The sequence below is a fragment of the Leuciscus leuciscus genome, assembly GCF_965113295.1.
Source record: "Leuciscus leuciscus genome assembly, chromosome: 22".
In the NCBI taxonomy this organism is placed as follows: Eukaryota; Metazoa; Chordata; class Actinopteri; order Cypriniformes; family Leuciscidae; genus Leuciscus; species Leuciscus leuciscus.
The window spans coordinates 24,746,160-24,890,338 of NC_138746.1; the positions used below are offsets into that span (position 1 = coordinate 24,746,160).

Sequence of the window (144,179 nt, forward strand, 5' to 3'; positions counted from 1 at the left end):
GGCGCCCTGCTGGTTCTCTGCCAAGAAATATAGCCTGTAAAAACAGCACAGAGTCTTGTTTTCTTTCTGTTTTGTTTTATTCTCTGCAGAAAGCGGATGAGTGTCTCAAGACGCGCGGAATGTTAGGCCAAAGTTTCAGTCATACAAGAAAAAAAAAATCAATTATTGGACAACAGCATCCTGGGTCAGGTGAGAGAGCATTATAATTGTCAATATTGACCTGTGCACGTCAGGTTTAATAAGAGCATGACACATGTCAGTCACCAGTTGACATGATGGCATGCCGGCAAAAATTCACCCTACTATTACAGTCGAAATATTTATAGGCTAAACCAAATTAAATTCACACTTCATAAAAGCAATGTGAAAGGACAAAGAACAGCGTCAGATTTGTGTTGCTCCGGAATTATAGGCTATTTAAAATCTTATATATCAATAGTTTACTGTAAACAATTAGGTTACTTTATCGAAAAGATGGAAAACAATTTTCGGGTTGGTGTCTATTGTAAACGAATATTTCAAAAAGACAAAGCAGGCAAATGTTTCTGACACAGGGACCCGTTAGGAGAACGCGAGGTGAATTATTGATCCATGTATGGATCACGAAATTATTGGTAGATTATTTTTGTTTCGTGATCTATAAATGCTACAGTTTACCTCCTTCCTGGCCCGAGAACCGATGTGAATAATTACCCCCGCAAAAAACACACATAAAAAATAATAATAATAAAAAAATAAAAAATAAAAAAAGATCAACTGGTCATTAATATTTCCTCAAGTGTTTTTTTTTCCCCTCGGAGAACATACATATCCCCAAACATGTAACGGTTATTATAGGTATATTGTATTTTATTCTTTCACTTATTTTATTATTTCCCTTACAGTAAGTAATTTCAAACAGAAAAATATATATTTGTGAGTGAGTGATACTTTTCAATACTGGAAACAGATACTTAAAAAAAAAAAAGTTGAATCCTGTATAACTTATTGAAAATTGCTTAAGTTATTTTGATTAATTAAAGCAATGTAAAAACATATGTGTATACACGTTGAATAACTGTAAGCTACCAATAACTGTTCGCATCAACATTTCAACTTGTAAATATCTCAGCGTAGACGAAAAACCTCAAAACAAGTTGTTTTGTCAAGTATGCGCAATGTTCATCAGCCAAACCAGATAATACACAACTTTAATACATTTTCCGTAAAACGTATTACATAGAAAACAAGTGGCAGTCATTCTCTATTTGCAATCACTCACGCACAAAAAGATCCCATTGTTCGAAGATAACGCCAACAACAGGAGTCAGGACTGCATTTTAAAATAACGCGAACAGTTGACTATGGCTAATGTGCTCATTTGAACCCTCACACTTTTTTAAACGATTAAAGGTTAAATGACATATTGTTTAGTATGCTATTGAAATTCAGTTCGATTAAGTCTACAGTCTTAAAAGAAAATCCCATTGGAACCAGAAAAGGCTTCATAGCTAGATTCCATAGGATAACTTTTTGTTTTGTTTTTAATAGTTCTTCAGAAAACAGCCATAAGCTGGAGTTAAAAACAAACAGCATGTGAAGAACCTATAATATAACATCAGTAACTTTTTAACTCCAAAGACCCTTGCAGCTATAAATGGTTGTGAAAATAAGTTTGTTTTTTTTTTTTGTTTTTTTTTTGGTGAAACAAAGAACCCCTGTTTGCTTCCATTTATTTATTTCTTATTTATTGTGCAGACAGAGACATTATGCTCCACACACCCCCACCAGAAGACGCTTCTGATAAATAAGAGTCATCTTACCTTTAAGAGCCGTTGCGTTACTATAGAGGGCGGTGCAGGGGCAGCAGTGTGATGGAGGCTGGCCCTCGGGCGTCAGTTTACTCCAAAACAGCTGAAGACAGGGGGGGCTGAAAGAGACACCAGCGATCCTCGCTCAAGGAGGGGCATAAAACACTTCAGGTGCTTTTCGATCGGGTTTTATAAGGAGATCTCTGCTGGATCTCCCTCACTGCGCTCCGCCCGGTGCTTGAGGACAGAAGATGCCCAGGCAGCTCCTCTGCCCAGTGTTCGGCTCGTCACTGTGGTTGGCACTGATACTCCAGTCTCTCATTCCCTCCGCCGCTACATACAGGAGACCAGTGTCCGGAGGGAAGAGACAGAGCTTTCTGGAGAGAACCTTGATTTTACTGGACGTCAATACTCGAAGCCCGGTCAAAGTTTTGAATGACAACTTCCTCTCGTTGCAGTTGGACCCGTCTATCGTAAAGGATGGCTGGCTGGACTTCTTAAGGTATTATAGTTTTTGCATTTGCATCCTGCGCATGGTGATGCTGATGTGTTTGTGTTGATTTGGGAAGATCGGAATTGCCTGCTGGAGAGGTCAGTATGTGTTTTGGACCAAGGTGGTTTAAGGCTGGTTGTCGGACTACACTCTTAAAAATAAAGGTTCCAAAAATTTTTTTTTTGTTTTTGTTTTTTTTCGCAACAATACCATTAAATAAACATTTTTGGTTACCCATTCAGTCACCAGTTCTTAAAATAACCTTCTTTTTTTTTTCTTATCTAAAGAACCTTATTCTATTATAAAGAAACTTTTGTGGAATGGAAATGTTCCATGGATGGTTAAGGTGCTTTAAGGAACCCTTTTTAGAGTGTAGCAACATACAATCTTGAAGTGGTTAAGCTTGACCATGATAATGACCAGCTAGAAACCATCTTCGATGTTCCAAACACAGCTACCCGGCTTAAACTGGATTTTCCAACAGGAACACGACTAGACATCAATCATTTTTTTTCAATAACACATATAGGCTACCCAAACACCTAATAGGCTACTGATATCTAATAGCATAGGCTACTACTTTTTAATCTATCAACCGCTCCCTTGAGTAGGCTACAAAATCCAGTATTTTCTAAAAGTAGGTTACCAGTTCCTTTTCCTCTTATTAGATGTTTAAACTTTTATGTTTGGTTGCACTTAGCTTTTCTGTACAGCTTAGCCTATAACGTTATCGTGTAAAACCCCATGCGTTTTCGCACTCATGGATATTTATTTTACGCGTAAAGTAGAATTCATCATGTTTACTCGCAATGCTTAAAACAACATCTGCTTAATCCCAATGAAACCGTGTTGTGGGGTGATGTTAGTCCATGATATATCTCTTAAGAGATTGACTCGATGAACGAATGCCTTTATATTAGAGCGTGAAACCTGAAAATACGCGCAGATTTGAATGGTTGTGTTAATTTGCACACAAGGGCTTGACCTGGAAGTGAATATGAGTGTCCCAGCCCCCAGAGGAGAAAAGACACAAAACCATTCGGAGAACCGAAATGTAAGTGTCTTTTATAGAACCTAACAGGTTTGAGTATCGATATAGTGTTTACTCCCGATGTATTATCGAATATTTATTATTGTGATTTATCAGGATGAGGTGTTGGAACGAATAGATTCAATAGAATTTAAGAAGTGGCCCACATAAATATGAACCCCATCTGCTGTCGTGGCATTATTGTTCGTTTTCTGTCGCGTAAAGTGCAAGTTACAGCAGATTTACGCGGTAGGCTATCGCCTTTAAAGGGGTTTTACATTGTGCGTAGGCTACTTAGTAGATAAGTCACATCCCGCTTTTATTTGGTCCTTGTTTCATTCCATATATATAATTAAACTAAGACACTTACCCACAACTTTGAGAATTATATTCCCCCCCACATCTTATTTGGTTTGAAAATAACCTCGTAAACAGATATGAAGTATGGGCCTAATACTAGTGATATTTGTAGCACGTTTAGCTCATGATATGCACATGCATACGTTCAAAATAAGGTTTCATAATGTTAATGCAATAGGTAACAATACCATAATCTCATATAAATGATATCTAAATATATTGCCGTTATATCGCCATTATTCCGCAGGAAGTTGCACTAATATTCTTTTTCTTTTAAACTTAAATTGTAGTTGTCATTGTCCAAAAATAACATGCTTATTTATTCATGCTTCATGCTCGGTCTGATTAAATGTATTAATTCACATTATTGGACGTGACAGCAGATACTTGCTCCAGTTTTCTGTTTGTCTCCAAAATGTATTTTCCAAAATTCAGTTTCGGCCCACCGACCAAAACGCAGGCTTCACCGATTATAGTTTGTGGCAATTTAGCTTGTTTTGCTGTTTCACAAAATAATATAAAACAATTCACATAGTAGCTTTATTTAATTTCATTTCAATACAATTTTATTTGATTTATTTGATGTTATCTGTTGTTGTTGTTTTTCGATTCTGGGTTCTCATAGGCGGAATATTTGCGCAATTTATAGGCCTTCTTTTATGTGCACCTTTTACGGCTTCTCTTTTTACGACTGGTACCTTATTATGTCTCATTATTTAGTAAAGCTCTAATAAAGCTGGTATTTATTTATTTCGAAAGAAACGAGCGTGTAGCACCACAGACTGCAGCTCTGTGAATAATCTGCTGTTGATTTCAGCACTGCGGCCTGAAACACAATATATTGTAAACTCACAATCCTGCTGTGAGTTTCCGAAAGACAGTTAAAGCACCAATCCAATGGCGACAACCAGGTCACTGCAGAAAAAAATAAATAGAATATTAAATAAATAGAATAAAGAGAAGTTTATAATTAATTATGAGTTTTAAAATAGGCTAATATTGCATAATTTTTTCTCGGGCCGGCATTACAGACTTTTACATCGTCAAAAGAATTAAGACAGTAGCACATAGCATAACGTATAGGTTATATGTGTTATAATATGTTATATAATGTGTTTTTTTTGTCTTTATATAATTTAAAAGGATAAAGATCATATATGAACAAGCCTTAAAAAGAAATTAGTGATTTTATTCAGTTTATTCTCCATCTTCACTCCAATGGTCTAAAATCATGAAGACAAGCTATCTTTGTGATTTTATGCACTATTCAATGTTTAATCAGGTAACTGAAATAACTTTCTTCCTATGGTAATGACTACTATATTTAATATGAGTAGCCTACTTTAGATTGCACACATGATGATGATTTTTAAGGGTTCTGTCAGGCAGAAACAGCTCTTTAAGGCAAGCACTGCTCATTTGGACTTTTTACAGTGTAGTTGTCTGCACAGTGATTCTGTATTAGCTCTATGGGTTTCTCTGAGAATAGCTGGATCTGTGATCTACATCTTTCTGTGTCCACAGCTCCAAGCGGTTAGTCACTCTGGCGCGGGGACTCTCTCCAGCTTATTTGAGGTTTGGGGGCAAACGGACTGACTTCCTCCAGTTTCATAACCTGAAGAATCTTGCGAAGTTTAGAGGGCCTGGACCGGACTATTACCTGAAAAACTATGAAGATGGTGAGGTCTAATTTGGTCATTTTCAATTAGGCAGGTATTTTGCATATATTATTGAGATGAAAAAACAAAAACAAAAAAAAAACATTTTTGTACCTCAGAAAACTTGATGAGGAAACAACACTTAACTTGTTAAAAGTTCCAGAAATACTATTTGCAATCATGATATTAAAGCTCTATGTGTCTTTCCATATGTGGACAAATTTGCATGCATAAACCTAAGATATATTTGAATAAATATTGATTCTTTCATTTAGTCAGTGCATGCCTTTTGAAATAGAAATGCCTTTTTAATTCTGAAGATTTTTTATCAATAAACACAGAACAAAAAGAAATATATTTTGAGTATCTTGAAAACACGTCCACAATGCAAACCACATGCATAGTGGGCGATGTGACCAAAAGCTTTTATCACAATTTGAGTAACTTTATTGCACAATTATATGATATCAACATTTTTGATAGCATTGAAATTTCATAATTATTGTCACCCAATTTCAATATCACAAAAAACTTTCAAGCTTACTGAATACAAGTAAACAGTGATAAAGAAAGAATAAAGAAACTAATAACAAGCATGTAGGAAAACAAACTAGAATAGAAAAAAGACACAAATTAAATAGACTAAATAAGCACTAAATACAAAGCTAGGCTACTACAAAAATTGTATAAAGTAATCAAATGTATAAAAACACTGCATAGTCTTCACTGTGTAAAGACTATGTAACTTATTAAAGTTACAAAAGTGATTCAGTGAAGAGCAGTGAGAGATTTTCTCTTTTTATGTCGTTTGATTAAATTTGGATGCTGTCACTTTAAGAGGGATTTCACGTATTCAGTATACGTGTGCACATTCTTTCACAACTGTTTACGTTAACTTAAGACATAAGTGACTGTGTTTACTTGCAAATAAAAGGTAACTTTGACACATAAATATACATTTAAGCGTTCAAGTCTAATTATTCGACAAAAAGCACTCGGTTCAGTTCTCACGCGCTTTAAGAGCAGCGCGCGGCTTCACGTGCGCGCACAGTTTATCTGACATCACCTGCATATAACGAAAAGAGTTGTCGTTCGCTGCTTAGCCTACTGTGCTTCAAAGGTTTAAAATAACTTTTTCTTTTTTTAAACGCAATACTTAAGCCCAAGGACAATGCTAACGATAAGCTTTCGTGACTGCGTAGCACATCAACGTCATGTGAGCGTTACCGTCCAAAATCTCTACCGGTTGACAAATGACGGTCGGTTAATCGTGTCTACCGGTATATCGCCCACCCCTTGCAAATACTCACAGAAAATAACTCCAAAATCATTATCGCGGTTTCCATGCAGACATAGTGCGCAGCGACTTCGCCCTGGACAAACAGAAGGGCTGCAAGCTGGCCAGCCACCCGGAGATGATGCTGGAACTACAGCGGGAGAAAGCGGCTCAGATGCAACAGGTCTTGTTGAAAGAACAGCTCTCCAACATCTACAGCGACGTTACATTAACAGGTAGGAGATTACAGCAACATGCATACTGAGCTAATATAGTGTATATTGGGTTAGGCTTTGTTTTTTGCCTCAAAGTTCAAATGTAATGAATTTGTGTTGATCAGTAGGAATCTGTAGTCCTGTACGGTTTAATGTAGCCTAATATATCAGGTGCGTTATGTCTGTGTTTATGTTGTTTGAACTATGTTGAGTTGTTTTCTCTCATTGACGTCCAGAACCATTGGTAGGCCACAGTGATGTAATTTGTTGCTGCTTGTTCCAGAAACGCATAGGTTTAAAATGATGAGAAGATCAGCCAAGCATATGGTTTTATTGATCACTTTCAACAGCTGTGCTTTGCCTGTTTGTAAATCCAGTGTCCAATTTCAGATTTCATAGTCACACACACAGACATCGTCCCAAATGTTCAGATCATTTTAGGGTGAATAATTGTTTGAAAGGCAGAAATCTCAGAGGACCTGTCAGAGACCTTTTGTAGTACCGAAAATGTCAGATCAAGGATAGAATGAAGCTGAATGATGACGTATACAAAAGGCCAGTGGAAACAACAGCTGACAATGATTTCAGAAAATGACACTTTGTGAAAGCACCCGTAGTTCTGAGAGGAAGAGCAGTTTTTGCATGCGATTTAAATCGGTGTCTTTTCTATGGATATTAATGAAGGTGATTCACAAACAAAAAATTTTTTTGTAAAAAGCAGTTTTGGTTGGATCAGGTGTGATATTTTGTTTGGGTGCATTCGAACTTTGCGGTGATTTCATACACTGTTGATGATGAATTCTGACACAACACTCCATGAAGGGAATTAAATGACATATTTTGGGGTTTTCCTTGACAGACTTGCTTTTTTCCCCCATTGTTTTATTATTATAATCGTTGCAGTAATCTCAATGTAAACTCAAATCACTATCAGGTACAGTCAACCGGAGCGAGATTATTTGTTTAAAGCAGATTTACTGTGGAAAGATTGTACTAAATTTTATGTCAGGCACTGTGCGAGTTCCAGTGCAGGTCATGCTGCACATTTTCTTATTAAAATTGATATACAAGCTCAGATGAGAGTTTCTGAACTGCTCTTGGCGTCAAATAGACCCGAATGTTGTTCATTCATGCCTAAACCGTTTCAGCAAAAAAGCACTCTTCTAACTTTCACCCGTATTTTCCAAACATCTTTTTACGCACATCTGCGTTTGACAGAGCGGCTGTAAGAGGAATTAGGACTAAACATACTTAGCAAAGGAATCTCTCTCGCCGTGGATCTCAGCATGTGTGCTGCAGCAAAAAGCCTGTCGTGTGCATGACTGATGGGTGAGAACGAAGACACCTGGGTGCATGGCACAGTCGGGTCTGTTAGCAATCAGGACGTCCCCTGCGCAGTCACTGGCAGGTGGCAGGGGAATTACAGAGAGATGTCCTGCCTCATCCATTTCCACACCGCACGGGTCGGCTTTTCTGACCCTTTCTCATTAGAGCTATCAGTAATAGGCGCGAAAGCCCCCTGCCAGTTAGAAAAAAAAAACGTGGTGAGACAAGCCCAAGGTCATTCTAGCTTTCACCTCTACACTCGCTACAGTGTAGTCCAGTTAAGTTAAAGCAAACCATCTGAGATAATTCGAGGTCAGGGCGCTTGAGAAACTCTCAAGTTGCTACATTTCCATGATACTGCTTGTTGTTTGAACTCCGCTTTCACTGCATTCTCTGAATTCAATCACTGTTAGTTTCTTACAATTGAATGTAGCTTTTAAAATTTGCAAATGAATGATAAAATCAAACCAGTGTCTGTTAAAGCAATTGATTTTTAACCCTGTAAAGCCTACTGTATCATATTTGGTATGCACATTTCTAAAGCTTTTGATCATGATCAAAACTTTACTGAAAAACCTGTTGCACACAATCTACTACTAGCCTTCTGTTTTCTGTTTGATAGGTCATGGGCCTATTGTTTTAGAAAGTAAAAGGCATTATGAAAACCCACCTTCAAGTTGCAGTACACTTTTTTTTTTTTGACATAAATCTTGACTTATTTTTATTAATCCAAAATCACATCCAAAATAGAAGTTTGTGTTTACATAATATATGTGTGTGTGTACTGTATATAATTATTTTGTATGTATAAATACACACATAGCGTGTATTTATCTAAGAAATATTTGCATGTACATAGTGTATACATAATTTATATATTCATATTTTATATATAAATAACAAATTTTACTTAAACATATATATATATATATATATATATATATATATATATATATATGTATATATTAGACCCTTTCCAAAAAATTAGAATATCATGGAAAAGTTCATTTATTTCCATAATTACATTCAAAACGTTAAACTTCCATAGATTATATATTCAGGGCCCACAACTTAAACGATTTCAAGTATTTAGTTGTTTATTTGAACATAATTTGGGCTTCCAGCTCATAAAACCCACGAAAACAGGATTTCAAAAAATTCGAATATTACATAAAATCACACAGTAATTACACAGTAATACCATGGTCATTGAACCAGGTTTTGGTTATTTTGGCAGTGTGGGCAGGTGCAAATCCTGCTGGAAAATGAAGGAAGCATGAAGTGCTCTGAAAATGTCCTGGTAGACGGTTGCATTGAGTGGACAGCACAGTGGACCAACACCAGCCGATGACATGGCTCCCCAAACCAACACAGACTGTGGAAACTTCACACTGGACTTCAAGCATCTTTGATTGTGTGCCTCTCCATTCTTCCTCCAGACTCTGGGACCTTGGTTTCCAAATGAGATGCAAAATTTGCTCTCATCAGGAAAGAGGACTTTGGTCCACTGTGCTTTATTAAATCCAGAGTCAACGCAGCCGTCTACCAGGACATTTTCAGAGCACTTCATGCTTCCTTCATTTTCCAGCAGGATTTGCACCTGCCCACACTTCCAAAATAACCAAAACCTGGTTCAATGACCATGGTATTACTGTGTAATTACTGTGTGATTTCATGTAATATTCAAATTTTTTGAAATCCTGTTTTCGTGGGTTTTATGAGCAGGAAGCCCAAATTATGTACAAATAAACAACTAAATACTTGAAATCGTTTAAGTTGTGGCCCCTGAATCTATAATCTATGGAAGTTTAACGTTTTGAATGGAATTATGGAAATAAATAAACTTTTCCATGATATTCAAATTTTTTGGAAAGGGTCTGTTTATGCATGTGTGTGTATTTATATATACAAAAATAATTATACACACTACACACACATATATTATGTAAACACAAACTTTTATTTTGGATGCGATATATATCGTGATTAATCGTTGCCCAGCACTACATAAAGTAAATGTAAAAATAACTTGGGTAGTTATATTATAAGATGAACAAAGATGTATTTTAAGATGAATTTAACATTTTAACACTCTGATATACTGGGTAAACCCAGCCCGATCTGCCGGCGATTTGATTTCGCCTTGCATCTCAGGCTGGAAACCTGTACATTCTTCTATCCTGCTTCCGTTACAAATCTGCGGGGACCAATCACAAACTGGCTTATCCACCTGGCGCGCTATTGGCGGGTTTAATCCAATCCAATTCCTTTTAACCTCTCGAAGATGCTCAATGGCTTCTTTAGTTTAGCAAACAAATCGCTCGAGTGGGTGTAAATACCACTCACTTTCATTTTTATTTTATTTCGCACAACCTGTAAAAATCGCTCGATGTCATTGCTGCTTCTGCAAACTGCTGATCAATGCTCCAAACATGTTTGTTGACTCGTTTCCTGCCTGGAGTTTTCGCTGCAAAGTACGTCACCTGGATCGTTGGTCTGATTGGTTGAAGGACTATCCAATTGCATACAGAGTCATTTGAACTATGCCCGTTGATCACGCCTCACCAGACTCCCCAGACTAATGTTCTATCTGATTATATTATTACATTATATAGATGACATAATATAAAATGAGAGGTTTTAATGTTAATAAAAACATGTAGCAAACAACAGAACTGAATTGGACACCCAAGGAAATGACAACACAAGGTTGGAATACAGATATGAATTGTTCGCAGAAATTGAATACTTAGAGTTGGAGATTTAAAACAATCGCAAACCAGAACGAGTGTGAAACATCAATCAAGTGCATTACTGAATTGACTAGTAATGGCCGGTGTAACTTTCACCTTTAAAGACATGTTGGAGCTTTTAACCATACATTTCATCCGTGTGTTAGTTTGAAGTGCTGATAGAGTCATGGATTCGTGAATATGCGTGCATTCATAACCCCACTACAGATCATTCAGTACAAGCAGACATATTAAATATGATAAATATCCACAGTACACCGTTCTAAATGACTTATCCGTGCTTTGCTCGTCACCCATTCCTGGAAACCTATCCACATGCATTGAGTGAAGTGTCAAATGATATGTTAAATTTATTAAAATTCCATCATGTCCTCAGAGCTCGGAGTCGGCTGTAGAGGGCTCTATAGTTGTCATCGTGTGATTCTCAGCATGTCTGAGGTCACGGTGCACTTTAGATCCATGTGCAGAACTACATGTACAGCCGGTTTCCCAGACTCTCAGGAGAGTGGCATTCATCATAAATAACTGTCTCTAAATCACGCGAATTTGCTTGCTTTCACTCTCTTGCGTTCTTCGGCTCGAAACTGTTCTCCTACGTCCACTTAGAGACACGAGGGAGTCTCTCTGTGTGATGCTAGCATGTTAAAATGCTGCATAGCTATATTCAAAGCTATTTCCTGCCCGTTTGCTCTGAGACAAATGACAGGAAGTTGTCCAGTGAGGGCAGTTTGGGTATTAGCTATAGCTGACGGTTAGCCTTTAGCCTCTCGTTTTCGTTGAAAGCAGTAACTGCTTGAGTTTTTGGTCCTCAAATAGTCATTAAAAAGTAAGGAAATGTTATGAAAATGAGCTAGAGGTGAGGAAACCTGTGATTCTTTTTCTTCTTTTTTTTTTGCACAAAGTAAACGCTTATATCTGAGAAAATGAGGAGTGGTTTTGACCAGATGCTGTCTGCGTCATTTGTTTTCCTTCTACAAGTGTGGGTAACATGCCCATGTTGTTCAGAACAGTTTTTTTTGGCTCGTGGAGCCCAACTTTTTGTCCAGTTGAAAACGTTTGCACCAGAATTGGGCGGTTATTTCATTGAAATGATTGCTGGAGTATTTTGATGAATACCGCATGGCAGAATTTGATTTGCCAGTCTTCCTGTCCTCTTCTCTATTCTTGTCTGACTGTGCTCAAAGTGACACAAAGAGTTTGGAGTCTTTTTCTCCTCCCCCAGCAGCAGTGAAAACACACATGTGTGCACTCAACACAAACACAGTGAGTGCTCGTAGAATAGTGTGCTAATGATAGATCTGAGGCTCTGACAGATGTTTCTGCCTGTGAAAGAAAACATGAGTTTTTTTTTTTTCTATATCTGAGACATTAAGCAGATACTCACACACATGCATAATATTCTCCAGAAGAGTTAAAGGGATAGTTCACCCAAAAAATTAGGAACAATTCTTTCATCATTTACTCTCTCATGTCGTTCCAAGCCCATAAGACTTGTGTTCATCTCCAAAAGAAAAATTAAGATTTTTGAATGAAATGTGAGAGATTTCTGTCCCTCCATTAAAAGCCTATTCACCCAAAACTCAGATGCCTGTTCATTAACTCCCTGGTTTCACAAACAAGGCGTAAACCCAGTCCTAGACCTACAATGCATGTTTGAGCTGTTTTTACTGAACACAACTTGCACTGGCATATCTTAAAATATTTCAGTGCCATTTTTTTGTCTCAAGATGCACACCACGACACCAGTAATGTTTTTTTCCTCTAAGGCACGTTAAAGCTACTTAAATGTCATAATTAAACTAAGGCCTAATCCTGGCTTAATCTAAGCCCTGTCTGTGAAACCAGACCTAAGAGATTTGTTAAATAAATCCATATGAATCCAAGTCTTTTGAAGAGACAGGATCACTTTATTTGATGAACAGATTTAATTTAGACTATACTATTATTCACATATAAACACCGATCAGCAAACATACATAAAGCATTCAAATATTGTAAAGAGAAGCTCAACTGTACTTGAGAATACAACTATGACGTGATAATAAACTTGGTTCTCGCGCGTCAATCATTGTGGTTGAGCTTGTTTACCATATTTGAGTGCTGTATAAACGTTCACTGATCAAATATGTTAATAAAAGTCTAAATTAAATCTGTTTGTCATAAAGAGATCGTGTCTCTTCAGAAGAGATGGATTAAACGATTTCTGTGGATTTATTTTACGATCTCTTTATGATCTCTTTATGAACGTTTTGAAGTGTCAGAGATTTAGGTGAAAACTAAGACCGAAATCTCACTTTCTCCATTCGTCTTGCGAAGATTAACATCTTATGGGTTTGGAACGACAAGAGGGTGAGTAAATGATGACAGAACTATCCCTTTGGGTGAACTATCCCTTTAAGAGCTGATTATTTATAGGTCATGCAAATAGTAAAGCTAATGAACAATATTCTGATAAGCATAAAAATGTATAGCATACAGCATAATTGCTGACTATTTTTAGTTGCTATAAAATGAAAGGATGTAACTATAATACAAATAAACAAAATAAGGCATAGCTTATTTTATTTTTCACTTATTGTTAGGCATTATTGATATTTTACAACCATAGAGTGAGAGTTAGAGAGATGTTGGCAAACATGGCGTGAACATTTACAATCTCAGTGTGTGGCATGAGTGAACTGAACTGTAAATAAATGAGACACTAATACGTATAACAGACTCTTCAGAATGTTTCCACGTTGCCCATTACTCAAGGCCTTGCTCTTCTAAACGACCATAAAACAACAACTGAACTGGAAAAATAAAATGTGCCACAACAGAAGGTTATGAAGACAGAGTGGACTCTAGATACATCTCATAAATGTAACAAGGAGCTGTCAGACTCGGACTGCGCTATATATTGCAATTTGCCAAATGAATTGATAAACTAGCCTTCAAATGAATTTGCAAGTAGAAACAGATAATAGCAGCATATTTACAATTTTCAAAATAATGAAAATAAACTGTGACCAAATGTTAAGAGAAAACAGATGTTTACAATGCTAGGAAGGAGACGAAAATCCCTGCTGGGTACACAAACGCAATCTAATAATGATGTTAGCGTCAAAATTATCGGATGTGTTTAAAATGGAGTTTCAGATCTTAAATGACTTGAAAATGAATTGCACTTTATGGTCCAGTGTGGATAATTTAATTGCAACCAAACAGTGTTATTATTGAAATGAATGAAGATGTTTTTGTAGGATTTCAAAACTGGACCCGCGGATCGATGCTAATGATTCTGTTATTTTTTGTCAATCTGTTGTAATTCAGAAGATCTTTGTAATATGTGGTGATCAAAGTATGATTCATTTGCTAGTTACGTCACATTTGGAAACTTAAGATTACCCTACTGTGAAATATGAGGTGGGCCAGGAGATTTTGTTTCAGTTTTGTATTGGAGAGAATGTTTCTACAAATTCTGAGCCAGGAGTTTGTGGGATTTGGAAGGGCCACATTTTACACTTTTGCATCAGTTCCCTTTAGTATCAAAATCTAGGAAATGAATGATGACATGATACATTAATCTACATCTCTTTGGTGGTTAAACCAAGTCACACATATTGGAGTTATTTGCCTGGCCTTACCATGCAACACAAAATACCAAATAATAATCCAAGATAATCCCAGCAAAGGAGTTCCCTTTCTTGCGATTGCTATAAAGCCATAAGCTTCCAGTCTTTGAAGTTTCCTTTTCATTTGATTCATTCATTTGATAGTGGTTTTTAAATGAGTCATTGTGCATGAGAATGGTCTGCACTGAAGCAGCTGCAGGTAGTTTAATACCACCCCTTCATAAACAAATATTAAACGGCTACAATTCCCAAAGACATCTGTGTTCTTACCACATACGTGTCAAGTGCTGACATGACTTAAACCTTTATTAAAAATCAATAAAGAATGTAATTGCATGAAATTCTTTAACAAAATCACCGTAGCAATCGCAAAATCTCAATGGGCTTGGTCCGTGAAACGCGAGCAGAGCAAATTTCTGTTCAAATCGTTTGCAAAACCATTGCGACGCAAATTACCGCATTTAATTTAATTGGATTCATGAATGTTTTACAAAAAGATTCGTTCTGCTTGCGTTTCATGACCGAGGCCCTAAGGATTTCCCACCACACACTAAAATGCCCTTATTTTCGTTCTTACACACAGATTTATAATTTTTTTCATTATTATGTCAAGTATCAAATTGCCAGATAAGTACAACACGTCTTTATTTCAACAGCAAATTATACACATCCGGAACTTATAGCTTGGAACGTGAGCTAATATAATCAAATAATAAATAAATCTCTGTGGAAGAACAAAATAAGTGTGCTTTCATGTTAACTTTAATGAAGGACGTATGTTTTGAACGAGGAATTGAAGACATACGAAGGCAAACAAATCTTCGTTTGTCTTCAATTCCTTCTTCAAAACATGCGTCCTTCATTACTTACAGACTTTTAGCACCTCCCTAATTAAGCTGTCAGTCGATATTCACAGGCTCGCCCCAGAGCACCATTATATTCAGTGTTTTTTAAGGAATTAGCACTGTTGGGCATTTTGTTAATAGCCGACATCACAAAGACCAAAGGGAGTGATTGTTGTGGCAGCTTGGCGTTATGCGAGGTGAAGTCTGGTTATATATTGCCGTAGTGATTTCACCTGGCAGCTTCAGTACTCTCAGCCTGGTTGGACATTGATTTAACTAGTTTTAATGTTCCAAGGACCATCTGGCTTCACCACAAGTTCACCCTGCGCGTTGAACTTTCTCCAGGAGAATTACATATGAAGTCAGGGTTGTGTGCCATTTAGAATTGAGAATAAGAGTGCTACTTCAGGTACTGAATTCAAGAAAAAAATAAATATGATTTTTAAACATTAGGATATACACACAAAACCTCCATATTTGCAAAGTGATTACACAACAACATTTTACACTTTTTCATCTGGCAAAACATCTATTGTAATGTTAATAAATATGTAATATAACAATAATTATTCATATTAATAATATTACAGTATGTATTTTATCAATGCTTTGGCTTTTTTGCAGCAATTTTTTATTGGCGTGCAAAAAAAGTATACAAACTAACTGACCAGATATGTCTCTACAGTGCAGGTTATTCAACATTATTTTTTTACAGTATATAAAACTATTCTGTTAAATGAGTGTGCAATACAACAGCACTCTTGCTTGTATAATATTCCTAAGTTATAAAGAATGTTTCATTGAGCAGTATATTGAATGTAGTTTTAAGAAATATTTCTAATCTGACACAATCTATTCTACATGTTGTCAAATTATTTGATGTAAGATATTTATGGGCATAAATAGTCCAAATTAATTATATTTATGAAGTGTAATTGAATCTTTTAATTTTATTTTCTTGGAACTGAAATTCAGTCAATTCTTCTTCCTGTCATTCCAATTCAAATTCCGGTTCAACATCCTGTGTGGCATCAAATTCCAACTCATTAATAGAAAGAGTCAATTTGTATTCTGCCCAACCCTGATTGAAATGTATAGGTTGTTTAGCTCACTAAAAGGCCTATTTCAATGAGAAAATGTAATGGAATACAATGAAATTTCCCAACCAAGTATACTTTAGTTAGATGGTCCACTTTAGACATTCTACTAACTGTACAGTAAGTAACTTTGCAACTACATGTAAAGTAACTCTTATTAGAGTATTAGTAGACTGTTAGTTGACTAATAGGTTAGGGTTACAGTAGGTGTAAGTAGAATATGTTGACATGTAGTTACTTATAGTCAGTAGAATGTCAAAAGTCGCCAATCTAAATAAAGTTTTACCCACAAGTTGTCAACAAAATGTATTAATTTTGTTGAATTTCTTTATTTTGATATTGCATTTCAGAATATAATGGTGTGGATTTTATTCTGCTTGGAGATCTGATCCAATGCAGGTCAAGGTGCAGGAAAGTAAGTGTATGTCAGTCTGCTATTTTCATATTCTGGCTGATCACAGGCTGCTGGCTCTGTCCTCCACGCTCTCATGCGCAGTTCTGTGATGTTTCAGACGCAGGAGAGATTTGTGGCTCATGAACGTCTCATCTGATTTGTGCTCTCACTCCAAAGTGTATCAGGTTACTCTTTTCTTGTGTATTTTTTTTTAATAGCACAGCTGCTGAACTCTTCTCTGGACTGTTCAGACTGAACAGAGACCCCAAGCTCAGTGGGTCTGCTGCAGAAATGTATTAAAACTGCCCAAAGATTTGGGAATTATGTGAGGAGAAGTCGAGATCTAGATGTTACCACCCGTGGAGAGGGTTTTATTCATTTTTATTTTCTTTGTCAGTAGTAGTTCTGCTCCTGCAACACTTGTCAGGGATCATTAATCACCCGGATGCTTCCCACTGAGGTCATTTTTTATTATAATTCTCATGTGTGATCTTTTGTCCCAAGATTAAATACTGAGGCCAGAATCACAACCAGGATTTGGCAGCCGGACATCACACATGAGCAAAATCTCTAACTGGACGCCTGACCAAATACTTAATACTTGTAATGTAATCGCATTTGTACTGAACCAGACAGCTTCTCTTAAGTTTTCCACATACAGTATTTGAATAATAGTTACGTTTAAGTAATGCCATAATGATCCGAATGGTTGGCTCAGAGACAAGAGTCTAGCATTTAAAGCAATACTGTATGTAATTGAGTTTATATGTTCGTGTTTAAATGTTAGTTTTCATTCAAATTGACATTAGGTGTTAGTTTTTATAATTTTTTTACATGCCGTTTGGGGCATTTCAGGTTTCTCTGAAAGAGGTTATATTCATATCTTTCATTAAATATCTTCTATATAATAACAAAGATTGCAATTAGTTGCGTTGCCAGTTTCAGAAATCCCAGAATTGTGTAATGAGAATTTCTGTCAGTCCAAAAGTAGATTATCTCAATTTAAAAATAAAGGGAAATATGCAGTTCTGCTTGCAGATAGTTAACTTGTCATTAATTGCCTTAGACAAATCTCTGAGTAGATCTGATGTCTCCAACTTGGAAACTTTTGCAAAACCAATGATTTAATTCTGCCTCTAATGCTTTGTTTAAATAGTACCTTTTAAAAATAGTGTTTACAAAGTGTTTCACAGAAAAACTGCAAAATTATGTTGTGCAGCTTCTGAAAGTTGTGTAAAGTCACCCAAGCTCTTTCCATATTTTTTTGTCTGCAGTATGAATTATTGAGTGGACTGTGGGTGTGGCGTCTGAGATCATGCTTGAACACTAGTGTGCCAAGGCCAAATGAGGTCATTGCACAATTCCTAGATATGACCATTGATAAGAACAACAGGAAGGTATTCCTCTAAAAAACATTTCCAAAGTTTTGCTCTTTGACACTGTTTATAGTTTCTCAGAGAGTGTGATGCCAAGCGTATGTTTGGAAATCTAGGATGTACTGTGAGGAACAGCCAAAAATGCTTTCATTTCAATTGTTTTCCCATGAAAAGTCTCGTTTGTTAGATGACAAATAATATTGTATACATTAGAAAAGTGGATTCTATTTTTAGTTAAAAGAACAAGAAATTTAATTCATTTGCTCTCTCCAATTTCTCTCATTCCTGCCCAGCTATTTGTTTATTTGTAAATCTAGAGAATTTGCCAGAAGCCTGAATATTGACATGTGGAATGCAGAACTATTGCTGCTCAGACTAACCATACTAACAGAACTGTGTGTCTTGATGTGTGTGCTAAGGAGAGAGTGTTTGTGTCAGTATATAGGGTGTTCCCAAAATCACAAAAAATTTGAAATAAAAGTTGTTCCTGAACTTTATGTACATTATTTATGTCATAATATGACTGAAGCATAAAAAAAACATTCCCCAGTATAGTGCAGTGAAGTTGTTTTTGTAAGGGAATAGTTTTTGCAGCTGGGAAATTCTACTGAATATCTCCTTTTGTGTTTCACAAAATAAAGAAAGTCAATATAGGGTTGGAATGACACAAAGGTGAGTAAGTTACAAAACAGAATTTTCACTTTTGGGTGACTTGTATCACTTAAATATTGGAGCCCATGAAGCCCCTTCGGCTAACCTTTGGGTTAGCAGCCCATATCTTTCACCACATTTGTGATGGTTAGTCAGTTATCTGTTTCCTCTCAGGGAGTACTATTAGAAAGTTGAAATCTATCAGGACTTGAATTGAACTAAACTGAACTGGGTGAAACAAAAATATGTGGATAAATGTCAATACCGCCACAACGGTGCTAAGACCTCCCTGCACCTCAGATTCAGTAAGTTTTGAAAACAGCATGTGAAGAAATCTGTATTCTGCAATGAATTTTATAAGTCCATAAACATAATGAAATTTGCTCTGGTCTAGGGAACATGGTCAGGAAAAGTAAAATTGAGTTTTCTGTGGTAGACTGGAGAGCTTTAAAACAGCCCCGTTAGGAGGGGCTAACCAAAACCCCTCTGCTTTATTTTGTTCACTTTAAACTTGAGTGACAAGTCCTGACGGCTCTAAGCAAAGGCAGATGGAGACTGCCGTTGACTGGGCACGGCAATAGAGCATTGTGCTAGTGCCCCATTGTGCTAGTGTTATTAGCACAATTAGCAGCAGCTTATAGTGCTAAACATTTTAATAATGGTAACATCATTGTCACCAATGTGATCTTATTGCTGTTTGGAGGTATTCATTCGTACATAAAGTGTGATTCTGGCACGTAAAAAAAAAAAAAAAAAAAGAAGCTTGGATAGACACTGTTACATGCAATAATAACGTATGGTCCACTTCTAAAATGGAAACGCTTGTGCATATGTTGAACTTCGGAGATGTAAAAATGTTTATAAATCATTTCAGGTTTGTAGATTATTGAATGCAAAGGAAGATTTTATTGTATTTATAATAAATGTACATCTTGTCATTTATTTGGTGTATATTATCGCATAGCACAATCTGAGTTATACTTGGGCCAACAAATTCTCATGACAATTCGTTACTGTTTTACACTTTTGCAAATTAGTAGCAAATTTTTCTCTCATTTGTACGGTTTTGTACCAACTGCGTATGCCCTACTAATGGTTAGGTTTAGAGATGAGGTTAGGAGAGGACCCTCATGCATACTTTTTTCAAAAAATCTCACTTTTTTGTGAATCACTTTGAGCAAATTCATACAAAATTGTCACCTTGCAAATCAATTGTGTTTTCTCATGAGATTGGGTTTGGAGTTTACCTTCATGCATTCTTTTTATGTTCTTCTGAAAATCGAATATATAGGTAAGAATCACATCTTACAAAATCACCTCTTAAAATACCGGTAGTTACATTTGTCATAAGAGTGGGTTACTTAAAAGGGTCTACTTAAAAGGATTTGTGTAGACAATCAAAATGTAGATATTGTACATTTCAGTATCTGTCTAAACATGCAAAAATGTATGCATACACTGTGAATATGTATACAAATATAAATTAGTTTGCCTTTATATTGCATATTAAATAGAGGTAGTAAAATAGAGTTGTTGAGGTCTGTGAGAACAAGTTGTTGTAAAACTGCTTCTAGGTAGTTTTTGAAGCTTGGAAAGAAGTTTTAACAGACTCAGGCTAGCTGATGTCTGTTTCAGGTTGCTGACATGTTTGACTAGAGCAAACGTGATCTGTCTACTTGAGAATTTACAATGGGAACCCAAGACTAATGTTTTGATGGCTTGTATCTTTGAAAAGAACAGAGCATTTTTCCAATAATTTTACCTCAATAAATACCTTCCAGAGAGCATCTGGTGGAAACATGCAATGCAGTAGTGAAGTCTATTCCAGTGCTGTCCGACACGGTTACTACAGTTACTTGCTGCTCTTTATGTCTGCACCTCTGATGTGGAGCTGAGGCCAGCGACTGAACTATGTACTTATGGGACTTATCTCATGAGATGAGCCATTATGGTTACTCAATCTTTTAATGTGTCCCACGTATATGGAGGAATAATTCTGGAAAACAAGTTCCATTGATAACTGGTGCAGGTGGTTTGTCTGTTTTGCTGTTTTGAATTTGGTGTTTTGACTCATACACTGTGTAAACTTGTCACAGTCATGTTTAGTTTTAGTCATAGTCTTTATTGTCTGTTTTGCCTGAGGTCTAATTCATTCATTAGTTGCTATACTCATCGATTAGTGTCACACCTGTTCCCTGTTCTGTTGATTATCTTCCCTCTGTGTATTTAAGCCATCAGTTCTCCTCTGTTCATTGTCTTGTGTCAATGTTTCTGGATTGTGTTTGTAGATCTCTCTCTGTGTTTATTAAAGTCTTGTTTTATTGTTCATTCTGCATAACGCATCATCTTTTGGATTACGCTACAGCCAAATTGTCAAAGTACACAAGACCACAGAAAGGATTATTTTCAGCCAAGATTTAAAATAGATATACCATCTGTCCGAGTGCTCTGTTTGGAGCAGGAGCATCGATCCCTCGAGGACCACACAAGTAACTTTTTAGATCTGGGGTGCATGCCGCATTTTCCCTGTGTGTTTATTCTGGCCAGAATAAAATGAGCACACAAAGGCACGTCTGCCCAGTGATGGTCCTCGAGGGGCATTCGCTGAGTTTGTGGGGTGGATGCTGGTACAAAATGTCTCTCCCTTTACTGTTTCCATTGCGGATGAAGACATTGCTTGCCCCACTCCAGACCCAGAGCCCAGCAGCCATCAGCATGCCTGCCGTGGGATGCCAAATCCCACCAATGATTGGGTGCCCGAGCCCACCATAACAGCAGAGCCGGAGCAATCGCCTGAGGCAAATTTCATCACAGAGCCTGAGACCAGTGTGTGAGTCTATTGAGGTTTGTGAGCTGGTAACATCATTCATCATTGAGGACATATTGGTGAAGTTCGTTGGACTGGATTGGATCCCTGCCAACACTCTCTCCACTGAGGTTCGTGCAGTAAGCTGGGTTCCTGAGGAATTATGAGCTGGATGAGGAAGTTATCGCTGGTCGTCAGTTACCGCTTGTCTCCCATTTCCCAAGTTCTTAAAATCCTCCCTGGATAAGACTATTTCCATGTCATCCAAGTTGTCGCTGGTTAAGCCCAGCTCCAAGTTGTCGCTGGTTAAGCCCAGTACCAAGTCTCCTACGTTGCAGATGGTCCTGCCCAGCCTCCCTCTCCCTCCTCCACTACCAAAACCATTCAGTTCCTCTGCCTTGTCTCTGCTGTCTCCATTCAGCCCCTCAGCTCCTCCAGTTGTTCCACTCTGCTGCACGATCCACATTGGCTTTTCAGTCATCGGCTCCACCTTGGCTCGTGAATCCCAAAGCTCCACCTCAACCCTCACACCTTGGCTATCTGACCCATCTGTTCCACCTTGGCTCAAAGCTCCCTCGGCTCCACCCTGGACTCTTATCCCTCAGGATCTGCCGGGCTCCTTCGTCCCTCTGTCTCCACCTTTGTCCATTGTTGCTCTGTCTCCACCTCGGACTTCCGAGTCAGCTGCTGCGCCTCCCTCCACCCCTATGGCTCCTCTGGGCTCCTCCTTCCCTCTGGTTCAGCCATAGTCCTCTCTCCGACTGTCTCCACCCCGGTCTGCCAAGCCAATAAGTTCAATAACAGTGTCGATGTTGCAAAATTCGTTAATTATGAAGCAAATTCAATTCAGCTTTAAAGAAGCTCTGCAGAAGACAGCTGAATTCAGTTCAAGTTTTTGTTCTCATCCAATAGTGTCAGTGCAGTCAAATTAATAATGCAGTATTACTGAATAGTAAGTGGTTTTATTGTCACTGAATTTTTTTTTTAATGCTACAAATTCTGAATGATGGGAAGTTTTGAACCAATTCACTTGATATGGATTCTTTGATAATTCACCAAAAATAACTGAACAGTCTAGAGCTTCTTTTTAAATCGAGATCATGATTCTGAATAGACAACAAAAAAAAAAAAGTAATTTGCTAGAGGTTCTTTTCACTTTTTTTGGCACTGAAGTTTTGATTGAAATTTCTTGAAATGCGGCATATTAATCACAAAGAGCATTTTTTTGCTGAGACCAATGTGCTGTTTCAAATGATTTCTTGCCATCTAGGGAATTTTGCATATGTAACGTTCTATCCTTCACGCTTTATGTCTCTGGTCAGCCCCGTCTGCTCGTCGTCTTTAGCCTCAGATGGTTTTATTTGGAGAGGACCAGTCAGGCTAACTGGCTACCCCCCCCCCCCCCTTCAAACCTATATACTTCACATTATTACAAGCACTTACGTTCCCAGACGATGATTTACTGCCAAAAGACGATTCATGAAACATCCTGTCACTTAGAGCTGAAAAACACAAGCAAACATGTCACAGAGGTTCCTTTTGTGTGAGAGTGGCTTGCGTGTAGCCTAAATGAAACCGTTCCTGTAGCTCCGACAGAGCTGAAAGACGAAAGCTGGTGTGTATTTTGCGATCTGTACGTTTTCTGTGAAGGATGGGCCGCACTGATTCTGTTGTCTGAGAAAGGAAATCCTTTGAAGAGCAGCTGTAAAACAGCTCAAGGGCTTTTCAGTGCCTCACCCTTCTTATCTGTGCTGTCTCTTTAAAGAGATCATGGTGCAATTATGGCATTAGTAGGTAATTAGGATCATTTTGGCAGGTATGTGAAAGGAGCTGCTCAGTCCTCTAATGAAATGAGAGTTGCCTGTGGAAATGTGTTAGCACACGATTGGCCAGATAAATATATTGTGCTGCTCCTGTGAACTGGATTAATTAACTAATTTTTTCTTTTTGTGTGATACTGTGATTCTTTTGGTGAGTTGCTACTGTAAAAACGACTATATTTGGTTATAACTATATTTGAAGCTACACATTTATAATTAATTTTATACATTTGGCAGATGTTATATGCATAGAAGATCATTTTTATTCATTTAGTTGCCTGGGAATCAAACCCATGACTTTGGTGTTGTTTCTGGTGCCATTCTGTACTTTTTAAGATGCATGAACGCTATAATTATGCTTGCCAGCCATAAACATTCTGCAGGTAGGCTAATTACTTTGAGAAGGGTTGTTCATTATAATTATTCTAATGTTATTGACAAATGTATTGAACATTTAAGTTTTTAATCATATTGTTATTCATATAATTTCATAAATGCAGTAAGGCACTCAAGACCATGCATTAGTTACATAAAATAACATAAACGTAAATGTGGAAAAAAACGATTATTTTTAACCCTCATTCTGACCTGACCCTCTGTCTGAAGTGATCCATTTTTAAGAGGCAGCTCCTTTAAGGCGAGACACTACTACAGGTGAATAGGGTAAAAAAATGTAATAATAGATATCACCATGAAACTTCCTCAGTTGATTACTTACACAAGTATATAAAAAAGTTTTTGAAATTTGTATGTTTAATTATGCAAATTAGGCATTATCTCATTAAATATGTGCAATTTTGCATATATTTTTGGTAGATAGATCTGAACATATGATAAAGCCAGGTGCAAAATTATTTTTTCATTTTGTTTACACACAAGATGAAAACCATTTTTTTTAGAGGGATTTCAGGATATATGCTTTCATTACCGAGGAAATCAAAATATACTGTCCATAGCCTTAAAAAATCGATTTTCGCCATATTTTTTTTATTAAAATGTCACATAAATCAGGCCAGGAATGATTTATTAACACATCCCTCTGAAAATATCTTCAGAATACTGCTAAGTGTATAACTGGAAAGTTTGGTGTACATAGGTGCTACATAGGCTGAGATGTTTGTACTGGAGTATGACAAAAAACTCATTTTGAGAAAACGGCATTTAAAGATTTAAATAACTCTAAATGAGATTTCGTCATTAGCTTTAAATCCCCCTTTGGACATTCACGATTGGTTACTGCTAGAAAGGAAATGCCCATATTTGGGTTACACAGTGTGACTCGGAGCTTTACAACTATACCGGTCATGACAGACTTCAGTGACGGTACTCGGCATGTCAAGTGGGAATGCTAACTTCTTGGTAAATTCGGGAAAAACTTACCGCCGTAAGTAAACAAAATGTAATAATATAAACATCTCAATGTATATTTTCAACATTTCCTTATAGCAGCTTGAAAGAACACATATTGAAGGAGTAAACTAGCCCAAAATCTCAAAACTGACCACTGCATGAAAAATCTATGTTTTTTTTGCCTGCCGTGTCTCGCGGCCACTGTTATGATTGGCTAACTTCATTGCATAGGTAACAGTATCAGCGCCTACTCGCTATTACGCGTGAGTAAGTGATTTAAAAAAAAAACATTATCCATATAAAACCGTAATTAGTTAACAGATAAAATCATTTACTTATGGTTTGTGAAGCAGCCGCCGTCAGATCCAATACAGCTGACTGCTTTATCTGTCAACAAATGTTTATTTGCCAACTCTCCATCGCACAAGTTTACAAGTTAAATTCTCAGAACAAACATATAATCCTCCGACGTGATCCATGACGCCATTAAAAAATACACCATCCACTTTCTACAGAAATGAACAAATGAGCTGTTTGAACTGGACACGTCAAAGCGAATGTTCTTTCACTCTTCCATTTGTCCTGTTGTTGACAGGCTCAAGTGTGTGTATAAGTCAGAAACTGAATGCGCATCTGTATACTGTATCCAGTGTAGACAGCATCAGCAGTTATAATGGGTTCTATTTACTTTTCACGTGACATGACGCTCACATTCAGTGTAGGCAATTTCAGCCATTAAGCGGCTGAACGCCAGTGGGCGGGGCATATGATGTGATGATATATAACTATCCATCGATGTCTTGCTCTGAAGGGAGTCATATGCAAATGTATTTGCTTGTTTGACATCACAGATCCCACAATGACCAAACGAGATGTTTTTGGACCTTGATTAAACAAATGTTTGTTTTTAATTAATCTGTCGTTTTAAAATTGAGGACGTACAAAGACCTCTTATATGTCAAAAGATTTAGATTTGTCATTCAGATAAGATTGCAGAAAACGTGATACAGTTTTTCAGCAAAAGCAGTTGTTGTAGTTGTTCCCACTGGATCCTTATTGCTCACCTCATCATTTCTGCACAGAGATTAAATGTTAGACAGATCTTCATTTGTCTCTGTACTTATCGTGTCTCCCTGAAACCTCAAACAACTGCAAATCTCTTCAAACCTTTCAGCTGATGACATATTAGGAATGCTGGGAGATGATGAACATTCTGTCTTTGTTGAAGATCTGTAATGAATTATGCTGCCTATTAGTCATGTCAGGATGACACACTCTACCAAAAGTTTGGGATCAGTACTTTTATTACACCTTTTTTTCAATAGGATGCATTCACTTGATCAAAAGTGATAGTAAAGACATCATTTATAACATTACAAAAGATTTCTATTCCAAATAAATACTGTTCTTTTGAACTTTCTATTCATCAAAGAATCTTTAAAAAATGCAGCACAACTCTTTTTAACATTGATAATAATAAGAAATGTTTCTTGAGCACCAAATCAGCATATTAGAATGATTTCTGAAGGATCATGTGACCCTGAAGTCTGGAGTAATGATGCTGAAAATTCAGCTTTGCATCACAGGAATGAATTACATTTTAGAATATATTAAAATAGAAAACAGTTATGTTAAATTATAATAATATTTCATAATGTTACAGTTTTTGATCAAATAAATGCAGCACAAACATAACATTTTTTCACTGTATTTTTGATCAAATAATGCAGCTTTGATGAGCATAATAGACTTCTGTCAATAATATTCTCATAACTCGCAAAGCCAAGATATATATGACTTTCAAGTTCATAAGTACAAACTTCCCAGCAGGACTTGAAGGCAGTAGAAGTATTTCACATCAGAGAAAAAAAAAAAACTCATTGTGAAAGATTCAAATTGGAAGACAAGATATTTACATTTTTTAGGTTTCAGCTTATGATTCTTATCGCAGGTCTGATTTCATGTCACAATAATGCATTTCAGCAGTAATACTTGAAGGACATGTTTAAAAACTCTTGGTTCACTCTCTTGGTCAACTTTGCCCCCACAAGTGGTTTTGGTTTGAATTTGGATCTTATATAAGACATTTTAAAGCGGTTGATGTAATTTGGCACACACGCTCGTCTTTGAATTCATCAAATGCAGCTCCAATCAGTCCTGCGCCCAGGACTGTTGACACTAGCAGGAAATCAAAGTCCAGCGCGGCAGTCCTGCGCTGCCCGAACCATGTGCTGGTGCATGAGGCAGCCTCACGGGGAAGATTAATTAGTGTACACAAACGTGTGTGGATGTTTATACACCAGAGTGTGTTCTGAGATGTTAACATATCAGTCAGCTCTTGCTCTCCTTCACTGCCAACCACATGGCCAGACACATGTACACATACACGCACAGACATGTATATACTCACGCATGTATGTATGTGTACGCTCACAAACAGAGCCGCACGAAATAACGTGGCCTTCTGTGCGCAAGTGATAACAACTAACCATCCGAAAATAAAGACATAAAGCACATAGATGAATACACATGCAGTCCAAGCTAGCCATACTGAATTATAAACAGGTGTCTTCATAGTTTGCATTCTTCCCAAACACGAAAGTGGTTTGACCTGAGCGGTTTTGAGTGTGTATCGAGCCCTATCAAACCAGGGTCCCTGTGTAATTTCTGTATTTATAAACACGAGTGCACTTGGGTTTGTGTGACACATACCGTGTGCTAAAGACTACCACAGGCATAGCTGAAATATTGAAACCATATTTTCACCCCTTTTCCTGGCACTTATTTTTGAAGGGAAGCCTGTCGTACATCACGGGAACACTTTGACGGGGGTCTCTGAAATGCCTCAAACTGATCCCTCCTAAAACTGATGTACGGCGGGATTGAGTTTTGCTCCTAAGTGCTGGAATAACAGCAAGCTTGTGTGGGTGAAAAATGGAATGGAAAGGGAGTTCAGAAGCCATTCATTACGATTTAACAGGATATTACTTGTTGTTTAACGTTTTAGTTGCTTAGAAGGTCACTCTTGTAATGGTTTAAAACTACTCAAACTATTGCACGTCGTGATGTGGTGTTTTCTTTCTCTAGAAATGAGTGTTGATGAAGGGTCAGGGATAGTATCCGTCCTCTTCAGAAACAGAGGATTTGTCCGGCATCCGTAGTCATTAGTCATAATTAGACCTGGTTATTTTTCCACTGCAATTGAACGATTAAACTTGAAATTGCTTTAAAGAGAGCCTGGAATTAAAATAGGCTAAATAATAGCATTAACTTCCAATGACTGGAAAGCTTTCTCACACAGTCTGTGCACAGTTTAGCAAGAAATGCCACGTGAAACTAATAATTTGTATTTTTTTATGAAAAAATGTAAATGGTGTTTGGCTGTGCAAGTTTGTTGCCATAATACCAGTATATTTTGTGTGGCTGCCAGGCTGTTGCTGGGCAGTTTCTAAGGTGTTCGTAGTGTCGTTTTTTTACCTTTACTGTAAAAAATTATATCATCAATAAATAAGTTATGACAACATATTTGTTTATATTTCTTTAACTCTTCAAAATAAGTTAGGCTTTTTTATAGTTTGCTTTGTTGCGATCTGTAGAAAAAAGTGTATGATGTAAATACATTAGAGTCTCTATAGATTTAGATGTCATTTTAATAATGATTAATAGGATGGACTTGCTGTTAAGAAGAATGTTTTTATAAGACAATATTATACACTCACTTGTCGCCCCGTATACTGATGTAACAATGTAATGTACTATGAAGTATAACTGAACGAATCAGTGAACTAATCTGAACACTGGAAAGTCCAATTCATTCTTATGAATTCAGTCAGTTGAATGTAAATGAACAGATTCAAAAGTGATTGATCAATTTGAGTTCCTGCACTTTGTTTTCAATATTATAATTTTTTATAATTTTTTCAGTTAAAGCCTTCATTTTTTGGTAACACTTTAGTTTAGTTTAGTTTTCCAATTCTCACTACTAATTGGTTGCTTATTATCATGCATATTATTACACTGTAAAAAAAAAAAGATTAATACGTTATCATGACAACATATGTTTTTGCATTGCTTTAACTCATCAAAATAAGTTAAGCAATGAGTTGAAATACAAGATACAACTCATTTCTTATGTCAGTTTAATGTAATTTAAGTTTGAATGACTTAGACATCCAAGTTGATTGTACTTAAGAAGTAAGCTGTTTACTAGTACTTATAAAACACATATTAATGCCTTATTATGCATGACAATATTCTGATTCCATAATCCTACCCAATCCCTACCCTAATCTAAAGCGTGACCCATTTTTAATGCCAGCAAAGTATGGTTTTCATTTATAATGTTATAATTATAATATTGTATATATTATAAGTAGTGCTGTTGTTAAAACTGTATACTACTGTATATGTACATTGTCATTTGTTTCCGATTTTAGATAGATGTAACTAACTTTTATAGAAAATATACCCACTAAATGAATCTTTTAGTTCAGTTGTGCTGTCATTTGTATGGTTATCTGTATAATCAAAATCCACATCGCTATATTTTGGCGCATCACACTTAAAAACAGCTTCATCATTTGCTCTGTGTTCATCAAGTGTTTAGTAGTGTACTTTTCCTTTGTTTAGGTGTAACATGAGCCCACATGACTTCTCCACTGTCCTTTTGATATGAACGCTGAAGAATGCATCCCATGTAATTAATGTAATTGCATCCCATGTAATGGGATTCTGTGAGGGGCTTGCGTGCAATTAGAATTGATTACATGGTGAGGAATGCGAACAGTATGTGCATGTGGCGTATGATTATAAAAGCAATCTGGTCTTTTTTAATTCATTTTAAGAAATAAATAATTTGTAATAATTGCCATATATAGTTTGGCTTTAACCATACAGAGGGGTCCAAGCGTCTTTATATTCAAAATATAATTTCAATTAGAAAAATTCTAAACGGATCTATAGCTTTTTCACACTTCTGGAATAAGATGCAAAAAATGCAGTTTACTTCTTTTTGAAAACAATGTATTGTATAAAAGCCCATAGACATGGATTTAGAGATGTTTTCTTGGTATGGAAGTGCTTTGATCTTTTTCTTTTTCTTTTTTTGGAATTTGGGTGTACATATCCTGATAGTTGCTGTAGGTAATCACGTGTCATAAATGGAAATAAGCTGGCTCAGAAATGAGCCGTAGCGCTCTGGTGCAGTCCAGCTTGTTATGGGAGTCTTATGTCTGTGATCAGATAGCTACCCTGACAAAATCCAGACCCCTTTCTGTTTCCATTACATTGGGAGAGGGGGGATCCGGCACTTTAGTTCTACTCATTGGGTTCAGCATTTGCTGAACTTGCTACAAAAGTTCAGACTGTCGACTCCAAAAGAGTTCAAAGGCACCAATTTTTTTTAAAATACATCTGTGCGTTCATACAGGACTCATAGTTGTTGCACTAGCCTACTTCAGCTAAAGTTATTGAAGAGCTTCTTGGCGCCCTGTTGCACACTGCACATGAAAGCAGTGTATGTGGTGCATATTTATTTTGGCACCCATATTAACAAACTACAGTTTTCACACAGTGCTGTGTAGCAGAGGTGCACAGGGTAGGTGTGAAGAGATTTTTTTTATGCTGATGAAGTGCACTAGTCACTAACTTTCATAGATTTCATTAACATACATAGCACATAAAATGGACCTTCCCAAAAACTCTTCTCTGGATTCACAATTGATTCATAAACCTCAGATTTGATACTTAAATGTGTGTGTTAAAGCGCCCCATTATGCTTTTTCGAATATTACCTTTCATACAGTGTGTAATTTAGCTGTTTGTGGATATAAAAGGTCTGCAAAGCTTTAAAGACCAAAGTGCATGATAGATGGAGTCTCCTCCATTGTCTCCTTTGAAGGAAGAGTCTTTCTTTGTCTCCTAAAGAAAGAATTGATTCTGAACTGCCTGAAACGAGTCGTCAATAATTCCAGTCTGACTTCCCGTTATACACCTAAGGCCGCGTGTCCACCAAAGCGTTTTTAGCCAGCTGAAAACGCTAGGCACTCTGCTGAAAACGCCTAGCTGTGAGCACTTGAGAGCGTTTTGGCAGCGCAGCATTTTTTTTTTTTATTGAGACGCATTGCTTGTTATAATATGGAATGTCCGTGAAGGTGTTACTAGTATCTCATTTCACACATATTTTGTTTCTGTGTTGATTCTATAATAAAATGTCAATACAATGTAACGTGTATTTTCTCTGTCTCTTGTTTTAAATTATTTTGTTCCGTTATTATGCGTGTTGTTGTCATCGGTTGACGTTGTACAAGCAGAATGTGGCGGTTGGTCGGTGTGGTATTAGTCCCGCCTCTCCTCCACTGTGATTGGACGGCTGGGTAAAAAGTGAAAGTGATGAGCGCTGCGTTTTACCCAAAGTTGAACATTCTTCAACTCTCGGCGACTAGTAAAAAACGCAGAGCGCTCAGTGCTCAGCATGAAAAAAACACACTCAGCGCCTCGTTACGCTCATGGCGTTTTAAAAACGCGGCGCTCCCATTGAAAACAATTGAAAAAATACGCCAGCCACATGAAAAAACGCTTTGGTGGACACACGGCCTAAGTAACAATGTGACAAATTTGCATAATGCCAGCCTATGGTCTTCATTGGATGCCCACGAACAACTTCTACAACTTCTGCCCACGTCTACTTTGACCCGTAGTTGTAGCTGAGACTGCAGAGTTTGGTTTGTGCTGTCGACATGTTGAGAAGACGCAGTTTTCTGTGTTGCAGAAGCAAATTTTGCACTTCTAAAGGATGAGAACACAGGCTCTAATTGATACAGTAAAACAGACGCCATCGTGACTGTTTCGTTTCCGACACGTGCTGTAAGCAGTAGACCACTGGGCTCAACATCTGACCAATCAGAGCAGAGTAAGCTCACAGAAAGTAGGGGTTTAGAGAGACTGAATCTTCGAACAAACCATTTTCAGACTCTTTGAGAAATTAGGTAATGTGCATGTGCAATGTATATTATGAGAAAATTAAAGTGTTTTTTGACCTTGGATGCATGTAAACCTGTAGGAGCCCTCCAAAACAAAATTATGCACCTTTAAAATAGCAAAATAGGGACACTTTAATGAATCATAATCCAATTATTTGTAAATAGGGTGCACATGCATGCTCATTCAAAATTTGCATAATTTTCATCCATTAATTACAACTGTGTGAAATAACGTGTATAGACTGCCTGAGTCTGTTGTGTGACAGGTTAACATATTGTGCATTTAAGATCCAATTCTTATTCAAAACCTGTCTATCAGATGTGATCTTGCGTCTTGAGTAAAATCATAAACAACATGCAAGCATGTTAGTCTATATTATTGATTTATTCTTAATGTAATTTACTGATGAGATGATAACCTGTGAGAGAAACTTCAACATTGTCCAAAGTCAACAACATTATTTTCCAGTCCTTCCAAGGAGGTTTTTCCTTTGCTTTTGATATTTATCATTGTTTCATTTTACCACTGATAAGGAGAAAAACAGAGAGGATGAGAGAGCCAGAGAAAGTGGGGGATAAAGAAAGAGCAAAGGAGCTGATGTCTCTGGAAATACTTGAGTTCTCTGTTGTTCTTCGTCCATCCAGAGCTCTAGGGAGTGTTTGGCTCAGGACGCTGCTTACACACTAATTACCTTATTACTGTAGCTGAGCAATATGGAACTGATCAAACTAGCTGCTTTTAGGAAAACTAGCTGTTCTATCAATGAGATTTACTCCTTACAGAAAAAAAAAAAAAAGCAAACTACTGCACAGCAGTAAATGTGTGAGAACTGTAACATGATCTGTCTGTCTGTCTATCTATCTATCTATCTATCTGTCTGTCTATCTATCTATCTATCTATCTATCTATCTATCTGTCTGTCTGTCTGTCTGTCTGTCTGTCTGTCTGTCTATCTATCTATCTATCTATCTATCTATCTGTCTATCTGTCTGTCTGTCTGTCTGTCTGTCTGTCTGTCTATCTATCTATCTGTCTATCTATCTATCTATCTATCTGTCTGTCTATCTATCTGTCTATCTGTCTATCTGTCTATCTATCTATCTATCTATCTATCTATCTGTCTATCTGTCTATCTATCTATCTATCTATCTATCTATCTATCTATCTATCTATCTATCTATCTATCTGTCTATCTGTCTATCTATCTATCTATCTATCTGTCTGTCTGTCTATCTATCTATCTATCTGTCTATATATCTATCTATCTATCTATCCATCTGTCTGTCTATCATTCTGTCGATTGATCTATCGTTCTATCTATATATCAATCGATTGTTCTATCAATCATTCTATCTGTCTATCTATCCATCTATCGATCGTTCTATCAAATGTTCTGTCATTCTATTGCTGTCTGTCTATTTATCTATGTATCGTTCATCATTCTATCTATTTAATTGACCTTATTTATTTATTGTACACAGAACTGCATGACACATTATGTTGTGCCTATATTCAGAACAATGAAATTTTTGCTCATGTGATATTGCTCTGTAATATTTCAAAAATTCCCAAACTAGGCATGCGTTTACAAATGATCAAAGTAGATTTAGCATGGTTCCTATGCTGTTTCTTTACCTGATCCAAAGTGCACTAGGAGGGAAATTGTGGGTTACCTGAGGAACAAAATCACATCTGGATCTGTTTCATCCTCTGCCCTAACAGCAGTCCTGCAAGTTTTCCATCCACCTGTCTTTGATGATATACTGCGCCGTTTTAATAACCTTGCGGTGCTAAAGGCTGCACAACAAGCAGAACTCCCACAATACTCCATAGACATGGCAAGGTTGTCCAACGTAATAATTAAAATAAATATAAATATATAAATATAAATATATATATATATATATATATATATATATATATATATATATATATATATAAAAATATAAAAAAAAATATATATATATGCTTACTTTATAAAGGCATTTTAATTCTAGTAAACAAGTCCATATAACTGCATTTGTTTGATGTCTGAAAGCCTGCTATGTAAGAGTGATAAAAGGTCTGTCATTGGTGTTTCACTGCATGTTTGAATTAAACATAATCTTGATCTCATTATTGTAATATTTTAATGAGTCTGTAATTGGAACACTTCCCTGCTGCTTTAAAGTGCTGATTTAAAAGACCGGTTTTTATAGTTTGGTACCCAGGGAAGCTGTGTGTTGGATCTTTTTACGAGACTTTGTACGTCCGTCCATGTGATTAGAATATTTACGTAGGCTATTTAGGAAACGACACTTTGCCGTTAGTGGTGATGTTTCAAATTGTGATGAAAGCTATAAAGATAACTACACAATTAAACTGAAGTTCAGCAGTCACGCCAGTGTGCATTTCTTCCATTCCCATCCATGCCGGCTGATTTTCTGCCTGTTGGTTCAGAATCTTGTGATTCTGTTTTGATTTTCTCTGAGGATTCACATCTACCCAAAAATGCTGATGAGAGGAACATTACTTCTGCCAATGCTGCAGTCAAAGAATTTAATAAATATAATCTCTGAAGAGATGTAATAGCAACTAGCAGCTAGTTGTACCTATGCCCAGAAAGAATCTGTAGACCTTCTTTGCATTTTCTGTGCGGATTTTGGTGGGAAATCTCTAGAAAGTTTTGAAACACAGTAAAACGTGTTCCTCGAAGCTGTACTACACTTTTATTGGTAACCGAACGTATAATCAATATATTTAATAAACAGATAGAAAGGGTGTGGGAACTTTGCGAATGATGGAACTTTGGAATTGTTCTAAAGTCTTCTTTTAAAAAAAAGAAGTTGATTCAACATTGAAATGAACTAAAGACATGAAATAATGGACCCACTTCTTTTAAATGACACTTAGCACAAAATCTCTCATCACTGACAAGATGGGGCTCCCTGTGCGTCTCTTGTTTCATCTGCTTCTTTTTAAACACAGGAAATGAAGTCAAAGGGCACTGAAATATTTGTGCTTATTTTTGCCGCTCTTAACAGATAGAATTTCCAAACATTAGCCAACGGCTGACCTTTAACAAAATCAGAATTATCATGTCTGTCTGTCAGGCTGGCAGATTTAAAATTTGAATACTTGAATGCATTTCGGTTTTTTATTTCCCTTTAGCCTGCATGTTGCGTTTGCTTATGCCCTGCGCATTAAAAGAGCAAGTTTTCCCAAATTCACCGTCACAAGTTTCCTTGAAGTATTTAAAAAAGTACAAATTTAAGTTATGTTTTTTTATTACATTTATTTTATTTAGGTAAAAATGTATTATTATTATTATTATTATTATTATATTAAGATATATTCATATCAGTATTAATTAATAATAATAATAATATTCGTTTTATTATATTATATTATTTTTTTTCAGTCCTGGAATTTTGAAGGAATATAATAAAGTATAATATATAGGCTAATACAATAGTCCAGTGGTTCTCAACCGGTTTGACCACGGTATCTGCATTTTCCCATGATCATTAAGACGCACACAAGTACCGTCCCACTTTATTTCACATACACATGAATTGTAAGAATCATAACACTGAATAGCCTAAATAGTATAAGATAATGCTATTAAATAGAAGTCCCAAACTAGTTTTTGTTAATACAATAAAGTTAGTAAGTTGGTATGAGCCGCTACAGTCATCAAACATATAGAAAATACTATAGCACAAAGTGATATTTTGGGTAAAGGTAATGGAAAGTACAATATACAATACTAACATGAACTCTTAATAAAACACATGGACACTGCTCCTGATGAATAGAATGAACATCATATCTTTATGCAAATCCTTCCCTGCTTACACACAATGTACCAGTTTCGCCTATATACTTAATTTATTGGTACTTTTTGGTAATTTCATGACTAACTAATTGACAATGTAAATGACATGGCATGTTCGTAATATCTTTTGCTCTTTTTATATGGTGAAGTGATATACAGTGTCCGCCTCCGCATTTGCGTCACCGTACAGTATATCTGACTTGACATGAAATTTAGTTTTTCTGAGGTGAACGACTTTTTAATTTCGTCATGAAAATAATGTTAGAATAATGACACTGACATAGCATGTCAACATCTCATCTGACAACATATACTGAAACAGTACAATGCTTTTTTTCTCAGGCACTCTTTACTTAAACTGCGTCTGACAGAAGAGTCAACAGCTTTCATGTATGTCTTTCAAAATAAAAGTCTTCCATCACTAAAAAAAAGTAAGAATTGTGTTCGTTTTTTTGAGAATTGCCAAACTCTGCAACACACTCAAAACGGTCTTGAGACCCATCGGGTGAGAAACACTGCAATAGTCTAACTTAGGGGTCGACCGATTAATCGGTCGGACGATTAATCGGCCGATTTTTTGCATTTTTTAACATAATCGGCATCGGCCAATATCCAGTATATCAAGCCGATTATTAGGCGGGCGCATCTGTGGGCAGCCTTGTGTTGTTGTTGTGGACGCACGCTGCGCCTAGAGTCATTCTCCAGCAGAGTGAGCAGACCTCATCCAGTGCCTAAGGAAGGAGCTAAGTTCCTTGGAGAAAACTCCTTTATATTTAATTAAAACCTTTTGATATGTTACTGCCAACTTCGAGAAAAAATATGAATAGGCGACATGACGTTCGGTGGATATTGATAGCGTAGTTGAGGTTGCATTAGCACAGCAGAAGGGTTGCTATCATGTCACAACAATAAGTAAGCAAGAATTTTGCAATTACAGACAGAGAATCTGATACTTTTATTTGTTCTGTTTTGTGTGTCTTATATTTGAGAGGGTTGTCACTCAATGCAGAGAAATAAGTAATAAAAAAGTGACCATAGGTTTAGTGAAGGACTGGCTTTGCTTTGCTAGCGTCGTCGCTAGGGTTGGGTAACGTTAGCTACAGACAGACCCGGTGCTAATACGGCACTGGTGCCTTAACGACCGTTATTTACCAGACCGAATATCAATGCGTATTTCTGTGCTACTGTTATGCCTGTGCTTCTCTTGGATGCTCTGAAAACGGACGTTAGAAACGTGACGCTAGTCAGCAGTTAACTTTAGCATACTGTTAGCTAGTAGCTGGATTAAACACGGTTAAAATGCTGGCCAAAGTGTAATGTGTGACTGTATTTCACTGTAGACTAGGGGTGGAACATGTAACTGTTATTCGTATTGAACCGAAACGGTACGGGCGTCATGGTTCGGTGTATACATTTACACGGAGAATACATGGTATAAAAATAAATAAAACTCGCGTGCAAATTAATTAATGTACTGCGGAACTACTGTTAGATACGCGAGTTCTTTGGGGACACCTAATCTGTAGCCCCGCCTTAGCTCTGAAGCAGGCTGCGATGTAAAGATTGCAATGCTGGAGTATGGTGTGTGTGTGTGTGTGTGTGTGTGTGTGTGTGTGTGGAAGAGAGAGAGGGAGAGGGAGACTCGGGAGAGGGAGAGAGGGGCGCAGGCGCGATCGAAAAGTCGCGTGTGTTTAAAGTCGCAAAGTGTTTACTTATATGTGTGTGTGTGTGTGTGTGTGTGTGTGTGTGTGTGTGTGTGTGTGTGTGTGTGTGAGAGGCGCGGATGCGATCGAACAGTGGAAACATAAAAACATACTCCGTCATTTTGTTTACAAGACATCATTCAAACTGCAAAGTGTTTAAGTTAACGTTACTGTTAATTACAATTTTAAGCAAAACAAATATATTAATCTGAAATGTAGCAAATTAATTTAATTCATTCAGGTACAATTACCAAACATATCTCAAGGTCACAACAAGTGCAGATTGGTCAAGTGTTCAATAAATGTTTTTGTTGAGAAATCTTGTCTATCTTAAGTAATTATTTGTGTTATATTTTATCTTTCAAATAGAGGTTAAAAACAAGCACATAATCGGCCAAATATCGGCCAAAATAAATCGGCAGCATTAATCGGCCATCGGCCGACCCGGATTTCAAAAGATCGGCATCGGCATCGGCCTGAAAAAACCCATATCGGTCGACCTCTAGTCTAACTAACTAAAATGTAAAATGGTTATGATAAAAAAAAAATGCAAGTATCAATGTTACAGCTTTGTTTGGCTTTTTCCCAGCCAGGTCTTTAGACAAACTCTACAACTTTGCCGACTGCGCAGGACTGCACCTGATCTTTGGGCTGAATGCCTTGCACAGAAACCCTGACAACTCATGGAACGCCTCCAGTGCCCTGAGCCTGCTCAAATACAGCGCCGGCAAAAAATACAACATCTCCTGGGAGCTCGGCAATGGTGAGTCCTCTCTGCTGTGACATCATTCATGCATCTACAAAAAAAAAAAAGAAAGCATCCATCTTGCAGTGATTATTGTGGGAGTGTGTAACTAAAAGGTTGCAGGTTTGAACCTTGCAAGGTGGAATTCTTGAACAAGACGTACACTTTAAGGAATAGTTCACTTCAAAATGAAAACCCTCAAGTTGTTCCAGACCTGTATGATTTTCAAAAGGAACATATTTTGAAGAATGTCGGTAACCAAACAGTTGATGGGCCTCATTGACTTGCATAGTATTTTTTTTTCCTACTATGGAAGTCAATGGGGTCCATCAACTGTTTGGTTACTGACATTCTTCAAATTATCTTCCTTTGTGTTCAGCAAAAGAAAGAAATTCATACAGGTCTGAAACAACTTGAGGGTGAGTAAATGATGACTATGAACTATTCCTTTAAAGTCCCCCTGTGGTGAAAATCAAGTTTTTAATGTTGTTTATATGTTTATGTTGTGTTTTTAATATGCTTTAAGGCAAACCATGTGCAAATTCATCAGTTAACACCATTGCTGAGTATTTTCTCCTTAAAACTGCAGTCTCAAAAATGTGCTTTAGAACCGCCCCTGTTTCCTACTGTCACTGATGTTACCAATCACCGTTACAACGTGTACAGCGTCAGCTCTGAAGTTTTTAGAAAATTATAAAATGGGTGTGTGCAACATTTATACATTGCTGTTACAGTAACTGACCAATCATGATAAGCATTTTGTTTAGATAATTATATATGCTGGAAACATTAAACATGTTAGGATTAATAAGATTAATTAAATCTGAATTTAATTCACTAAAACAAGCGAAATAAAGCATGAAACAAGTTGTGAGACTTCATTCGTCCTTGCCCTTAGTCTCTCTCAAAGTTATCGCACAAAAACGCCCATCAAAAGGCCCATCAATCCACACTCAACAAGCATCTTCTCATTTTCCACTGTCTTCTCATTGACCCACATCCACTTGAGACACTTCAAGTGCTTGATGTACAACAGCATAAAGGCTGGAAAAGTGTCAGCTGTATAAGCTGGGAATGTTTTATATAAGCAGCAGTCTTTACTGATACAATATTGTGGAAAAATTACTGGCATGGCCAATTCAAGAAGCTCTGGTCATTGTTACATTATACTATACTTCATATAAAACTAATCCCATTCCAACAGGGCTTATGTCAGGAGACAAATCACAAAGCAGAATCCAAAAGGACACCTGGTGACTTTGTAATCTGCTCTAAACACTCATTCATCTTTTGTCCTGTTCCAGACATGCTGAAAATTGCCCTATTCATGATGCCCTTGTATCAAATGTAACTCTATAAACCTGAAAACAACAAACTTTTGACAAAAAATTATATACAGTGTGTATATCTATATATATATATATAGCTGTTATTGACCGCATGTGCAGCTTGTAGTTGCACACTTAGCATTTATAAAAACTACTAAACCTATAAATATACCAGAGGCCGCTTAAAGAATGTACATAAACCATATATTGTCTTAATCGTTTGTTTATTGGCTACATTTTTAATGTGTCAAATGGTTACTAGCCGCCGGCGTGCAGCACATTTCTGCTTTTGCTCTGAGATTGTCATATAAGACCGAAGGGAGCAGAACGCTCAAAGAGAGCAATCTGTCTGCTCATACTGAATGTACAAAAAATTATTATATATTATCATAATTAATATCTGTCATGTAATATTGGATAAGAGCCTGGATTAGAGTTAAATCCTTCCATTTACCAAATTCTAATAAAGGCATGTTGTTACTGGAACAGCCATTTGGATGTTTGTCTTTTTGTCTTCAACTGTATCAATAACCACGTGCAAAGAAAAGCTGTTAGGGATAACTTGCTAAATCAGATTTTGCGAAGCTGTTAATTCAAAAACAAACTCTTTCAAGCGAACTAGGAGGCCAAATGAAACAAAGGGAAATATTTTCAGCTGTGGGTGGATGTTTATTGAGTGGGTCTTGCCAGCGTGACACAAAGTTTTCAAAGTGATGCACAGGCAGTGGGGTGATTTATTTCATGACTGTGTTATTGTGCTTTTTCTAAATGATAGGATCTGGATAATATTTTAATGGATGATAATGTCTCATATTTTCCACTGGCCCCAGCCTGGCCCGGTACTGTATTGACACAACAGCTCAGCATTTCTGCGTTTCTCTCCCTACACAAACACACACTCACACAGGCTGTGATGTTTATAAAATTCACCACTTGACTTCTGTAACATCCTTGCTGTGATTTCAAGTGTGCACCTCCCACAAGTGTTGCCTTGTTTAAATAGTTTACAAAGTGCTGACCACAATATAGGTCGTAATTCAAAGGCAGATGCATGTTCACTTGTGATTGGGTGTCAGCTTGCATCTAAAGTCTTAAAGGGATAGTTCACCCAAAAATTAATTGTTTTACTTGCCACAATTGTCAAGCTCCAAAATAAAAAAATAAATATATATAAATATTAAACATAATGATTAAACAGGATATATAGTTCCGGTCAAAAGTTTGGAAACATTACTATTTTTAATGTTTTTGAATGAAATCTCTTCTGCTCATAAAGACTGCATTTATTTGATCAAAAATACAGAAAAAAACTGTAATATTGTGAAATATTATTACAATTTAAAATAATGATTTTCTAATTGAATATACTTTAAAATAATATTTATTTTTGTGATGCAAAGCTGAATTTCAGCATCATTACTCCAGTCTTCAGTGTCACACAATCCTTCAGAAATCATTCTTATATGCTGTTTTATTATCAATGTTGGAAACAGTTGTGCTGCTTATTATAAAGTAACCTGTGATACTTTTTTCAGGATTCTTTGATGAATAAAAAGTTAAAATAGAACTCTTTTTAATCACAGGCTTGATAAGCATAAGAGACTTCTAGTAATGTTTAAATGTTTAAGTTTTGAACGGCTCTGTGTCTATACAAGCAAGGATGCATTAAATTGATAAAAAGGGCAATTTTATGTTGTTTCACACTTGTTACAAAAAAAGTCAAATATTTCAAGTAATGATCCTGAAAATTCAGCTTTGCATCACAGGAATAAATTCAATTTTAAAATAGATTTAACCAGAAAACAGTTGTTTTAAATTGTAATAATATTTCATGATATATAAAAAAAAAAATCTGTATTTTTGATCCAATAAATGCAGTCTTGTTGAGTTTAAGAGACTTTCAAAACCTTTTTAAAAATCACGAACTCCAAACTTTTGTACAAATTCCATTTTAAATGTATGCATTCTTAATTGGTAAAGCAGAATCTCATCATGTATATTTTTCTTTTATTTCCCCGCACAGAGCCCAACAGTTACCGCACAATGGCTTCTCGTTCAGTCAACAGCTCTCGTCTGGCTCAGGATTACGCTCTTCTGAGGACGTTACTGCAGTCGGTGCGTTTCTACAGCCGAGCAAACCTCTATGGGCCCAACGTCGGCCATCCTCGTAAAAACGCAATCCTGTTACTAGACGGGTGAGTGTCTCTGTCATTTGTTCAGAAATATAACAGCCTCCCTGCATGCACTTATTTGTTTGTTTGACATACGTGAAGAGTGATAACTTATAAACCAAATAGGTTAGGATTTTTTTGGGTTGTTTTTATAATGCTTAATGCTTTTCAATTGACACTGAAAACTGGAGTTTTAATGATGCTGAAAATTCAGCCATCACAGGAATAAATTACATTTTACAATAGAAAACGTAACGTAACAAACAAATGGGAATTTAGCGATAGTCATGCTCACACAAGTAAAGCAGGTTAACTTTGCAGATGAGCCGCAGTTTAGCAGTGTGACTACTAATGGGAGTCTTAAATATGTTCTTATTGGATGTGATTGTCACATCATGTGGGGTTTTGCGCTTTCAGTGTAGAAAGGCATTGTGAATGTTCACACATGGTGTTGGCAGAAGGGCTTATCTGATGTGTGACTCGTTTTAATGGCTTGTATAAGAGATCTCCAAAGCACATTGTTTAAGAGAGCGCGGGACAGTCCGCCTGCCTGGAGAAGCACATAGCTGAGCCATGTTTATGTTGCTCCATGTGGATTGTTAGTCCAGGGGCCTGTAGCACCAATGAAACTCACCGTCAGATAAATAAAGTGTCACTCTATTAATGGCGTGACAGAGCAATGTTCCACCTGTGTATTACTTGTTCCTCCCACTCTCTCCTGCAAGAGCGCAGAGGCTTCAGTATGGCAGCCCTCAATTTTGAGCATGTAGTGCAACATAGTAGCATATTTTAATTCCAGTGAGACATTATAAAAGAAATAACTTTGCAGTCAGTAAATCAAGAACCAATCAGGGGCTGCGTTTCCCAAAAGCACAGTAAGCCTAAGTTGATTGTAGAACAATTGCCACCAATTGTCTCTACGATCACCGTAGGCTTACGATGCAGGAGATGCGTCAAAATCAATCAAAACCCACAGCCAATCAGAACAGCGTGTGGGTGGAGTCTCGCAGCAAGTGCACAGCACCAGATCTTGATGGCAATCTTAAGAAAATGTATAAGTAGGCTACATATTACACAATTTAAACATTATAAAAAATACATAGGCTACTGAGTTACTAAAACAATCTTTGTCAAAGAATACACTTGTTTGTTCACAGTTTGAACGTTCTTGTTTCCATTTGTTTAATTTCAAGATCTGAGGTGAATTATCCATTTAAACATTATTAAAAATACATAGGCTACTGAGTTACTAAAACAATCTTTGTATTTTAAAGCTACAAAGCTGGAGCACTAAATGATTTTCAAAGTCACTCTGCATGCTTTTAACATTAAATAAAGCACATAAACAGTACCTGAGATTATCATTGCCACACTTTGTGTTTGTTGTTCCGGCCTCGACGTCGCAGAAAAATAGGAGCGTTTCTAAAATAGACTCGTCGCGTGTCGCCGTCGCCGTCGCCGTCGCGGCTGGTTAGGACAAAAACTCTGATTAACATGGAAAAGATAACTTTCATCGCACGTCACGTGTAGTTAGGACACAGTGGTAGAGTGCAGAAGAATAAGGCTATTCAAAAACTGCTTACAGAAATGAACATCATGAAAATCCTTAGGGCCCAGTGTTTTATTTTAAGGGGGGCATATAATGGTTCAAAAAAGAACATTATTTTGTGTATTTGGTTTAATGCATAATGTGTTTACGTGGTTTTAGGTTAAAAAATGTCATTATTTTAAACATACTATACATTATTGTTGCTCATCTATGCCTCTATGAAACGCGTCGATTTTTACAAAGCTCTGAAAAGCACGGTGTGCTCTCATTGGTCAGCGATCCAGTGCATTGTGAGTGGCCCAAAAACCTTAATCGTGTGACGGAAATGTCAGATCCCTTACCATATTTGGAACATCAGCTCCCAAAGCAATAATGACAGCGGATAATGTCGTAATACCTTATCAATTCGAGCCCGAATCTGACCCGGAAAATGCAGATTGGTAAGGTTTTATTTCATTGGGGACATAATGTCTGTTTATGAGTTGCTACAGGTGTGAGAACACTATGTAAACATAAAACCATGTCTGAATTTGTGATCGTAGAAACGACAAGCAACCACTACTCTATACTGCTCAAAACTCGTCGCTTCAGCTCACTCGTCGGTTCGGTACTGCTCAGCCGGCCTTGTAGCTACTCTCCCAGGTTCTGGGAAACAGTCCTCCGAAAAATGCGCAGCACACAGTCGAATATTTTGGTTGTACTGTTCTGGAACAGTGTTGTAAATAAAGCTTAACCACTGTTTTCTAATTGTGTCCTCTTTTGTTAGACCAAACAAAGTAGTTTGGCTTTAGCAACGAAAAACAAAGCGTCTCCACGACATGGCGGCGCCGGCGGCAACAATAATACAGCGAGAATAGAAGTTACGCCTTCTTTCTTTGCGTATACGTTTGGGCGGTGTTATGAAACTCTGCCCTCACACACTGACGTATATTTGTGGGGGCGTGTTTGAACGAAGCGTTTTAGGTAGGCGTGGCTGAGCCTTAACTTTTATAAAGAATATCTCTTTGGGTTTGAGACTTTGAGCTTTGTAACTCTGCAGATCTTGAACTAACAGCTACATAACACACGAAAGAAAAAGGAAAAGAAAATCGCAGCATATGACCCCTTTAATGTATTGTTTCTATAAAGGACAAATAATTTATGTTCAGTCCACATGACTGAATTCCCTTTAAAATGAGAATCATGTCTCAATCGTTTAGCCTGTGGTTTTTAAAAAGGGATTTGAGCAAGACTGCCACGATTCTAAACACATATATTTTTATGACAGAAGCTTATTAAAGCAGTGCCAGTGTTGATGTGCTTAGTATTAAGACCACATTTTTCTAATTCGTTCCTTGTAAATGACCTCTGAGATAAATACCTCTGGGTTTCATTTGTGAGCATTCATTGAACATTGTTTGTGCTTTTGTGCTGTTCAACAAAAACTGGTTTCGTAGAATAATGGCTTATGTGAGTGGATACTAATTGGTTGTAATTCCTGTGTGACAGAGCCAGACATAAATCTATCAATGCCTGACCAGAGCTTCCTCATTCTTGCAACCAGTTGGCCCTGTCCACACACACACACACACACACACACACACACACACACACAATGGGAGAACAAACTGCCAAAACTAAAGAAAAAGATTCTAAATTGTGAAATATTATAATACTATTAATAATATTCTATGTGACATTGTATTATATATTATTACATATATTAATATATAATAAAATAGAAATATTAATAATATTATATTAATTCAAATATTTTTTAAAAAGTAAAGAAATTGATACTACATTATACTACATTTACACACACACACACACACACACACACACATATATATATATATATATATATATATATAAAAACAAATGTGTGTATATATATATATATATATATATATATATATATATATATATATATATATATATATATATATATATATCGTTTTTTTTATAAATGACTGATTGCTATGGAAGCCCATTTTGCCTCAGTAAAAAAATAATAAGGTAATTGCAATTTTATTTCTCGTAATTTTTTATTTCTTGCAATTGCGGTTAATCTGACATTATTGCTTACAATTAAAATGTATTACTGATTGTGTACTTGTCTTTAGTTAGCTTGAGCTCTTTTTGGTTACAGTAGGCTAGTATTGTGTAGAATGTATGATTGCAAAATTTCAACATCATCTAAAACTATAGCATTGTAACAGCCTGATTTCCAGCAAAAAATAAATAATAAAATAATAAATAATAAAATGACTCCCATCGTGATATCGTGATACGTTTTTGGTCATGATGCCCACCCCTAAATAAAAGTCTCTTTATCATTGTTGCTTCTCAAGTAATACATTTTTAAGGAGGAAAACCTGGGCCCACAAGGATCGGCCTATAATTCTCAGCACTTGAGCGATCTGCCGTAATTTTTGCCTAAGTTTCTCTGCTCTGTGTGAGTTGTACTGTGCAGTGTAGGTGCGCCCCATTACTTTCTGCCACAAGCCGTCTCGTGTTTTCCTGCGGGGGCTTTTTGAGCAGTCACAACTTTGGCAGGCTGAAATGAAACTTTGGTATTACAACCACAAGTGCTTCGTCGAAGGTCTTCCTCAGAACGAGACGCCACCCCTTGCTGCTACCAGTCTCGTTCAGATGGAAATGATAAATGCAGTTTTAACTCAGCAGACAGACAGAAGGAAAGAGAGGGAGACGAGAGGGGAATTATGGGATGGCATGGAGTTTTGGAAGGGTGGTCGCTATTTTTCTGTGCGGAACTTTGCTTTGCCGTCACACGAATAACTGTTTAGAAACTTCGCTCCTTATAAGGAGTTTTGCTCCCTCGTTTGATTAAGATTACTACGCTCCCTGGTAAGCATGAGAGATCAGTGTCACCAGCGAAATAAACAGACACCTCCTTATGGGTCTTTCAGTTCTTTTTTGTGAGTCTTTTATGACTAAAACTGCTGAAGAATCATTCGTTTTTTCCAATGCAATAATAACCTTCCCTATTGACTTTAACAATACTGAATTTTTCTCTCTTTCACAGGTTTATGAAAAACGGTGGTTCTGTGGTCGACGCAGTAACGTGGCAACAGTAGGTATTTTACCTTTTTTAAATTATTTACTTTTATTGTTCTCCATTGTTTATGGAAACTTTGAGATCATCTCTCTAAAGATGCAATGCAGCTTTGCAGTGGTATGAAACCAAAACAGAATGCGAATACAAAAGTTTCAGTTGTTCTCAACTGGTGGGTCACGACCCATAAATGAGACGCAGGTCTGTTCCGATACTGCAGGAGAAAAACAGTGCAAATTTAGAAAAAAAGCACATTAAGTTGAGTGTGTGTGTAATTCCCAAATGTTGTGTACCAAATGACTCACTATACACTATGCACTTGTACAATATCATGCACTATGTACTCAATCGTGTAAGGTTTACATTTTATATACGGGTATTTTGCATCGGAGTCTATATATTTGTGTATAGTTAGGAGTGGACAAATAATATACAAACTTATAGACCATACCAACTTTAAAAAAAGTTTTGGTTTTACATAATTAGTCAAATTGTTGAGCAGTAATAGTACTATTCATACAGTTTAACTGGTTTATTTTAGGGACCTTTTTATTATTACTTTTTAACAATAAACAATTTTGGTACTGATTCTGGGTCCTGAAGCAACCAGTTTAGTACCACTAGGTAATTTCATAATTTGTTATGCACAATAATGTTTTGTAGGGATACACCGATACCACTTTTTTCAGAAAGAATTCGATATTGATAGTTTTAGCCTATTTGCCGATACCAAGTACCGATACGTGTATTTTCATTGCATTTTTTGATTTTTAGAAATATTGGCCAGAGAAACCAAAAGAATATGAATCAAATTAGTTGGCTTAGCAAATAGATATTTCCTTCAGTTATTTTCATGCCTAAATATGCATGTTTAAATGTATTGTAGGAGCTACCGTTACTTTTACTATTCATATTATTGCTCTATCATATTTCTATCGTATTACTGTACCCACCTTCCTGGAATAATGTAGGGAACCACTCGTTATACATAAATCATGTAACAGTTCATGGTTTTACTTGCACATACAATTTAGTTTTATTTCAAATGACGCGTGTCTGTCTGTCTGTCTGTCTGTCTGTCTGTCTGTCTGTCTCTCTCTCTCTCTCTCTCTCTCTCTCTCTCTCTCTCTCTCTCTCTCTCTGTATATCAACAGTTAACGTTAGTAATATAAACCAGTGTCATTTTCAAATTCAGCTGCCTTGTCAATGGATAAGAAACATTTCCTGTTTTCAGATATTTTGTTAAGAGCATATTACACAATATTCAATATTTATTTTGAACAGTCATTATGCACAGTACATCTCATTTGCTTTTATTGAAATTTTACTGCATGTAATATATCTGTCATTGGCTACCTTGCTCTCTAGGCATCAGCATACAAAAAGTTTGTCGTCCTGCTCTGTTGTTAATCAAACATGAGTCTGCATTTCCCCACCTCCGCCTTAATTTCTAACACCTGTGAGGTGGGATAATGTGCTGGAAGGTAAATTTACACTCTTAGCAAACACATGCAAGCCTCTAATTAAGGCTTTTTTCCTAATCTGGTTAAGTACCATTACTGAGAAGCATCATAAAAGACGTCAACAGTTGGTGTGTGTTCAATAGTACTTCTCACTTTGGTTAAAACAATTAGCATTCCTTTCATACTTTCAACAAAAACATTCTATTCTCTAACTATTCTATTCTATTCTAAGCCTACAAAGGCTGTATTTATTTGATAAAAAAAAACAAAAAAACACAGCAAAAACAGTAATATTGTGAAATATTATTACAATTAAAAAACTGTTTTTTTTATTTAATATATATTTTAAAATGTAATTTATTCATGTGATGGCAAAGCTTACTCCAGTCTTCAGTGACATTTTAATATGCTGATTTGCTGCTCAAGAAACATTTTATTATCAATATTGAAAACCGTTGTGGAAACCACACTGTAAAAAAAAGTTGCTGCCTTAATTTTTTAACTACAATCAACTTTGATGTTTAAGTCATTTCAACTTATATTACATTAAACTGACTTAAAATGAGAATCTTGTATGACATAAAAAAAATTGCTTAATAATTGCTTAACTTATTTTGATGAATGTTGTCATAACTTATGTTGTCATAACTTATTGATCATATAATATTTTACAGTGCATGATACATTTTTTCAGGATTCTTCAATGAATAAAAAAAATTGAAAGAACAGCATTTATTTGGAATATAAATCTTTTGTAACATTATAAATGTAACTTTTCATCAGTTTAATGCAACCTTGCTAAATAAAAGTGTGAATTGTTGTTTTAGAAAAACTTTAAAAGTTAAACTTTTGAACAGTAGTTTATATAATATATATATTTATAAATATATTTGAATACATAAATAAATATAAATACTTCACACTTTTTTAATAAGTGAGATCAGTTACGCTTCACCTGCGACAGAACAGTAAAGACTCTTTTAGGGATTAGAGCAGCTGTGTTCCTGAGGCTAAAGGATTATCACCTGTAGTGTATTCATCTCTAAACAACCACTTATGTCAAAACCCTCTATCCTATTAACTTCTTCTGGAGGCGAGGACTGTGTTTTCTACTTTGAGAGTTCATTCAGACGGTGAAAATTAGAAGTGTTCTGATTGTGGAGCGTAAGGGACTGGGCATCTCTTGTCTGACTTTTATTTTGAACCTCTTGTTTTATGTTGTTGTCATGTCTTTGTTCTCAAATCCTGATTGAATCCAGGTGTGTCCTCATTAGTTGTAGAGTATTCATGCTGCCTTCTTTAGTTAAATATGGGATTTTACACGATGGCTGCGTCTGAAAACTTAGGCTGCTGACTTGTTGACTCGCTGTTCTATCAGGCAATAACTTTGCAGGCAGCGTTTGCACACACAACTGATTTTAGACTTATGAGGCAGTAAAACAGTTTAATGATCTACAACAAAATAGACCAAGCTTTGGTGATAACTGTGCGAATATTTAATTACTACAATTAGGGGTGGGCGATATGAACAAAATCTTAAAGCGGCGCTATGCAGTTTTGGCAATCAGTTTTTGCAGTGTTTTGCTTTTTGCTCGCAGGTTTCTCTATAGAGCTCCCCCTACAGCTTCGGAATATATATTTGACAACAGTGTCGTAAAAACTCATTGGCGACTCTCCTCCCTCCCATCTTCTCCCTCCTCCCATCTTCTCACTCTGGTCATGCGCATTTGTTTTCAAAGAAGCCGGTGAACGCACAGAGCCATGTCCACTGAGGCATGTTAGATACACAGAAGGCTAGCATATAAATGTTGAGTGCAGTGCCGTAAAGCAATTCGTTACATCACGAGACCTGATATATTGGCGGCCCGCCGGCCCAAAGTTGCAAGGGTGTTTTTTTCCGCTCACAGGCGCTAGGGGGAAGCGAGATGGCCACCGTTCAACCTGAAAAAAGTAATATAACCATTCCAATGACTCCGAAGCTGTTCAGTTAAGGTAAATAAAGCAAAACAAAAAAAAAAGAACTGCATTGTTCCCCTTTAATTCACGATATGAGTAATTTTATTTCACAATAATGATATATATCACAATATAGTTATTTTTGCATGAAATAAGGTTTTTATATTACGTTTTTTTATACAATTTAACCTTCAGAAATCTTATAATAAAAATTATAATAAAACTAGCCTAAGTAAAAGCTTTCAGAAGTAATTAGTCAGTGATAAAATAAGAACAAATAAACTTAACACAAGCATATAGGAAAACAAACTACAACAGAACAAAGACACAAATTAAATCTAGTACTGAAATCTAGTACTGAACATTGCGCACTTCAAATGAAATAGATCTAGTACTGAACTTCGAGCACTTCAAATACTACATACTGTATTTTGTATAAAGTTATCAAATGTATACAAATAAAACTGCATAGTCTTCACTGTGTAAATTAAATATACATGTGTTCTCATTAAAGTTACAAAAGTGTTTCAGTCAAGAACAGTGAGAGATTTTCTTGTTTTTGTTTTAAGATCGACTGCACAAATCCAATATACTGTTACACGTGTGTTTTCTTTCTCAACTGTTTACGTTCACTTAAAGGGATAGTTCACTTTGAAATTAATTTTTGGTATGTTTTAGCTTACCTCAAGGGCATCCAAGATGTAGGTGTCTTTTTTTCCGCAGTAGTTTCAATTTTGATATTTTTAGGTCAAACCGTTCTTGTCTGTCAGTCATATAATGCAGGTCTATGGTCACTGTCTCAAAGAGCATGCACAGAGTCCAAATTAAAACAATTCCCCGTCGTCCAAATTAAACAATTCCCCATCGTAAGTACACATTGATGGCCTAAGACACGAAACGAGCGGTTTGTGTGAGAAAACGAACAGTATTTATATCGTTTTTACCTCTTATACACAGCCATGTCGAAGTGATCTGATCTGACGTGTACGCAGACTGGTGCATGGATATATACACACTAGATGTCGCCTTGTCTACGGCAGTTCATTAGAACGAATATCTTTAAGGCGACATCTAGTGTATATATCTATGCACCAGTCTGCGTGACGTCAGATCAGATCACTTCGACATGGCTGTGTATAAGAGGTAAAAACGATATAAATACTGTTCGTTTTCTCACACAAACCGCTCGTTTCGTGTCTTAGGCCATCAATGTGTACTTACGATGGGGAATTGTTTAATTTGGACGACGGGGAATTGTTTTAATTTGGACTCTGTGCATGCTCTTTGAGACAGTGACCATCGACCTGCATTATATGACTGACAGACAAGAACGGTTTGACCTAAAAATATCAAAATTGAAACTACTGGGGAAAAAAAGACACCTACATCTTGAATGCCCTTGAGGTAAGCTAAAACATACCAAAAATTTATTTCAAAGTGAACTATCCATTTAAGACATAAACCACTGTTTACAATGATACTTGAAAATACTGGAATTTTTACAGCATTTTTAAGCTTTCAGACGCAGCCGATATCTCTGACTAAAACCGGCCCAATGCTTGGAAGATGATGTGTAAAGAAACAAAATGGCAATGCTTCAGTTAGCTTGGCAGGTGTTCATTGACAACACAGCGGTCTTCTGGCAACCACACCGAAGACGATAAATGATATGGTGATGTAATGCTGCGATTTGATTTGTGTGATTATCAGTCACCTTGTTTCATGCACCTGTCAGCTTTTGCACCAAACAGGATTTTGAATCATATGATGTCAGAGCTTTGACTGATTTATGTGTTGCATTTGCGTAAAAACAAATGTTTATCATGAGCTATATGTTCCTCTTCCTGGGTTCTGCCAGGTTCGCATGAGGTCATCTGCATCTTGACAAAATCAGAACAAAAAAAATATTGTTCAGTGTTCCAAGAAGTTCCAAACAACAAATAAAACAAAGCCAAGAACATGAAAAAGACCTTCAAAATAAAAGCCAACTGGAATACCAAACTAAAAGACGGACAAGAACCAAACTAAAAGATTCCCAAACCCTTAAAATAGATATGTGTTTTTTACGTGGACAAATTGCACTTCTAATCTATAGCCATAATTTCCAGTTTGACGCATTAGACAAGAAAATGATGTAATGCCTGATATCAGGTCATTAATTTTAAGAAAAGGAAGTTGTTATCAGGGTTAACAGTGAACGATGTGTGTACTTCTGTGGAACTTCCCCCAGTTTTATTTTTGCTGATTACCGCAGACACAGCTCTGGATGTTGTATGAAATTACGTTTTTTGGGGGGGTTTTTTATGGAATTTGGCTGGAAGTCTGGACATCTGGTTATTTGTCTGCCTCGGTAACAGAGTTGATGATATTATTGGTTGCCCATGTTTTTCTGTCAAATATTGTATTATGAATTCTGTTGATGAATGTTTCCAAAGTAAAGTTATCTAGTTGGCTGATAAAGATAATGTTTGTCTGAATTGCGAATGATTTGGTATGGTCTTGAAAGCATCCAATAGAATGGTTTGAAAATCATAAATAAAGCACAGTCTGGGCAAAGTGCGTTTTATGAATTTATAGCTGTCATTGACATTAGATATAACTTGCACAACTTCCATAATTTAACTTAAATACTTAATAAATCATTTGTTGTATTGTAACAAAAAAACAAAAACAAAAAATCAACAAGTTTAAGTTGCAACAAATAAAAAGTATTTGAAAAATGTTTTTCATTAAATGTAAAATGTTATTTACAAAAGTAATGTGAATCGCTCTTGTAGTGATGAAATTATAAATTGTTAATGGTTTACTGTATATTTACACAATAAACCCCAATGTGTTTTGCCCTGGCTTTAATATTAAGTTTTAAAAGTGCCTAAAATAGTAAAGAAAATGTACTGTATTTTAATGAAAAAATATAGAATAAAATGTCTTGTCTGCTGTATATTTACACAATATACTCTAATGTTTTTTGCCCTGGCTCATTTATTTTATTTAAAGACAAAAAAAGAACAGAAAACAAAATCTATTGTTGAACAAGCTTGTCTGGAGTGGAGTGCAGTGTCGAGCTCAAGTCTGACACGAGCAGTCACTGCCGTCTGCTGGAGACAGACAAGGCCAGATCCAGGTCAGCAAGAGGTTTTTTTTTGTTTTGTTTTTTTTGCGATATCATGAGGAATCACAGATGCTGTGTTCAGAGAGCTTCAGCGAAATATGAGGGCAGTTTTTTACATCTCATTCTTGAGTTTTCCTTCAGATGTGCTGTCGCCTTATAAGCTCTCACTCAGAAAGCGTTTGACTTGCTCAACACTGCATTGCAATATGGCAAACAAGCTCATTAGCGAATGGCCGCTCTCTTTTATCTCCCAGCACAATGACGGCTGGATGTGCTTTCAATGACTTTAATTAGTTCCATGCTGAGTGGCTTTGAATTATCCAGTAATGAGAAACTCCAAGTGTTTTATCAAGTGCATGCAATAGCTGCGGTCATTAAAAGTTATAAGGGCATAAACAAGTTTGCATTTCTCCCTCAATTAGACAGCCCCCCTGCGTCTACAGAGAGAGGGTGGGCTAAACAGACTCATTAATCTAGAGGTCAACCCTGATTAAAAGAAAAGGAAGTAGGAAAGGGTGTCAGAGAGGAGAATTTTATATTAAAAAAACACCACCTACTTAGTCAGACTCAAGCCATATGCGCTCACACGTTCTGATGCGTAATTATCATTTTACAGTAAAGGATGATTCCAGGTAGGGGTGTGGACGATATACCGGTAGACACGATTAACCGGTAGAAATGTTTCAACCAGTGGATATTTTGGACTATCGTCTCTATCGCGGTTGCGCTCACATGATGTTGATGTGAAAGCGAAAGAGAACGCGTTTCGCTATATGTCTGAGAGAATCGCGCACATGAACCTGCTTCTCAAAAAGCATGTGAGTACTAAAATGAGGGTTTTTTTTGCCGCATAATTGGGCTTGAACGGTTAAATACAAATAAACACAGTCGTTTATGTCTTAAGTGAACGTATACAGTTGAGAAAAAACAGTATATTGGATCCGTGCAGTCGATCTTAAAGTGACGACAGTCTAATATACCAAACTGGAAGCTCCAGTAATAATGAAAACTACTATCATGTATAAATCTTAATTAAACAACGAAATAATCATTTAAAAAGGAATTTATACCTTTATGATATTATGCTGTACCCACATTGGACCAGTAGTTTGGTAAATGAATGGATGGATGATTCAGCTACGGGCACCATCTTCTGGAGAAACACGGGAAGTCATTTAGCGCGCGACTCTCACAATGCATTATTGGTATTCTCTACCATTGATTGTATATCATTTGTACACTCATTATTGCGGTGCATTATGGGATTAAATGAGTGCACTCTATAATGTCCACTATGCTTTCGGACACCACTACAAATGGCTTCCCCCTCAAATAGTGCCCTATTTAAGGGTATAGGGTGCGATTTCGGACACAGCCCTAATGTCTCACTGCTCTTGACTGAATCATTTTTCAATTTTTTTTGTAACACAGTGAAGACTATGCAGTGTTTTTATACATTTACTTGTCTTCAGTAAGCTTGAGAGTTTTTAAAAAAAACTTTTTTCCTTAATTTTTGTGATATTGAAATTGGTGACGAATTATGAAATGTCAATAGTATCAACAATTTTGATATCATAATCTATTTAAAGCAAAAATATTGATATATATATATATATATATATATATATATATATTATCGTGAAATTAAATTACTCATATTGTGAAATAAGATTTTGGTCATATCGCCCACTCCCAATTCCAGGAATAATAAACATCACAAGTTGTGTGAACAGCTCTTGTAGCGGTGGAATTTTCTATTTTTGTCCTGCCTTGATTGATTTTTATTTTTTACATTTATACGATTCATTTTATTTATTATTGTTTTATTTATTTATTTTTAGGAGAAACATCCGAAGCAAAGTTGATATGAAAAAAAAACACCATAAGAATTCAATTAAGTGTCCTGAGCTATTGAAAGAAAAGCCTCTGAGCAATAAAACCTTCCTCTAATGTATTCGTTATCTGTTACATTAGGAGTTTCTGTTTTCCATTAGACAGATGCATTTTTCTTTAACTCATCTTCCAGACGTCTCCTCTACTTTGAATGCTAAACTTCAGAAGTCTTTTTGTTTAGAAGCGGCTAATACCTTACAAGTGGAATCTAAAACATCAAATTGAGACACATTAGCTAAATATGACACTAGGGAGGTTGAGAGTTGCTGTTCAACATCCAAATATAATGGAGATTTGTGGCCTCTAGAGTTGTGCAGTTTTAATCCCATAGAGACTATACATTTTGAAGGTCAGTGTCCGCAGAGAACCACTATTCCTTCGGATACGTCAAGATCCTTGACGTATTGCTTGATAATGGTGCAGTTCATTGAGGCCCTCTTTCCACACCTTTCTCCAGATGGCCGGCCCACAGCTACTTTATCCCGAACTCCTCTCTCTCTCTCTCTCACTCACTCTCTCGCTCGCTGCAGCGGCTCTTTGACCAGAAAGAGCTCTGCGTCTTGTTATCGCTGTCTTTTACATCTTAATATAATTCATGGACTAAATCTGTTAGCTATTTTGTGTGTAAACTTGCAGAGTGGCCTTTAATGCCTTTAATTCATATTTGAACTTTGCTCACTGGAGTGGGAAAATGTGGATTGTGTTATTTCATATTGTACTGGAATCATCAAGATTGATAGCTTTGCCATTTTGTTTTTTGTTTGTTTTTATTTGATGTTATTCAAGTCTCAGGCTTTTTATTTTCAAGGGAAAATATTTTGTTATTATTTTGACATTGAAATAATTGTTAGTTAGAAATGTAGTAATCAGTTGTTGAATCACAATATTGGGTGTGTGTGTATCTGTACTGTGCAAAAGTCTTAGACACGTAGTATTTCCACAAAAAAAAATAGGTTTAAGCTAATTATTTATAACTGTGGCAACTGCGGAGCCCCTAAAGGGACACGGTGGTGGAAAAAAATATGAGATGGTAGGAAAAATAAGTCAATGCTTTGAAAAACTTTGTGTTTGCTCGGGAAACCTTTGCGTTCCCCCAAGAAACTGTGTTCGCTTTCAAAATCTTTTGAGCTCTTTGTGAGCGAACGCAAAGTTTCTCGGAGAAACGCAAAAGTTTTTGCAATGGAATACAAAGTTTCTCAGGGGAACACAAAACATTTGCGAGAGAACGCAAAAGCATCGATTTTTTTTTCTTTTCTTTTTTTTTTCCCATCTAATATTTTTTTCCACCACCATGTCCCTTTAGGGGCTCCGAATGCAACGCCTCCGACGCTTGAAGAAACCTACCTCCAAAGCTAGCTGAAAATCTATGTGCAAGTGTACCTGGACAAAAACTATTATAAAATGTTGTACATGTTGAACACATAACTTATTAAACTGTGTCATTATTTATTTAACAAAAATATAGCCAAATTAGAGACGCCATGTGTCACAAACTAAATACAACCTCACTGCTTCCATAGGAATTAAGAAGGTAAGTACCAGTCAGGCCCTGCTAAACAAATGCCTTTGATTTCTAACTCTAGAGGCCTGTTTACACCTGGTCACTTCATGTGTTTTCTGTGATCGGATAGCTATCTGACCGTGAAAAGACCAGGTGTAAATGCCCTCCGAAACACATTCGAGACAGAATTAAATCCATTCGCTCAAACCACATGAGGAGGTGATCTGGGCCGCACTCCAGACGAAACTGGACATGTGTAAATGCATTTGGTTGTTGAAACTACATATGTAAATTTTACTCCTTCCAACAATGCTAAAAATAAACATGTAAGAGCGTGTTATAGGCTAAATGACATGTTATAGACAGATATGCGTCAGATGAGCTGAGTATCTCTTAATCAAGCCAACGCGCAAACTACCGCAAATAAAACTGAAAGTAAGTCGCAGACGCTTAATACACAATCATCTTCATTAAAAGTAAAGAAACTAAATGATCTTACCAGTGCTGATGCTGCTCTCTCTCCTATTGCGGTCTTTGATTTTTAAATTAGCCAATGATCAATAAAATGCATCTTATATCTGTTGCTTTCGGTGGCGTGAACTCCATTAAATCTGCATAAAGCAGGAATTGGAGATCAGATTTATATCCATTTTGCGGAAACACATTTATGTGACCAAGTGTACATGGAATCGTCTTGATAAATCAGATAGCTATCCGATCAGTAAAAATGCATGAAGTGACCAGGTGTAAACAGGCCCTATAAAAGCAGAAGTTTTGGCAGTTTGCTGTCTGAAGCAGTCAGGTGTGTGTTAACAATGCCAGGGAGGAAAGACATCAGCAATGATCTTAGAGCAGCAATTATTACTGCCCATCAATCTGAGAAGGATTGTACGGCCATTTCGAAACTATTTGAAGTCCATCATTCTACAGTGAGGAAGATAATTCACAAGTGGAAAACATTCAAGACAGTTGCTAATCTTCCCAGGAGTGGACGTCCCAGCAAGGTCAGACCGTGCACTGCTCAGAGAAACTGCAAAAAAAACCAAGAGCTACATCTCAGACTCTACAGGCCTCAGTTGACATGTTAAATGTAAAAATTCATGACAGAACAAGACGTGTACTGTCAAAATTCATGACAGTACAATAAGAGAAAGACTGAACAATTATGGCTTGTTTGGAAGGGTTGCCAGGAGAAAGCTTCTTCTCTCTAAAAGAACATGGCAGCACAGCTTAAGTTTGCAAAGTTGCATCTGAACAAACCTCAAGACTTCTGGAACTAGTCCTTTGGACAGACGAGACCAAAGTGGAGATGTTTGGCCATAATGCACTGCGCTACGTTAGGTGAAAAAAAACAAATGCAGCATATGAGCACAAACACATCATACCAACTGTCAAGCACGCTGATGGAGGGGTGATCATTTGGGCTTGTTCTACAGCCACAGGATGTGGCAGTCTTGGCAACCTTACAGTCATTGAGTCGACCATGTATACCTGTATAACAGTATTCTAGAGTCAAATATGAGGCCATCTGTACGACAGTTAAAGCTTGGGTGAAACTGTGTCATGCAACAGGACATTGATCCCAAGCACACAGACAAATCTACAACAGAATGGCTGAAAAAGGAAAAGAATCAAGGTGTTGCACTGGCCCAGTCAAAGCCCAGACCTCAACTCGACTGAAATGCTGTGGCAGGACTTCAAGAGAGCAGTGCATTAACAAATGCCCACAAACCTCAATGCACTGAAGCAATGTAGTAAAGAAAAGTGGGCCAAAATTCCTCCCCAACGATGTGAGATACTGATAAAGTCATATAGAAAATGATTACTTAAAAGTTATTTCTGCTAAAGGTGGTTCTACAAGCAATTGAATCATAGGGTGTACTTAGTTTGTCACACATGACTTCTCCATTTTTGCTTTATTTTTGTTAAATAAATAATGACACTGTGTAATTATGTCATGTGTTGTTGTAAAACCATAGAATTCAAAAGGGTGTACTTTCTTTTTCACTATACTGTATACGCATGTATACAAAGACATTTATATTTTTTTAATTTGTTGACAATTTTCACAATATTACCGTTTTACTATTAATGCAGCCTTTTTGAGCATATGAGACTTATTTAAAAAAAATACAAAAACATACTCTCCCAACCATTTGAACAACAGGATATTAATATATATATATATATTTATTTTTTTTGCAGTTACTACATTGACAGGCGGGTGACCAAAGTGGAGGACTTTATGAAGACGAGACTTCTGGACACCCTCTCTGAGCAGATTACCAAGGTGTTAAAGGTAGGATTTACAGTAGTTTGTTTTAAAGACAGCCAGCCAAGATATCTTTTGTTTTTGAATGTGTAGTTCAGAGATGCACTAAAATACTGTATGTGTTGAGGTTGTTGTAAGTCCCTCCAGTGCTCATTAACTGTGTTTATCTCAAGGGTCCCGGGTTTATCCTCAGCTGCACCATCCAAACAAGCTGTCGTCGGTCTGATAGGTGGCCTAGTGTTAAGGGAGCATGGGTCAGGGCACAGTAAGGAAGGAAAGCTTTTGATTGAGTTTACAATTTACAAGTTCCCCCTCAGACTCATGATGTCTCAGCTGCTCTGGGAACGGTCCCCTTTTGCTCTAATAAGCAGTACCAGGTTTCACAACATTTAAGACTTCCCTCAGGAGGCCCAATCTATAAATACATAGCTCTCCTGTTTTATGCATCTCAAACTCACACATCTGGTCCAGTGTTCCCCTGAAAGTGAATGAGGGGAAAACTGACCTTCCTCACAGATATCAAACAAAAGACGCCAAAGTTTTGTTCACTCCCAAACCCAGTGGGACCGTGATTAGTGCCCATTACATGCGTGATGATGTCAGATGAACAAGTGCTTATTCCACTTTTAAACTTCAGGTCCAGCGGTCTGTTAACATAAAATAAGTAATAAAAGATGGAATTCACATCTTTCTTTTTTCTTTAGTGGATCTGCAGGTGTTTGGCGGCATATGTACCCTCCTGCTGTTTGTGACAGTTAACGGATTTATTCTGAAATATGATTTATGCTTTAGAGTTGATTCTCTGGCTGTCACTCGCTACAGCAGGTCCTGAGGTTCACAGTGTGTCTGAATCACTAGTGGAGAGTATGAGGAGAGCTTTTCTTTGGCTTATTATGAAATATGCCTAATACCAACATGTGTTCTATTATAACCAGACTCTGACCCTGCAGCTGGACGGCAGTCGGTTGTGTATTATGCTGCAGAGTTGGGATCTGATCTCAAATCATGGCCACGGACTGTTTATGGACAGTCTGATTCAAATTGAGCACAAAAACTGGAGTCAAGATGCTGGTTTTTATCAGTCAGCTGCATGGGGGAAAAATGACTTTCACAACATTTATTTCATTTCAGTAGTACATATAATTGTATTAAATATAATTGTGTACATTAAATAATTTATTTTTAGCAATTACTACCACATATATATACTTTTTTTTTTTTTTTTTTTTTTTTTTTAAACTCGCACTTTGAAACCCGTCAAAAGTTTGCATTTTCAGGCACCCAAAACGCTGTTGTCGTGTAAACGAACGGCCAAATCGCATAAAAAGTTTAACGATTTAAGTTGAAATTAGACCCTAAGACAAACTGAACATAACTGTGACAGTTGCTGCTTGTAATTATCAGTGAAATGGTCTCATCTTATTTAAGTGGACCAGACACTAGTCAATAGTTGCCTGTAAGAATCAAACCTGAACAACCGTCCATCACTTATCTATTGATAGTTTGTCTCATCTGATAAAGATTTGTCTATGTCTTTCAGATTGTTCAAACTCATGCTCCTGAGAAGCGTGTGTGGCTGGGTGGAGTTGGTCCGGCTTGGGCAGGGGGCACCAATAATTTGTCCGACACATTTGCTGCTGGTTTTCTGTAAGTAAAGCACATTGGCTATAGGGGCTCTAAAGCCTAAAGTATATTTTGGCTGTCTGCGTTCCCCGCCGGTCCACACACTGTCCATGTGACATCATTTTCTTCATCAGGAGGGTCCGTGGACGTCCGCGCACAGCCCAATTTCTGTGTTCGTGCGGACAATGCGCTTTACAACGGCGCATGCGCGTGAGTGAGTGCTTGAAAAATAAATAGTGCACGCTCCAAATGCGCCTTTCCGCCACAACAAAAAGAGCATACTTTGACAGACGGAGCGGAACACGGATAATCAAGTATACCAGAGCCTTAACTTACAGCTATTTTGATGATCATTTAATCAGTTAATTTATTTCTCTGATTAACCATTGTGATTTCCTCCTTCAATTAATTTGCCATAATTTTTCCATATAATAATGTTATAATTGGCATTACATATAGAATTTAAATTCATTATGAGAGTTAACCTAAATTTAAGTCCAGAAACAAAGATGCATTATCTGTCTGACTGTCTGTAAAGTATTAATTGCATAATTGCTGTTAAGATAAGCTGTATTATAAAAATGCTCGGAAATAAGAATATAACAGTGAATGTAAGTTGCGACCAGGTGAAAAACACCTTTCAACCGCATTTCTATCAAGCACTTATCCAAACCATACGAAACTCAGTCCAAACTACACAAACTCTATATCCTCATGGCCTTTTTGAATAGTTTAACATGAAGTGCTCCTTTCCCTTGAACAATTTGAATAGTTCACTTGTTTTCCGTTGTAGCTCATGCCATGTGTTTTGTGTCGTGTGTCATGTGTTTTTGTTTTTATAGAAATTGTTTTTTAAATGAACTAAAAAGTGACAACTGTTTATGGTTGTCTGTGAAAAATGCAAAAATCCAACAAACTGAAATTCCTGTTGGATTCCTAATGTTAAACAAAAAGAGTTGAAATTCAGAGTTTAAGATCCATTGCAAAGTAGTATTTTGCTGAAGATTCTCATATAAAATGACAACAGAATACCAAAGTGCTCAAAGAAAAAAATTACTGTGCACAAAAACAAAACAAAAAAACAAGCATTTCAGTTCATCTTTGAGTATCTTCAGTGCTAAAACCTTAACATTATTCAACAGCATTTATACACTTCAAGGCACTTATTGGAGATGCTTGTTTTGTGGTGTTTCTCTCTCTTTCTGTTTCGATGATGCTGGAGCATGTCTGAAGGATTACTCCACCCATCTGGGTGGGAATCTTCATTAATAATTTATTTTATAATCAGTTAACCCTTAAATGCATGAATGTTTTGCCAATCATTATTTCATATTCGGGTCCTTTGCAAACCGTATCTGTATCTAACACGAATGGACCACAATAGTTTAAAACGTTACAAAATAATGAAATAAAAGCTAATTTTATTACCTTTTGGAGCTCGGAAAGGTTCAGTGTGAGTTTTATACCATCATCTCTGTCATTTTCAGAGCTCGTTTCCCAGTACATTCAGCATCTGGCTCATATTCACAATCTCAAAAACATTCCTTAATATCAATATAAGGAAAATGACATCACTGATCACTGAAAGCTTCTTCACCAGATACACCAATAAGTGATAGGGACACTAATATTTTGTTGTGTATATACTTGCAACCCTCGGGTTGAGAGCAACTCTATATGCACAGTTTTTTTTTTTTTTTTTTATAAAACAGACATACTTTTCTATATTTTTTTCTTGTTATATTACTTAGAATGAATCGATTGAGGAATACTAAGAAGGTTGATGTCTAACTTTAGAAAATGAATGAGGGGGAGGGTAGTGAATAATGTCCCGGGTCGATAAAGACTCGAGGAATGTATGTAAGGGTTAATGAACTAATATTCTGCCAAACTGTCTCCAGTTAGTGCATTTAAATGTATAAATGCCATTGACTAATGTTGACTTGTGTCAGTAAAACACTGCTTTTCATTGGACCTTGACTCTGAATTTGTTTGGTGGGCTGATTCCTCCTTTTGTTTTTCGTGTTTTGTAAACTGAATCTACGCACCCAAAAAATACCTTTTATGTATAAAATGTCATGTATTTTTCCTGGTGCATTCCTGATGTTCTGAGATTTAAACCGCAATTTTGCTTGAACTCTGTTTTTGCTTTAGGTGGCTCAACACTCTTGGCATCGCTGCAGCTCATGGGATTGATGTTGTACTCCGACATTCTTTTTTTGATTACGGATACAATCACCTCGTCGACCAGAACTTCAACCCTTTACCTGTAAGTTTTAACACATAAACAGAAACCAAATCAATATCAGTCAAAAGCCCTATTCGGACGGGACTAGTTTTCTAAAAAAGCGTTTGAGTTACAAAACTCGACGTCTCTGATGTACCGATTCGGACTGGACTAACATCTCCGTGTTTATTACAGAGGTGGGAGTATGTGTTTTCTAGACGTAGGTGTTACAGAAGGTCATATGTTGTGCTCGCGTACATCACGTATGGTATATGTCTTTTCATTTATTATTTGTTAATATAATTTTTTATTTATTATAAAAACCCTATTCTTCACGAGTTTATAGCAGTGGCTATTTATAATAAACTGGATAAAGTGAGCAGAGAAATCTCACTCTTACCTGACACTGATATTAAAATTATATATATATATATATATATATATATATACAAATTTTTTTTTTCGTAGTTTATGCTATGTGGCTCTATTTATTGATTGTATTTGTTATTTTTTTGTCGGATACCATCCATATTGAAACTAAATTATAGCATACCGAAGATTGGTGCGTAAACGGTAGCTCAGGTAGGTCAAAAAACACGAGTAGAAGCGTTAGGATAATACAAAATCAGCAATCACAGACATTCGCATTCGGACAGGATTAGATTTCTTAGAGGACGTTGAGTTTGCCAAAAAACAGTTGGTAATTTGCCTTGGAATTTTTGTCTTGGAGGTTGTGTGAGAAAAACACGGACTTGGCAGATTCGGACGGGCTTAAAATCGCAAAGTACGTCTGTGAAACGTGAATTTCTCTAACGCCCCCCTGGAAAACTAGTCCCGCCCGAATACGGCTAAAGTTGTTTAACAGTCAGACATAACTTGCAGACGGATTCAAGTCAAACACCACACGCGCTAAAGGTTACGCAAATTAACACCATACACAGTGATCTGTGCGGTATGCTCGTTATCGTATTGTAAAACCACCTAAAAGGCATATGTAAAAATGACCTGGGCGTAGTTTTTTCCACATGAAGTGTCTGAAAATGGTCCTTAGACGGAGTCTGTCTTTAGCATGTGGCCCAGGCACCTTACGGCTTTTCCCGTGGGACCTATTAGCCAAGATGAAAGGTGTTTAGTGGTGTTGAATACTAGGCAGCTGAGGCGAACTGCACTGAAATTCAAGCCCGAGACAGTGTCACCTGTCTCCCACCCCCTCTACATGTGTGGAACAGCCAGATGCTGACAGCACTGTAACCCGAGACGAGGGCGCTCCACAGGTACTGTAGCCCCACCCTCCAGACCGCTGCCAGCTTCATCCTGAATTATGGAGACCTCCTGGAGACGGGACCAACAGAAGAATTTCAGCTTGATTTGAGAACCTGTACGACTGTAGGAGACTGTATAGGAGACATACTTGACATTCAGTTTTTGGTACGAACAATTCAATTAAATACTTTATAGACTATAGAACAATTCTATACAATGGTGGGTTTACGTCTTGTTAAAATGTATGATTTTAATTTAAACTAAATTAAACTTCACCCTTTGGTCGGTTAAAAAATAATTTTATAATATTTATTTGAATTAATTAAAAGAGCCTTGTCCTTGTATTGTTAAACTGGTCGAGGTTTATATGAGATTTAGAAAGTAATTAGTAATAAGAAGTGGAATACTTTTTAGACAGAGTAATTAGTAGAGTAATGGAATTACACTGTTGAAGATATAGCTAATAATTAATTACTTTTTTAGAGTAACTTACCCAACACTGGGTACGACTAATATTATGAAATCTGATTCAAAACTAAATTTAAATTTTTATATTTTATTTCATATTTTTTAAATATTTTATTTTAAATGATTTTTTTTTTTAAATCAGCATTATTTTACCATAACATATAATGCATTATACAGGCATTATCACTAACTAAAACTGAAGCCATAAAAAAATATTTTCATTAATTAAAATACAATTTTACTTAAACTTATTTTATTTCAGCTAGTTGCTAAGGCAACATTTCACATTTTTGTTTAGTTTAAGTTGAAATACTAAAATAACGAAAATCAAATCTAAATCTTAATAAAAAACTATGTACACTTAAAAATAAATATAAAAAAAACTAAATGACTAGGTGAACACAACTAAATGACTAAAACTTTAACTAAAATGAAAACAGAAAATATAAAAATAAAATCTAATTCAAAATATTAACAAAAACTATAATAGTATATCAATCATACTAAATAAATAATATAAATTTTTAACAAAAATTAAAGTTAAATATTTTAATGCGTTAAACTGGACAAAAACCAATAGCATTCATTAACATTGACAGCCCTAATATTATATATATATATATATATATATATATATATATATATATATATATATATATAAAACAACAGAGGTCACATTAACCAAAATCTTTCCATCATTGACAGACTTTTTTTAGCAGTGACAGAAAAATATGAAAGCCGTCCGTCATTTTGACAGATTAGACATTAAACCAATTAATAGGCTTTTATGTTACAATGTTACATTAATTTTCGCATTCTTAAATAAATAAAATAATAAATAAATAAACAAATATAAAAATATGTGTTAAATAAATGTTTTTTTTTTCTTCAGCATAATTTAGAGGTAAATTAATAGGTTACTTTTTTACAAAATTGCTATTATTATTATTATTTATTTTATATTTAAAAAATTTTTTTTTTTTATCTGGGACACCACACACAAAGAATAATCAATCTCAACTGAACATCAAATGGAAATTTAACATTTGTAGCCTTTGTGACCTTTTTGCCGGTATCCTTCTTTAACAATGTTTTCACATAGATGCAAATAACCAGCTTTAATCTGCTTCCACCCTTAACATCTGATTTTTGCTTCGCATGCAGCTTACCTTCACGTTCCCACTGTTCCTGCAATCCTCACTGACTCCAGATGCTGATAGATACATTATCTGCTCGTGGCCCTCAGTTCTTTTACAGCCCACCAGCGGTGGAGAGCCAGGACCTGTCGACCTGCTCAGGGTAACATATGTTCCCGTGCAAGTAGTAAAACCAAAGGAAGACATAATGAGGACTTTTTTTTTTTATATATATACGGCAATGGTAGAAATTCTTGATCATAAAACGCTTCACTGTGGGAATGTGAGATTTCTCGTCCAGAATCTCACCAGGAGTTTGTTCTTCCAGGACAATGAGCATCTTTCCATAAAATGCACTTTGAGCTGCGATTTCGTCAAGCACTCCTCACAGCTTTCGAAACGGTCATCTTTTTTTTCTGCTTCTAGTTCAATATCTCTAGTTATTCCAAGGACCAATCGCCCCCTGCTGGGATCGCAATGCTTTAAACATAGCTGGATGTCTGTGGGAACTGCCAGACGCCCCACAGCGAGAATTCGCAACAGCCGCAACCTGTCGGCCTGCGTGGAAAATTTACGGTCCAACCTTTTCTCTTTAATCCCTCACTGACTCATGTCTCTGTTTCTTTCCCTTCACACCTCAGCAGAAGATCTCATCCCCTCTTCTTGCTCTGCTGCTTTTTTCCCTTCTCTCTCACTGTCTCTTGTGTTTTTTCACCCTGGTGAACTCTTTTTGATTGGATACTAATTAGAACCATTTATCCATCATTCCAGGAGATTTCACAAGAAGAACAATAATGCCTTCTGTCATTAATTCCCATATATTTACTCCTGTAGAATATTAAAGGGATAGTTCACCCTAAAATTCATCATTTGTTCACCCCAGTAGTGTTCTAATGCAGTAGCTTTTCTTTCTTTTTAGGACCATAAAAAAAAAGGAGAAATGTAGAAAAATGTCTTTAGGAAAAATTGTAACGATCGCTCTCGTCTGTATAACGGCAGTGATTAGCGACCACAGAATGATCCCATGATACACGTCTCGTATATCACACGTGTTGTTGGGGGTATACGATAGAGTTTGGTAAAAAGCAAACCAAAATGTATTTTATTATTTAATAAAAATCCTGATATTGTCCGTTGGTCTTCTGTGGACGGCTGCGTGACGTGAGCGTTTGTGAGCATTCATGAGACTCTATTAATCTAGAAATCAATATTAATAAAAACGCGACATGAAATACAACGGCTAGAAATCACAAAAAAAGGTTTCTGTCTACTAGTCTTCTATCGTTCTATCCATGGAGTGAAAGCAGCACCTTTCTTCAAAAATCTGCACAGTCATTTTATTACATTTTTGGTTATTTATTGGTTGTTTTAGTTCAGTTGGTTTAGTTATTATTATTATTATTATTATTTAGTTTTTTCATCTGCTGGGTGAAACCAATGGGACACCTCTCTTCAATACTCTGCACAATAATATTATTAATTATATTCATATCGATATTAACTATGCTTTCAGTATTATTTTTATATACTCTATATACTATAGCTTTCACCCGGCAGATAAAAACATAAACATAAATAAACAATAGAATGAAAGCATAGTTAATACGATATGAATATGAATAATAATATTAGTGTGCAGAGTATTGAAGTACTATTGCAACATCACAGTATTATAATGCATTGGGATGGGCTTGGCAAACTCCTGGCATAATGTTTTGCACTGGCAAGCACCACACACATTTGCTCCAGAAAATGTACCCGTACAGATACTTTTGCAATTCAGTTCAGTGTCTGTGGTTAGTGGTGCGAAAATTGCATACTTCACCTTTAAGTATTATTGAAAGGTTCATATTGCTCCCTGTTGTTTATTATGTGGTTAAAGTTTTTGTTGCACACTCTCACGTTAAGTTAATATGTGTCAGTCTGGCATTACAGAACCTGGCATTTGCTTATATCCTCTTGGTATTTTAGGCAAGTAGTTGGTCATATCTTTTAATTGATCAGGTCTTTAGTGGTTTGACTTTAATTTATTTATTATTAAAGTGGGTTTTTTTATGTTATTCAGTCATTATAGCCACTGCACTTTCTCAATTTTACTGGATGGGCTGAGAAATGCTGGTATTATCTGCCAACACACAGTAAGGGAATTGATGGTTTGTGAGGTGGCCTCTCTTGAGGTTTGTCATTATTATGGTGTTGACTGTAGTTGCCTAGTGCACATGCGTAACCTTTTGATAGCCTAAAAATACTGGACCCATGGACCCTAGGCTTAGCTTTTCTGGTTCATTTGGTCAGACGTCCGTGAGTGAAAACATGAACACACTGGAGAGCTGCTTTATAGTAGTACATTAAGTTGTACTTCTGAGAAAACGAGACACTGACACTTTTTCATGTTTAATATGGTAAAGCTGCTTGATTTTTAAGCTATTGTATAAAGTGTTGTATAAATAATGGTGACATGACTTTAATCGAGTGCAGTAGAGCCCGTGCAAACATATCCACGTTTCTGTGATCAGATGCTTTTCTAATGCTTTATTAAATTGCTTGCTGTTTTCTCAATTTTGTTGTGATTTTGTTATTGAGAGGAAAGCACGCAGCACATAGTTACATATTCATCGAAGTGTCGCTCTCTGAGTCAGATCTTCGTTAACAGTAAATCGCTGCTCACATATTTCGAACTTCGTTTTACTCCTAAACGAAGAAAGAAAAAGAACTTTGGCGTGAGTATATCGGGGCCTTAAGATGTTGACGTTTGAATTTTAAAGTGAAGTCACCTTTGTTTATATAGTGCTTTATATTATACAGATTGTTTTAAAGCAGCTTTACACTGATGGACAGGAAAATAATGATTCAATGACGCTAAAAGAGTTTAATTTTGCTGTAAAGCAGCTCTAAAATGATTATTCAGTTGAAATCAGTTCAGTGTTGATTCAGATTTGATGTCCATCAGTGACAGAAATGGATGGGAAAAAAAACCTTGGGAGAACCCAGGCTTAGTCGGAGGACCAGTTCTCCTCTGGCCAATGAATGAACACAGTGTGGTTTAATTCCAGGCTGCATCACAAGTCAGATTGTGGATTGACATCATTCATTTAAAATCAGTTTTCGGAATCGAATTGCATTTAAACAAAATTTGACCTTTTTCAAAGTTTGACTGTATCATATTCGATCGCAATCATCCTTCTTTAACAGTTGTTGAGATTTATGTTTTTAAGTTTCTAAAACTTTTTTTTTTTTTTTGCTGTGGAAAGAGACCCACCCATCCCTGAGTCCTCTTTTTCCCACTGCCTATAGCAGATGCTGCACAATGTACACTGCCGGAGCAAATTAAGTTAAAGTTTCCCTGGAAAAGAAGCCTTTAAATGCTGCCATATGCAGGATTGCATGGGAACTTCCTGATGCACACATGCTGCTTTGAACCAGTTCAATTAGGTGTTGAATCTAGGAACTGATGAGAGGTATTAGGAGAGACCAATTGTAGTCATGCATGTGAAATTCAGGTAGCCGTCACTTTTTTCCATGCAATAAAAAGGTATGTAATCACATAGAAAGCAGTTATCTGGTTACAGTTGCCCAGTTAATGTACTTTGTTCAATTTAGACTCTTCTTTGTGCATTAAATGTGAGGTGATTATGGTTTTAACAGATCATAGTAGGTTAAATGTGCTAATATTGTGAAAAATACTGACTTTTAGACCATGATAACAGCATGATAACATTTTACCTGAACTGATATGCTGTTATGAGCACAATCCATGAACACACACACATTTTTTGGTGTTTGGTTCGTGGGTAACACATTTTGTAATAATGTCAAAAGTTGACAATTTATGCAAGATATAAAGCAGGTGTTCTAGGTTCCCCCAGGTGGCTAACAATACAAATATATAGTGTGTATCTCTCAATTCTATAAGCCATTTTATTCTTTATTGTCTAGAATGTTTTTTTCTTTTTCCTTTCATTTTTAGCAGGAAAGGCTTGCAAAGAAAAACTATGCTTATATTTCTCCATTCGAGCATCCAAGAAAATGTCTCTCTCAATAAAAGACTGAAGCACATGTGCATTTTTTTTTATCTCTGAAAAAAAAAGGAGTCGTTCTTGCTAAAGTGAAGGCAGATATGAGAAACTTGCGTTACGCCTAAAATTCCCTCTTTTTTCACTTTTCAAATTCTGTTTTCTACAGCTTTCTCTTTAACAATTCTAAAATTAAACCTCTTTTGAAAGATGGAAGGATTCTGGAATTCATTGAATGTCTGCTGGCGAAGAAATGCCACATCTGTCAAGTGTATTTGAACCAGAATCATCTTGCATGAATTGTTTTCTTGTGCCAAGGTGCACCACGCTAACACGACTCTATGGCAGAACGGCTTGACCTAACATGCGTGTTGACATGGCCAAGTTCCAGTAAAAAGGCCTGAGTGATGCTTTTTATTTTGTAATGTGTTTTGTGTGTTGGTATTGTAGGATTACTGGTTATCTCTGCTCTTTAAACGTCTGGTGGGCCCCAGGGTGCTCGCGGTGCACGTCGCAGGACTCCAGAGGAAACCACGACCTGGACGGGTTATCCGAGACAAACTCCGCATCTATGCGCACTGCACCAGCTTTCACAAGTAGGTTCATTCTGTCTGTTGTAAAATCCATTCAAACCAAATATATTAATTCTGTTACAAAACCTAGTACACTGTAAGAAAATATACAGTATGATCAATAAGTTATGACAACATGTTTTTACCTTGCTTTAACTAATGTAATTTAAGTTAAGTTACTTAAACATGCAAGTTGATTGTACTTAAAATTTAAGGCAGCAAGAAACATCTATCGATATTGAAGATGGTTGTGCTGCTTATTATTTTGGTGGAAACCATAATCTTACTGACTCAACTTTTGAATGGTACGCGTGTCCTTGAGAACCAACAAAACTACGAAAATATGACCCAGACCACATTTAATACGGATTCTATTCAATTAGAGATAAACATGGTTTGTGCCAACATCAGCGTTTATGTGGTGTAATAATGGATGCAGAGAGCATGAAACCACTGTAATTCAATTTTGTACGATCAACAGTTTTGGCACTGTGGTGGGATGCCACTTTATTGCCCAATGTAAAATTTGACTCCAGAACCAATGTTTTATAAGTCAGCGTAATGTTAATATTGACTTGGTGTCGGGAACATGCTTATGATGCCTCAGTCTAGTTAGGCTGCTTGCTAGATTTTGGAACAGAATGATAGTATATACAACGCAAAGTAAAAAAACCTGTGTATGTGCGTAAGTTGTCATTTTTTACCTGTAGCATTATCTCCACACAGACTCCCGTCATCTGAGTACATGGCCATAGTGAGGATTTTAAGGCTTATACTTGCTCATTCTCAAACACATAAATTACTGAGTCCAGACAGCCACTCTTTCAGAGTGAGAGCCCATAAAATTTAACAAGTATCAATTGTCAAGTGTGCGGAGTCTCTTTCTACAGTGCGAGAGGCGCTGAAAGACACCAGAGGCTCAGGCAGGTGAGGGGAGGAGAAGCGCGGGACAATAGGAAGGTCTGTACCCGGGCCAGATAAAAAGTGCCATCGTTCCCTTTGATGATTATCTATTACCCCAGAATGATGTGAGCGGGACCTGCCAGCTTTTCACCAGCAGTGTAGGTTTACTCTCTACAGATCACCGTGTCTCAGCTCAGTTTCAGTGCTAGTACAGGCCCCTGGCTTCAGGATTCCTCCAGGACAGACGCTTTTGCTGAAACAGTAGTGCACAGAAAACAGTTTTGGGGAAGCTACTTTGAAATATGCCACTCATAATTTGAAATGCAGACAACAAAAACATGGGAGCTTTTTAATGGTAGTTTATCTTTTTAAATAACCTACCGACCAAACGGATTGGGTCAGTGAGATTTCTTAATGTTTCGAAAGAAGTCTCTTGTGGTCACCAAAGTTGCATTTATTAGATCAAAAATACAATAAAAACAGAAAAGTTAAACTGCAATGATATTTCACAATATTACTATTTCAATATATTATAAAATGCAGTTGATTTGGTGTACAAGAAACATTTCTTATTATTATCTGTGTGTGTGTGTGTGTGTGTGTGTGTGTGTGTGTGTGTGTGTGTGTGTGTGTGTGTGTGTGTGTGTGTGTGTGTGTGTGTGTGTGTGTGTGTGTGTGTGTGTGTGTGTGTGTATATATAAACAAACTGATAGATAGATAGATAGATAGATAGATAGATAGATAGATAGATAGATAGATAGATAGATAGATAGATAGATATAGAATCAGAGCAATATTTATCTGGCACAATAATTGAGGATCTCAATTTATGTGACAACATTAAACTGAACAGATACATTTATGCTAAACGCAACTGATAAAACTAGAAATGTCATAATTTGTATAAGTCAAAAACATTTAGTCTAGAATCATTTAGCTAAATATTTTGCTACATAAAATACAACATTAGAAGCTTGAATTAATTTTGTAATCACTAAAATTTGTTGAATCACTAAATTGAGAGAGATGTTATGATCATTGTATATTTTTGCTTTGCTTGTAGTAATTCCCCAACACTGCAGTTTAGGAAGGATTTGTAATTGCATAACATCAAATATGTATGTCTGAAATTGCACTTGGATGTTCTTCTCTTAATGTTTAGTTAAGAGGGTATCAGGCTTTCAAGTCCGCAACCAGGAGATATTTGAAAAGTAGACTGATGTTATCTGGTTCCAAAACTCAGCCAATTTCTGACCCTCGTTGGCCTGGAGATGACAGAGTTTTGGGCCACATTCAAAATTTCATCACATCGTGTCTTATCCATCAAACCGAAACCACCACAAAATCAAACAAGTAATCTCTGTAAATGCCATGAAACCCAAAGCAGCTGGTCAGCAGCTAAAACCTATTCATTAAATGCATTGCTTTTGCTTTGCCTGTCCAGTGGCACGGTGATGTCCTTTGACTTTTTATCGGTGATAGACAGGTGTTTTCATTAAATGAAAATGTTTTTTATTGAAATGTCAACAATATTGTTATCTAATTCCGAGAATTTGCAATGTGTTATAGTGCAAAAGCAAAAAACATTCCAGAGTCAGACATTCGGGTCTCATTCCTCCGACCTCTTTCAAGTTTTTCGTTCTATTAGTGGTTAAAATGGCCGGTCAGACTAGTCATGGATATGCTTTCAGTATCTTCACTAATCCATCACAACACCCTTATACAAAACAGGCCTGCTTTTCGGTGCTTTGAGTGGTTTCTCCGGTCCACATTTCCCCAGGACCAGTCGCCAACATCAAACAAAGGATTCCATGTTTACGTTCCCCATGCGAATGCTGGAGAGGCACATTGTTTCAAAGTCTTGGACAATGTTTATCATTTTTCGATCTGTTCGTCTGATCTAATGCGCCCTTCTGGAAAATATCTACCCAAGTTACCAAAGTCTATTAAAACTGAGACACCACACATGTATCACATGACATGAGAGATGTTTTCATTACACTGTCTCGGGTTTGTCTCTTTCCTGAATTTTTCCCGTTGAACTCTATTCACTGTGCGCCAAGGTGTAAAGATGCACATGGCCCGGGTTGCTCGTGATTGGTGAGATTACTAACAGGCTTGTCTGACAAAAGCCAAGCTGTGACCGGTGCAGTCGGCCCTTTACAACATGTGGTATTCATGCACTAAAGCTATGTTTTCCTTGCCTTTACGTTAGAATCTTTATTGAATTTTATCATGTTTGCCTAATCATGTTGCCAGATACTTATCTTAATTAAGTTAATATTCCCTAAAGCCTGCTCTTCAGCGGTATTACCCCGAAAACAAGGACAAGTATGCTGGAATCTCTGTAACATAAGCACGATCGTCCAACACATATAAAGCTTTTGTTACCCCTGTGAATTTGGGAGGGGAGCTAATGCTTTTACAGTTGTTATATGAAAACAATCTGCTCTTTTACATGACGTAGTCCTGGCCTCCTTTGCTTATATACAGTACTTTATTATTTGGTTATTGTGTACTGAAATTAAATCACAGAAGGTTTTGGATTCGTATAAAAATATTACACAATTGTCTCTTGTAAATGGAATTCTGGGAACAAGGTCAATGTTTCTGTCAGTATCAACCAGATTATAATGAACAAACAATGTATGTTGAATTTCAGATGTTAAATTAGGAGAGTTATATACATTTTAGTTACAGTATCTGCCCATGTTTTTATACATTTTTTCAGATGTGTTTTGAGTGTGTGTGTGTATGCGCATGCGTGTGTGTGTGTGTCTAGTACTCTATTATCAGTGTTGAAGTTTTGTGGCTTTTAGTCTGTTTGTGCTGCATATTTATTTGTAATAAGGTTTCATCAGGATTCTTTGATTAAAAAGTTGAATTGCATTTAATTTCAATATAAATCTTTTGTAACAGTGTAAATGCATTTTACTGTCACTTTTGGTCATTTTGATGTGTCCTTGCTAAATAAGTGTTAATTTCTTTCAAATAAACAAATCCTAACTTTTGAACTGTAGTGTATATGCTAGTGTACATCAGTAAAAGTCAAATGTAATCATAGCTTAAAGTGTTTATTTTATCAATATTGACTTTTTAAAATATATTTAATGAAATTATATATGTTAATTGATCTTATGATCAAAGTTGAGTTGCTGTATCATACATTTTTAATGGATTCTTATCTTTTCCTGCAGTCACGATTATGTCAGAGGGTCCATAACAATCTACATCATCAACCTGCATCGATCACGGAAGAAAATCAAGTTGGCCGGGACTTTACGAAATAAAACCGTTCACCAATACCTGCTACAGCCCTTCGGCACTGGTGGACTTCACTCCATGTAAGTCAGTTGTCTTCTGTGACAGCAATTCACTGACACACAAAATAATAACACAAAAACATGTTGTATATACTCAATATATATATATTAGTGCTGCCAAATCGATTAATCGCACCTAACATAAAAGTTTTTGTTTACATAATATATGTGTGTGTGTGTCACATATATGTGTGTCACATATACACATATATGTATAAATATATGCGATATATGCGTATATATATATACAGTATATATACACACTCACATATATAATAAATATATGTATTATGTGTGTGTGTGTGTGTGTGTGTGTGTGTGTGTGTGTGTGTGTGTGTGTGTGTGTGTGTGTGTGTGTGTGTGTGTGTGTGTGTGTGTGTGTATATACTGTATATATAAATACACATATTATGTAAACAAAAACTTATGTTAGATTTGACAGCACTAATTTTGACAGCACCCTTCTGAAAGGTTCTGTGTTGTTACATTTTAAATTAAGTATAATATAATAAAATATTATAAATACAATAAAGTTCTTTTTTATATTATATTTTTATACTATGGTTTGTTTAGTACCAGTGAAATGGGATTTTCCATTGGTGTAAGAGTTTTTTTTTTAAAGTTATAATGTAAGTATTGTATTAATATTATATTATTACTAGTTATCGCAGATCTCTGACATCAGCTTATTTTAGAATGTGTTTATCTGTTCTCAATTTAATATAATAATCAATATGGTGTTTTGTTTCTTTACTAAACTTATTATGGTTCGGTTAATACCAGTGAAACAGAATTCCCCATAAGCAAAATAGTAATTAATATAATAATAATATAGTTGTGCTATATTATTTTGTATAATATTGTGTTATAGTCTATTATATATACTTAAATACTTTTTATCGCAGATCTCTGACCTCAGCTTATTTAAGAATGTGGTTTATGCTTCTGTTCTCGGTTTACTATAATAATCAATGTGGAGTGTTGTTACTTTACTAAACATTAGCTCAGACGGAACAGAGATAAATCTGGTGCTCTATAACCGTCTACACACACAGCTGAGCTAACTGTTTTCTGACTAAATATTCAACTCTTCCACAAATGGGGATCCCGTTTCGCGACACTAACCTAATCATGGAAAGGGCAAAAGAGAGACCCGGGTCATGAAAACACGGTCTGTTCATCTCCTCAAACTCTTAAATGGGATATGAGGATTATCTTGTTCCCGCTCGCTTCCCTGATGAAGCCAACGCACAGCTGAAACAAACGGGTCTACATCCTATCCTGAGCCGTTTTCTTTTGAATTCATCTGGTTGAATTCATCTGCTCATCTGAATGTGTTTTCAGTTAATGTGTTCCTGTTTAATGTTTTCTGTCACATAAATGCTTCTAATGCAGTGTCGAGTAGATTGGCTCAGCAAATGAATTTAAAATTTGACGTTTTGTTGGTCTTGACATGTTAAATCTGTCTTGTTCAACCAACAAGACATTAGTCATGAGTGAGAAACTTCACAAATGTCCTCTCTGGTCACAAACACCCCATTTTACTCTGAGACGCTTCACTGATTTTTTTTTTGTATTTTTACTGCTTCGGCTGTTAGGAAACACATCATCTTTTTCAGAGTGTTCTGTTTTGAGTTTTCCACTAGAAATCATTTGAAGCCAAGAACAAAACATCAAAACGTCCATTAAACATGGACAATCCAATTGAATTAGCATAATAACATTGTCTTGGTTTATTGAGGCTCAATTTAAACTGAGAGTACAGTGAAATGCAGCTTCCTTCGGGGCAGATGTTGGCAATAGTTTTGTCAGCAGCTTTCAGCTTGAATTTCAACCAGTTTTTCTACTCCTCGTTTTTTTCTTTTTTTTTCTCTTGTTTTCTTTTGAGGAATTGTGGGATCCAAAGGGCCACCTAAACGTCTATTATTGGGAGTTAAGCATGATACTTTGAAAACATGATCATGGTGTTGATGTGTTGATCAGTTAAACAGAACCTGTATGAATAAGTCTACACTTAAATCCCTTCATCCCACAACAGGAGGAACAGTTTAAATAAAGGATAGAAAGGAATATTCGGAAGAAGCAGAAAGTAATTACCAGTTATATCACAGTAAGCAATCTATTATAGACCAGTATAAAAACAAAACCCATAACCATGTGTGTTTTGATAGACCCATTCCCACGGTTAATAATCAAACCATCCTCTTGCCACGTTTGATAATATTTTTCATAGTGAAAAGCTTCTTTCTTATTCCAAAGAATCTTAAAATTAAGGTATTTTCCCATCCACTCTGTTCATACTGCACTTTCTATACAGTTTACTCATTTCAGCTGTTGTTGGATGGCATTAGGTTAATTGGTATATTGTGTCTGAGCAGTGAGTAGTAAAACATACGTATTTGTCTTCAGAAATGCCCACAGCTCCATATGGGCTGAATCAGTGTGTTCCTGAGCAAATTCAGTGAGTAACATATACAGGCAGACTATAAAGTTACTCATGACACATTCCAATGCTTAAATCCTCTGTAACGCATATGCAGGGAAATTAACTGCTCATTTTGTGGGGTCACACTTAAACACTCTCAGACAGAGTTGCTCTTTTTCAAGGATAAAGTTTTCCCTATGTGTTTGGTGGATCTGTTTTTGTCTGTTTTGCATCATATTCTGTAATTCAAAATGGAAACAAAGAGAGAAAGGGGTGTTTGAAGAGCTGGGTAAATAAGAGACGGTAATTTTAACAATAATAGTACTAACAGTACTAATAACAATTTCAGCTATTATAATCTGTGTAAATGCATTTTTTTATATACACTGAACAAAATTATAAACGCAACACGTTTGTTTTTGCCCCCATTTTTCATGAGCAGAACTCAAAGATCTAAGACTTTTTCTATGTACACAAAAGGCCTATTTCTCTCGTATATTGTTCACAAATCTGTCTAAATCTGTGTCAGTGAGCACTTCTCCTTTGCTGAGATAATCCATCCACCTCACAGGTGTGACATATCAAGATGCTGATTAGACAGCATGATTATTGCACAGGTGTGCCTTAGGCTGGCCACAATAAAAGGCCACTCTAAAATGTGCAGTTTTACTGTATTGGTGGTGGACCCGGGGGGGTCCGAAAACCAGTCTGTATCTGGTGTGAATACCATTTGCCTCACTCATTGCAACACATCTCCTCCGCATAGAGTTGATCAGGTTGTTGATTGTGGCCTATGGAATTTTGGTCCACTCCTCTTCAATGGCTGTGCGAAGTTGCTGGATATTGGCAGGACCTGGAACACGCTGTTGTATACGCCGATCCACAGCATCAGAGCATCCAGTATGCTGGCCATGCAAGAACTGGGATGGTTTCAGCTTCCAGGAATTGTGCACAGATTCTTGCAACATGGGGCCGTGCATTATCATGCTGCAAAATGAGGCGATGGTCGTGGATGAATGGCACAACAATGGGCCTCAGGATCTCGTCACGGTATCTCTGTGCATTCAAAATGCCATCAATAAAATGCACCCGTGTTCGTTGTCCATAACATATGCCTACCCATACCATAACCCCACCGCCACCATGGGCCACTCGATCCACAACATTGACATCCGCAAACCGCTCACCCACACAACGCCATACACGCTGTCTGCCATCTGCCCTGTAAAGTGAAAACCGGGATTCATCCGTGAAGAGAACACCTCTCCAAAGTGCCAGACGCCATCGAATGTGAGCATTTTCCCACTCAAGTCGGTTACGACGACGAACTGCAGTCAGGTCGAGACCCCGATGAGGATGACGAGCATGCAGATTAGCTTCCCTGAGATGGTTTCTGACAGTTTGAGAAGAAATTCTTTGGTTATGCAAACCAATTGTTGCAGCAGCTGTCCGGGTGGCTGGTCTCAGACGATCTTGGAGGTGTAGATGCTGGATGTGGAGGTCCTGGGCTGGTGTGGTTACACGTGGTCTGCGGTTGTGAGGCCGGTTGGATGTATTGCCAAATTCTCTGAAACGCCTTTGGAAACGGCTTGTGGTAGAGAAATGAACATTCAATTCACGGGCAACAGATCTAGTGGCTCTAGCTCTAGTATTCCTGCAGTCAGCATGCCAGTTGCACGCTCCCTCAAAACTTGTGACATCTGTGGCATTGTGCTGTGTGATAAAACTGCACATTTTATTGTGGCCAGCCTAAGGCACACCTGTGCAATAATCATGCTGTCTAATCAGCATCTTGATATGCCACAGCTGTGAGGTGGATGGATTATCTCGGCAAAGGAGAAGTGCTCACTAACACAGATGTAGACAGATTTATGAACAATATTTGAGAGAAATAGGCTTTTTGTGTACATAGAAAAAGTCTTAGATCTTTGAGTTCAGCTCATGAAAAATTGGGGCAAAAACAAAAGTGTTGCGTTTATAATTTTGTTCGGTGTGTGTGTATGTATGTATGTACTGTATGTATGTATGTATATATTGGGGGGGATCACCTCACAATTCAATTCGATTACGATTCAGGGGTCTGCGCTTTTTTCTCGCTGTGTGACTATAGGGGTGGGAATCTTTAGGCACTTCACAATTCGATTCCAAACGATTCTTGATCTACATTTTTTTTTTCTTACTTTATTTGTTTACTGACTTTAAAGCTTACATTTATTTGTACATTTAAAAATGTAATTAAAACAATTGAATGTTAAGAATTGTATAGAACTACATAGTAGTTGCATTACACCCAACACTGCTTGTAGGCCTAAGTTATTACTGTAATTAAATTACTTTTCCATTAAAAAATTTAAGTAAGGGATTTTTTTTATTTTTTTTGTAATTTAATTAGGCCTACAGTTACTTATGTAGGCTACTGTAGACTGTAGAATAAGTCTATGTAAAACAATAATAGATTTCACAACGTCTAATGTTAAAATTTATGTTTTTAATGTAACCTTCTCACTTTGGTCAGTTCAAGAATTTATGCAATTTTATAATATTTATTTGAAAGACTTAAAAGAGCAGTTTCATGTATTCAACTGGTTGAGGTTGATGTTGGATTTAGAAAGTAATTACTAATAAGTAGTGCAATACTTTTTACAATAGAGTAATTTAATTAGCCTACACTGTTGAAGCTGTAGCTAATGAATTAGGCCTTCTTTTTTAGAGTAACTTACCCAACGCTGCATACATGCAAATAGTAAAGAGGTACAAATGAATATATATTACAAGCAAACAAAGAGTGCTTTAAGTATCTGAACGTTTTGCAGTCAAGAGCAGTGACTGATTTTTCTCTTAGCTTTGCTGCTGCTTGATTTATGACATCATAGGCAGTGGGATATCTAATCTGCGTTCACACTACGGATTTTGACAAATCAGATGTTTGTCCTATCTGTCTAATACGTTAAGACATAACTGACTGTGCTTACATTAAGTGTAACTGTAGGCCTACATTTAACGCTTACACAGGGTCACACACAGTCCCGCGAGCGCTCTTCACAAAACTCATGTGAGCATTTGAAAGCAGCCGTCTGTCAGTAGCTAAGTGAGTTTGTGTATTGAATATAGACCTACTGGATTCCGTAGAGCATTTTGAGGGAAAAAAAACACTGAAAAACTGGCGGCAAAGCAAAGCAAGTTTCTCACATCCGCGCAAGCACGCGATTGCCCTTGTAATTCGTTTCAACCTTGAACTTTTATATAAGATGATTTTATGGAAAGTTCGAGGGGTTTTGTGGGTGTGTGTGGAATAGCAAGCAGAATATGGCTGTTCGCGTATGAAACGCTTAAAATGAAACTCAGAATAACTGTTGAAGAGAGAATCGCGATGTGTCGGAGAATCAATTTTTTTTCAAGTTACATAGGCCTATGTAATGCCTGCTAAAAATTCAGCCTTGCCATCACAGCAATACATTTAATTAAAAATATACAGTTAAAATAAACATTTACTTTTAAATTATAATACAGTATTTCTGTTTGCAGTAGCCTATTTTGATCATTATATTTGTTTAAACATTGCTCTATATTTGCATTATCACAGAAAATCATTAGGAATATTTTGAATTGTAGGCCTAGCACTTGCTCTAAATATTTAGAACCGGAGAGCAAGTTTTAATGTTTTAAATTCCTCTCCCAAAAAATCAGTACATCATAGGTAACCCGGTTAGCATTTTGAAAGCCTTAAATGCTTTTCTGAACATTAATCTTTTGAGTCTGAGATACAACAGTTTTGGGAACTTAGACCTGGAGCTTTTCAAACCCGTAAACCCTACTGTGCAATCTTGGCAGATGTGTGTGATCTCTCTATGCCTTGAGGCTTTGTCATTTCTCAAACACATACCTACATCTGTAGCCAGAGGCCGTTAAAGCTCCAGAACTATCTGAAGACGTTAATATAATTTGCATCTTCTCCAAAGGAAATGCGGACCTTCTTCTGCAGAAGCCCTGAGCAAAAACATCACTGACTGTGTCCTTGCATACTTCTGTCTGCTTTGATCTCCTGAGCATACATTCTTCCCGGGGGAACGTTGATTGTGAAGATCAACAATCCCTCCTCACCGTCGCGTCTGATGCTTGCCGTCAAACTGCGCTTCAGAAGGGTTTCAGAATCAGGCCCAAAGCAAACTCAGCTTCCTGATCAGTTCAGTCTGTGGCACTGTAAGATGAGGTGATGGAATGGATCATCCAGATGTCTGCTGCTCAGGAAGGCTCTTTTCTTGGCTGATAAGTGAAGGGTCTTCCGGGTGTTTCTCCAAACCAACGATGAACGTAGAAAAATGCTTCAAAGGGATTAGCATGATTTCACGTTTTTCAGAAGAGCATTTAAACATTTAAGCTTTAAACCTCCACCAATTAGGAAACAATATTAATGTGATCAGACTCATGTTCAGTTTATGATTATCATGTAACATCTTTCATGCGAGATGTGCTTTTGTGGACCATAGAGACTGATGACAATGGAATAGCCTATTTTGTTTTCTTTTTTCAGTTGTTGTATTTAGTTGATGTTAAGAAAGATGACTGAATCACTGGCTTTGCTCAGAATAGTACTCTTACTATTTTGTAGTATAGTGTGCACAGTCTCCATGTTGCACAGAATATTATATGTCACAATGCAATGCAACTTTCCATTTCCCATAATGAAGACACTGAATCAATTAATAATATAGGCCTATAATTTGAGCATTACATTTTATTATTATTATTAAATTGTGTATGATTTCTTAACTTCAGTTGGTTTTAAGAAATGAATTGGCTACTTTTATTCAGTACACATTAAATTGATAAAAAAAAATGACAGTAAAGACACGTATAATGTCACAAAAAACAATTTTCCTACCAAAAAACTTTCTATTAATCAAAGATTCTTGAAAAGTTTCAAGGTTTCCACTTAAATATTAAAAGTACACTATGTCACTTTTGGGCCTCTAGCGGTTAAAAAACAAAACTGCATTCATTTTGTGGAAGAACATTGTTTTGGTTGTGCTTCGGATCTTCATGACTGTGTGGATGAATATGATACTTCACAGTAGATAATGCTTTACAAAAAACTCTATTAGAGACCTTTAGGCCCGCCTGTGGCAATTTATCTGTTCAACAAAATACCTTACCTGTTGAGTAATAAAAAACTGTGCTTTTGCATTTCAAATCCCTTTGTTCTCTCCATCTCCAAAAATATTAAAATAAAAAGTTATTTTAAAATGTTATGATATTTCACAATACTAATGTTTTACTGTATTTTTGTTCAAATAAATGTAATAGATTTGGTTAGCATAAGAGACTTTCAAAAACATAAAAAAAATTTCCGACCCCAAACTTTTGAATGGTAGTGAATAGCATCCAGGAGTTCTGAGCACTGTCCTACTGGTGATGTTTGTTTTCTACAAGGTTGATAATGCAGCTATAGCGCCCTCTAGTGCACCATCAGAGATATTAAAACATTTTTAGACATCCTTTACCCTTGATGTAACTGGGTCCTAAAACCTGCTGTTTTTGTCTAAAATTAAACTTGGACTGATGTTTAATTTAAAATGAATTAATTTATTTATCTGAAAGCCTGTTGCACTAATTTTTTTATAACCTCTGAGGATTACGACTCCTCACTGAGTGTCTGCAGCTCTCACATTGACACATTGATATAAAACAGGTTGTCAATCCTCCCATCTGCAGCATCCTAACACAGTTCCCTTTGCTCTGCAGGTCTGTGCAGCTGAACGGAGAGCACTTGCTTATGGTGGACAATGAGACGTTCCCTGAGCTGAAGCCACGGACGCTCAGGGCGGGAAGAACGATAGCTATGCCACCGGTTTCAATCGGCTTCTACGTCATCAAGAACATTAACGCTTACGCCTGCCGTAGATAACACACACTGACCGACCTCAGACGATCTTCTGCTCAATGCACCAGCTCCTCATGGCCTTCTCTTTTAGTAAGTCCACAGAGACGTGGAAAAGACCCCTTCGTTCAAGCAAGGGCTGCACTGAATGCTTCCAACAACATTTTCTCCTCTTTTTTTTCCCCCCCACAAGAGCAGCTTGACTTGTGGAACGTGAATGTATATTGGCTGCCCTTTTGTGTTTTTGTTGCTTTTGGTTGCAGGAGCATATAATGAAGTCTCTGGCCCCGTTTACACCTGGTATTAAGATGCGTTTTGGTCGATCGGATCACAAATGCAGGTGTAAACAGGGTCTAAAACGTTTTGAGCTTGTCCACTTTCAACCACTTCCAGAGGTATTTGAAAACGCTTTCAACTGGATTGCTTTCGTAGTGTAAACACTCATGTGGTTGAATGCGCTCGAGACCGCCTTCTCTCCTTCTACTGACCTAATGCGTAAACATGGGAAGCGCACTAGACAGATAGGATTGAAACTTTGTCGGCTGAAGACCCAAGTTCGGTTTGAAGCCGAAAAATGTACCAAGCACAATGTTTTCTCACCATTTCTGATTTCTAACACAAACTCACTGCGTTCGGCGTGAACTTACGGCTATCACAGCATAAACTAAAGCTGCTACTCTCTCTGTGTTTCTCCGTCGTCTCTGGTAGCATTCATATGTAAATTGTGCAAACTTATTTTGTCCATTAGATCAAAAAATCGGAAAAAACACATACATTTACCCACCCCTCGAAGAAATCAGGACAGAAGTGGTTGAAAGTGGACAAAAGAGACAGATTTAAAGACCAGGTATAAACAGGAATGTGTCTCCCTCGTCTACTTGTGATGCGATCGACCCAAACACATCTTAACATCAGGTGTAAACATGTCCTCCTTCTCACCAGTATAGCAGTGTCACTGAGAGCTTTGTAATCCGATGTTGAAGACCATCTTAAACTACAAACCCAGTGCTAATGTGCAGTTCAGATGTGGTCAAATCATTTTGAAGTAGGCCCAGGCTGAATCAAACTTTTTTTTTTACATTTTCTGCTGTGATTTTGGGAGAAAACTACACTCTTAAAAATAAAGGTTCCATGAAGTGCTTCTATTATTCTATTATGTAGGTCTCCTACAATAGGCGAAAACGCATCCAACAAGGTCAAAAACACTTGAATTTTCTCATAATATACATTGCATCTTCACCTCATCCCTCAGTGTCTGAAACGGTTAGATCAAGGATCTGGTCTCTCTAAACCCCATCTTTCCGCGAGCCTATTCTGCTCTGATTGGTCAGATGTTCAGCCTAGTCTGTTGTGATTGGTCTACTGCTTACAGGGCTTGGCGGAAACGAAATGTCCATTACCATATCTGAATTTCAGCTTTGGAGGCTTCCTCAGTGTAGGTTCATGCAGGAAGTAAGACTGGAATTATTGGTGACTTGTTGCAGGCAGTTCAGAATCTTATATTTTTTTGAGAGGGGAGACAATAACTTTATTTATTGTGTACTTTGAACTTTGCAGACCTTTACACACAACTATATAAAACACTACATGACAGATAATATCCGAAAGAAAATAATAGGGGCACTTTAACATCCATGGAATTTTTCCATTCCACAAAAGGATCTTTATAATGGAAAAAGGTTCTTTAGATTTTTTTTTTTTTTTTTTTACTGAAAGTTTCTTTGGGGAGCCAAAAAAATGGGTCTCCTATGGCATCGCTGCAAAACCGCCTTTTGGAAACTTTACTTTTTAAGAGTGTGTGGAACGGATTTAAACATGGTGAAATGTGTTAAACAGAACCGACAGTACAACGCTCTTATTGGTGGCTGGAAACATTATCAGATTAGCCCAAATATTTGAATGATGAAAATGCACAGGGCGAAAGATGTAAATGACAGCCGTTCCAATTCTCTGGAGTTCTGTGGGAGCAGATTCTGTGTGGGCCTGTCTGTCAGCTTAATGTGATTTAGCCGAGGAGGACGTGTTCCTGGATCAACATCCGTGTCGGTTGTTAAACAACATTCCAGTCTGTCAACCAATCACATTTTAGGGATAGATTTAAGGGGCCTGAACAATGTTCTTTTCTACCAATCATTTCCCTTGGATGTTAAGAGTAGGGTTGCAAGTGTTAGGACTGTGATTGCTGGCTAGAAATGTTGTTCCAGGACCAACAACGGAGGTTAATCCTGCAAAATCACACTGCACAAATATCAGTTTGATCTAAATTACTGTCTTGTGTACTTTTTGATTCTAGGGTCTAAAGCCAAAAGGGCAAATCTCGGTTTGTAATCACAGGACAGTAAATATAAACTGTCCTCTTCATCATCTTTATAACTTTGCCATAAAACATTGACCCGTGCCCTGACTAATATATTTCAATGTCTTTTTTTTTTTTTTTTTGCTGCTGCTGCTTTATTAACTCAACCTTTACAACGGTTAAGGTATGATGGGAAGATATAGATATTTACTAAAACATCCTTATAGTTCATTGCTAAATTTGAAAGGAATCACATACAGGTGAAACTCCAAAAATGTTAATATCGTGCAAAAAGTTCAGTTATTTTAGTAATTCAACTTAAAAGGTGAAACTAATATATTATATAGACTCATTACATGCAAAGTGAGATATTTCAAGCCTTTATTTGTTATTTTGATGATTATGGCTGACAGCTTATGAACATTTTCAAAATTTCTGAGATTTTGAATATGGGGTTTTCATAAGCTGTAAGCCATAATCATCAAAATTATAACAAATAAAGGCTTGAAATATCTCACTTTGCATGTAATGAGTCTATATAATATATTAGTTTCACCTTTAAGTTGAATTACTGAAATACATGAAATTTTGCACGATATTCAAATTTTTCGAGTTTCACCTGTAATACACAAAAGCGTCTTTATTCATTTCAATATTCATTGGTTTTCTGAGAAATACTGCTCTATATTTATAATGTTTACAAGTTTACAAGACTTCCCATTGTAGCTCAGACTCTTTTGAAGCCTGAAAGGAGAGTAGGGAGTTTTTGAAGTTTGCTGAGGAGCTCAGGAAATTAGCTCAATTGTTGTCCTTTAGTGTCATGTATACATGTATACTATAACAGTGTGAACCTGAGCTTACAGTTTTAATTTGCTATATTAAACACTACCTTATTCTGTGTTGATACAGGGGCCGTAAAAGTGTTGGACAGTTAAGTCACGATTAAAAATGTAATAACGTTAAAAAAAATGCCACTTGGCTTGATGTGTTGTAAGTTTAAGTGTTGCTTAAGTGTCCAAATACTTTAAGAGCCACTATAAATCCCATGTACAGTGATTCCTTTGTGCTGCTAGCTGACTAAATAATAGTTATAAGCATGATGAGTGACAAATGTTTCTGTACAGGTTCAAACCTTTTGTTATAGTAAATGTACATACAATTGGTTTTTGATTTAAACAGTGTGCTTCCTCACTCTATAAATATTATTTATATAAATGTGTGTGTGTGAGTGTGTTGCGTGTGTGTGTGTGTACATAGTTACATATTGTGTTGAGAAAAACATGACTTTTATTTAAGTCATAACATTTTGACAGATAATATTGTACAATAATGACGTACTTTTTTGTAAAACATACAGCCCAGACTGATGTTAATGTTTGGCAATAAAAATGGCCTTTTATTTTCATTGTATATGAGTTGCTCACAGTATGCACACTTGTGTATCACCAAAATAGCAGTTCAGCTTTCAAACTGATTATATGAATTCTGAGGACATTTTTGGGAAAGTTTTGGCTTTTTATTTGGTTATGACAGCGTGTATAGTCAGAATTTTTCCAAGGTAAAAAATTCTCATATTTTATTAGATTTCGGAAGATTATTTTGTGATTTAGAGATTTGTGTGGTCTTTGATTTGTGAAATGACACGTTTAGAAGCTATTATTATTTTTTTTTCCTTGAATGTGTTTATTGCAAATGTAGAGTTGTTCATATTTTTTCTGTTAAAGAGCATTATTTTATTATGGAAATGTTTGTGTCTGAATATTATTTTTGTCAAAATATATAAATAAAATAGTAGTAAAAAAGTAGGTTTTGACCTATTATTTACAATAATTAATGTAAATTCAAAGTGTGTGTGTGTGTGTGTATATATATATATACATTATATATAAATACACACATACATACATACATACCATATATATATACACATGTATGGTATGTATGTATTTATATTTATATATATATATATATGTGTATGTGTGTGTGTGTGTGTGTGTATATATATATATATATATATATATATATATATATAATATTATACATAAACTGAATAACCCTTGAAGAGAGACTGTCCTATATATGACACAGATAGAGGCTGAATTGAATTCCAGCACATGTTCAGGAGTGCAAGATAGAGGATAAAAGCATGCAAGCTATGAACTCAGTGATTTATAAATGGGCCTGAACACAAAGAAGTACAGAAATAAATTGTGACAGTACGCTATAATGGGTAACCCAAGACCGAGTGCTTTATGTTCCATCAGGTCACGGGAAGAAGATCAACTCACAAGTCTTCAAAGGCCCGGCAGGGTCCTCGGCCCAGCGCTGGAGGGTTCACAAAGGGAAGGAGCCAGTTTGCAGCTTGCACACCAGCAGATGTTCCCTCTCCAAGCAGCTGGGACAAGACTTTGTTGAGAAATGAGAGCGAACTGTGATGTCAGAGCAATCGTGTGCAGGACTAAGTGATGAGAACCATTTGCACCTGAATGAGACTCAGATTTTGATCTCTTCTCATCTAAACTTCTACACAATTATAAATTATGTTTTTTTAATTATATAATGCATTATGTATTTGGAGCAAACCAAAATATGTTGCCTTGACAAACTGCCTATATTAACTGTACTTAAGTGCATAAAAAATAACTATGTTCTAAAAGGAAACATGTCTGCAGTTCACATATGGTTCATCTTAGACTTAACGTGGTTCACTCATAAACATAATCTAGGCTCGTTCACACTTGGTCAAGAGTCACAAAGTCTGACATGACCCAGCAGGCCATTTATATGCTTCTTTTTTTTTTTGCTGCTTGCTCAAATTGTTTAGTTAAAATGAGCTAAAGCAACACAATAGCTAGAAATTTTGTCCTAACTTAATTTATTTGTGTTCAATCCTCTTAAATATTTGTCAAATTGAAGTTTAATTAATCCATTTGTGTTTGAAGTTAAGAGCTATTTGATGTGTTTTTGAGCAAGATGAGAAAAGGGGGAGACTTGATTAGTGTGAAATAGTGTTTAATGTTCAGTTATGTTGAAATTTTAATTACACTGGGTTACTATTGTGGACAAGAGTGAAGCATTTCCTTAGGCTTTGCTGAAGGGGCTGCATGCTTAACAAATAAGATGCTAATGTTAGCTAAAAGTTTAACTAACTACAGTATTACAATTCAGTTGTGTGACAATAAATTATATGAAACTGAATTGGAAATTTCCAACTTCCTCTTCTGAAGTCGTGATAACAAGCTCATTGCATTCAAATTTTGACTTGAGAGGGCGTTCATATCCAATTTTTTAACTAGGAAACTATAGTATTTATAATAATTCCAATAGCACATGAAGGCAGCATAAATCATGTAATCCAACACACTTGTTTTCAGTGTGGGCATTAGCTATAGCGCATTATACGTTACTCGTGTTACTTATTCAGATACTTTTTCAACTAGTAACGCATTGCTTTTAAATTTACATCAAATAAGTAACACAAGTTTCTTTGTTTTTCCATTGATCGACACCTCTTCGGTCCCGATGTTGGGACAAACCGGAAGTACAGAGGCGTTGTGTGCGCTGTGTAAACATGATGGTTATGATATAGGCTACTCATCTCACTTGCACAAAAACATATTCAGTATCCCTCAAAATGATTAAAAACAGTGACATGCAAAAACGCAACCCTTAAATAATTAAATTTTAAATTACACAAATATATTTGATGTAGCCCACTTAATCTCGCTTTTATTAAACAATGTCTTTGCTGCTGACCTTCAATGATCTAATTCAGCCATACTAATAACCAAACTTGAATGAGATAAACATCCCTGCGTCTCAATGTCCATAGCCTACTATCCATCCTAAACAGTATGTGAGATTAAAGTGTCCCAAAGCACAGTATGTTGAAAAGAGCCTATGCCAGAAGTCCTCGGATGTTCTAGGCTACTATTTATTTTTTGGTGGATTTTCGAAGTGTGGAACCGTGCTCACCATAACGGCTAATACTGCCCACAACCCACTGGTGGAGGAACTGCATAAAAATAAATGACAAAACACTCATTTGAGTGACGAATCAAAGTTTAAAGGTGCTGTATGTAACTTTTTTACTCTGCCCTCTACTGGTGCATTTCCTTCAGCCTGAGGTTTATTGATTTCACTTTTGGTGTGAAAGGGCCTTTACTTTTGCCCAAAATATATATATACATTTTTTTTATTTTATAAAATTTTTATTAAAAACAAAAAACAAGCAAGCCGAGCCCAGGTGAGGAAAAGTAACGCAAAAGTAACATAACGCATTACTTTCCATAAAAAGTAACTAACACAATTAGTTACTTTTTAAGGGAGTAACACTGTATTGTAACACATTACTTTTAGAAGTAACTTTCCCCAACACTGTTTTTTATGAGTACAGCTATTTACTGAAATTTAGACTAAGAACCATCAAAGTAGTCACTATCATACACTGCAAAAAGTCAAATCAAATTATGTTCTTAACATTTTTGTCTTATCAAACCAAATAAAATATCAAACCAACATTAATTTAAATTCATTTAATTTAAATTCAAAATTGCATAAGATTATTATTTTCAGAGAATTTGAGCAATGAAAAGGAGAATTTTGCATTTAAAAATAAAATGATAAAAAAAAATAATCCTATGTACTCCCAAACTTTTGCATTTAAAAATAAAATGATAAAAAGATAATCCTATATGTACTCCCAAACTTTGGAGTTTTGTTGTTTTCCAATGCAAAATGTCCTGACTGGACTGCAACCTTGATTTAATTATAAATATGCATGATCGTTGTGGAACAAGCAGGTAGGTCTTTGTCATTTGATCAAAGCTGACAATCGACAGCATGTATTCATATACAGACATAATGAAGTGTGACGTTTCTTTCTCTGTATATGCTGTGGAACTGGAGTTCTGCGAAGAGTCAAACTACCTTTGCGTGACTTCCCTGGCTTTGCCATGCACACTGTAACCAAACCCAGCGTGAAAATGTTTATACTGTTGACCCTATTTGGAAGACCCAGAACCCATCCCCCTTGAGCCAAGATGGTGGATTTCATGATGTTTACACGATATATAAGCCAATTACATAGAGGGTTAAAGTTGGTAATGGTAAATTCTTACATGTGTGTGTCATTGACTGAACAGAGGACAGGTCAAAGCTCCAAAACGTTTATTTAGAATTTCATGCAGAAAGAAAGAAAGAAAGAAAGAAAGAAAGAAAGAAAGAAAGAAAGAAAGAAAGAAAGAAAGAAAGAAAGAACAAGAAAAGTAATAATATTACTGTAAAAAAAACACATATTTTCATGATTTGTTATCACAACTTTATTTCTTTTGTCGAGTCATTTATCTTAGATAATTAAAGGGATAGTTCACTTTGAAATTACATTTTGGTATGTTTTAGCTTACCTCAAGGGCATCCAAGATGTAGGTGTCTTTTTTTCCTCAGTAGTTTCAATTTGGATATTTTTAGGTCAAACCGTTCTTGTCTGTCAGTCATATAATGCAGGTCTATGGTCACTGTCTCAAAGAGCATGCACAGAGTCCAAATTAAAACAATTCCCCATCGTCCAAATTAAACAATTCCCCATCGTAAGTACACATTGATGGCCTAAGACACGAAACGAGCGGTTTGTGTGAGAAAACGAACAGTATTTATATCGTTTTTACCTCTTGAACACAGCTGCGTCCAAGTGATTTGAGCGCATCCTGCTGTGTGACGTGTGCGCAGACTGGTGCATAGATATATACACTAGATGTCGCCTTGGCTACGGTTTCCAATGAACTGCAGAAGCCAAGGCGACATCTAGTGTATATGCACCAGTCTGCGCACACGTCACACAGCAGGATGCGCTCAGATCACTTGGACGCAGCTGTGTTCAAGAGGTAAAAACGATATAAATACTGTTCGTTTTCTCACACAAACCGCTCGTTTCGTGTCTTAGGTCATCAACGTGTACTTACGATGGGGAATTGTTTAATTTGGACGATGGGGAATTGTTTTAATTTGGACTCTGTGCATGCTCTTTGAGACAGTGACCATCGACCTGCATTATATGACTGACAGACAAGAACGGTTTGACCTAAAAATATCCAAATTGAAACTACTGAGGAAAAAAAGACACCTACATCTTGGATGCCCTTGAGGTAAGCTAAAACATACCAAAATTTTATTTCAAAGTGAACTATCCCTTTAATGTGGTTCAGATAACATAACATTTTGTGTTTATATTTCTTAAACCAAAAAATTAAGGCAAACATAACTCATTTTTTTAAGTTAAACCAACCAATTCCATGTGTGTCTGTAGTTATGGAGTCGCTAAAACAAAATGGGAAGATATAATTATAGGATATATATACATACACACACACACACACACACACACACACACACACACACACACACACACACACACACACACACACACACACATATATATATATATATATATATTGTTAAATGTAATGTAAAAAAGTTGTTTTCCCCTTTTTTTAATTGCAGCATCATTCAGTCATGAGTCAGTCATGTTTTTAACCACTTTAATTAATTTCTGATTATTTTATTTTAACTATTGGTGGTATTTCTTAGAAAGAAAGAAAGAAAGAAAGAAAGAAAGAAAGAAAGAAAGAAGTGAGTATGAATGAGTTCATTAAATGAATGAGTAATAAAGGAATCACGCGCTGCAGATCCGCCGCACATGATCTGAATTCCAGACGTGACGCGCGCTCGCCGGTGATCATCAAATCACGTGACTCGAGCGCGCGCACACACACACACACACATCACGGAAGCGCTGCTGCAGTTTAGTGTAATCTGTCAAACTGTTTGTTGTGCTGTGTGATTATTGAACTGGCTCAGGATTTCGGGCGCAATGATACTCTTCTGTTCTAGATGCGAACACCTAAAATTGTAAGTTTACTTTGTTGATACGTAAACTGGTTAAGTTAGAAGTTTAGTGCAAAAAGTTTTCTCTTGAACTTGATATGTTTTTCCAGCTAAGTTAAGTTAGTTTCATTCTGGAGGAACTGAGAGGTTTGGGCTTCTGCTGCACAAGAGTATCATCCTATTGGGTGTTGTGTACTCGTTAACTTGTTTGCATTCTGTTGTATTGTTTTGTTTTGTATTGTATTGTATTTTAACAATTACTACTACTGAACAGTTTAAGGAAGCTGCATGGTTTCTTAAAGATTGTCTTTGAGTTCTTTGTTGGTGTCTTACAGAAGCGTTTATCCCGTTAGAAGTAATACAGGCCCTATAGGATTTTTCTTTTCTTCTGTTTTGTTGGAATTACAAATGATTAGGACTGTAAATTATGATTTTCTTGAATAGTTGCATTAAGAGGTTTATGAAAGACTGAGATTAATACGAAGCCATGTTAGAGTTATGCACAGTGTGAATAATATGAACTATTCTTCTAATAACTGCATTTGTGTTCAGATAAAATGAAGTGTCTACTGGTGGCCAACGAGAGCGCAGAGGTTTTGTTCTACTGGACTGACAACGAGTTCGAGCAGCGGATTCAGGATCAGTATGTGGTTTCCCAGGAGGAAGGACAACGAGTGAGAATTAATGCTGTTTGACATTTTATGTTAAAATAAATTTTATGCATAAGACATTATTAATATTATTATTTTGTATGTGTTCTTAGCTGCCTGCTTTTGAAGACAGCATCAACACTCTCTTCGCACCCATCATCATCTCCTGTAGCACCATGGTGGACCGACTCGGGGACAATTACACCTCCTTCAACACCGAAAACAATCATATCTATGTTCTGCATCAGGTAATCCACAGCAGAATGAATGTATCATCTGATCTAACACTAATAAAAAAAAATATATATATTTTAATATAGATGTTTTAAGGGATGCACCTATGTATTGGCCAAAAATGAAAAGCCATTATTGTTTAAAAACAGCCGATGATCAGGGCGGATTATATCTCTGTCAATCAAAAGGAGACAGAAAAACAAATCAGACTGCAACTCGTACTGTGTGTGAAGAGAATCTCTCGTGTTGAATTTAGGTCTGTCAAAGTTACCGCTTTTTAACAGTAAAAAGTAGCGACATTAAAGCAGACGCTATTTGAGTTAGTTGCCTTTCTATCAGCTCGAACCACTCTGACCATTCTCCTAGGCATCAACCAGGCATTTTCGCCCACAAAACTACCTCTCACTGAACATTTTCTCTTTTTCTGATCATTCTCTGTAAACCCTAGAGTATTGGTTGTGTGTGAAAATCCCAATAGCTCAGGAAGTTTCTGAAATACTCAAACCAGCCCGTCTGGCACTAAAAACCATGCCACGTTCAAAGTCACTTAAATCACCTTTCTTCCTCTTTCAAGAAATTCTATGTATTTTTCCAGTTCTCATGCCACATACTTGTGCTTTCTATCATGCAGTTTGAGGAATGTCTATACATCGCTGTGAATGGAGATGGAGATGAGACCGAAGAGGATTTGAAGAGAAAGATCTATGTGATGAAGAAACTCACAGAAATCATGTTTGGGATGGTGACGCTCAGCGGGGCCCTCTTGAGGAAAGAGTGAGAACTGCACTTTGTTCAACATCACATCAACATATTTCATATTGTAGATTAGTATAACTAGTCTCATTGCATTTCACTTCATATTTTTAAACCCGCACAAACGAAAGGATTTTTAACGGACTCTTTCATATATTCAAATGTATTTGTCAGATTGCGCCCTCAAGAGACTGAGCAAAGGAACCGGTTATGGAAGAAGCTACAAAGCCTCCTGGAAACGTACAGCCGCTTACGAGAGCACGACCAAAGCTTTTTAGTGGAGGTGTGTGTGCAAGTGCTGTTTTTATTAGTTGTATGCTAGGTTTAGCTTTAGTTCACACATGACGAGTTCTCTGTGTGTTCAGGCTGTGGAAAGGTTGATCCACCCGACCCTTTGTGAGCAGTGCATCGAGTTTCTGGAGCGTCGGCTGGTGCAGCAGATCAACAGTAACATGGACAGAGCAGGCGAGGAGGTGCTGCACGCTTTCATACTGGTGCACACCAAACTCCTGGCCTTCTACTCCAGGTACAGCAAACGCTGGTGGAGAAGATGATGTTTTGACCACAAAATAAATTAGAAGGAAGCTATAGAGAACTTTGAAATAATCTCAGATTTCTAACTTTGTGTGCAGTCGAAATGCCAGCAGTCTAAACCCCTCTGATCTCCTGGCTCTGATCATCCTTGTGCAGGATCTCTACCCCAGCAAAATCGACCAAGATGACACTCCTGAGGTTTGATATGTCTTGTTTTTGATATCGCTTGTTGATACCTCACAGTGTTTTATTTTGCATTGTGCCCTGACAGTATTTTCTGTATATTTAGGAGTTAGAGAGCAGTTCAGTTCCTGATGTATTCTACACACCAGAGCCCTCTCCTCCTGAACGGGAATCAGGTGAAAGAAATGAGTAGACTTTCATAGACTTTCCCCTGGTTTCACAGACAGGGCTTCAGACTAGTCCTAGACTAAAATGTAAGTCTGAGCTGTTTCCACTGAAATAAACTTGCACTGACTGATCTTAAAAATATATCAGTGCCTTTTTAGTTTTAAGATGCACATCGGTAATGTTTTTTTCTAAGCATGTTTATAAAAATTACTTAAATGTCCTAATTGATCTATGGTCTAATCCTGGCTTAGTCTAAGCCCTGTCTGTGAAACCGGGCCTCAGTGTGTAATGCAATGACATTCAGACATGTTCGCTAAAGTTTTTAAATGCACCAAGTGTTGTATAAATACAAGCTGCATATTTGTGTTTTTAATGCATAGTCCGACCAAGAGGTGACAGTCCTCCTGTCTTCCAGTTTGTAGATCCTGATGTTCAGGTGAGCTATTTCTTCCTGTCCATCTCTGCTGCCCTAAAAGTATGATCTAATGTAATATGATCTCATTTGTATATTCATGGATACCCGTATAGTAAATGAAGGAAGCGTGTAGAGTTACATTCAAGCTAATTTAAAGGAGAACTCCGGTGAATTTTTAAGTTAATCTTGATCGTTTTACCTTTGTGAGTACTGTCTATAGAAAAAAAAAACGAACCGGATCGGTGCTTGCAACGCGGAGCTGTTACAGTTAATGCCCAGAGCTCCCATTCAGCTAAAACGGCAGTTATGGGGGCATTAACCTAAATAGTGTCTTTGTGCCTCTTAACAGACACAAAATGCAATTAAAATGTCTGTCCAACATGATCAGGGCCCTTACATGACAACAAGATGCGTTTAGCAACTTAGCCATTGTTTAAACTCACCTAAATAGTGTTTTAGACGGCTAGCTGTAGTCTCGCGCTGAAGTCCCGTGGGAACTCAGTTGTAGCCGGAAAAAGTGCGCGTGATTTTTATTTTTTTTTCCCAAACCACTTCAGGGGAAATCCCGCCCTGCAGCTGATTCTAAAGTTTTCATTGGTCATGTCAATCGTCACTGTAACCTAAACCAATTAAATCAGCTGCAGGGCGGGATTTCCGCTGAAGTGGTTTGGGGAAAAACATCGCGCACATAGTGCAGGTGGGAGGAGCGTCGTGTTCCGGCTACAACTGAGTTCCCACGGGACTTCAGCGCGAGACTACAGCTAGCCGTCTAAAACACTATTTAGGTGAGTTTAAACAATGGCTAAGTTGCTAAACGCATCTTGTTGTCATGTAAGGGCCCTGTTCATGTTGGACAGACATTTTAATTGCATTTTGTGTCTGTTAAAGGTATAGCGGAGGATCTTTCCAAATTTTAGATAAGACCCGCCCTCTCCACTTTTTGAAAAGTTTGATTGATTCACCAGAATGATTGACAATTAGGAGGACCAATAGTATAGGTTACCCACCAGGAAGTAAAACATCCTCCGCTATACCTTTAAGAGGCACAAAGACACTATTTAGGTTAATGCCCCCATAACTGCCGTTTTAGCTGAATGGGAGCTCTGGGCATTAACTGTAACAGCTCCGCGTTGCAAGCACCGATTCGGTTCGGTTTTTTTTCTATAGACAGTACTCACAAAGGTAAAACGATCAAGATTAACTTAAAAATTCACCGGAGTTCTCCTTTAAGGCATGAATAATTTTTTTGACTGGAATTTTTTTTTTTATATGCCAATTTTGGTGATCAAAAATGAGTTTTAAGAGCTAAAGTATTGACTACAGGGGGACTTTAAATGATTTTTTGCAAGAATTTTTCATCAAGGATGCATTCAAAAATAAGAGTAAAGGCATTTATAATGTTAGAAAAGATTTCTATTTTGAATAAATGCTGTTCTTTAAACTTTCTTTAAACTTTACACATTTCATTAAGCAGCACAACCCTTTTCTACTACTACTAATAATAATAATAAGAATAATTTGTTGAATAAAATCTTTTCTTGAACACCAAATCAGAATATTAGAATGATATCTAAAGGATGTTTAAGAGAGAGAATGTTGTTAAAAGGATGAAAAACATTTTATAAAATATAAATTAAATATAATATTTAAAATATAAACATATTTATGTTTATATGTATGTGTGTGTGTGTGTGTTCCCCAGCTGTATATAATATTATATAATATTATATAATATTTTTAACCCTTAAAGAATGACAATATATAGGCGATATGACAATCGAAATAGGTACTGCAGTCGAATTCAAAATATCGGAGATCGTCGTTTCTCCCGCCCCCTCCTCCTCTGACTGGACGGCGCTCACTCGGGTTGCCAGTTTGAGCACACGCAACAGCAATGAGCGCAATGGACAATGAAAATTGGCAACGTGCAGTATCACAGACCAAAACAATAACAAACATTCCAGCCTGGAAACGCACATTTCAAAGTAAAATAACTGGCTGTAGAAGTGTTTTTCAGAGAAACGAGTATGTGAACTTAGCATGTTTCCTCAATATATGCAAACATTATGGTATTTTTATGATTTAGTAGAGTGAATAGTAGAGCTACATACAGCACCTTTAAAACTTTCTTTTGAACTTTCTATTTATCAAAGAATCCTGAAAAGTTTCCACAAAAAAAAAAAAAAAAAATAGTTTTCAACTTTGATAAAAATAATAAATGTTTCTTGAGCATCAAATTAGCATATTAGAATGATTTCTGAAGGATCATGTGACACTGAAGACTGGAGTAATGATGCTGAAAATTCATTACAAATTACATTTTAAAATATATTCAAATAGAAAACAGTTGTTCTAAAATGTTAAATTTGCACAATTACTGTTTTACTGTATTTTTGGTGAACATAATGATCTTCTTTTAAAAACATAAATCTTACTGACCCCAAACTTTTGAACGGTAGTGTATGATATAAACATTTTCGCATATTCTTATGATTTTAGATGGCTGAGGACAGTCTGAAAACTCTTGAAGTTCCAACCCCTGACCCCTCAGCCCCCTTCAGAGTATTCCTGGAAGCCAAAGAGTGTCCCATGATGCCTCACTCCATGTATTGCCTGTCTCTCTGGCCTGGAATCACGCTAGTGTTGCTCACCAAGGTGATCATGCATTCTGTATATTATCAGACCTATTATTACATTATTAGACATATTTATTCTACTCTTTTCAAATAAGCACATGTGTATAGACAATGATCATACTGAATAACATGATCATGTAGGGTTTAAACAGACATGTAAAGTTCCCTGCTAATTTGTCTTGCTTCTCAATAGATCCCCAACAGTCATATGGCAATATCTATTTACTACTTTCTGGAAGCCTTTGTGAAGCTGGAGAAGAGGTTGTGTGAGGGGCATGAAGGGTCGGCGGCCACACGGGGTCAGCCCTCTGTCCAGGAGCAGCGGGGCAGACTGGAGAAGTTAGTCAAAGCCTGGGCCAGCATGGACATTCAGGTCAGTGTGGACAACCCAACCGAGCACACACTCTTAATCCTTTGCACACTGTCAGATCCACTTTACAATGTGCTTTCATTAGGACAATCTTTTGCTAAAATGTTTTATTTTATTTTATTAAAACGAAAACAACTACACTTTAAATTGGTTTATTATTATAATCATTATAAAAAAATAAAAGGTGAATATGTTTTGTTTTTTTACACTACCATTCAAAAGTTTGGGATTGATATGATGTTTTTGAAATAAGTCTCTTATACTTACCAAGGCTATATTTATTCGATCAGAAATACAGTCAATACAGTAATATTGTGAAATATTATTACACATTTATTTGAATATATTTTAAAATGTCATTTATACCTGTGATGGCTAAGCTGAATTCTCAACATCATTACTCCAGTCTTCAGGGTCACATGATCCTTCAGAAATCATTCTAATATGCTGATATGCTGCTCAAGAAACATTTCTTATTATTATCAATGTTGAAAACAGTTGTGCTGCTTAATATTTTTGTGGAAACTGTGATCGTATTAATTCTATGAGTTGAAAATTCAAAAGCACAGAATTTCTTTGAAATATATTTTTTATTTGTAACAAAGTAAAAGTATTTGCTGTCACGTTTGATCAGCTTAATGCATTCTTCTTAAAATAAACTTTCCGACCCCAAACTTATGAATGGAAATGTATGCTCTGCACTAAAATACAACGTTGATTAGAATATTGTTATTTGAGCAATCTATTCATTGTTGTGTCATTTTCAAATCTAATGTCTTTTTTTGTCCTACTGGAGACATTTGCACACTAAAATGTATATTGAAATTCATGTAAATCTATCAATTCCAAGAATTGCCACCTCGCATTTAAAAAAATAAATAAAATTGTATACATATACAAGAAATGCATATTTGAAGATTTATCCAGTATTCAAGAACAACTGGAAAGGTCTTGGAAATTTATTGACCAGAAATAGTGGAGTGTTGGTGCTATAATAGCATGTTTTCTTTATGTGTTCAGACTTCCCATCTTCAAAATGTGTGGACCGATTTTAAGAGCAAGGCCTTCACCAGATCTGGATCTGGATTCACAAGGGAGTGAGTGCTGTTTTTGTTATTAACAAACTGAAAAACGGTCTTTTCTGTAGTGGATGTGGCTTAATTCGCTCATTTGACGTTTTATGTGTTGCAGTTTGCTGCCCTCTTGTCGAAACATGAAGACTCAGTTGTGTAGTGTGTACAGGCAGTTTTTTGCAGCTGAATGCATGGCCAGCAGTCAGCGATTGGCTCCTCATCTGCAAGAACGAGCTCTGAACATGGTCCAGTATGTATGAACAGACACTTCTAAAGTACTCATTTTGAATCACTTTTAACTGTCTTTCACATTTGTTGCAGAGAGAAGTTGATGGACTGGAAGGATTTTCTGCTGGTGAAAAGCAAAAGAAATATCACAATGGTGTCATATCCTTTTTTTAAGATTGAGTCTTTTGGTTTGACGTGATCAGTAGTTGCCAGGAAGGCATTTATCTAGCATTCAATCTTCTTCTGTTGAGACTTTAACCACGCTCTCACATACCTGGAAGAGTTTCCTGGTCTCGTCCACTTTATCTACGTGGATCGTTCAAGTGGTCAAATGATAGCGCCTTCCCTAAATGTGACGGATATCACCGTCTCTGAGCTCGGAAAGGGACCTCTAGCTGACTTCATAAAGAACAAGGTGTTTTTGTGTGTCTAGCCCATCATGCACTGTCTCAAATCGTGAAATGTTTTAGTATAAGTAAATGTAGCTGTTTGTTTCTATGTATTGTTATATCAGCACATATAAATGAAATTGATTAAATATTCTTCAGTTGAGATACAGAATGTTGTCAAAAGCTGAACATTTTTCATAAAATCAAAATTAAATTATATATAGAATAAAAACAAATGTTTTATATATATATATATATATATATATATATATATATATATATATATATATACTCCCCCTAAATATAAGTATATAGATATAAATCTGTTTACTTACCCTTTTAAGGAAATTTTTCATTAAGTTTTTTTAATATACATTACAATAAAAAAATAAAAAAATTACTTATAGTTTTATTTTACACATTAAATTGATCAGTGACAGTAAAGTAATTTATAATGTTACGAAATATTTCTATTTAAAATAAATGCTGTTCTTTTGAACTTTCTATTCATTAAGAAACCGTGCTACATTTTTAAGCTGCCGAACTGTTTTTAATAATAATAATAATAGGAAATATTTCTTGAGCAGCAAATCAGCATGATTTCTGAAGGATCATGTGACTTAATACTGGAGTAAATTACATTTTAAAATAGAAAAGTTATTTGTAAAAAATATTTCATAGTATTTCTGTTTTTTTGCTGTACTTTTAATTCAAATCTCACAATCCTAAACGTTACTGTATATTATATAACAATACTGAATTAGTTACTGATGATATACTAATCTCATCATGAATCTGTGCAGGTTTGGAGTCTTGTGGCGACAACACGGCGATACTTACACAAGGGTTACGCCACCGTCACACTCCGAGATGGAGATTACTTCTACTGTTACTTTTTGTGGTTTGAAAATGAAACGGTAAATATAAGCTTGCATCTTCTTTACATTTACTATAACACATATAATGAAAGTTATATGTGGTGATCAGGTTTAAATTTTGTTTTGACAGGGTTACAAACTGGAAGTGATAGATATACCCAGTTTCCCAGATGACACCGCTCCAATAGGAATGCTCACCTGTGATTATTACAAGTAAGACAGAAACAAGGACATCACTTGCAGTTTGAAGCATATTTCATTCAGAATGATTTGACAACACCTTGTCTAAGAGCTTAAAGTGCCCCTATTCTGCTCTTTCAGATATTACCTTTCACACAGTGTGTAGTATAGCATTATATAATAATATATTATTCTGAACTGTCATCAGTAATTCCAGTCTCACTTCCTACATGAACCTATGAAGGTTTGTAACAGATTAGCGTAATGTCACCCTATGGTCTTCATTGGCTGCCACGAACAACGTCTAGTTTGACTCGTCCTCAAACACTGCGGTTGTATCTGAGGCCTGGAAGAGTTTGGTTCTTGTTGTGCTGAGGAAGACCTGGAGATGAACCCTTTCACCCACTTTGATAAAAGATGTGAAGCTGCAATTTTATACTATTAGAAAACTCAAGTGTTTTTTTTTTTTACCTTGGATGCTTGTAAACCTATTGTAGGAGACCTCAAAAATAAAATTAGGAATCTTTAAAATAGTATAATAGGGGCATTTTAAAACAGGTCAGTTTGAAGGTTATTGTACATAATTATTCTATTTAAAAGTAGCCATGTACGATTCTTACGACTCTGCTAGAGGTTTCTGTTGTGTTCTCAGTGGTTGCTACAGTGTTTTTGATGGTTTCTAGATCATTGCCAGGTGATAGGAAGCTGAACTTTCTTTAACACATGTCTATTCTGTTCTGACTGTGTCATAGGAAACTGCTGCGGTATTACAGCAAAAGACATCAGAATGAAGTGGTGAAGTGTTATGAACTGCTGACTGTGCATCTGGGTGTAATCCCCAATGAATATATTCTTCAGCACTGCAGTCAGCTGGCCCGCAAGCTGTGGGAGCCCACCCGTATCCCGCTCCTGTGACGGCCCTCAGAGTCAGAGGAATACTGCATGCTCCATGCAGCCGTGCTCTTTCTTCTGTTGCTGCATGAGCTATAATCTATATGGAGAGTTTTCTGTACTTCTTATTTCAGTTCAGGTAACTGCAGAAAATATTGTGCCGGGAAACTAAACATTGCATTTCTCGTGCTTCTAATCAGCTGAATGGGTGCAAGTGAACAGTGAGAAACAGACATTCTTAAGGTGCTCGTAATACAGAAACGTCTCTGTTATTTAGCAATTTTATTTGTGAAACCAGGACCAAATATTATAGGAAACACTCTTTTTTTTTTCTTTTTTTTTTTAAGTCAAGTCACCTTTATTTATATAGTGCTTTATACAATACAGATTGTTTCAAAGCAGCTTTACAGTGATAACAGGAAAATGATTCAGTGAAACAGTTCATTTCGGCTCTACTGCAGCTCTTAAAGTAAATGGTGTCGTTGTTTAGCTGAAGTTAGTTCAGTGTTAATACAGTTCCGTTGTAAAGATAATCAATTATTAATTTGCTTTGGAGATGCTTTGAAGGGAGGGTGGGATCGTATGCGTTCAAAGCCAACTTGCTATTGCTAACCTCTCTGAAATTGCCAACCCTACCTTTTAATGAATCAACAAATTAGTAATTTTGTACATTTAGTAAAAATGTTGTTTAATGGTTGTAAAGTTAAAGCTGAAATACACAAATCTAATTCTTAAAAAGGAGAATAACAATTTATTTATCCTGCCATCAAAAATATCCATTGTATTGCTATAGCAGATGATTTCTCTCCTTCCATAATGTCAGCACTTTTTGAACTGTTATTAATGATCATGAATGTGTTGTAACAAAATATTCCCTATTTAAATTTGAGCTCAGAGATTACGTTAAAGACGAAGTACATTGATAAGGAAAGTGTGTTTGCTTTATGTTTTAAAGATATAATGCGATATTTTACAGGACCGATGATCACACTCAAACACGAATCTGTCGTTTATTTTTGGATACAGTATTGTTTGGATATATGTAATGTTCTGTTAAAAAAATGTTTTTACACTATGTAATCAGTGTTTCCAAGATAAATAAATATGAAATAATAATTTATCTGAATAAATCTTTTGTCATCTTTAATAAAGCTATATTTAAATGTGTATTATAGTAGCTTTGGTTTTAATTTTAGTAGTCATTTTCACTTGTTTTAAGTGCATTTGTTTGTATATTATGTTATATGGTAATGTCTGTCGTATTTCACCCCAAAATTACACAATTTAGTACATTTTGCCCTGAAATTTATAAGATCGATCCTATTGTCTTCCAACAGGTCTGTTTCTGTTGTTTGTTATCTCTTTTAACTTCTACATGTAGCTTTTTCAGAGTCTCTGCCTCATCACAATGCCCCGGTGAGGTCTCGCACCGCTCTGGCTTTAACCAGCTCCCGCAGTAAGATGGTCTCAGCGCTGACATCGTGAACCACCTGTGCCCTCATGGCGTCCATGCGGAGAGACCCATAGTAATGCAGCAGAGCTCCAGGGTGCTGAAGGTCGTATCCAAATCCAGCTAAACTCACCTCATCACACACCTGCAGGGCCAGAACTATTGCCGTTATACCCAGGGTCGGCACCATCTAACAAACAGAATATAAAACTGACTTCAGTTAACAATACTAGCGGCAGAACATTGAGTTGGAGTCTCGTTCCGCAAGGGCACTTTTCATTTAATTAGAAAAGAATTTATAACGTGACATTTGCCCTGCAATCAGCATATTAAAATAATTTCTGAAGGATCATGTGACACTAAAGACTGGAGTAAAGATGCTGAAAATGTAGCTTTGCATCACAGGAATAAATTACATTTTACATTTCTTTTTGCATATATATTTATAGAGAGAGATAAAAGTAAAGAGAAGTAAAAGTTTTGAGTTTGTACAATTGAAAATCAGTTCTGACCTTTTTCTGTTGCTCTGCATAGGTTTGCAGGACTCGTCCTGTCCTGTACATGATTTCAGGATTCAGGATGCGAATATTTTCTGGCTGAAGAGGTATCGTGTCTATTACATGCTTCCAGAACCACAATTTAGACCACCAACTCTTCAAAAAGACAGGGACAGACATTGACTCCTTGGACCACACTGTTCATGTAAACAATTAGGCTAAATGTAGGTCATTTCTGTTATCTTTAAGGCTATAGCACACCTAAGAGATGACAAAAACATTTCATATTTACAGTCCCTCTGTTTCACAAAAAATGATGACTCATCCTGCACTCAAAGGTGTAAATCTTTGTCCAACAAAATGCTCTCTAGAATGAGAATGTCCCTCCTGAAAACTTTCTAACATTACTCACCAAAGGTTCCTTGGTTACTACAGAGATGAGCCATGCTATATCCAAGCTCTTGAACGCAACCAAAGCCACCATTTCAGTATTCTCGTATTCATGTGACAGGGTAGGAGCCCCTTCTGGATAAATGAGCCGAATGGTAGTTCTAGAGCCAACGTCTCTCTCAAATCCAAATACTGGAGCATTGTTCACTCTGTAAGTATAAAGATTAAAATATTAATATCGATACAATTACTTCAGGCAAGTTAATATTCATCGACACTGTAACACCTCACCCATATGTGTTTGTTAATGAACTAACCTAATGATAATGTTGTACTGGTCTATATGAGGTCCAAGATTTTTGCCACGTAAACTGCCACCGCTTCCGACCACCACGCATCTCCTGCACGTCTCTGCGCCAGCAGGAACACCAGTATAAGGCAAAGCTTTCAGGGCCTGTGCCACCATCTCCTCACTACCCAGCAGACCCAGAGGAGGAGGCAGTGCCCAGACCTGTGTGCTGTTCTCCAGGAACACGGGGATCTTCAGCAGCCCAGCAGGAGCAGGCAGCGTCATCACCCTCTCCACACTCCAGCCACTGCGACATGACCGAGACAGCAGAGCCGCTGACTGATTCAGCAGAGCCTGAGGTGTGTACAAGTGAGCCTTCAGACACCTGACCACAACGTGAGTGGAAAATAATACTCATTGCAGTTGCAGAGATGCATATCGGTTAGTACTTGTTGTACCTTCTACCTTATTATACATAATTATAGTATGTTATTTATTTGCATATACACTACTGTTTAAAAGTTTGTAATGAATTAAGATTAAATTAAGAAATAATTGTATTTATTAAGAATAAATTGTATTATGGTTTGCACAGAAATGTTAAGCAGCACAACCGTTTTCAACATTGCTAATAATAAGAAATATTTTCGAGCACCAAATCAGAATATTAGAATGAAGGATCTGGTTATGCTAAAGGATCATGTGATACAATAAAAAATAAAAATGTGTCATGGTTTCACAAACCAAATCAGAATTTTAGAATGAAGGGTGTGATGGATCATGTGACATGAAGACTGAAAATTTAGCATGCCATCAATAGAATTAATTACATTTTAAAATTATTTTAATATTGCACAACATTTACTATGTATTTTTGATCAAATAAATGCCTTGATGAGCATTAAAGACTTCTTTCAAAACTTTTTTTTTTTTTTTAAATCTGACCGACCCCAAACTTTTGAACTTTGTGTATATTTATTTATATGACAAAATTTGTGATTTATGTATTTATTGATTGATTCATAATTTACTGAAATATTATTACAGCACTATAATCCTCTATAACCCTAAAATAAGCATTTTAATATAAATTATAATAATTATTTTAAATTAATGAACATGTTTACAATATCAAGGGGGTTATTTATTTATTTTTTAAACTTGTAGAGATAATCTTTTGGGGGGTTTGAATAATTATATGTGAACTCCACATGGATTATTTGAATCATCTTAAGCCTGTAGTAAACTCACAGTTGAATAGGCCTAGTTTCACAGACAGGGCTTAGATTAAGCCAAGATTAGGCCTTAGTTTAATTTGGACATTTAAGCAGCTGTTATAAATGTGCCTTAGAAAAATAAACATTACTGGTGTGAATCTTGAGACAAAATAATGGCCCTGACATATTTTAAGATATGTCAGTGCAAGTTGCTTTCAGTTAAAACAGCTCAAACATGCACTGTAGTCTGGGACTAGTTTAAGTCTTGTCTGTGGAACCAGGGGCAAGTCAAGTCACAGATCCTGCAAATTGGCGCACATCTCATTATTCATACGGTGAAACAGTGAATACCAGAGTTTCAGCAGAACTGTCATTAGTCCAGGTGGGCTCTGGCGTTGGCAGATACGCAGGAACCAGAAGTGCAGAGTAACAGCTCAACAACAGAACAATGCTTAAAATGAAGTTGTTCCTCCTGAAATCATAAAACAGCAGACTTATGGTGTTTTAAAAGCTCATGCTAGGTGTGCTTCATTGGTTTTAATGGAATGCGTCTCTAAATCTCCAGTGAAGTGTGTGAATGGCAAGCATGTTTCGGTGGTGTCACAGTGCTTATCTCGCTCAAACCCACCGGCTGAGGAACAGTTCCCTGGACTCTGCCCTGTGGTGTTGGGTGGTCGGGCTCTCCAAGCTGCTGGCTTCCGGTAACAGAGGAACGCTGTCTTCATCATTATCATTAACACTCAAGTGTTTCAGTGTCACCATTTTTCCTGTCAGTTCCCAACTACACCTGTTAGTCATGAAATACTAATTAAAACAGGAGTCATACTTTGCTTGCATCTTCTTTAGAGTCAATATTATACAGCCTTCATTCACAGCACATTTGAATACGTTATGCCTTTGTAAATGTTGTTTCTTACCTCTTATTTCAGGTGCTGTCTTCTTCTTTCAGGTGTAGAGATAGAAACATGTCTGTGCTGTATTGAATTTGAGCTGCGCTTTTGTCCCTTTCTTCCGCTGCTGTGTTGTGTGTGTGTGTGTGTGTGTGTGTGTGTTTTGTGTCAGTCTGATCCCTCCTCACAGTTAATCATTCACCTGTCTGAGAGGCTTCGCATTGTATATCTACTGTTTAAACAGCCACACACTGCCCTTTTTGGAAAATGTTTGATACCATACCTAACATCAGCATTTCAAAAGTCCTTTAGACAGCATGTTCAGCTATAAATCTTAATAACTAAACATAAGTGCACAGACTTTATTGGCTTTTCTTTCTCAGAGTTAAAGCATGACTTTTCTGCTCAATCTTAGTTTTAATTTGTTTGTTACCAGGGTATTTATGTCAAAGAAATCTGTGGGAACTCGATGAAGTGAAAAAACTTGTTTTGAGGCCTAAAAGGTTTGAGAGAGTTGGAAATGGGATCAGTGTTGAAGCATGTATGTTTTTGTTTGATTTATTTATCATTTTGTATAATTAATCTCTCTAAATTAACCTATCGATACGCAAACCTATCGACTACACCAAGTCAGGGTCAGTTATATTTTTTAAATGCTTTGTGTCTCCTTTGTGTCTTCTTTGTGTCTGTCTTTTGTCTCCTTTGTGCTCTCATTTGCTCAAAAATAAATAATATTGTGAATATTATTACAATAATTGTTTTCTATTTGAATGTTTCAAAATGTAAATTATTCCTGTGACGGCAAAGCGGAATATTTAACAGTTATTACTCAAGTCTTCAGTGTCACATGATCCTTCAGAAATCATTCTAATATTATGATTTGCTGCTCATGAAACACTTATTATTATTATTATTATCAATGTTGAAAACAGTTGAGCTGCTTAATATTTTTTGTGGAAACTGTGATGCATTTTGGGTGATTCTTTAATGAATAAAAAATTCAAAGGAACAGCATTTATTTAAAATAGAAATCTTTTGTAACAATGTAAAAGTATCTTTAAAGTCCCCATAAAATCTAAATTGAAGTTTATTTGGCTTTTAGCATCAATATGTTAGCCTTACTGTTATCTATAAGCTAGTGTGCTCCATAACAATGACACAATTTGCATTCAGAAGATATACGCATTCAAAATGTATAGTCTCTCACTTCCACCAATATGGATCAATGATAAATAGACGCTGAAGCTGCAGCTAAAATTGGTCACATTTACTATTTTCTACATGGTGAATGGCACATAGTGCACTGGATAGGGAACGATTCAGTGTAAATATGCTTTCCATTGGGGCGAATGAAGTCTGGTTTCTGCATAGAATTCTATATTGTAAAGTGATATGGAGGAGAAACGGTTAGAGATTAGGAGGAAACTGCGGCTTTACCGAGCTCAACGGCCCTAGCCGAGCTGTGATATAAACTAAACACTATTGGCTATTTTAAAAAGGGGAGGAGCTGTTCGATGTGTTCCGCCCTGACTTCCTGTTTCAGTGGAAATTACGTCAACACACAGAATAATGCTGCGCGTTTCAAGGCACTTCAGTAGGCCTTTAATTTCACTTTTCATAAATTGAATGCATCCCCCAAGTGTTTATTTATTTCAAAAAGAAAAACTGAAAACTTACTGCCCCCAAAAAAACAATATCTGGGACAAAAAACTAAACAATCAGGATCTCAGTTAAGCTGATAGCACTATACAGCATTTAAACATGAGTAAAGAAAACATTATAAATGGCAGCATTTCTTTATTGTGTCATAACAAAAAAGACTTGATTTGATTATTAGATTAAATATAATTAAGTATTTGCAGCAGTAAATCTTTATTTGCTTTATAATAAAAAAAAAATAAAACTAAAAAAACTACTGCTTAAAGTTTAGAAAAAAGCCTGGGGAAAGTACTGGGGAATTACTAAATTCAATAAACTTAGCAGAATTGTAATTTTTAATTAGTTTTAAGCAGATATTTGAACAGTTATTGTAAATTTTTAGTTCTTTTCCAATAAATATTTCAATCATATTTAAGTTAGGGGTGACTCCTGACATTTAACGACTGGTCAGTTGAAGGACTTGAACAGCATGACTGCATTATGAAATCAAACAAACCATTAGAAGTATTTACACATGATTATTTGCTGTTGCTCAATGTTTGGTTCAGTTGTTTTATTTGTCAAATGATGATGGTTTTATTGAAAATTTCAACTTGATCTCACCTTTACAACCATTTGCATCTGTTCTTCCTTCAAACACAACCTGCATATCACAAACACTTAATCATAAGAAGACATTTGTGTGCATTCGTGCGAATGTACAACTAACAGCATGTTCCAGAATGCCGTCCCGTGATTGGACATTGCGTGTTAACAGGCGTTCTTTGAAACTAGGAGGCATTTACGAGGTATCACTTGACACTAATGAACCACTTATAAATAACATAATCTCCAAAACAGGGTGTTTATTGGGTCGTGATTCTTGTAAAACTGGACTCCCATAGTGTGGCAGAGGGCAGGCCTCTGGAGGTGGACGGCACCGAACAAACGGTGAGCTCATGTTGCGTATTTGTGTGTGATCCAGCTCCTGTCCACAGCTGTCACACCGGGCCTGACGTGGCTTTACATTCCTGCTGTGAGCTATAAGACCAGTTCACATCTCAGTCCAGCAGGTCTGCTATTAACGGTGGGATTTTTACACGATTATTTGTGAAAGTTTGCGACTTGAAAACACTTCTTTTTATACTTTTCTTCCCTTATAATGGACGAGAGCATCCTATGGGTGACAGCTGTGGTTGATAGAAGAGCAGCCCTTGATAAACGGGACAAGGTACAGTCTAATGAAAAGAATTAATTTCTCATTTTGATCATTTATTATGTATTTTATTTGTAATAAGTCTGGGAAGTACCTGTCTGAGAAAGTTTGTTTGTCTTCTATTGAAATTGTTTAGAAGCGTCAAGCTCGGGCACGAAAGTTGGGGATTTTGGTCGTGGATGAACCTTCTGTGGGGGCAGAACAGGGAAATGAATGTGTCAATCAAAGAGTTGCAAACATTCAGGTGAGTGGGGAACAAAATCGCAGCAGAGATCAAAATTTGGACTGTTAATGAAAAGATGAAAATTGTACCAGTCTGAGATAAACTTTTATACTTGAAGCATAATCGATATCTCCAATAAAGTCGTGTTATTCAGCCGTGTTATTTATCCTTCCTATAGTCTTCATGTGAAGCTCAAACAGTCAAAAATGGCACTAACAACGGCAAGGTCATGGGATCGATTTCCAGGGAATGCATGAATTTAACTGAATATTTAGCTTTAAAGTCGCTTTGAATAAAAGCGTCTGCCAAATGTGTAAATGTAAAGTTATGTTGGTTGTAGGAAATTACCTTGAGTTCTTAACTCTGGTTCTCGAAGTCCACTTTCCTGCAGAGTTTATCTCCAACTTTGATCAAACTCACCTGCCTCAAACTCAAAGCCACCATATATGGCTGCGTCCTATTCAGAGACAGCATCCTTCGAAGGCCGATTGTGTCACCGCGGCGCGACGAAGGCTGTCCCGATTTGAAGGGTCCTTCAAATGCGGCCTAAGTGCGTCCTTTCCCATGAAATGAAGGACACAACAAATGAATCCTTCGCGGCCTTGCCTACCCCAGAATTTATTGTGCGCCAGTGGCGACAGGATGTTCTTGGAGAGAAATTGCCTAATTACACTTTCAAACATAAGTATTGGGTTTCAACTTACTCAAATATCTAATGATACAAATGTTTAAAAAAAAAACTTTAAAGCAGTTCAAATGCTGACACATCTTACTAAGATGCGATTTATATATATAGTTTATACTTTTCTATATACAGAGATGGAACATGGTGAACATATTTAGACATTTTGTGAACTCTTTGGTTTTCAGACAGTTTAATATAACTTTGAAAAAAAAGTCTAGTACAAACGTTACAGCCACTCTTTAACGGCAGCTGTCACAGTTTCTAGGTGACAAGAACAATCCTCTGTAGGCTAGACCGACCCATTTCATTTTAGTCCCATGTACTAATTATATCAAAATTTGGCATCTCATATCAGTTTGACTAGATTTTCACAATCCTGTCAATTAAAAACCATATGAGCCAATTTTATTGTAAGAATACTGCATGTGCTGTGCAGACCAGGATCAGTCAGTGATGAAGAGAAGTTCATTTTTCATACAGGCAGAGGAACATGTGAGGCGTGTGATCGTTGATCTGGGGGTTGCAGAGAATATTATTGAGCTGCGAATGAAGAACAAGAAGAACAAGAACAAGGTCGCAGCTTCCAAAGGCCTAATGGATGTTCCTATGGTGAGGGAAACCAATCTGTCTTTCTTGTCTTTAATATTGTTATGTGCATTTGAGTTGCATATAAGTATTATTTAAGTATTATTATTTTTATTTTTTTTATTTTTTTAGTGTTTAACCATTGAAATTTGTCTCTGGTGTTTGTCAGGGACTTGTTGAACCAGAGGAGTTTTTAAAAGCAGCAGCTCAGGGAAAGATGGAAGTAGTGGAGAAGTTTCTGGAAGATGGAGGAGATCCAAACACCTGTGATGAGGTGCTGTATGTCTGAAATGACATGCTCTCTTCAGTGTTGTTTTAGTATCAGTGAGATACTATTATAGTTTTTTTTATTAGCTTTTATTTTAATTCAAGTCAAAGCTTTAGTGCTAAAACAATACATAAAATGCATTACCATTCTGATACATCGACTTGTAGACGAGCCTGTATGAATGAGTGGAGGCCGAGCTCATTTGCATATTTATGGTCCGCATATAGGAAATGAAGCAAGGGTGTAGAGTTACATTCAAGCTATTTTAAGGCATGAATGAATTTTTTTCACAGGAAAAAACTTTTAAATATGTCATTTTGGAGATCAAAGATGAGTTTTAAGGGCTCAAATTTGTGGCCTAATGGTTAGAGAGTTGGACTTGTAACCCGAAGGTTGCGGGTTCAAGTCTCATTCGGCAGGAAATGTAATTGGGGGGAGTGAATGAACAGTGCTCTCTTCCACTTTCTTTCATTACTAACAACTGAGATGCCCTTGAGCAGGACACCTCACCCCCAATCGCTCCCCGGATGCCGCAACAAAAATGCCTGCCCACTGCCCCGGGTGTGTGTTCACAGTGTGTGTGTGTTCAAAAACTCACCGCTGTGAGCGTGCACTTGGATGGATAAAATGCAGAGCAAAAATTCCGGGTATGGGACACTATACTTGGCTACATGTCACGTCACTCAACTACTGACTATAAAAAAGGTGATTCGCCAGAGGTTGTGGCCAACCAGAGGCGTGATCCATGTCAACCTTGCTCGCTCATTGTGACAACCTACCTCATACACACGTCAAAGTAGTCGGAGCAACTTTTTAAAAATGTTGTATTGGCAATTATAGCTAAAAAAAAGTTTCAGTTAAGATTTATCTTGATTCAAGTAACACATTTTTATTTGATGGTTTTAGTTTTAGTTGCCTATAATAACGCTGGTTCTCTGACTCTATGATGACTCCGTTGCTCACACAACTGTTTTGTCTTAGTTCAGAAAAACAGCACTTCATCGGGCTGCTCTGGAAAATCATGCTAAAATAGTGGAAAAATTGCTGGACAAAGAAGCTGATATCAACTTTAAAGACAGGGTGAGATCATTAAAAATGTTTATTAAGTCAATTCATTGTTCCAATGGTGTTGATTTGCTTTTATTGTCCGTGGTTTAGCTGGATTGCAGGGCTGTACATTGGGCTTGCAGAGGTGGAAGTCTCTCAGCGCTGAAAGTTCTTCAGGACAGGGGAGCTGATATCAACGTCAGAGACAAAGTAATAATGTTTTACTGGAAGACAAAAATACTGTACAGTATAAAAAATAAGCTGTCGCAAGTATGCATAATATGGTAAAATCGTATTGCTCCCTCCCATACAGCTGCTTAGCTCACCTTTACATGTGGCCACACGGACTGGTCACAGCGACGTGGTCCAGCATCTTCTAGCCTGTGGAATCAATATTAATGCCAAAGATTGGGTAACAGATGAATAATTCATGAGGAAAACACAAAAAGTATATGGATCATGCAAATTAAAAGTCAGTTTAAACATTTCATTTCTCTTTTAAAGGAAGGAGACACAGCTCTACATGATGCTGTCAGATTAAATCGATATAAAATTGTAAAACTCCTCATACTGGCTGGAGCCGATATGCAGATCAAGAATGCCGTAAGATCATGCTGGATGAGAAAAAAAAAATCTGATAAAATATAATGTATACAGCTGGATATATAAGCACTTCATTTGTTTGTTTCAGGAGGGCATTACAGCCACTGAACAGGTGAAGCAATGGCAGTTTGACACTAAGGAGACACTGGAGAAACTGGATCAGATGAGGGAGGTTGGTCTGGCCTGACGGACACATGGAGATGCGTTGGATTCATTAGAGTCACTGTGAACAGGTGCACGGCTGAGAACAACAACACCTCTGCCTGAGTAACTATTTGTTCCCCCAAAAATGAAAATTCTCTCATCATTTTCTCACCCTCATGTTGCTCCAAACCTGTATGAATTTCATTCTTCTGTTGAACACAAAGGAAGATATTTTGAAGAATGTCAAAATATCTATATTTTGATATTTTGTATTAATATTTTGTTAATATAAATATTAATAATGATTTTAATATAAATATTAAAATATTATTTGATATAAATATTTTGAAGAATTAATCGCATCTACACACACTCACATGCATACATACATACAGTATATATCTATATATACTGTATAATGTATATGTATACTGTATGTATATGTGCATGTGAGTGTGTGTAGATGCGATTAGTCTCGATTTGACAGCACTATATATACTAACATGTAACTTAAGATTGTGTGGTTAAGAAGTGGTTGATGATTATATTGTAAATGCCAGGATGGTTGGCACTATATATCATTTTTGTATGGACAATTTGAATAGTAGTTTCTGAAATGAAAAAATGCATGTGCAACATTTTATTTGACTTTTGCATAATTAAGTTTCATATGAAACATATTTAATGTTCTAGTTTTGTCAATGGCTTATTGTGCCAGTACATGTTCATTGCTGTGCATAGTTTCCTGATGCATCAGATGACACCGCTTCGGGTGGAGGAAACTGATATGGCACATACGTCATCTGTGCTTTATTATATAATGACAATTCGACAGACAGAGACTAAAAGCAAACATTGAATATTTGATTAATATATGATTATTTATGAATAAACAGTCCAGCTTTTTTGCTTTGTAGTTAGTTACTCATTGTGTTTTGCTGCTGTATTAGAGATGTAATCCATGGCCTGGCTCATCCAGTTCCCAAACTGATCTCTTGGCCTGGCGTCATGAGGGGTTTCCCTGTGTCACTGGCAGCCTCGCCGATAGAAACAACACAGTGTGCCTGTGAATCATTTGTTTAAAACGCTCAGTTGTTCTATGATTAGAAAGCTTTTAGTCACACACTGCAGTGATTTCAGTTAGCGCTTGAGACATGGAATAACAGGTTACATGTTTAAATATAAAAGGTTACGTATGCTTTCAAATCGCTCTCGCGGTTCTATGATGTCATACTTCGATTGGTCGAGCGCAGCGCCACATGAAGTCGAACACACCTAATGAATTCTGAAGGGTCATGTGACTCTGAAGACCGGAGTCATGGCTGATGAAAATTCAGCTGTAATTAATTACATTTTAAAATATATTCAAATGGAAAACAGTTATTTTGGGTTTTAATAATATTTCCGAATATTACCATTTGCATTTTGTACTGCGTGAAATAAATGCAGCCTTGGTGAACATATTTCTTTCAGAAACTTTTGAACAGTAGTTTATGTAACAGTCTCATATAAATGATTGTCCTTCATAAGATTTGAATATACTATGGCAGAATATGCATAAAATAAAATAAAATAAAAAATGCAGCAGAATGAAGATTAGGTGACTCTTTTCTGACTTTTATTTCACTTTATTTTTCATGTCAGTCTTGATTCTCTGCTCAAATAAATAAATAACAGTGCAAAATTCTTTTTGGTGTCAGTATATTTTAGATGATAGTGACTAAGGCTTCTGTCTGACACTGCGGATGATGGGAACAGTGAACCATTAGCAGTCAGTTCGGAAAATAAAGTGTAAACACCTAAATCAGTCATCAAACATTTGAAGTGAATCTGCCCAATCCATTTTAAATAATTTCAAGTAGTTTTATGTGATGTACATGAGCAGTACAACTAAAACCATTATTTCACAATATCTAATGTGTTAGTAAATCATATATACTCATTTTAAATGAGTGAAATTAACAAATAAATAAAAAATTAAGACAAGTAGCTGAAACCTTTCCCTCACCACTGTTGCACATCGGTAACAAGAAGGATTTTAATCCAGCAATACTGACATTTAATGCAATAACTAAGGCAAATGTGCAATAAAGACAATATTGATTTGTAACACAAACAGCTACAATATTAAAGATAAAGTCAAACATACTGTAAGTGATACAATCGCAGAAGCAGACTGACAAAGGCAAATTAAGTTCATTTACCATATTGACCACATTTCCGTGCCTGCAGAGCCTCTGATGGTGACTTGAGTTTATCCGTGCCTCCATAACAAAAGTCCATCATTTTGTGATGTTTTAAGCCACAGAGGAAACCAAGGCAGAGCAACAATGTGAGTGAAATAGAGACGTGAGGAATGGAAACGCTTTCATCCGTCCCTGAGGGTTTGATGGGTCTCACATTTAGTTTGAGCTCCGTTGTGTGGTGAAGGCAGAGATCACCCCTGAACGCAGATCCACAATCAGATTTGCTCGTTTTACTAGTGACTGTACAGTCCGTAATGTACTCGGGGGGGGGGGGGGGTGGCCTGAGTTAGGGGGTGCTCTCACTGAGGTCAGTTTGTCATACAGAGAGGCTGCGGGCAGTGGATGCTGAGTTCTTGGCTCTCTGCACCACAGCCTGACACTTTTCACGTTTCAGAAGCTTGTTGTTCTCAAACACTCCCTCGTTCCGCGGAGCACCATGGGAACCGTCCGGGAAAGTCAGCAGTCCTATGGAAATAAGACCACATTTATCCATGCTATAAATCTAAACAAACACAGGCACGTTCGAAAGCTGTAAAATGACTGTAAACCTACTAGGGGTGTAACGATACCCTCATGTCACGATACGATACATATCACGATACTGAACTCACGATACGATATTATTGCGATACTCCAAGACATAGGCTATGGTAACAGGTTAACAAAAAATGTACTGTTGATTAAAATGATACATTTGGTATTACGTTGTGGGTGTAAATGAATAGGTTTGGACTTGGTGCTGGTAACCCAATGCACAGGACAATGGTGACACCAGAATAAAAATATTCATGATTCTGAAGCTGAAAATACGATGTAAGCAACGAATATGCTTACACTCTGTCACTGACTAGATATCTTTAAAGGCCACTTTTTACTGGTAACATAAGATATTTGGCTTAATTAGGACCCACAAATATTTCCCTATTGCATTATTATACATTATATATAGTAGTTTAATGTAGTAATGACACTAAAACTCTGTGAACTTAAAAAAAAAATTACATTTCATTTCGGATGTAATATACACAATACAGATTGTCACTAGTATCCACAATACATATTGTTGCATTTTTGTATTGCGATATATTGTGACACAATATATTGTTACACCCCTTAAATCCTGAACGCATCACTGCACTGCGCATGTGTGCAAGAAAATGTTGAATCCGATTGAGAAAAAAAGTCTGATTCAAGCATTTACATGCTTAATTTTTTCCTGTTGATTGGATTATTTCAGGTCACCACTATCAATCCAATAGGAATTTCATTCGGATCGAGCTCAGCCTTCCTATAGTAAAAGTATCTATTGTAAAATTAAAGTGGAATATTTACCATGTCCTTCTACACGGCCACTTTTGAATTCCCCTTCAAATTTCATCCCGTCAAACCTGCTGAAGATTCCGACGCCTTGGAATTTTCCCTGGGCAAATTCACCCTCGTACCTGTTGTTAAGAAACGGTGTTGTTTTCCATGTAACTAGTCTTGCAGTATCACTGGCAATGTGCTCATCTCAGTTTAAGTAGGTACGCATCAAAATTAATCTGATCACACGGTCACTCACCTGGATCCATCGGGAAAGACTAACACCCCTGATCCGTGGAACAGGCCATTCTCAAAGTGACCTTTATAACAAGTGCCATCAGCAAACTTCAGCTCGCCCTTACCGTGCCTCCGACCTGAACAGAAAACACATCCCTTCATACCCAATATACTAATTCTATGGACCACCACCCTTTCTACATGTTATGACAGAAATAAACCCTTTTTTTTTTTTATGTTTCACATCTGTGTCCCTTGTCAGCACTGTCAGATAAACAGTACAACACTGAAATCAATCATGCTTACATTTTCTGTCTTAATTATTGTATGTCATCCAACACCCAAATTATACATAAAAAAGACAATTTCCATCATTTTAAGTTAGTCGGTAGCTGACAATAGAATAATGTAAGAGTTGTCAATACTGTTAGGCCTAAGTATAGAATAGAATTTTTAGATAGATATATATATATAGAATCATGTTCATATCTCACGGAGATGACCCACATAAGAATAATCCAAAATAATTCCATAATACATATCCTATTCATTTTGAATATAGTCTTTATTATGATGTAATTATGAATAAATTATGGAACAGCACAAATGGAACATAAAAAAATTTAATTGTTCTTTTGACAAATAGAAAATTAAGTATAATGAATAAAAGTACAGCATTTGAAACACGTGACGACCTATCCCATTTATGAAAAAGAAATGTCCTGAGGATTCAAAAGTAATGCAAAGTGTAAGAAAATGCTTGCCTTCCTTCCATTCTCCGGTATATTCTTCTCCACTGGAATAAGTGAAGGAGCCCCTGGTTAATGTCATACCTCCACCAAACTGCAGACAAAACAAATGAATATTAAGAATATTAATTAATATTATATAATCAATAGATGATAAACAGAGGTAGACCAAACCAATTATTTCATATATTTATGTATAATAAAATAATGAATAGGACATCACCTATGCCCACACACAAACCTACAGTAGCTATTGTGTGCCGTATAATGCTCGGTCTAATAAAGTATAACCCAAGCTAGTTCACTTTCACCCAGCACTGTATAATTAATAGTGTAACGCATCATTAACACTGAAAACGTTCAAACATTTACGGACTGAAATAAAGCAGCGGCGGCGATGACGTCACCCCGCCTCTTATTCGCAGCCCATGTAAACCCGCGCGCTGTGTACTCATTTCATTAGAGGGAGATTTCATTTACCTGTAATGTTTCTGTGCAGTCTCAAAAGCATGAAACCCTTCGCTTTGTTCAGCGGATCCGTGGAGAAAGAATCGGGTTCTGGCTTGCAGCAGTCGCCGGTCTTACGGTTCCTCTCTCTGAATCTCTCTCCCCTCGAAGATCTCGCGTTGTTTTACTGTGTGCTTTTCTCAGCGGTGGATGTGGAATGAGCGCTGATTGGCTGATCAATGGCTGGGAATGTGGTCTGTGAAGTGATATGGACTCCTCAGTGTTGTTTACTAAGGCATGTGTCACTGTTACTACTTCTCATTTTAGGGTTAGTTATTTTGAACAAACCACTTTTTTGACTCGAGGCAGTAATTAGCCATCCAGAACACCCTGGCAACCGCTTAGCAACACCCTGGCAACCGCTTAGCAACAACCTGTCAACCACAACATCGAGAAGGTGACATGAATTGTAAATCTAGTTTATATTTTGATATAAGTAGCAGTATCTTATGCTTATGTAATAAAAGAAAAAAGACGTTTGAGAAACATATTTGACAAACTCAAATATGTCCAAGGGGCCAGTAAACAGTTTCAACTTCCTGAAAGTCTTATTTGTTTGTCATTGAGCGGAATATTTTGAGGTATATGCTGTATAAAGTCGTAGTGTTGGCAGGAATTTACATTTCATGATATTAGCCCATGGTATAGCTAGTTTAATTTACCATTCTGTGACCTGTGTTTGCTACATAGGTGGCTAAGACATTTCATTTATTAGATTAGTAAGCAATTTGAGCAAGAAATTGCCCTGGAAGTACCATTTGTTAACAAGACACTGCTAAAAGATGAATTACAGTTACAGCACCTTCCCCAATCCTTTTTGGCATTTGAATGAACACATTATTTGGTGCTTAATGAACCTCTTTTTAGTGAGGACTAGCACAGTTGTTTAATTATTTGTCTAAGGATCTTGATCCTCACAGTTAACATTTTCTCAGAGTGGATTCAATTTTTGCACAAGCACATACTGTGTAGGTTTAAAGATTACACACTATATATAGAACTGTACCTTATATCGATTAGCGGGGCATGTTGGGTAAGTTGTCACAGTTTGCTATTTATTGACTGATTCAAGACTTTTATTGAAACATTAAATATTTTATTTTCTGTAAAATTACTGTATATTTTTGTTCAATAATAATTTTTCTTTTTTATTATGTATTTTGAGAGAATTTTGTTACTAATTAATATAAATGCAATAATTGATTTTTTTTTCCCCATTGAAAATAATAGGATATTCTTTTCTTTCTTTTTTTTATTTTCTTTTTTTTATTAAAGCTGTATTTCATGTTAAGATGTTAAGATAGAGACAGTGCCTTTGAAGGCAGATTAGTGTCATCTGGTTGGAGTAAAAAAAGACAAACTTCTGTAATGTCATCGTGTATGTTGGTGTATGATTCCTATACAATATACATACATATATATAGGGCTATATTAAGAGGCTTGTAAATTCTATATTAGTTTTTAGACATAAAACCTACTTTTATTAGGTTGCAGATTTGGATATTTATTTAGACAGGACTACTTTTTGTCAAGGTTTAGATATTTTTTTGTTTGAAATGGTGATTTGAAGTGTCAGTTTTTCCATTGCTTTAACTATAGTCAAGCCAGAACACGGAGAAAGACACTTCGCTACATAGGATAACATCAAAATTCAATACAGATGTACCAAATTAAAAATGTTTTTTTTTTTAGCTTAATCAATCTGGGTCTGATCTGATTTTAACGACTTATTTGAGTCTTCTGGCTCAATTTTGCCATATTGTTATACAGCCGTACCAGTTAATGTATGTGTGTATAATAGTGTGTTGTGTGTGTTTGTCTGTGAGTGTGTGTAAGTGAGTGTGTGTGTCTGTTTTGTACTATTACTCCCTGGTTTCACAGACAAGGCTTAAGCTAGTCCCAGACTAAAATGCATGTTTGAGTTGTTTTAACTGAAAGCAACTTGCACTGACATATCTTAAAATGTCAGTGCCTTTGTTTTGTCTCAAGGCTCACACCAGTAATGTTTTATTCTAAGGCACGTTTATAAGCTACTTGAATGTCCTAATTGAATTAAGGTCTAATCTTGGCTTAATCTAAGCCCTGTCTGTAAAACCAGGCCTTAATGTTTTAGAATGTAACCCCTTCCTTGCTGTCCCTTTTTTTTTTTTTTTTTTACTGCATTGTGGCTGAATTATTGATGTTATTTCAGGTATTTGCAACTTGTTATAGAGTTTCACCCCTTTACTGCGAGTGAGTTTTTAACTGCATCGTAGATGATTTGTAGATTGTTTCATATTTCCCATACATTTCCTATATGCTGGTCATTTCTGATCGTGAACAACACAAGTGTGACTATTTTTTTAACGACCATTTAGCTTTTTCGAATCAAGTCCTTTTTTTTTCTTCACATACTGTAGCTACTGCCACAAAAGTCAGGATTTTCATACCATTCCAATGAAGGTATTTTTACAATTTCTCGGTCAAAAATGACTGCACAACACCAGATGGTTAATACAATTACAATATATTAAACACATGTGACAACTTGCCCAACCTAATATTTTTTTTAAATCTCTTTGTTCTGAGAACACAACCTTTTGATTGAAACCTACCCACTTATTGCCGGTTTTTGCATGGCTTTATCGTCTTCACTTTATTTTTACCTCTTACATTTACTGAGACATAATCATTGTGACAACTAGCCCCAGTTTCCCCTATAGTGAAGTACTCTCTCTCTCTTTTTCCCTCTCTCATGCCATTTAAACCTGACCTGTGTCATTGCATCCTGCAGAGATTTGAACGCATATGCCCTGACAGCTGATCTCTTCATAAAACACAGCACCACAGGGAGCCGTTTATGACCGACGCCATAAACACCAATAGGTTGGTAATGAGAAATGTCGATAAAAATCTCACCCTGGAGATCTATTACCTTTAATGTTAAAGATGAGTGGTTCTCGCTTCCAAACAACAAGAATCCCATGTCTTAAATACGGCGCAATATATCAAACGCCGTGACAACTATGACCACGCATTGTGTTTGCATGTAACACAATGTGTGTATTTTAAAGCAAGATACAAAATATGGAATAGCTAAAACCGTATACTAATTGTAAGGTAATTGATTGTCTGTAGAAGTTTTCAAACTTCATTGCTTTAACCTAAAGACCGTGAACAAACACTCACACCGTATAATGGGGTATAATTTGGTCTCTGATGATTGTCCTTCACTGGTAGTAAATCAGCATGGCAATAATGCCCCAGGGAAATGGGCAGTTGAGTCCATATGCCCCAGAGTCACAGGATGGGCCCTGCAAGCATCACTACACATGAGTGCCCATCCAGCACAACATGAGGACTGACCACACTACGAGCACACATCAGTGCGATATAGAGTCTGCTCTCCTTGCAAGAAAAATCGCAAAGGTCAACTTCTAAAGCAGGAAGGATGGTGGAACAGAGGTTGTTGACGAGGGTCGTCTCACTGACCGAGCCTAAATTGACCTATAATTCTCTGCAAGCCATAACACATGAGTAAAGTTTGTCGTACGTGATCGGTGCATCCAACATCAAGGTTAGAGAAGTCACGCTATCACACTCCGGTTCTAAATCTCCAGTCCCCGAGTGGAGAGAGGCTTTTATTTCATAAGCAATTGCATTATCCATTAATCTGCCCTCTTTGTGATAAAAAAAGATAGGATTATTAAAGGACATGTTTTTCGCAGCAAATAAACATTTTCTTTCATCTGTCAAGGCCAGAGCCAATTAAATGCATTATTTTTACTTAGGTGTCAGCCATTATTTATAGCTTTATTTCTCAACAATTAGGCAGTCTAGAAATTAGGATATCTTGATGTCATAAATTGGTTTAGGTGATATTTTACCTCAATGGATGTTCTTTTTTCGATTTTATATCCTCCTGATACCCAGATTAAATTTTTTGATTAAATTATATTGTTTAGAGAAGATATAAAAAGATATTTTATTCATATGTTATGCTATGTCCTCTGTAGAGGACACCAGGATTCAAATATTTGTTTGTTTTTTAAATAAAAACACATGAATAGACAATAGGCAAAAAAAATGCTTTTTTTTTTTTTTTTAAACCACCAATACATTTTTAGGTTTCTGGATTTTATATTCCAAACTTTGTATAAAGATGATTCTCAACTATGAAATACATAACAGAATGATTTGATATTTTGCTTTATGCAAGTAAAATAGCCATTTTATACAATGTATCTATGCAATGTATCTAATTTGCATATTAATGTGTTCTTGGGGCAACATGTAATGAAAAAAATAATAATGGGAGTAGTAATTAAAAAATTTCATAATAATATCTGATATTTCATAGGAATATTGACATTTCTTTCTCTATTCACTTGTGTCTCCCAAAATGCCTGATAAACATGATTTAAGTCCTGGTGTCCTCTACAGTGCACATGTAAGAAATTGATGTCTTGTTTCGTAACAGAAAGTCATATTTTGATTTGAAACCCCATAACATTTTCCTGAGATGTTTATTTATGACAAACCATTAAAAAATTTAGATTTAAGTGATAATTACAAAATATTATCACAGAGGACAAAAGGCTATTCCTGGGTCCCAGACTCATTTTTGGTAAACACCTAAATACACATAACTTTGTACTGTTGTGTGTACATAAAGGATGTGTTAGTGCTATAATTAATATTTATTTTATTATGTCTTAGATGTACGTATTGGATCTTAAAGTCATATTAAGGACATTTCATCAGAGAAATATCTCATTAAAATTACAGATTCCTTTCATTTATAGGAATTTGTATTTAAAATGTCTTCCAAAATGGATTAGCATACACTATATGCTACATTACTTTGATTCTTGTAGACACGCACTGACCAAAAATATAAATGTTTGAAACATATGAGCACAAGGTCAAGAGGAGAACAAATGATCATCTGCAGTGTTGTTTTAAGGTTACATTTTACAGGAAACATGCACACGTTCGCACACCTTTCGCTTGTGGCACAGCCGTAGACCTTCCTGGGTGAAAAAGAACAATTAGAGGAGAAATGAGAGCAGAATCACTGGGGGAAATGGCTGGTGAAGACTTTATTGATTAGTAAGGACTGCCTGATCTAGAGCTCAGTATAGCAATTATGCTGGTGTCAACAGAGAGCAAAGCTATGAAGGACCTTCACCTCAGCCGGAGTGTCTAAACACAGCATATGATCATACATACATTATCCATGATGGGTATTTAACGGCAATTGAAGTTAAATGATTCTTGAGTACTGGGACAAAACATGCTAAAGAACTGAAAAATTAGGGATACGTTTTCATGCAACCTCCTTATATTTTTATTCATATCGGACCTTCTGGCTGAAGACAGATTTTATAAATATTTTCATAAATATTGGAAAGTCTTGGGAAATGGTAAGGGCAGGTGTGAAACCTTTCAAACATATAGGACTCAGGACACAAGTAACCTTTATTTAAACAGGATAAAACTCAAAGTGTGACTTGAAGGCAAATACATAAATAAACATAACAGTACAAATAAAATACAACGGTAAAACGGAATACAAATAATAAGTCAAGTAGGCTATCACAGAAGAGGAATGTATAAATGTTTTATTTAAAGGCCCACTGAAGTGGCTTGAAGCGCGGAGCTTTGTATGATGCGTTGATGTAATTTCCACTGAAACAGGAAGCTAAGGCGGGACATATTGAATGGCTCCTCCCCCTTTTCAAATAGCCAATAGGGTTTAGTTTACCTCACAGACTGCAAGTCGTACTTGACAGCACCATGGAAGCGAATCTGAGCGCTGATGATACGTTGGATTCAATAGTAGAGGTGTGAATAAATTCTAGCCATTTCATTCTTAACCAACGCACAGTTGGAAAATGGAATAAAACTGGAGCGTTTAAGCAACCAAACACACATCTCCAACCCATATTGCTCCGTGACGTGTCAGTGGTCCCTTTGGTCATGTGGTATTTATAGCATACGGGGCGGAGCTTTAGATTCTAGAGAGCATTTGATTGGACAGAAGATGTGATGAGAAAGCTGAAGTCTGCGTGATGTCATAAACATCCGTGATCCATTTAAGCGGAAGTGAGAGACTACGTTTTGAATGCTTATGTCTCCTAAATGTGAATTTTGTCATTGTTTTGGAGCACACCAGCTCATTCATAACCCTAACGCTAACATATTCATACTAAAAGCTAAAAAACTGACATTTTGATTTCAGGAGGCCTTTAAAAAGATGCTGATTTTTAAAAAATCTTTACTAATATATTTTAATCTAAGTATCTATTTAGTTATGTTTGAGGACAGCTGGTTTTATGGATAGCGAGTAATAATAATGAGTATAAAAAAAGGGTACATTTACAAAATTCTAGTCATCACTTCTAATTAATATCAAAATGAAAATATTGCCTTTATTTTCTCATAATTTCAGATAAGATTGAGGGACGCGTTTTGTCCCATGTCTCGAGAAACAGTGCTTGCCCATTTTAAGCTGCAGTGCAGGCATTTTTAAAATGCATTACCAACAAATCAATCTGAAGGTGAGGGAACCGTTGGATGATTCGGGAGAGTGTTGAAGGGACAAACACAATCTGTTTCCTCCACAAATAGAGATGAATTCAGTTCTGCCTCCTTCCACTCCATCAGCCATGCCTGGCCAGGTCTGCCCAGTGTCTCTCGCTCTCCGAACAGCCATAACCATTAATCCCAGACACCCTATTTATACTGCCTAATTGTGATGAGTATGAATTATCAATTATAGTGAGTACCTAATTGCCCTTCATAAAGTCAGCCTCCCCTGGCTTTAAAGAGGGCTGTTTAAATGTTACTAATAGCTCTCTTCTTTACATGGAGAATACATCTTCATTTTTGAGCTCGCTGAGCATGAGAGTCGCTCGTAATTTAAAGGGGCAATTGAGGAAAGGCGTGCAGGTGGTTCCAGGGGGACTCGTTAAGATTTAATGAATTATGATGCGACCTTCTGCGAACAATGAGCAATCAATGCGAGCGCTGAGTGACAGAACATCACATCGACTGCGGCCCATAACCTTAAACCGTGTGTAATTCTTTCTTTTACGCTCTACATTAGCAGTGCGCTAACCCAAGTGTCCATTGACAGAAGACTCTGTATGCTGGAGTACTGAAGGCATCCTGTCTCTCTGTGTAGCATCTGGGGTCATACTCGATCTCAGCCAATGAAGTCTGGCGTCTCCGCATACATTTAGTGTGTGCATCTCTAAACACCTGACACAAAACATAGATGTGTGTGCATTTCCACTGTGACAGCTGCCAATAGAAGTATACACTGCTCGCAGAGTCCTGTCATTTCTACTGACATTGAAAGGCCATGAAAGAGATGGCGGAAGGCAGAAGTAAATTCAGGTTTTCGGATAAGATTTTCTCTTACCCACCATCTCATAATTAGGGAATTACGTTTTAAGGAAGATAATTGTATTTGATGGCCATTTTTTTTATATATATTTTTTATATTGCAAATTATTTATCATTTTATATTATTTTCCATCAGTCTCAATGCAGTTGTTTGGAAATGAGTTCTATTTTATTATTCTATTCTATTCTATTCTATTCTATTCTATTCTATTCTATTCTATTCTATTCTATTCTATTCTATTCTATTCTATTCTATTCTAGTATATTCTATTCTAGTATATTCTAGTATATTATATTATATTCATCACCGGTGTCAAACTTCCATTCACCACTTTTTCCAAACACCACTTGTGTTTTTATTGACAATTCTAAGAACATTATATTCTCCGTTTGTTTCTTTGACAAACATATGCCAATTCAATTCAGCTTGGGTTAAGATGCAAGGTTTTTTATTTGTTTTATTTATTTAAGGAATTTTATTTTTACACTTTATAAAAAAACAAAACAAAAAAAAACAAGCTTGGTTTGGAAGTCAAATCTCTATTCTATTCTATTCTATTCTATTCTATTCTATTCTATTCTATTCTATTCTATTCTATTCTATTCTATTCTATTCTATTCTATTCTGATATGCTCACACAAAAATCGCTGCAAAAGATGCTTTCCAACAGGTTTTATCGTAGTTTTTCATCCAATACAAGTCAATGGAGTTGGACAAAAACTACGATAAAACCTGTTGGAAAGCATCTTTTGCAGCGATTTTTGTGTGAGCATATCAGTGAACACCCCTGACCACTCGGTGAGTTTCACGTCTTTGTAAACAAAAGTTTAATGTGTTTTAGGAAGGATTATTCCAGTGCACCTATGCAACCATTGTGGAGGTGGGGGGGTGCTACCACAGAAACCGAAAATTCTCGGGCCAGCAGCATTTGTCCAAATTTCAATCTTAACCATTGTATTTCATCAGAAACGATCTGAAAACAGGGCTTTAAGTGTAAAATACCGAACTTGTCCTTTAAGATTCAAGGTATTTTATTTAAAGATTTTATTTTGAACAATGTAATTTTATGTACTTTTCCACCAGGCCCGGTTTGGATGTGAAATCTCTATTCTATTCAATTCTATTCTGTTCTGTTCTGTTCTGTTCTGTTCAGAACCGGTGTCAAACTTTTTTTCCATTCACCACTTTTAAGAAAATGATTTCCTCTGTTTGTTTCTTTCACAACAGAGACCAATTCAATTCAGCTTAGGTTAAGATTCAAGGTATATTATTACCTGTTTTATTTATTCAAGGAATTTCATTTTTAACCATAATGTCATTGGATGTTCTTTTCCACCAGCCCTGGTTTGGAAATCAAATCTGTATTCTATTCTATTCTATTCTATTCAGAATTGGTGTCAAACTTTTTTCCATTCTCCACTTTTTTTAAAACAATTTTAAGAACATTCTTATTATATTATGGCTGGATTCTCTGTAGTTGTCTCTTCTGTCTTTTGCCAGTTGTGTGATAGCTGTAATGTAAACATGTTTAAAGTCTGTACATGTTTAAGTGAACTGACCTTTACCTCAGGGAAAGTGTGTGTGTTTGTAAAAAGGGGGCCAATGTCCATGAATGTGTGACAGTGTCCCCTGGTGTAATTGCCCTCTTTTGCTATGATCCAGACCCTTAACAAATCACCCAGCCACTTTCCACATCTGCTGTATGTCAGCATCTGCCAGACGCGCTCACCCGTCCCGGACGCTGCCAGCAAGCCTTCATTACGCCTGCTGCTGAACAGGTAGAAGCGTTTGTGCAATTACCAAACAGTGCTACCGACCTTGTGTTCGCCTAGACGTCCTAAAACATCGCTCTCACATAATGCCCAAAAGTGTTGGTCTAATGATTTCTGTCCATTGTGTTTTTGACACATATGCTGCATATGCACAGTAATTGGCTTCCAGTTCCTTTGTGTTCATGTGTTTTATAGGATTCAAAGGCTTTCTGAAAGATAATTGTGAGCACTGTTTAACAAATATTGTGCAATTTATTTTTTAGACACATTTGAACAATTCTGTAAATGTAATGCTTTTAAATTACATGCAATTAGTGCTCTTTTACTGTATTCTTAAACATGATTTTTGTCGACTCTGATTTGTATTTACTGAAGGAAACGGGCAGCAGCATGAGGCAGCAAAATAATTCATAAAGTTTTAGATTAGATCAAGTTTTAGGCTTTGGTTCTGTATGAACGAAATTACTACACAATAATCAACTCATAGTTGACTAGTCACAATGTAAAGGCAGCTGTAATTAGTTCCATGTGCAATAATAATAGGAATAATATGTATGCGAATATTATGATGACTCCATCACCATCAGCTAATTAAATTAAAGCTGAACAACTTTAATTTCAGATTTACTAAAAAAAAAAAAAAATGTAAAAATTGCATATTTAAGGGTGAAATTATCTCCAGAACAATTTTTTTTATGGAAAATCTGCAAATTAACTAGAAATTGACCTGAACAGAACGCTGTAGGAAAATCAAAGCAATGCTGCTTTAAAGCATCACTTTTCAGAGACAGATAAAACTCTTTACACCCCTTGTAAGTCTCTTTTCCCCATTTAAAGAGGCGAATCCACAGGATTTTAGTGCCTTGAAGTTGTAATCTTCAAAAGAGTGACATTTCAACAGTTTCCCATTCTATTGTCCATCTGCACTCTGGATAGGATAAAGAGACAAAGTCAAACAAAGAGTACATGCCCATCCGTAAACAGAGCTCCACCTCGAGACGCGACTACATGAATGATTCGACATTTAGCAGACCTTCGCAGTGCTCTGATGAGTTTATTGGTCAGGAGGTGGGGACGCTGGAACAGTGGGGAGGTTCGTCCGTAAGTGTGCTCCTCTCCCCAAACAGTGCACCCATAGTTTTCCTCTTGTCCCCAGCAGCTGCTGTCCTCCATCTCTCCACCTTACCTCGTGTGTGTTCTTTATCTCCAGTACCTGAGTCTGTGCTGTGCCCCCTGGGCCACACTTTTGTGCTTTGGTCCTGTGTAAACAGATGTGCACAGTGTCAGGCCTTCAGAGAGGAAGTTGTAAACTTGCAGGAAAGACTTCAGCCTCCTTTCTTATGGAGCTCGGTCAGTGCAAGCCACCGGGCTTAGACATGCTAATGCAAGCAAACAGTCCCTGTTCGGACAGTGATCGTCTGAAGTTTGACCATGTTACAACCACTAAATATACACTCCAGGCTGTCTGCAAACAAGCAGAAATGCACTGAATGGCAGCAGGGGAGGTGGAGTCGCTCTGTTTCATAAAGGAGAGGAGAGGAATACACATCTGTGATCTGAGGTGTGGACAGGGTTTAGATATGGTGCATGTGTGTTTGTGGTTTTCTGCAAATGTAGCCTACTTATCTTTTTGATCTACAGTGAGTATTTGCACATTCAAAGCTGCTTACATATTTTTTGAATATCTAACTTGTGGAGATTGGCATTTTTGTTATTACCTTTTTTGGACGTATGAAGTTAGTTCAGCTCAGATTCACATAGTGTAGTTAATCTTCATCTTCCTTTGAAATAAATGAAATTTGGGTGGATATTTTGTTATCTAAAGCAATGACATTAGAAAGAGCTAGTTCAACCAAAATGGAAAATTTTGTCATTTACTCACCTTCATGTTTTTTTTTTTTTTTTTTTGTTTTTTTTTTTTTAACTGTATGATTTTCTTTCTTCTGTGGGACACAAAAGGAGATATTTTGAACAATAGTGTGGTCCAAACAAGATTTAACTCCATTGACTCTCATTGTTTGAACAAGAAAAACACTAAGCCATTTTCAAAATGTCTTTTGATGGCAGACTTGTCATTTTTATGTAAATTATCCCTTTAAGTGTGGCCCCTGTAAATATCTCAGGCTTTTAAATATATTGTACAGAACCAGTAGCTTTATTTTTATGCATGTATTTTGGGGAACTGAATAAGAGAAGTATAAATCACTAGCAGTAACAGTAGCGCCTCATTTATCAGTGCCGGACACACATTTATTGATCTAGCACAAGCTTTGTCAGATTGATGCCACGTAGTGAATGTGAAGATACTGAATGGCTTAAGCTATTGACTCCATGAAATAAGCCAACACACTGCACTGGCTCCATATAATACATAATTTATTTGCCAGAAAAAAAAATATTTCACAGCAATATTGACTGTTTTATTGAGGGATGCAATGATAATATTTCTCATTTGTTACTGAAACTGTTAGGTTTTGAATAATTATTGACAGAAATCACAATACAAATCTCTGATAAATAGCCTACACTTTGTTATTATAGGCTACAGCTCACCCAAGAACATTATACTGTGTAAAAATGCTCTCGTATGTAAACGTAGAGCAAACGAGCATTGAAGAGTGTAGGCTGTAAGGTTTAGATGCAACAGTTTCTTGAGTTATGCCACTTGTCATCCTGGGAACTTGTCTATATTGTATTGATTGAAATGAGCGCAGGTTTAAGTACTGAATGCTCTCAGCCAATCGAAAGGGATCCCGTTAAACGCTCGTGTTCACGCGTCTCCTCTAATGGACCTGTTAAAGAGCTCGAGCACACCTTCATCCACTGACATGCGACGAGGAGCTGCCTGCTTAGTAGCCTACGAGAATACACAAATACGAGATCAGAAATACTACTGGAACTGCAAAATGCTTGAATATCAGGAGTCCGGGATGAAAACAACATCAGGTCATCGGATTTCCTTTTCGATTATTGACATACTGGATCCCAGAAAGTTTACAAGTAAAAGGACAGTAGCAGTATCAGAGGAAGAGCGGACATCATCTTCAGAAAATACAGAATTTGGAAGTTTGGAGGAACAGCGCAACGGGAAAGGATCGCTTTCCATCTGCAATAATATAGGTGAGAATGAAATACGATTCATAATAAAATCAGAATGAGAATTATTAGGTGACTTTAAAGCGGGTTAACTTTTGATTTAAAAAAATCTGCTTTTTTTTTTTTTTTTTTGGCCGCAAATGATTGAGCTTCATTTCGCTTTTTAAACAAAACACTTATGTGTAACTATAATTATGTAACAAATAATTCTTACGTGATTGCCTACAGGCAGAGATCGAGCAGCTGTTACCTCTGACGTTGGCGACGTGTGTTCGCGCGCTCTCGCTAACTTAATCCAACTTTTACCAAAACATTGTACTGAAACGCTGTTGAAACGTAACTTATAGCCTGTTAAAATATGTTAAAATATGTTAAAAAAGCCTAATACGTTTTTTGAGACATAGGCTATAGCCTACACACCCTTCTTTTGGATCACCTTATGCAATATCCCATAGGCTAATTGTGTATGAAAAAAAACAAAAAAACCCACGAAATTCTTATTATTTTGAATAATAAATAATTGCGATAAATAATAGAGCTCTAATCTTATTATTATATACTTATAATCTTACGCCTAGATTTGTATGAATTATTTTCACATAGGCATAGTAAAAACGGTTAAACATGACGTTTTTCACTGTAGATCTCCTCATCTTTTGTGTAATGTAGCCTATCATGGTAGAATTTGACCTTCCCCTGAATCCCCTCATTTCCAAGACCGCGTTTTCTTTAAGCAGCCACAGCTGAGTAAGTGATTGCCATTGGGACAGTCAGGGCAGATAATTGTTTAAATCGTCCCATTGAGGATGCCTGCGCTCACTTTGATCGATATCCCATTACTGGATGCTGCATATCTCCCTCCAGCAGCTTGCGGCTCCAAACTTCAAACCCCTGCCATGTCTGATCCCAAATATCGTTCGATTAAAACTTCCCTTTAAATAGATGACATTTATTGATCTGCCGACAAATATGAAACTCCATTAGCGCGTCATGGCTGGATGGCAGAGCTGGATTTAACTAGGGTTTCTTTCCGCAACATGACATTTGAGGCGATTTGTGATTAAGAAATTGTTGGGGGATTATGGTCCATTCCACGCCAGTCTTTCCTGGAAATCAGCGCACAGTAGCCTACAGCCTCCCCCTATTCCTCTACAGGACTTTTAGCTACAACGCTCCTCATTCATTCGTTTAATATTCAGCACATTTATAGCTGCCAGTTTCTCAAGAGTTTCTTCAGCTCATTACATGCATAAGATTTATTTTGATAAGTAATTTCTTATCTACTGTTATTTTTATTTTTTATTGTAGGGCCTATTGTAAACTGTTCATTTTTGACCGCATTCGAATTATAGGCTAGGCTACTATTAGGCTATACATCATTTGAATTCTAGGCTAGCCTATCTGAATTCTATATTCTTGTCTGTACTTAAAGGCCCTACACTGTTAGACTTTTCAAGGGTTTTTTACAGTAACTTACTGGCAACACTGTTGCCAGTAAGTTACTGTAATTAAGAGTTACAGTACCAAACCGTATTTCAGTTTTGTGTAATACAGTGCATTACTGTAAAAACGAAGCTAATCAGTACAGTGCATTACTGTAAAAACTAAGCTAATCAGTACACTACTGTAATTATTTTTATTTGTACTAAATATAAATTAGATTTGATAATTTTGATATATGATTAATTGTATTTTTATCCTACATAAGTACTACTTTCATACAAACCAATTAGACAAAGTTATCACAAAATACCATTTTTTTATTTAAAACATTTCATATATATCACAAAATAAACATGCCAATGCTGGAAATGATGTGTGAAATTTTTACACATTAATGTGGGTAAGTTTAGAGACAACATTTTTTGTGTTAATGATTTTAACAAAGTAAATATGTCAGAGAGGTTAGCACAAAGATGTGTAAACGTGTTAAATTAACACATTATGTGCTGTCCTTCACTGCAAACATTTTTGAAAACATACATAAAATCATAAACAAAACATTAGCATTTGACTAAATGAATGTAGAGTCATTGGTTGTTTAGCTTATACAAGTATTATAATGAAATATCAACCATTACATTCATAAAACTGCAGAATATAAATACATTTTTAAGCATTCAAAAAGGAAATGTCCAAAACATGACAAAACACAGTTCTTTTCACAATACAAGACACATAACCCCACCTTAAAAATAATTTCACTTATTTCCAAAAATGTGTTGGATTCATGTACACTGGGGCCAAAAGAAGTATTTAAGTGGCGTAATGTTTTTGAAAGAAGTCTCTTTGATGCTCAAGAAACATTTATTATTATTATCAATGTCTGACTGTCTACTCCATCTTTTCTACAGCATAGGAGTAAAAGTCATCATCAAAATAATCTTTAAAAAGCCAACACAATGTTTTTGTCCACCTTTGTGAATAAATGAACTTCTCCAAAGATTGGTTCCTGTTCAGAACTTGATTGACAACATCAGAGTGTTCCCTGGTCTGCATGCGTGCCCACAAACACAAATGTACTCAGTCCTTCAGAGGAGATCCCGGTTCCAAAACTATATGAGAGAGAGAGAGAGAGAGAGAGAGAGAATATTAGTGTCACATTATTTTTAACCTTTTTTGTTAATTTTTATTATTATTTTCACAAAAACTTAAGAATATATATTTGTAAACAGCTTTTGTCAATAAATAGCATACAAAATAACTAAATTAAATTATGCCAGATTAAATTTTAATACTTACAAATCCTAAATTCTGTCCAAAAATGCTGAGATGCATAGAAAGAAGTTGAACGACTGAAATAGATGATTTTAGCCCATTTCAGCTTGTCTGCAGTGAAGGGGTTCCTGTTTGAGACAAATACACAGTAAGATACATGCAAGAAATCACTGTGTGATGATCGTTCTCCTTCCTACAGTAGTTAACCCACCTGTGCGCTGATATTAGGACCTTCCTAGTCAGGTGGAACTGCAATGGTAGAGTCGCTGGCTAATAAAATATAAAAATAATGCAAAAATATAAACTTAAGTTGTTTAGAATGCTAGATTTGGTCTTAGTGAGAGTTTTACTGCAGTGCTTACCTGGATACATTTAATCTGGTGAGACTGAACAAAGACAATGGTCCATCTTCTGATTGGTTCATTTGCTGTGTAATAAAGTTAGACATAATGCAAAGGTCACTTATTTGATATAAAGTTAGCCAATTTTATAGAGATTTTATAAGATATTGTTAGCTACCTAGTCTGTACCAGTGGCTCAAAAGCAATTTTCACATAGTGTATGCTAATCATTTCAGCAAACTTCTCAAAATATATCACAAATGGGCTGGCCTACCTCTGGAATCTTGCTAAGTCACTGGCGCGAATTGCAGTAAGGGTAAAATCTTTCCGTGGCAGGGGCAGCTGCCACCGGCGCCTGTCACTCGACCTGCCACCGCTATATGCGCCTGTCACTCGACCTGCCACCGCTATATGCGCCTGTCACTCGACCTGCCACCGCTATATGCGCCTGTCACTCGACCTGCCACCGCTATATGCGCCTGTCACTCGACCTGCCACCGCTATATGCGCCTGTCACTCGACCTGCCACCGCTATATGCGCCTGTCACTCGACCTGGCACGGGTATACTCGACTGTCCCGCGACCTGTCACGGCTATACTCGCCTGTCCCGCGACCTGTCACGGCTATACTCGCCTGTCCCGCGACCCGTCACGGCTATTTGCGACTGTCCCGCGACCTGTCACGGGTATACTCGACTGTCCCGCGACCTGTCACTGGTATACTCGCCTGTCCCGCGACCTGTCACGGGTATATGCGGCTGTCCCGCGACCTGTCACGGCTATACTCGCCTGTCCCGCGACCCGTCACGGCTATTTGTGACTGTCCCGCGACCCGTCACGGCTATATGCGATTGTCCCGCGACCCGTCACGGGTATACTCGACTGTCCCGCGACCTGTCACGGGTATACTCGACTGTCCCGCGACCCGTCACGGGTATACTCGACTGTCCCGCGACCCGTCACGGGTATACTCGACTGTCCCGCGACCTGTCACTGGTATACTCGCCTGTCCCGCGAACTGTTACGGGTATATGTGGCTGTCCCGCGACCTGTCACGGGTTGGCTATATGCGGCTGTCCCGCGATCTGTCACGGCTATACTCGCCTGTCACTCGACCCGTCACGGCCAGGGGCGGCGCCAGAGATTTTTTTGTGCTGGGGGTGCTAGATCATTGACAGGGGGAGCTGTAGCCTATATAAATGAGCAAAACTTGCCCACTAAATATTTAATATTCAATTATTTTAATGACCACAATTAAAGTTTTAATTTTATTAAATTGAACAAGCGCAACATTCTGCATTCAATCAAATATAAAATATGTATTAATAATAATAATAATGTTATTTCAACATAATATCTCGTTATTCCGACATAATATGTGTGCGTGCAACAAGCGAGATTTTTATTAATAAACTAGTGCTGCAAATATGAAGTTGACAATCGCCATATTCGTAGTGAACGCGCCAATTAGGCCTAGAGAGAAATGCACATAATGGATTACATAATTAGATTAGATTAGATTAGATTCAACTTTATTGTCATTACACAAGTACAGGTACAAGGCAACGAAATGCAGTTTAGGTCTAACCAGAAGTGCAATAGCAGCAAGTGCAGGATATACAGTGGTTCCATAAGTGCAGAACATGGATATGTACTGAATAAATATAGAGTTGAATACTATTATAAACAAAAATTTACAGATAGATTTGTCCTATGAATATAATATACAGATAACTATTACTGTGAACAGAATTTACAGCTAGATATGTACTGAATATAATATACAGATGGCTATTACTATAAACAGAATTTTTACAGATAGATATGTACTGAATATAATATACAGATGACTGTTACTATAAACAGAATTTTACAGATAGATATGTACTATGAATATATATACAGATGGCTGTTACTATAAACAGAATGTGAGCATAATATACAGATGGCTATTACTATAAACAGAATTTTACAGATAGATATGTACTATGAATATATATACAGATGGGTGTTACTATAAACAGAATGTGAGCATAATATACAGATGGCTATTACTATAAACAGAATTTTACAAATAGATATATGTATAAGTTAGGCTAAAATGAGCAGTATAACAATGGATTTAAAGTAGTGCAAATAAAGTTTGGACAGAAGCTATCCGAGTGAAAGTGCAGTGGAAGTAATTGCATATTACAGTTAAAGTACAGTATTGCAAATGTATACTGTATGTAAACAGTCGGTACTGTAAATAAACAGTCGGCAGTGCAAATTGAGCATATTCCAGTCAAGGTAGTAGTGCAAGATGCATAGGTAAACAGTTGTTTCTATAATAACAGTCAGCAGTGCAAATGAACATTATAGTATTGCAAATAACAAAATGGAGGCAGGTGTGAGGAGGGAGAGGAGAGTCAATCAGTATATGAGGGGAGTGGGATCAATGAGGGTTAGAGTTTAATAAAGAGACAGCTCTGGGGAAAAAACTGTTCTTTAGTCTGCTGGTCCTGGTCCGGAGGCACCTGAAACGCCTGCCGGAGGGCAGGAGAGAAAACAGTCTGTGGGCTGGGTGAGAGGAGTCCTTAAGGATGCTGCGAGCTCGATGCAGACAGCGTTTCCTCTGGATGTGCTCGATGGCAGGTAGTGGAGTCCCAGTGATGCGCTGGGCGGTTTTCACCACCCGCTGCAGTGCCTTGCGCTCTGCAACAGAACAGCTCCCATACCACACTGTAGCACAGTTGGTCAGGATGCTTTCTATTGCACAGCGATAGAAGTTCACCAGGATAGTGGAGGAAAGCTGATTCTTCCTCAGTGTCCTCAGGAAGAAAAGGCGCTGGTGAGCCTTCTTGACCAGGCTGGAGGTGTTGGTTGTCCAGGTCATGTCCGCCGAGATGTGGGTCCCCAGGAACTTGAAACTGGAGACACGCTCAACAGCCATTCCATTGATGTGGATGGTGTCGTGTGTGCCTCTTGACACTTTCCTGAAGTCCACGATGAGCTCCTTCGTTTTGGTGGTGTTGAGGAGCTGGTTATTTTCAGTGCACCATGTGGCCAGGTGCTTGATCTCCTCCCTATAGGCAGTCTCATCGTTGTTGCTGATGAGACCAATCACCGTAGTGTCGTCCGCAAACTTGACGATGGAATTAGATCCGTACACAGGCTTGCAGTCGGAGGTGAAGAGGGAGTAGAGAAACGGGCTTAGCACACAGCCCTGTGGTACACCAGTGTTGAGTGTGATGGACGTGGAGCAGTTGGAGCCTGATCGAACATTCTGGGGTCTGTTGGTCAAAAAGTCCAAAATCCAGTTGCACATGGAGGTGTTGATGCCCAGGTCTCCAAGTTTGGCTATTAACTTAGTTGGGATGACAGTGTTGAATGCTGAGCTGAAGTCAACAAACAGCATGCGTGCATAAGTGTTCTTATTGTCCAGATGTGTGAGCACAGAGTGCAGTGCCATGGAAACTGCATCCTCTGTGCTCCTATTGCTACGGTAGGCAAACTGGTGTGAGTCCAATGTGGATGGAAGAGAGTATTTTAGGTGTGCCAGGACCAGCCGCTCAAAGCACTTCATTACGATGGGTGTGAGTGCTACAGGGCGGTAGTCGTTAAGGCACTTCGGGCTGGAGTGTTTTGGCACTGGCACAATGGAAGTGCATTTAAAGCATGTTGGTACAGCTGCTTGGGCAAGAGACAGGTTGAAAATGTCTGTAAAAACCCCAGCGAGCTGCTCCGCACATGCCCTGAGTACGCGTCCAGGGATGTTGTCTGGTCCAGCAGCCTTGTGCGCGCTGATCCTGCTCAGTGCATTGCAGACATCTGTGGAGGAGAGTGTGATCGGCGGGTGGTCAGCTGAGGATTTGAGCTTGGTGGCAGTTTCTCTGTTGTCTCTTTCAAAGCGAGCATAAAAGTCATTTAGCTCGTTCAGGAAGTTGACATCAGTGGCTGCGGGGGTGGAGTGAGAGGGTTTGTAGTCACTGATGGCCTGAATGCCCTGCCACATGCGCCGAGGGTCAGCGTTGGAAGTGTGTCCCTCTATCTTAAGCTTGTAGCAGTGCTTGGCCTCTTTGATGCCCCTTTTCAGATTTGCTCTGGATGTGCTGTAGGCTTGTGCATCTCCTGATCTGAAGGCAGTGTTGCGTGTCTTCAATAGGAGTCGCACTTCCCTGTTCATCCATGGCTTCTGATTTGGGTATGTGGTGATCTGCTTCTGGGTTGTAACACTGTCAATGGTGGTATTGATATAATCCAGTACAGAGGAGGTGTAGCAGTCAATGTCCGTGTGAGAGCCACTGGTGGCTTGAGAAGCAAACATACTCCAGTCTGTGTGTAGAAACCTTTCCTGGAGTGAGGAATCTGCCCCCGCAGGCCACACCTTGATGGTCTTCACTGATGGCTTCACGCGATTGATGAGAGGTGCATATTTGGGGGTGAGGAACAAAGAAAGGTGATCTGACTGTCCCAGGTGGGGGAGGGGTGTCGCGACGTAAGCTCCAGCCATGTTTGTGTAAACATGGTCTAAGGTTTTGTTTCCTCTGGTGTGACAGGAAACATGCTGGTGAAATTTCGGTAGCACTGACTTTAAGTTTGAATGATTAAAATCACCCGCAACAATAAACGCAGCTTCCGGGTGAACGGTCTGTTGTTTACTGATGGCTGCGTGAAGTTCTTTCATAGCAAACTTGGCATCAGCATCCGGGGGAATATAGGCTGCAGTTATAATAGTGGAAGTGAACTCCCGCGGTAGATAAAACGGTCTACATTTAACCATGAGAAACTCAAGGTTAGCTGAACAATGTCTCCCAACAATAGCAGAGTTTGTGCACCAAGCTTTGTTAATGTAAATGCACAATCCACCACCTCTGGTCTTACCGGAGCCATCTAATGTTCTATCCGCCCGGAATGTATGGCGTCCCGCTAGCTCAATAGCGTTGTCCGGTATTCCGCTGTTTAACCATGTTTCCGTGAAAATTAGAACATTACAGTTCAAAAGTCTCTTGCTGTATGTGATGTTGAGTCGAATCTCCTCCATTTTGTTCAACAGCGACCGTACATTGGCAAGGAAAATGCTGGGTAAAGAGAGCCGGTGTGGTGTTAGCTTTAGCTTAGCTCTTAGTCCTCCGCGCTTCCCCCGCCTTTGTTTACGATCTCGACGCCGCCTGCGAGCACTTCCGCCCGGCCGGGCAGAGTGCATAGCCTCGGGTGTTTTGGCGATCTCAGGAAGGAGTCGAAGGTTGTCCATAAAACTGTCGGAAATTCGCAAACCAATATCCAAAAGCTCACCTTGGGTGTACGATGTTAAGGCACAACTGTTCTGCACGAACAGACCCGAAATGAGCAAGAAAAATACTGCTAAATTGCAGAATCTGGAGAGACCGCGAGCCTCGCGATGTACTCGCGCCGCCATCTTGGTTTCAAAACCGTCACTCGACCTGTTAATCATAGAGGAGCCTTCTTTTCCTTTTGAATTATTTCGTTTAAAGACATTTCAAGCTTTGTTTTATTTGATGTATTTCTCATGTCTGTGTGAGGCATAGGCTACACTGAGTTTCGTTAAGTTAGGATGAGATGCGCTCCAGTTAACGTGCAATGCAAGTGACCGCGCGGGCGCCTCCATGATTATAGTGTCCGTTATATTTGCTTCTATTACTTATTAAATCAGATTCCAGGCAATTGGTTGATGAAAAATTGATTAAAATTAAGATACAATTTATACAAAACGAAATTCACTTTAAAGAAAGGCTTTCTACAAAACAAAATTGAATGAAGTCAAAATCATGTCTGACCCGCTCCATGTCTCTCGATATATTGCGCATATCTTACTCGTGCTGTTCACTTTCCTTAAATCAACATAAATGGAAAAAAAATAATACTATAATATTTTAACAAATATGAAACTAAATCCGCTTATTTAATGGCTACAATAGTAGGCATATAGACTCTCTATTTGTACAAATTGCTGTACATTCATTTAGCCTAATTCTGAATTTTGCACGTCAAGTTGAAAGACATTTGTTCAAATCAAGTTCATGGATAATTGTGCGTGCATTTATTAATCATTATGATACTAAAATCATAACAAAGTAGGCTATGCTATGTACAAAAATCAGATATGAACGCAACGTTGACACGTTAAGCATTTTCCTCCCATAGAAAACCATTATAAGAACGCTTAATGTGGCTTAATGCAGATTAGAATGTCCCCATTATGTCAAAATAAGACTTCTTGTGTCGAAATAACGAGATATTATTTCTTAAAAATGCGGTTCAGGGCTTCCATAGAATACAGCCAAAATATAATTGCTTCCAGAAATTATTTTTGGGGGTGCTATCGGGGTGCTTTGGTCTTTCTTGGGGGTGCTGAAGCACCTATAGCCTACCACCCACGGTCACGGGTGCGGCTGTCCCGCGACCCGTCACCTACTCCTGTCACTCGACCTGTCACAACTTTACTCACCTGTCACGGCTATATTCGCCTGTCACTCGACCTGTCACATATACGCGCCTGTCCCGCGACCCGCCATCACGGCTATGGTCCCGCGACCCGTCACGGCTATGCGCGCCTGTCACTCACGGTTAAATAAAGATGTCTTGGGCTAGTTGTAATTCTACATGTAGCCTACACAATATAGTAGTAGGCTAGGCTTAGCCTAATAATAATTATAATAATACCAATAATAATATTGATAATGATGATATAATAATAATAATAATAATAATAATAATAAATAATAATAATCATAGGCTATATCAAGCCAACCTCGCATGCTATCTTAAGGTAAACTTGCACTAGCTACTGTTGGACTGAGACGTTAGTCACGGCCAAGCTATTGTAGCCTATACAATATTTTGTAATTCAAAGGATATTCAAAAGATTTCAAGTCAGAAAGATTTCAAAATCACATCGATTTCGTAACTGCGCCACCTATTGGTCGAAAGTGATAGCCTACCATTTACCATCTTATAAGTTAGGCTACTGTATGATTTTTCAGCAATTTGCCCAAAATCCTCTAATTGCTGGATGCAGTTGGTCTGTTGGCAGTCTTCTCGTCTGCTTTTCAAATCTTGTCTAAACAGTGTTACATTTTAATGACAAAAAAAACAAAAAAACAAAAAAACATTCAGAATCGGGATGCGGTTTCCAGGTCAACTTTGTTTTTTTAACAGTAACTTCGGGTCACGTGACACACACAAACTGTGGTTCGACTTCGAGTGAGAGGCGCATTTAACGCTCATGGGACGCAAGGCAGATGCATACAGCTGTGACGGGTCGAGTGGTAAGCGCTTATAGCCGTGACGGGTCGCGGGACAGCCGCGTATCTGTGACGGGTCGCTGGACAGGCGAGTATAGCCGTGACGGGTCGCGGGACAGCCGCGTATAGCTGTGACGGGTCGCTGGACAGGCGCATATAGCGGTGGCAGGTCTAGTGACAGGCGCATATAGCGGTGGCAGGTCGAGTGACAGGCGCATATAGCGGTGGCAGGTCGAGTGACAGGCGCCGGTGGCAGCTGCCCCTGCCACGGAAAGATTTTACTCCCTCTCGCGAATTGGCGCTTTGTTGCAGTTGCCTTTAAACACAAAAATGGAAGTAAATATTAAATTCCATTAAAAAAAAAAACTATAATATGGTATAGTTTGCAAACTAATGCTAAAACTATAAAGGTTCTCATCAGTAGGCCAACATTAAGATATAAACAGAATTTCACATTAGTTTATTCACATTTATTGTTAATGTAAACGCGTTGCTCGTTGGCATATTTTAACTCGACAATTCAATAATCTAACAAAGTGTGTAAAATGAAACGTTAGCTCAGTTTACCATGGTAAAGTTCGTTACCGCCATGTTGACGACGAGTAACGTTAGGCTAACGTTAACGTTATAACATACGTTAAACTGGGCACAATCCTGTCAACATACACAGAATGTTTTTTTTTGTTTTGTTTTTTTTACCTTGCTTGCTGATCTCTCTCTCGGTGAAGTGAATTCCGTCTCTTCCCCGGGCCAGACACGAACGTCGCGATCCAACAAAAGACAGACCCCATTACCTACACTGGATGTCTGTCTGACGCGACACGACAAATCCCAGACAGTATAGTGATGCGCCGCGGCCGTTATATTTCAGACGTAAGGCCATTGCACACTGAGTCCGAAATTCGCATCCGAAATGTTCGCACGTTAAAAAAAAAATTCGACCTCACGTTATGTCAATCACGCTTGCACACTGTCTACGAAACTTTCGTCCGTAATAAAAAAATTCGGATCGGGTTCGATTTTCTGCGTTTTTCGCATCCACAGCCAGTATTTGGAGAGGTTTTTTGGACAATTCAGAGCCACCGTACAAGCGAACGACAAAATCCACAATGGATTGAGCAGCCAATTAATCATGTGTTATTTGGGTATAAAATATATGCCCAGCGCTTCCGCCGGCCGTGTGTGTGCGTGTGCGTGTGCGTGTAGGCTATGTGTGTGTGTGTGTGGGCGCGCGCGCGCCCATACCTTAGACTGCCAGTCTCTGTTCAGGATCGATTGGTTCACGGAAATTGGTGGTCTTCTTTTTGGCTCCAGTATCGCTAGCAAAGCATCAAACTGTTCCACTGACATTCTGAGGTAAATTTTGAATCGTTTGGGATAATTTCGCAACTCCTTGATAAGGAGGTGAATCTCCTTCCTCTCGGCGCAATCTCAGGATTGGATGGACGCAATATTTCCTCTTTCTTTTTCTCTTTTTAAGAAGAAAGAGGGCAACAAAAACAAAATCATCCTCACTGCTTGACGAATCCATTTTGTATTTTTTGCGTTTTTTCCCGCAAAGGTTTAATAAATACGCATCGGACTCAGTGTGCAAGGTTTCTGTGCGTGACGAATTTTAAGGCTGACGAACACGAAAAAACGCATACGAAAATTTCGGACTCAGTGTGCAATGGCCTGTAGTCCGATACGAGTCCAAGCGCTCGCACTAGTTCTTACAAGGGATAAACAGGTTTGCATTTAAAGGTCCGGTCGCTTCAATGTGTCCAATATAGACAGCCTCTGGCTATTATAGCGTTGTAGACACGTGGTGTAAGGCAAAAATTAGGAAATAAAAAGCACGGTGGAATGGTGCCAGCCAGAGAGGCAGTTACGTCAAATACAGTAGTATACAGCAAATTTAAAAAATACAGTAAGTCTCTGTATGTGGTGTTAGACGTCACAGAAAATTCCCATGATGCAATTGGAATCACAGTTATTTACTGTAAAGAGAAATAGCAGTATAATACTGGGGGATTTAAAGTAAATAACTGTAGAAATTACAGAAAAGTCTAACAGTGTACATTAGCCTACTAATAATTGGAAATTCTTATTATTATTAGACCAATTAAAAACAATAATTGATATAAAAAAGCTTAATAATTGTATCCATAGCCTATGCGCTGTATAAAGCGTCTCGGATTTATAATTTTACTCTTAAATAATAGCTCATTAATGCCAGCCAAACAGAACACCATAGCAACACTCTGTCTTTCTGTCTGACTTTAAAGGGTTAGTTCACCCAAAAATGACAATTATCAAGTCATCCTATGTGTTTTTGACTTTCCTCTTTCAGCTAAACTTAATTGGAGTTATATTAAAAAATATCCTGGCTCTTCCAAGCTTTATAACGGGAGTGAATAGTAACTGAGATTTTGAAGCCCCCCCCCCCCCCAAAAAAATGGATCTCTCCATGATAAAAGTGCTCCACACGGCTCTAGGGAGTTAATAAAGGCCTTCTGAAGCGAAGCAATGTGTTTTTGTAAGAAAAATATCCATATTTATAACTATATAAACTAATCACAGGCTTCAGGTAAAGGCCGTGAATCAAGCTCCGGCGTAAGAGTGACCTCTGACACGACGCATGACGTTTTGACGAACGCGGAAACACAGAGGATAGAGCAAAGCCAAATACCGGTCACGAATTGCAAGTCTGAAGTGAGAATTTGTAAAGAGGAGCTTGAGTTTGTTATTTATTTGAACCGCAAGAGGGGTCTATCTCACCTAAGCTTACGCTATTACATCATACGTCATACGTCGAGTCAGAGGTCACTCTTCAGCCGGAACTAGACTCGTGTACAACCGTAATCGGAAGCTAATGATCATAGTTTATAAACTTAAAAATATTAATGTTTTTCTTAAAAAAAAACTAAAAAAAACATTGCTCTGCTTCAGAAGGCTTTTATTAACCTGCTGGAGTCTAATGGCTTACTTTTATTATGGATGGATGCACTTTTTTGTTTTTAAAAATATCAGTTACTGTTCACTTCCATTACTTAGCCAGGGTATTTTTTTAATTTAACTCTGATTGTGTTTGGTCTGGGTGAAAGAAGAAAGTCATGTACAACTGGCTTGAGGGTTAGTAGAATAGAATGAAGAATAGAATGAGGCATTTATATAGCGCTTTCATATGTACTACTGTACACCCAAAGCGCTTTACAATCATATCAGTGGATCTCTCCTCAACCACCACCAGTGTGCCTACATTCTGGGATGATTTTCATTTTTGGGTGAACTATCACTTTAATTAAATTAAACCTATGATTAAATTTCAAGCTTTTAAAACAGATTGAAACTTTCAGATAAGGCAAGGTCAAATGTAGTTTTGTTATTGATAATAGGCTACTAATAATAGGCCTAATAGATAAATTCATTTCCACTCTTGACTGGGGTTCCTCTTCGGTTTTACTGAAATGTTGGCTAATACATTTACTAAAAACATAACCTACCAGAAAGACACTTGACATATGGATTTCTTCTGGCAGGAGATCAATCAGCTGATGACCATCAAAGCTGCGTCAGACTGCATCCTCCTGATCCCGATGTTGACTTGGACTCAACCACCTCTCTGAGAAGCTTAAGATCGGGCTTTTCTCCTTGTGAAGATCTGGATGAAGCAGGTGAAGAGAGAATCACTCCAGCGCCGGATGATGTGTCGCGTCAGCGGCGGCGTCGCTCAGATCACAGCTGCGCGAAGCCGCGGCGCGCCAGAACCGCGTTCACCTACGAACAGCTGGTGGCTTTGGAGAACAAATTCCGTGCCACGCGTTATTTATCCGTATGCGAGCGACTAAATCTCGCGCTGTCCCTGAGCCTGACTGAAACCCAAGTCAAGATTTGGTTCCAGAATCGAAGAACCAAGTGGAAGAAGCAGAACCCTGGTGCCGAGAGTTCCCTGCAACCCGGCACAAACTCTCTGTCCAACATCAGCTCGACCTGTGGGTCCACATCTGCCCTCCACCCTACATTTAGCTCCGGGAACGTGATCTTTCATTCTGGCCCGGTGCACCTGGCATCTTCCGGTGGGCTCTTGCATCCGTTTTTGCCTGATGGCTTTCTTCAGCCAGCATTCTTTCCCCACTTATGAAGTCTGAAAGAAGGAATGATCATAGACTACGTGTTAATGTGAATTTATAAAGTGGATTACTTGTTCAATGATCCTCAGCAGGATGGGATTGTTCTTGGCTTGATGTAATAATTGATTAGGCCTAACATGAGTTTAGATAAACTGTTTTCACTGACAGCTGTGAGCAGAAATATAGATAAGATGGACCAAATCCTGGGCCATCCTTTAAGAATGATAAATCTGAAAGATACGCTCTCACAAATGCTATTGTAAGAACAGATGATCTGAGAATCTAATCATGGTCCACCCTGACAACCACCCACTTTAAATCTTAGA

At 37.1% G+C, this 144,179-nt stretch overlaps 7 protein-coding genes and 1 long non-coding RNA gene across 9 annotated transcripts in view; 4 read left to right on the forward strand and 4 right to left on the reverse strand.

Moving 5' to 3' along the window:
- The first annotated feature begins 1,822 nt into the window (after nt 1–1,822).
- hpse2 (heparanase 2) lies at nt 1,823–87,246 on the forward strand. 2 transcript variants are annotated; one of them, XR_014201714.1, is made up of 13 exons: nt 1,823–2,292; nt 5,198–5,352; nt 6,682–6,843; nt 37,945–38,118; nt 41,452–41,623; nt 46,177–46,224; nt 58,337–58,430; nt 59,944–60,050; nt 62,181–62,295; nt 69,584–69,729; nt 73,806–73,952; nt 82,099–82,327; nt 86,795–87,246. XR_014201714.1 is itself a non-coding variant. In XM_082154485.1 (12 exons), the coding sequence occupies exons 1-12, from the start codon at nt 2,042–2,044 to the stop codon at nt 82,259–82,261; spliced, it is 1,734 nt and encodes a 577-aa protein (XP_082010611.1). In that variant the 5' UTR covers nt 1,824–2,041; the 3' UTR covers nt 82,262–86,335. The 2 variants fall into 2 exon arrangements, 1 of the variants encoding a protein (XP_082010611.1); XM_082154485.1 differs by lacking the exon at nt 86,795–87,246 and having other exon boundaries at nt 1,824–2,292; nt 82,099–86,335.
- Nucleotides 87,247–91,280: 4,034 nt separating this feature from the next.
- On the forward strand, nt 91,281–102,114 carry hps1 (HPS1 biogenesis of lysosomal organelles complex 3 subunit 1). The gene is made up of 18 exons (XM_082154474.1): nt 91,281–91,436; nt 91,965–92,086; nt 92,176–92,310; nt 92,928–93,070; nt 93,224–93,332; nt 93,415–93,575; nt 93,682–93,781; nt 93,873–93,942; nt 94,315–94,370; nt 96,849–97,004; nt 97,179–97,358; nt 98,376–98,452; nt 98,547–98,678; nt 98,750–98,814; nt 98,926–99,071; nt 99,849–99,962; nt 100,054–100,136; nt 100,856–102,114. Exons 2-18 carry the CDS (start codon nt 91,970–91,972, stop codon nt 101,016–101,018), a joined length of 2,007 nt encoding a protein of 668 aa, XP_082010600.1. The 5' UTR covers nt 91,281–91,436; nt 91,965–91,969; the 3' UTR covers nt 101,019–102,114.
- st3gal7 (ST3 beta-galactoside alpha-2,3-sialyltransferase 7) lies at nt 101,221–106,348 on the reverse strand. Its single transcript, XM_082154519.1, has 7 exons — nt 105,755–106,348; nt 105,466–105,624; nt 105,189–105,309; nt 103,649–103,974; nt 103,354–103,540; nt 102,957–103,097; nt 101,221–102,634 (listed from the first exon to the last, which is right to left on the reverse strand). The coding sequence occupies exons 2-7, from the start codon at nt 105,597–105,599 to the stop codon at nt 102,398–102,400; spliced, it is 1,146 nt and encodes a 381-aa protein (XP_082010645.1). The 5' UTR covers nt 105,600–105,624; nt 105,755–106,348; the 3' UTR covers nt 101,221–102,397.
- Nucleotides 103,852–112,540, forward strand: ankrd2 (ankyrin repeat domain 2 (stretch responsive muscle)). The gene is made up of 10 exons (XM_082154530.1): nt 103,852–103,979; nt 108,351–108,596; nt 108,718–108,825; nt 109,970–110,098; nt 110,244–110,348; nt 111,324–111,422; nt 111,501–111,599; nt 111,703–111,801; nt 111,894–111,992; nt 112,081–112,540. Exons 2-10 carry the CDS (start codon nt 108,528–108,530, stop codon nt 112,177–112,179), a joined length of 906 nt encoding a protein of 301 aa, XP_082010656.1. The 5' UTR covers nt 103,852–103,979; nt 108,351–108,527; the 3' UTR covers nt 112,180–112,540.
- morn4 (MORN repeat containing 4) lies at nt 112,538–117,307 on the reverse strand. The gene is made up of 5 exons (XM_082154565.1): nt 117,151–117,307; nt 116,686–116,764; nt 115,944–116,058; nt 115,715–115,824; nt 112,538–114,847 (listed from the first exon to the last, which is right to left on the reverse strand). The coding sequence occupies exons 2-5, from the start codon at nt 116,750–116,752 to the stop codon at nt 114,699–114,701; spliced, it is 441 nt and encodes a 146-aa protein (XP_082010691.1). The 5' UTR covers nt 116,753–116,764; nt 117,151–117,307; the 3' UTR covers nt 112,538–114,698.
- Nucleotides 117,308–129,248: 11,941 nt separating this feature from the next.
- nkx1.2la (NK1 transcription factor related 2-like,a) overlaps nt 129,249–144,179 on the forward strand; it is a gene marked incomplete at its 5' end in the record, with an annotated part of 15,233 nt that continues 302 nt past the window's right edge. Inside the window, 2 exons of the mRNA XM_082154539.1 lie at nt 129,249–129,462; nt 143,263–144,179. The exon at nt 143,263–144,179 is cut by the window's right edge and continues 302 nt beyond it. Coding sequence (XP_082010665.1) covers nt 129,249–129,462; nt 143,263–143,864 — 816 coding nt within the window. The 3' untranslated portion in view covers nt 143,865–144,179. The remainder of the gene's footprint in view (nt 129,463–143,262) is intronic.
- On the reverse strand, nt 131,616–132,766 carry LOC309487042. The gene is made up of 6 exons (XR_014201727.1): nt 132,676–132,766; nt 132,519–132,583; nt 132,368–132,426; nt 132,181–132,284; nt 131,840–131,993; nt 131,616–131,768 (listed from the first exon to the last, which is right to left on the reverse strand). It is a non-coding gene; the product is annotated as an uncharacterized lncRNA (long non-coding RNA).
- LOC309486870 (uncharacterized protein) overlaps nt 133,965–144,179 on the reverse strand; it is a gene marked incomplete at its 3' end in the record, with an annotated part of 250,462 nt that continues 240,247 nt past the window's right edge. Inside the window, exons 2-3 of the mRNA XM_082154337.1 lie at nt 136,306–137,914; nt 133,965–133,970 (exon numbers count right to left, since the gene is read on the reverse strand). Of these exons, the coding sequence (XP_082010463.1) occupies nt 133,965–133,970; nt 136,306–137,895 (1,596 nt within the window). The 5' untranslated portion in view covers nt 137,896–137,914. The remainder of the gene's footprint in view (nt 133,971–136,305; nt 137,915–144,179) is intronic.

Coding starts and splice junctions, on each gene's coding strand:
- ankrd2 (XM_082154530.1), top strand. CDS start 108,528: ATGGACGAGAGCATCCTATGGGTGACAGCTGTGGTTGATAGAAGAGCA. Junction 110,349..111,323: donor ATCCAAACACCTGTGATGAG/GTGCTGTATGTC, acceptor GTTTTGTCTTAG/TTCAGAAAAACAGCACTTCA. Junction 111,600..111,702: donor ATATCAACGTCAGAGACAAA/GTAATAATGTTT, acceptor CCTCCCATACAG/CTGCTTAGCTCACCTTTACA.
- hpse2 (XM_082154485.1), top strand. CDS start 2,042: ATGCCCAGGCAGCTCCTCTGCCCAGTGTTCGGCTCGTCACTGTGGTTG. Junction 46,225..58,336: donor GACGCAGTAACGTGGCAACA/GTAGGTATTTTA, acceptor TTTTTTTTGCAG/TTACTACATTGACAGGCGGG. Junction 73,953..82,098: donor ACTGGTGGACTTCACTCCAT/GTAAGTCAGTTG, acceptor TTTGCTCTGCAG/GTCTGTGCAGCTGAACGGAG.
- st3gal7 (XM_082154519.1), bottom strand. CDS start 105,599: ATGGTGACACTGAAACACTTGAGTGTTAATGATAATGATGAAGACAGC. Junction 103,541..103,648: donor CAGTACAACATTATCATTAG/GTTAGTTCATTA, acceptor TTATACTTACAG/AGTGAACAATGCTCCAGTAT. Junction 102,635..102,956: donor ATGCAGAGCAACAGAAAAAG/GTCAGAACTGAT, acceptor TCTGTTTGTTAG/ATGGTGCCGACCCTGGGTAT.
- morn4 (XM_082154565.1), bottom strand. CDS start 116,752: ATGACATTAACCAGGGGCTCCTTCACTTATTCCAGTGGAGAAGAATAT. Junction 116,059..116,685: donor TACCGGAGAATGGAAGGAAG/GCAAGCATTTTC, acceptor TTTTCTGTTCAG/GTCGGAGGCACGGTAAGGGC. Junction 115,825..115,943: donor GTCTTTCCCGATGGATCCAG/GTGAGTGACCGT, acceptor TCTTAACAACAG/GTACGAGGGTGAATTTGCCC.
- hps1 (XM_082154474.1), top strand. CDS start 91,970: ATGAAGTGTCTACTGGTGGCCAACGAGAGCGCAGAGGTTTTGTTCTAC. Junction 93,943..94,314: donor TCCTCCTGAACGGGAATCAG/GTGAAAGAAATG, acceptor TTTAATGCATAG/TCCGACCAAGAGGTGACAGT. Junction 97,359..98,375: donor GGGCCAGCATGGACATTCAG/GTCAGTGTGGAC, acceptor TTATGTGTTCAG/ACTTCCCATCTTCAAAATGT.